General features: G+C 34.7%; 1 long non-coding RNA gene across 2 annotated transcripts; it reads left to right on the top strand.

Annotated features, from left to right (window-relative positions):
• Nucleotides 1-30938: 30938 nt before the first annotated feature.
• LOC129057760 (uncharacterized) lies at nucleotides 30939-128261 on the top strand. Of its 2 annotated transcripts, none has more exons than XR_010136223.1 (3): nucleotides 30939-31054; nucleotides 37656-37743; nucleotides 126539-128261. It is a non-coding gene; the product is annotated as an uncharacterized LOC129057760 (long non-coding RNA). The 2 variants fall into 2 exon arrangements; XR_010136224.1 differs by lacking the exon at nucleotides 126539-128261 and adding an exon at nucleotides 38423-38528.
• Nucleotides 128262-144179: the final 15918 nt, after the last annotated feature.

Here is a 144179-nt window from a genome sequence, read left to right as displayed (position 1 = left end):
AGAGCTTTTGCAGAAAAATAGTTAGGTTATCAAAAGTTAAGGAAACACACAGAAGTTATGTAGGCTTTTTTTTTTTTCTAAATTATGTGCTGCTAACCACAGATCAGGAATAGTCCATGAAGAAAATACCAGAGAAATTGCATAATTTAGAAAAGAGGATTTTTTTAAAAAACAACAAACCATTGTAGATGCCAGCCTCCCCCCAATAAAGCCCCAAAACATAAAAATAACAAAACACCCTGAATTAATGGTCCTCAGACTTTAGCATCTATCAGAATCACCTGTTGATCTTGTTAACAAAGACTGCTGAGTCCACCTCCAGAGTTTCTGATTCAAATCAGAATTTACATTTCTAACAAATTCCTAATCGATGCCGACATAGACCACACTTTGAAAACTAGTATTCTAGATTAACAGTCACTGAAAAAATAAGAAAAATGTATTATTGTGTAGAAAATGAGGATGCTTTTTCAAAAGGAATAATCCTAGAATGTAAGTAAATGGTGGGATATGAAAATTATGATTTCTGAAATTAAAGTGGTTACTAGAAATTAAAACAAATATCAATAAAAGACTTGGAAATATGAGTTTAAAAAATCCCAACATATGGAGAGAAAACAAATTTTAAAATCTGAAAGAAGCGGCCTGGAACTTAGAGTAGCAATTAGGGACTTTCAAGGTTTGATTAAGAAGAGTCTTCAAATGAAATAAGACAGGTAATGGAGGGGAAGAGGGAATTTCTAAAGATGTAGTAACAGAAAATCTCAATATAAAAAGAAGCCCCCAAAATGCCTCATGTATGGCAAATAATACCTACAATTTAAACTGTACACTATTTAATAGAACAAAAGTGTATTGAAGAAGGAAATGTATTAAAGTTGATAAATACATGATTTTTAGCACATTTATGATTAAGAAGACAAGCTGACGGAATTTTGCCAAGAAAGTGAAACAATTACAAGACTAGCCAAAAATAAACCATGAGTAGAGTCGGACTTTTACTAGAGAAGTGGGAGTTTCAATCAAGAATAACTACAACGTGTTTCATTTTGGTATTTGGAAACAGATAATAAAACCTGTATTAGTGATATTACAGCAAGAATGTCTACCAAATACAAATGAAATAGAGTAGAGAAGGAGCAGTACTTGCTCTGGCTATTTCCAACTTGGAAGAAAATCTGGGTATAAATTTAGAAGCAATGCAACAGACAAAGCATAGTAAGAGAGAAAGAATCTGGGTCAGTATGAAAAGGTTAATTTTGGAAAGCTCAGAAACTTTTCAGGGACTGTAGGATCTGTTTATTCACTCACAGACTTGCTCATTATCAATACAGATGATTAAATAATACCATGGAAAGAAACCTAGAAAGAATGGTGTGGATAGAAAGCAGGTTAAATATATTCTCATGAAATTGTAAAGAAACACTATAAAGAAAACTTTCTATAAGGTAAGTCCCCTTCAAAGAAAAAAGAATCAAAACAGCATCAGAATTGTGGTGGCAAACACAGAATATCATGAATCCAGGCTTTCAAGGGTTGACAATCAATCATTTTCAACATAGACTAAAGCTCCATCTTTGAGATTCATGGAGGTGACTATCAGAAATTTTTAAAAAGCCTTCCTTTACAGAGTAAGAAACGATATGTACAGGATATTGTGGTGGGACAATATTCCTGTTCATAAAAAGCGCTTCTGAATTATTTTATTTTTTAGAATTTTATGCATCAATTTGAAATGATATAAAATAAAAACTACTCTAATTTTTATATTTTATATGTTAATTTTTTTAGATTGTTTCCCTTTTTAACATGTTACTCAGCAAAATTGTATCAATAGACAGCAGTTTAAAAATTAAAGATATATGCCAGGTGTGATGGCTCATGCCTGTAATCCCAGGACTTTGGGAGGCCAAGGCAGGCAGATCACTTGAGGTCCGGAGTTCGAGACCATCCTGGCCAACATGGAGAAATCCTGTCTCCACTAAAAACAGAAGAATTAGCCAGGCATGTTGGTGCATGCCTGTAGTCCCAGCTACTCGGGAGGCTGAGGCAGGAGAATTGCTTGAATCCAGGAGACAGAGCTTGTAGTGAGCCAAGATCCTGCCACTGCACTCTATCCTTGGCCACAGAGTGAGTCTCTGTCTTAAAAAAGAGATAAATAAAATAAAACAAAACAAATAAAATAAAAGTTAAAGATGTAAAGTATATTTCAGGAAACCCAAAGATCAAAAATTATATAAAACCAATTTTTTGGTTAAATTGCAAAGTCAATAACTGGTATTTCCCTCTCTCTCTTTCCAGGGCCTCTTTTTTTTTTCTGTGAACATTCCTCTGAGTATAATACTCTAGTTTGACAAAGTTATTATTTTTTTAAGGAACTTTATAAACATGTATTTCAATTTTCTTCTGTTTTGCTTGATTCTGAAAATATGTCTTCCATAATACTTATATTTACTCTCTTGTACATGTATCTCCTTTTTTTCCTCTGGAGAAAACATATTTATATCTATATATATGTGATCTGGAATATATATATATGTATATATATTTGGTATATTTATATTTGATTAAGTTTATTTTTATTATAGTTATATAGATATAATTTATTGTTAGTTTTCTGAAGGTCTATTATTATAAGCTTTATTGTGGTTTTCTTTACATTTCTTCTGGGTTTATTCAGTTTCCTAGATATGGGGCTTTTATTTTGCAGATTTGGAAAAAAGTGCCCATTATTCTCTCATATAATTTTCTACTCCCATTTTTTTTTGAGATTTATTTCGTGTATGTTATATTACTTGATATTGTCCCACAGGTATCCAATACTCTGTTATTTTGTTTTTCAGTCTTTCTTTCTTTGTTTATTTCTGTGCTTTATTTTGGTCGGTTTCTATAATGTTTCCAAGTTTACTAGTATTTATTATTCAAAGTCTAATCTGACATTATGGCCATTTCGGATTTTTTAAAATTTCAGATAATGTATTTTTTATCTCTATAATTTACATACTAATCTTTATAGTGTCAATTTTTATGTTTTTTTGATATGGAATTTCTTATTTAATAGATCTGTGATTTTATGTCATTTTTCATCATTTCCATTCTTTGTGATTCTGTTTATTATGAATCATATTTTCCTGCCTCTTTGCATGTCTTATAAATTTTTATGGGATGCCAAATATTGTGACTTTTATGTTGTTAGGTGCTGGATTTTGTTGTATTTCTTTAAAGAGTGGAAGACTCTATTCAGTTGTATGGTTAAGTGATTTGTGATTAGCTGGATCATTTTCAAATTTTCACTTAAGATTTGTCAGGATGCCAGTCTTTCTTCTAGGAGTAATTTATTTAGGATAATCTAGAACACCCTTCTGCAAGCTTTCAAGGCTCTCTTTCTGAAGCACTCTCCTCTTCATTACTCAGCTCTACACATTCTAGCTGCTTCTGTCTTCCTGAAATCTAATCTCCGCCTTCCCAAATTAGTAAGACTTCTGAGGTCTGAGTTTCCGTCTCTATTCTTCAGCCTAGAAACTTGCTGCAAGTGCTAAGCTGGGCAATTTCTAGAGCTAAGGCTCAGTTTATTGTTTCTCCTTTTGTAGGAATCATGTTTTTGTAATTAGACACTGCCTATTGTGCAATGTCTGAAAAGAGTTGTTTTGCATATTTTATTTCACTTTCTAGTTATTTGTCACAAGAAGACCATTTTTGTAGCTGTTAACCCTTTATGAGCAGAAGCAGAAGACCTTCTACTTTTAAATGTTGGAGTGTTTCAAGCTATGTACTTAGTCTTGTCTTTTCTTTTTTAGTTTATTTTTTATACTCTTTTCCCTAAATGATCTTAGTCAGCCCATTCACTTTCAGTATTATTTATATACTGATGACTTGAGTGTATATTTTAAGAGCTCAGACTTTACTCTCTGTTCCACTATATTCAACTGCTCACTTTACATCTCATTTAATAGCACTCTCAGCATTATCATGGCTAAAACAGAACTATTGATTCCTTGGCCTGCAATAAATGAAACCAACATTCACACAGTGAGTTCCTAAGTTCCATTCTTGATTTCTCACTTTTTTCAACCCTCACATTCAATCAATCAATAAATACTGAATTCTCTGTCTCTAAAATATATGTTCTCTCTTTTTTTTTTTAACCGTTTCTCGCAATCTTTATTGCTACAGGCTTATTTAAATCAACAAAATTAATCAGATAATGTCACTCCTCTCCTTAAAACTCTCTTTTAAAACACAATAAAATAAAATCCTTTTACCATGGTCCATAAAGCTTTCTGTGATCGTCTAATTCTGTTCTTTTATTCTTCCCACTGACTATGATCAAGTCCCATTGGCTCCGTTTTATCTCTTGAACACATAAGCTGGCTTTCATCTCAGGGACTTCATAATCACTCTTCCTCTCCTTCAAAACTCTTCTAGATTTTGCAATGGCAACATTTATATAACAATTTATATAGGGGAAAACTTATACATATATCTTCCCTTTGTAGATGTACAAACAAACCATACTTCCCACTTTCTATAAAATCCTCAATTTTACTTTCTGTATATTTATCAAATTTATCAATACTTTCTTTTGTATTCATTCGTTATTTATTTTCTCTTTAACTGGGATAAAAATTTCTCAAGTGTTGAGAGTTGATTTATTTTATTAATCAACACATTATCAGTCTTAGAAAAGTGCCTGGTACATAGCAGAAACTAACATACCTATTAAATATATGAATACATAAATAATAACATGTTATTGTGAATATACTATTTATGTATGCATGAAGAATTTTGATATAAAAACGTCACGGTGGCGGGGCTCGGTGGCTCACTCCTGTAATCCTAGCTCTTTGGGAGGCCGAGGCGGGAGGATCACGAGGTCAGGAAATCGAGACCATCCTGGCCAACGTGGTGAAACCTCATCTCTACTAAAAAATACAAAACATTAGCTGGGCGTGGTGGCGGGCGCCTGTAATCCCAGCTACTCGGGAGGCTGAGGCAGGAGAATCGCTTGAACCTGGGAGGCGGAGCCTGTGGTGAGCCGAGATCGCGGCATTGCACTCCAGCCTGGTCAACAAGAGTGAAACTCTGTCTCAAAGAAAAAAAAAGTGTGTGTGTATATATATATATATATATATATATATATATATATATATTATGGCAATGAAATTTGGTTTTGGTAGATATAAGATTTGTGTCAGTAGTCTTCTGTTGATATATGAAATAACTTTTTAAACAAAATGGTATTTTGTCTTTTGATTAAATAGACAATATTTAGATTAGTAAAATATTTAAACTAAAATAGACTAAGACAGATGTGTTTTAGTTAGATGTGTACAATAATATTTTATAATTTAAATATTAATTTTAAAATGTAAAGATCTATGATCTGAGAGACCAAAATAGATGCACCTTTCTTAACTAAGACGGGTTCCAAGGTTAAGGGAACTAAAGTTACCTATAGTCAAGGGTTCAGGACCCCTCTAGCATAACAAATTTCTAAATTCCTAAGGCTTAACTCCCTAACAATAGGAGCTATCCACTCTGATGCACAACCTAGACCATTATATCTCTGACTGGACAGAGGATCAGCCTTAAAACATTCTTTTATGATAAAAAACAGTCGACCTTAAGCCAGTTTCATCCAACTTACAGAAGCTGTATATATGTTGTCTTTGTGTTCTACAGTTCACTTTTGACATGAAAAGCCAAACTCTAGCTCATTTTAATGCTAAAACCCCACCTCAAAATGAACATGGAATGTATGTTATATACATTTTTACCCATTATGCATGTGCCCAGCTCCCCTGGTAAATTTGCATAGCTTTTCCCCCAAACCTGCTGAATATGTATTATACCAGCCCTGTGAGGCAAAAACACCAACTGTTCTCTGAAGAAAGCACACCTTCTGTCTGCACTGAAAGCTTTCTCTTCCAAGTTTTCAAGTTGATTTGCCAATAAAGCTCTCTTTTCTACTATTTAGCCACCCTGGTGGTCTTTTGGATGAAAACATTTGTTTAAATACACATTATATATTTCCTCTCATTATTTCCTGCTTTACAGTGCAATGATAGATTAAAGAATAAAAATCTTTCTGGAGTGTTTTTAAAATAATATTTTATTTATATATGTTACATAGTAATCTCAAACTGTAACAATATGAAAGATGAGAGAAGTAGTTAATAACTTATTTATACAACCTATGTAACTTTTATTAACTTGTATACTTTGTGTTCCTTATATCTTTAAGATAGAGTTTGTAATTAGTTTAATTTGCATTTTACTATTTCTTATTCTCTGTTTACATGTTTCTAAAACTATCTTTTATTTGCTCAAATCCTAGGAAACAAGGCAAAATTCTGAATGAAATGAGAAGCTTCATCTATGACTATTTTATATTGTTTATAAGTTTCTTGAAATGTGTAATAGAAATATTAAATGACAGCTTCAAATGAAATGGGTAAACACTACACAAGTTAACCAAGTCATAATTACTCTCAGCATTTTCAAATAAAATTATTTGTCAAATAGCATGGAGAGAATATAGCGAGGTATTCTGAGACATTTAGAACACTATATATATTTTTAATGTACGTGATGTGGTTTGGCTCTGTCCCCACCCAGAATCTCATCTTGAATTATCATCTGAATTGCAATCCCCCTGTATTAGGGGAGGGACTTCATGAGAGGTGATTTGATCATGGGGACAATTCCCTCATGCTGTTCTTATGATAGTGAGTGAACTCTCAGGAGATCTGATGGTTTTATGAGGGGCTTTTCCACCCTTCATTCTGCTCTTCTCTCTCCTGCTACCATGTGAAGAAGGACATGTTTGCTTCCCCTTCTGCCATAATCATAAGCTTCCTGAGGCCGCCGCAGCCATGTGGAACTGTGAGTCAATTAAACCTCTTTCCTTTAGAAATTATCTAGTCTCAGGCACTTCTTTATAGCAGTGTGGGGAAGGACTAATACAGTACATTAGCTACTATATATGTTGAAACACAGTTTGTTAAAGAAAGAACAGGGACTTTGGATATAGGGGAGAAAACTGAAATAAAAAATTGCGATTTTCTACCTTTAGAATGTAATCAATTTTATAATTATTGCTGAGCTTCAGTTTGTTTCTATACAGTGTGCTATAGTATCTACCTCATTACATTCTTATAAAGATGAAATAAATAAATGAAAGGCAACCAAAAGAGGGCCAGGCACACACCTACTCAACAAAGTATATATATATATGTGTGTGTGGGGGGGGGTGTATACTTATTTATTTATTTATTACTGTTATTATCACCCATAAAATTTTTAAAATACCTACCAGGTAACTATTATGAATACAAAAGAAAATGCATATAAAAACATTCTTGAGTACATCATAAAATCCTACACAATAAACCTATTTTTATGTACTGTAAGAGTCAGAAGTATTACACTAAAGAGCATCACAAGCTAAAAAATCTGATTTTTTTTAGTCTAAGATACCTTCTTGCTTTGTTCTTTAACAACATTGTTTCTTGTATTATCGCTGCTAAAGACTTTCACTGTAGGACATTCCAAAATATTCATTCAACGTTTATTTATTTATTCATATATTTATTTATTCATATATTAATTCTTTCAACATATATTTATTGATCTAGTAATTTATTCTGTACATTGTGAGGAGCTAGAAATACCAGAAGAAACAAAAAGTAAATGTCCTTGCCTTTGTACATTTTATATTCTATAAAATATACTATCTTTATCTCTATCCAGTAATTAAATAAGTTTCATGACAAATCACCAGGATAGTTACTTTGAATAAGAGAGTAAGAAAAGGCCTTTCTGGAGCAAGTGAAATTCTAAATAAATTGAACAAGATGATTGAGGCATACTCCCAGTCTATGGTCTGGTGGGCAAGAAAGGTGTCTTATAATAATAATTTAATAATGATGAATTATTCTCACTGGTATAATTACTGTGACAGTATGTTAAATTGAAAGTTTTGAATGCAGTGCCAGAATATGATAAATATCAGATACCAAATCAGTTGTGAGATGGATCAAAGTGCAGTTTTCAAGGGAAATATATATTAATGAGTTTCATAAGCCATTAAACCTCTCATACATTTCAAGAGTGGGAAAAAGTTGTTTTAATTTTAAGAGGATGATTTTAGGAAAAGGAATTTCATAGATATTATGGGAATTCTACCTAAAAACTTCGGAGAAAGGACCAAAAACTGGGCTTTGGAGATTAAGTGATTGTTTTTTGGTAGGCAGGGACAGGAGGTGGGAGTGGAGAGAAAGGGCATTTCGAGAAATAATAAGTTATGTGAACCCAGACATAAATAAGAATTGATACTTTTGCAGCAATGTAATCAGGTATAATGTCCAGGGTATCAGAGGCTGAGACCTGAAATGATGGCTGGAGTCAGGTTCTAAAGAGTATAGTGATGTCTAGGCAATTTTACCTATAGGTATGGGAAACCATTAACAGTCATAGAAGTAACAGGAAATTCAGGATATTTGTAGCATATCCCTAGAGTATGGTATTTAATGTCTAAAGCAATGTCCACAAGAGCTTCAATAGTCTCTGTAAATTAAACATACTGGAAACTTCTGGCCTAACTTTTTGTTTTTCATTCATACTTATCTCAGTCTACCTTTAGGGATTTGGATCAGGCACTGTAGGGTTCTTCAAGGAACTTGAAGAATAAATCCTGTAGTCTACTAATGCAATGGACTCCAATAGAGATGCTTAACAGCCCTCCTTCTCTACAAAACAATGATCACAGAAAAAAATACAAATAAAATAATTGGATAGTTGAGATCTCATCGCTGACTGCATATGTCACCAGGGACCATACTTTGTAAAATTTGTGTTCAGAATACACCATTCCCCTTTTTCAATGAGAGCTTTTTTGTCCTTTAGTAAAAATTATGTGGAAAGCAAAACTATCAATTAAATGCATCTATAATTGCTCAAACTTAAAATAATTACTTTTATGTTTGCATATTTTATTTTGTACTTATTACATGCATTCAGATATTTTGTAGATGAAATCATAATTTATTCATTCATAAATCTTGCCCCATATTGAACATTTAGGCTAGATCACAATTCTTTGTTATAGAAATGCTACAATGTATATATACTCATTATTCACTCTTTTAACAAATATTCATTGAACATCCACACACACAATACTGTTATAGATGGTGACAACACAAGCATCCCAACTTCATAAAGCTTAAATTCTAAAGGTCAAAGAACATCAATAAAGAAAGAAAGAAGCATTAATCTCCCTTCTGCCCTTTACACAAGGCAACTACTCTACTGACTTATCATCAGAGACTAGTACTGTCTGTTGTAGAACTTTATAAAGATGGAATCATACAACACGCACATTTGTGTTTGGCTTGCTTCATTCAACCTAATATTACCTATATTTATATATATTATTGTGTATTAGTAGTCTTTTTCTATTTATTTTTGAGTGGTATTCTATTTTGTAAATACATCACATGTTTATCGATTCACTTGTAAAGGCTATTTGACTTTTTCCAATTTGGGTATTACAAATAAAACTATAAATATTCTTGTATAAAGTGTGTGTGTGTGTGTGTGCATGCAAATATTTAATTTCTTTTGGGTAAATAACCAGAGAGGAAAGTTTTGTGTCAGAGAGTAGGTGTTGGCTGAACTTTGTGAGAACTGCCAAACAGTTTTGCAAAGTGTTATATAATTTTACATTCCCATTAGCAAAGTATGAAATTTCTGTTGCTTAATATTTAATGTTGTTAGCTTTTTTAAATTTTAGCCACTATAGTAATTATGGAGTTGTTTCTCACTATTTTAATTTGTATATCCCTGATGAATAGAAGTTATTGGGAAATTGAGCAATTTTATGTGTTTATTGGCCATTTCTACATCTTTATTTGAGAGGTATTGTTTCATGACTTCTTCCTGTTTTTTATAGAGTTGTTTTTCTTTTTACTATTGAGTTCTATTATTTTTATATTCTTAATAGTAGTAGTTTTTCAGATATGTCCATAGAAGATATTTCCTTTCATTCTGTGACTTCCGTATTCATTTTCCTATTACTATCTTCGGACTAGCAGAAAATTTAAATTGTATGAAGTCCAGATTGCCACTTCACTCTTTCCATGGTTAATATTTTCTTTGTTCTTGTAAGAAATCTTTGCCTAGCCCAAGGTCTCGAGGACATACTTGTATATTTCTTCTAGAAGTCTTGTAATTTTTATTTTTAAATATGTAGAAATACAAATCCTTCTCAAAACAATTTTCTGGATTATCTTTGATTAGAGTTACTTATTATTTTCTCCCATACAGATACCCAGTTTTTCCAGCTCCATTAACTGAAAGACTCTTTTCCTGAATGCTGTCCTTGCATCATGGCATAAAATCAGCTTACCATAAAGGTGTGGGTGTATTTCTGGGTTTTAGTCTGTTTATTTGACTTAATGTTACATCTATCCATACTACACTGCCTCAATTACTGTAGCTTTATGGTAATTCTTGAAAAATGTCCACCCTCAGTTCCTTGTCATGTGGCCCTCTCCGTAGGGCAGCTCACTGTGTAGCACTTGCTGCTTCAAAGGCAGTAAGAGAATTTTTTAGCAAGATAGACATTATAGCCATCTCATGTAAGGTAATCACATACATATAACCAAGTATATGCTGTCTCCTATGCTGTAGTCTATTTGTTAGCAGCAAGCTACAGGTCTTAGCTGCACTTAAAGAGAGGAAGGTAATAAAAGGTGTGAATGCCAGCAACCTGGGTTTGTGAGAACTACCTTAGAGTCTCTCCACTGCACAGTGATAATTACGAAAAGCACAGATTTCAAAAATTATAATACAGTCAGACATTGATGAAAAAAATATCCTTTCAAAATGAGGGAAATGCTCATAACCTTATGTAAAGTTATATATATCTCTCTATATATTAATTCCTAAGAAATAATTCTATATTCCATGCAAAAGACACTTTGAAAGTTCAAAATATTATCAGATTTTCCTTTATAGTGGCTATTTTTTACTTGCTTGCTTTATAATATTTTTATGATTTTCTAATTAATACATAAGATATTAATTATATATAATTATATTTGTGCATTTTCAGAAAACATAAATATAAATTTTATGAATAAAAAATGCTCAAACTGTCTTCTTCTCACTATATTTTTTTCTTCCCTTTCTGGATGGCAGAGGATTTACTGAAATCCTGAAACTTAGGAGTCAGCAAGTTTATCATTTGTGTTTGTCAAATGTCAAGAAAAGCTGAGGACTTACAAGAAACTCAGTGACCCCGATAGCTCTCTGCAATTGCAGCAAAATCTCAGCAAGACTGAAAGAAACCACTCGGGGACAAACATCTGACTTCCACAGCAATTAAAATAATTGAATACAGAACCACAATGTCTTTACATGAAAAACTCCATCCAGACCCAAGAAAACTTCTGACTCATTAGTAGTTTAGGGTACATCATGTGGATACATTTGAAACACCATTCTTTGAAGTCTTCCCCACTTAACACATATCTAAAAACCACACATACATTCATTAGATATAAGCTTAGTTACCAGTTTTAAAGGAAATAAAAGCATATAGAACACAATAGTTACATCCCCAAAATAAAGAAGCTTGTAAGATGTGTAAAAGTTAAGAATTCATTTTCACTAACAATTATTCTCAAACTTAACTGAGGATACTGAGGACATGAAAATTACAGAGCTAGTATCATGATGCTATAAAATACTGATATATTTGATATCCCAACAGAGACTGATTCGACTTATATATTTAAAACATATTTAAGTTGCTTAGAAATTTTAAGTCAATAAAATTCACATACAATAATATACGTTATAAAATATGAATTTAAAGCTTTGGAATTTACTGATCAGACATTTCCAATTGCTCTTTGAAATGTTCTCATGTATATATTTTGTTGTTTGCTAGATGGTAAAGTTTAAAAATGTTGAGTAAAAATATTAGAACTTGTGAAACTCTGTTTGTATACACCCAAACACACTTACATATCTATCTATAGCTATCTATATATAGAAATATATGTATACATTTGTATACACGCACACACACACACACATATATATGGCAAAATACATTGCTAGAACAAAGGAAGTGGAGTCACATAGATTCTTAGTATCCGTTCAGATTCAAAAATTCTAACAAACTAAATATGGGATTAAGGAATGCTAAAATTTTAAATCTCATATTAGCACTACATACTGTTTTAACAAGCAATCAACTAAACAAAGGCATTTTCTTTCTTTAAGAGCAAATCAGTGGGCAGGTCACGATCTCTCTCTCTCTCTCTCTCTCTCTCTGCGTGTGTGTGTATGTGTGTTTGTGTGTATGTATGTATTTGTGTGTATGTGTTTCTCTCTCTGTCTTAGTTCATTTGGGCTGCTATAACACAATGCCATAGACTGGGTGGGTTATTAACAATAGAAATCTATTTCTCAGTTCTGGAGGCTGGGAAGTCCATGATCGAGGCCTCAGATTTTGTGTCTGGTGAGGTCTTGTTTCCTGATCCTAGGTGATGCTTACTTGCGGAGCTTTCACATGGTGGATGTACAAAAAAGCTCCCTTGGGCCTCTCTTAGAAAGGCATTAATCCCATTCATCAGGCTCTAGCTTCTGGACCTAATCACCTTGGAAAGGCCCCATGTCCTAATACCATCACCTTGAATTGGGATTTCAACGTATGAATTTCAGTGGGACACAAACATTTAAGACCATACCAGCCTCCTTCTTCCTTTTTCTATGCCCCACAGCATGCCCATCCTTCCAAATTTGTTACTAGTTGTCACTCACAGTTTATTTTATTTTTTTCTTCATCCATTTTCCTTAGACTGAATACATCTTCATGGGTCTCTCCTTTATGCTAATAAATGTTGGAAATATTGAATGGAGGTATTGTACATCTCATCCATCTTTTCTGATGAGAGAGAAGGAATCACCAAGCAGAGCAGACGTGTTGGGGCTTAATAACTTTCGTAGTCCTTATGGTGTAAAGTCTCCATTTGAAAACCTACATTCTATTAGGCTGAATCATGCTTGCCATTTGTCACAGTTCAGTGCACTAAACATAGGACTGAAAATATGCATTTTGGATACTTGGGATAAGAGAAAGTTTTTCTCACAGAAATCTGTTTATTTAGAGCTGAATGCAAGGAACTGATAATTTTCTTCTCAGAGGTTCTCATTACATAGTGTCATAAGAGAATGTCAGAAAAATGCTGATAAGAAAACATACTATCTGACTTCTCGGGAAATACATTAAAATAAATTCCCAGCAACAAAAACTTGCATTAATCCATTTGATAAGGAGTGTTAGAATTATTGTTCATTTCTACTAAGTGGCCTTTTTCTTGTGTTTGATCTGAAATATAGGACCTTAAATGCTATTGGGGGAGAAAGGTAAGTTTGTGATTTTCTACTTTTACTTTTTAACCAATTTATTTTATTTAATGATATCTTGATATATTCAACCATAGCAATTTTAATACCTTACCTAAAATTCTGATTAAACTGAGTAAATTCATAACTTTAAAGCTGCCTCATTTTGATTATAACGAGGAAATTTTTTTTAATTTTTATTCTTCTTTATGTTATAAAGGATGTATCAAAAATGATAATTCATAAATACTTTTAAAGTTTTTAAACAATTTTTGAGTTATTATATCTGTAGAAAAGTAGTACAAATTCCTGACATGCATATGCCACGTAGACATGCTTAGAAATTACTATTACCTCCATTTCACACATGTTGTTTTTAAGCATACTTAAAGTAAGTAGAAACTTACTGGATTTTAATACCTGACTGATATTAGATATTGTCTGTGATTTCCCATACACTTTGCTAGATTATTATATGTCATATTTAATCACTAAAGCAGCCTCCATGAGGGTTGTTTCATATCATTATAAAGTGAGTAATTGGAAAGCTAAAAAGGCCACAGAGTTAGCAAATGGTAGAAATGGCATTTTAAACTACACGTGTCTGACTTCAAGACACAAGACTAAATTTTTCAGATTTTATGTCCTATATTCAGAATCTCTTCGTTTATTTTTCTTTTCTTTTCTTTTTTTTTTTTTTAGACGTGGAGTCTTGCTTATTGCTCAGCCTGGAGTGCAGTGGCACAATCATCACTCACTGCAGGATCAACCCCTGGGCTCAAGCAATCCTCTCACCTCAGTCTCCCAAGTAGCTTGGACCACAGGCACACACCATCATGCTCAGTTAATATTTTATAATTTTTGTAGAGATGGGGCCTCACACGTTGCCCAGGCTGGTCTTTAACTCCTGGGCTCAAGTGACCCTTCTCCCTTGTCCTCCCAAAGTGCTGGGATTACAGACATGAGCCACCATGCCTTGCTCTCCATTTCTTAAACAGAATATTTTGATTGAGTGAAGCCTTATGTACACTAATAAAGTGTACTTTTAAGCTTCTACACTGTGCTTGTGAGTTAGGCTTTGCTAACTTAAATATGAACTATTTCATATGAATCTGAAATATAAAAACTGAAAAATGCCACACTTTGGCAAACTGTGAAGACTTCGTGAGAATAACTATGCCCTGTTGCATAGTGACCAGCTTAGTCAATTCTATCAGACCCCTCTCTTTATAATTTTAAAATATTTCATTGAAAGATAAGAATTATATATATTTAAGGAGTATGATGTGATAAGTGGATATACATATATAATATAATGATTATCACAATCAAATTGATTGACACATCTGTCATACCCCATGCTGTACTGCATGAGCTTATTTGAGGGTTATTGGCAGAGGAAGAAGCTGATTAATCATTTTTAATCTTTTATTAAACATGGTCACAATACCTTGGTAAAATTTTCAGTAAAATAGAAGAAAGGAATTTATTACCCTGCCTAACTTCTTGAGCGCATTCATTTTAAGACTTTTGATTGACTTTTAAACTCTTAGTTGGACCACCATACCAAAAGGGAGTGAACTAATCAAATGAACAATGCTGGCTTCCATTTATTGATTATCTTATTTATGATTATTTTTTCTGTGAGGCCCTTCCCTTCACCCTTGAGACCTTGAGTCCCAGAGATAAATATGACATAATCCCTGCTAAGAAGAGTGTAGCAACAGAAAGACTTGTTCATGTCACTTGCGTTCACAGGATAAGTTTTCTGTAAAATGTCACTACCCTTATCAAATACAGGGCACTACGCTTGTTCATTGAAAAAGGAACTAAGTTTTAATTGTGGTAGGTTTCTGAGAAGAGAAGATGTCTGTATCAAGAACAAGTACAAGAAAACTGGACAAAATATGCGTGTGTGTAGGATCTGCAGCGGATGGGGACATGAACCAAGGGCATGAATTTAAGACAATAAGCAGCATTTGAAAAATAAGAAAGGTAAGAGAGACTATGGCTTGCACTGAACAAGGTGTTTACTGAGGCTGTGTAGTGAAGGTGATCTGAAAATGGGGAAAACAAAACTGGAGTGATAGATAGGAAGCTGATTATGCAAGGGCTTATGGGGTTTTATATCAAGACTTGGGGTTTTATACTAAGGTTGTTGGAAAGCAATGAGTGCTTTGGGCAGAAATGATATGATGAGATGTTTTTGTTCCTAGCTGGGTGCATTACTAAATGTCAACCATTTGGCATTCTGGTTTTTAAATGAGCAAAGATTGATAATGAATGGCATAAATCCGTCATGAAGAGCCTGGTTCATCTCTGGGCTTGAGGAGGGAATAATGTTATGTTTCTGATTACACTCCCTGATGCCATACCTGTCTCTGACAGCTCTGTAGCTCTAAAGTTGCATATTTCAAAATCATTCAGTCACTGCAAAATTTTCTGCATGGAAATCACTAAGATCCAGCTGTTTACTACAATGATTTGTGAGAGGGTTTAACATGAAATTTAACTTAACTATGCAATGTCTTGATCACCTTATCTTTTTTCCGATAAAGCATTGGTGATCACAGCTGTCTGAATAAATTTTTAAAACAACTTTTTTATTAAAGAAATTTACTTGAGGGCTGAATGTGATGGCTTGTGGCTATGATTCTAGCATTTTTGGAGGCTGAGGCAGGAGCATGACTTGAGCCCAGAAGTTCAAGACCAGCCTGGGAAACATAAGGAGACACTATCTCTACAAAAACAACAACAACAACAAAAGCAAAAAACTCCCCACAACTTTACTTGAAGATCATTGTTGAGTTCGTCAACCCTATGGAGAGCTTACAATAGGACTGGTTAGAAGAGGTTCCTAGAAATTGTACTTGTTTACAAAAATGCATTAAGAAATAGATGAGGTGTGAAGATTTTCCTTTTCGTATATTATTAATAAATTCTACATTCTTCACATTTTACCATCAAGTGAAACGACCTTGGATCCAGTATCCTCAGGCATCAGCCCTCTTCCAGCTCTTTCCAATACAATTTTTCTAGGTCCCACAGCTCCTTGCAATGTAATTTCTTTCTTTTTAAGCAGGCTTAGCAGAAGCCTGGTCAGATTGTGTTGTAACTTAATCATTGTTATGGATCTAGTAGCCAGAAGAGGATCATGATGGGGTCATGTGTTGAGTCACATTGTAGTGGCCTTTTCAACATCTTCATCGAATGGGTGAGTTGTAGCCCTCTAACAGGAAGGTGTAGGCCAGGTCAAGAGGATTTAGAGGGATCTCAGTTTGCAATGATTTCAAGTTTATCAACCCAGTTTTTTGTTGTGTTTTGTTTTGAGACTGAGTCTCACTCTGTTGCCCAGGATGGAGTGCAGTGGTGTGATCTCGGCTCACTGCAACTTCTGTCTCCCAGGTTCAAGAAATTCTTCTGCCTCAGCGATCTGAGTAGCTGGGATTACAGGTGCCCACCACCACGCCCAGCTAATTTTTGTATTTTTAGTAGAGACAGTGTTTCACTATGTTGGCCAGCCTTGTCTCGAACTCCTGACCTCAGGCGATCTGCCTGCCTCGGCCTCCCCAAGTGCTGGGATTACAGGCATGAGCCACCGCTCCTGGCCTCATCCCAGTTTTGCTAATTTAAAGTCTCAATTCATCTCTTCCCAACTAGGGCCCTAAACTTGGCATTGCACAAGACAATACCCAACCTTCTCTGGAACTCTGCTACTCATATAATTAGCCTGTCCCTCATCATTAGCTTTCCTTGCTCTCTGACATCACATATAGCTCTGTCTATATTCTGCTAAAGAGGTCCTTTGACTTTCCCACTTTGCCTTTAACTATTAAATATGCTTTCAGTTTTGTCTTGTCTTTTTTTTTTCTTTTATTATTATTATTATTATTATTATACTTTAGGTTTTATGGTACATGTGCACAATGTGCAGGTAAGTTACATATGTATATATGTGCCATGCTGGTGCACTGCATCCACTAACTCGTCTTGTCTTTTTTAAGTGCATTAATAGGACTCAGTAATTGCCATCAAATTCCATTCTCCTTATGATTAGTACTTAGTCCTAATCTCTCAAATCCCTGAGATATTGCTCTAGCCAGTGTGTCCTCATTCATCACAGGTTTTAACTAACAATTGCAGTGCTACAATGTACCAGGGATTGTCAATGCTTCTCCTACCAGCAGTTAAGGGATCCTCAATGCCAGTGAGAGATCAGCTCTAAAATACTATTTTTGACACTGTTTCCTCAGATAAATTCTGGACCCAACTACCATAGGTTCGGTTTCCTGGGAAACAGACTCATTTTGAAATTGCTATAACGGAGGTTTATTGTTAAGGAGCAAAGAAGTAGGATTAATCAGATGTAAGTTGAACTGTGATGCATTTGCAGAACAGACTGTAGCTGATCCCATAGGAACCCTGGAGCTGTGATTGACCTTGAAAATTGTCCCATTTTAAGCAAGTGACTGTTACTTTGTACTACACCCTGCCCTCCACCACCATGAACTAGTCAGTGTTTTTAGCATGTCCTCAGGAAAGGACCTTGATCTTGGGTGAGGTGGTATCTAGGGTAGAAGACAATTCCCAGAGAAGGCTTTAGCTGACAGCTGTTATGTAACCAACATTCCCAGAAGCTGGGAGAATGAGTGTCTCCATTTTAAAATAGAGAATTAGGTGGTTCACTCTAGCATTCTCTCTCTGAAACTTTCTCACGACTTTGTCCACTTTGTTCAGTGCAATTTTTGCTTTGACAAGCTGTGAAATGTCCTAATTGTTCTCATAATTTCATATGGCTTATCTATATCTTCCTCTTCTTTTTATTTTTGCAAAATTCAAAATAATTAAATTATCTTTGAGTCCTTAATTTAATCTAATGTAGTTGTATTAATTTCCATTTTAAATGAATAGCAATATTAATGAGTTTATGGAATGGATTCAAACACTAATAGATTGTAACACAATTTTAATAAAAACTTCTTGAATTCTTTGTAAGTTTAATTAATGAATCATTCTATCCATCAGGTCATAGCTGTGGACCTTTTATACTAACACAGAAAAATCAGCAGATTGTTTTATGTTCTTTTATTTAGATATTTATATCCAGATTTTTATCCAAAAAATTTAGAAATGAATATAATTAAAACTTAACCCTAGAAAGAACAGCATTAACATACAAAACTCTAGATTTTCAAGGTTGACTAGACTAGAGATGGAAACAATTCAAATTATGGGATTTTAATTTTGAAAGAACATGATCTGAGGAGCGAATGCATGAGGATAAATAGCTAATGCATGCGGAGCTTAATACCTTGGTAATGGGTTGCTAGGTACAACAAACCACCATGGCACACGTTTACTTATGTAGCAAACCTGCATGTCCTACACACGTATCCCAGAACATAAAATTAAATTAAATTAAAAAGAAAAAGAAAGAACATAAAAAATCTGGTTAATGGTTATCTTCACTTTGCACATAAAAAAGATGAAATTGAGATCATCTAATTATGACTGCCCCAGTATCTGCCAATTAATGAAACTGATGGGAACAAAACTGTGACTCTGAAGCCTATAATCATTGCACCAAACTATTTTAATACTTTTTTCTCCCTAAATACATCTTATGAAGCAGCGTTAGTAAAATCAAATGTACATGCTTTCTAAAACTTCAAACCAAATTAGGACCAGCAGAAACATCCAGATACAATGTGATTGTTGTCACTGTTCATTCTCTGGAAGGATCACTATCATTCTCAGGGCAATTTCAATAAACGCAATGGACTCATCCACTCATATCCCTATTGTCTTCCTTAGACAGACATCTGGAAGCTCACCACCTGGGTCTTATCTCTTTAATCCCTCCTCTTTAATCAATCATTGACGTTACATGGGAATGCTTGTTGGTTTCTCCTTTTGTCTCTTGTGTGGATTTCACACTATTGGGCACTATTATGTTCAAAGCACTCTACTAAGTGCTGCATGGACACGAGTGAATTAGATACAGATCCAGCCCTCATGGACCTGTCCATCTCACAGGGCAAATAGTATTTATGCAGATAATTACATAAGTAATTATTTAGCTGTAATTCTAATAAGATTTATAAAATAAGAGTCCAAAGTAAAACCAGAGCTTGCAATTTAAGAGTGAACAATATCTTAGTAAGTAGTGAAAAAAGTACTAAGACGGAGTGGCATTTGAAAGACTTAAAAGTTGGCAAGAGTGTAGAGGAATCACGCAGGAGAAGCCCACAGAAAACCTGGGGTTCAAGGTCCTTCAGAAGGGAGATGGTTTTTGATGCACCAAATGAAGAAGCCAACAAAACCAGAGTTGACCAGTGTGAGGTAGGGAGGTGTGCTGAGTGAAAGTAGTCAGAAGGAGGAAACAGATTAAGGAGTTTTGAGTACCTAAAAGGTATTGGATTTGATATGAGAAGTTGAAGGTTTTGATTGAGAGTAATGTGTGAATTGTTCGTCTGGAGAAGGCATGATCAGATTTTTTCTTCCTTTTATCACTTTTGTTTCCACCTTGATTATAGATTAGATCTGGGGAGAAACAAATAAGAAGGAGATTTTGATTAGGGGAAAATTGTAGTGCTCTAGGTAAGGCATAATTTTTGCTTTTAAATTATCAAAGTGTTATGTTATGGAAATTAGAAAAAAAAATTCACTCTAAGAACTTTTTTATCCAAAATTTTTTTGGCCATATATCTTTATAATTTTTATATTTTCACAATTTTATTATACTTACTACACTTATTTAATCTACTTGAGTCAATTAAATTATGTCATATTTTATAATGTGAGTAAATAAATGCCACAATTATTATTTTGATTTCTCTATAATCTTGGAATTATATCACTCTAGGCACATATACTTACTGCTTACTGAACATTTCTACTTAGATATATAAAAGACCTTTCAAAACAACTGTATTCGAAACTAAACTCTTGATTCCTTCCCTCACTCCAAAGCCATTTTTTTCATGTTTTCTCATCTCAGAAAATACTAAGTCTATCCTACTCTTTGTTCAAACTAAATATCTTATGGTCATCATCTAGAATCTGATCATTTCTCACCATCAATACCACTACTACCTATTTTTCTTGCTTGACTGGTTTATTGCAATATTCTCCTTAATAGTCTTCGTTGAAGGAGGATGAATAAATAGGACAATTATTTACTGACAAAAAGCTTCTATGTAACATTCTTCTCTTTGCTTTTCCAGACACACTACCTATGGCGAGGGTCTAACCAATTTACTCATCATACACAGAAAGTTAGTATCAGGAATAAGACTGAAAAGAGTATTCTATTTCTTATTTCTACTATTGTGTTCTTTGAGCTTTATCATCTTCACAATTTAAAATAAAACAAAGAAAAGCTTAGCCACATTACTAGTGACACCTAGGCACAGCAATATGAAGTGAGGCCATTATCTAGTGCTTATTTTTCAATCTAATGGAAGTCAAGACAATGAAGAGTTACTAATTCCCTGTGTAACTTTTCTTTCTCATCCAGCTGCACTATTCAGTTGGGTTAGGTGACCTATTAGGCCTTTGACATTTATTATAACTTTCTATGATTTACAATAATTCTCTACTGCATTTGATCCATTTTCCTTTAAATTTTTGATTAATACAGGCCAAATAATGTGGCATTGAAATTAGTGGAATGGCATTGAAATTTATTAAATGCTCCTAGACTTCAAAAGTTTTTTTTTTTACTATGAAATAGTTAGATTTATTTAGGATCTAAGAGAATGCTGTGAAGAAATGAACATTTTTCATAATATTGCCAGCAAAGGAGAGTTATATTTATCTCTTCCATCATAATTCTACCCGATTTCAGATGCCCATCATCAACTAAACCTTGAATTGAATGGTGACATCTAAATTATCAACGTTAATTTTTTATGGGAAGATAGATTTTAATGAATCATATATTTTTAAGCTAAGGATCATAAATTAAGAACAGAGATTTTAAGTCTGACAGTTCTTAGCTGTTTTCTATACAAGCATAGTCTTAGTAAAATTTTCTAATGTCTAAATCATGTTTATTTCCTGAGAACCTATATCCTAAGGTGTTCTGTGAATTAAACAGACACTATATGTAAATTGCATCATGCAGTGGGATTGTTTAATTCTTGGAAATTACTAACGGTATTAGTATTAGGAGGTAAATAAAATCAAGGGTTTCCTGAAGAAAAAACTGAAAAGGTTTTTTGCTGTGAGTCAAAAAATTATAATGGATTCAATAGTAAGCTTGTCCTTTTCTCTATATTTTTCCTTTTCTATTTACATTGTATAATTTCACTCTTGGAGCCACCTCACTTACTCAGAGGCCTTCTGATTCAAAGGTAGACTTCAACATCTAGCCAAGTGCCCGGTATGCGATGGGTGACAAAGACATATTTTTAAATGAAAAATTTCAAACCTTACACCATGTATTCATTTTCAAAGTGTTTCTCTTTAAGTCATTTCACTGGATTTAAATCCTATTAACCCTACTTTCATATTATGTTTTCTATATTTCCTTAGGAATGTAGGATTTTTCTTCTCAGTTACTTTGCAAGCCAGGGACCCTCGATTGATGACGCCCCGCCGGGGCCTTGCTCTGCCACGCTGCATGTCTCAGCTCGCCTGTGTTATAGCTTGTACCCACGTTCAGTGGTTCCTGAGCTTTTGCACCCTGCCCAAGAAGAATGAGGATATGCTGGACATTGAAGTGTGAGGAGGGTGGAGAAGAATTTTATTGAGTGACGGAACAGCTCTCAGCAGAGAGGGGACGCAGAGGGTGGTTCCCCTAACTAAAGGTGGGAAAGTCCCCTGTGTGGCTGGGTCCAGGGCCTTTTATGGACTCAGAATGGGGACTGCATGCTGATTGGTTTGTGAGTATGCAAAAAAGGTTAGAGCAAAGATACCACTCAAAGGTGGGCACGGCAGTGTAGAAAAACCAATTCGGAAAGGGTAGCTATATGTAAAATAAGCGAAGGGTGGGGACCAATCAGAGGAAAGTGCTCCGATCGGGAAGACAGGTTCTCAGTCCTATCCAAGGACTTAACCTGTAGCATTGCTTTCAGGCTTTAAACTGTCTTTGGCTTGAAGGTGGGGTTTCAGAGGGGACCCACCTCTAATTGCCTAGATATTTGGCTGCCGCCTGCTGCTCTCATTAGTTCTTTTCTTACATCCACACTTTCTTTCTATTTAAATTTCTCTGTGTCTCTTAATGCAAACAATGATGGAATGCATAGTAGTGAATTACCTAGACCCTGAAACCAAAGGGTCTTCAGATGAAAGTCCTATCAATTTCAAGTCAAGTGAGCTATTCAACAATTTTGTGCTGCAGTTCCCTCATCAACAAATGAGGATAATCATTATGCCATTATCATGAGTACGTTTTGAGGCGTAAACACATATAAATTAATTTTTTCAAACACACAACCTTACATAAAACTAGCATTCAAAAATTATGGCTATTTCTGTTATTGAGTTGCACTATTGTAATATTTTATCTTCCTGATTATTAGTCTTCTTGAAAGATTAAATTCCAGTAGCAATGTATACATTCTTTCCTTCAGAACATATTTACTTATTACTACTTATAGTGCTGTAATGGGCACTATATCTACAGAATTGAATAGTTCACGATTCCTCGTACTCAAAGTCTTCACAGTCTTAGGCAAGGGTAAATTTGTTGGAGAGAAACAGATAATTCAATATCATAACCACTTCCTTAGTAACAAAAACCAACAAACAAAACAAGAAAACTGTAAGGACAAACCTACAAAACAATTGCAAAACTAGTATACCAATTTATATAACTGCAGATTTTATAAGGAGTGGAATTATATTTATCGTGTTTTAAAGTTTGTGTATTTTTCTATACTAAGCTCGATTTCATTTATCACAAGCAATAAATTATCTAAACTATTCTTCACAGAATTCTGTAAACCACTTTTCCTCCTTTTTCACCCTCTCCCTTTTTACCCTACACACAAGACACCCATTCCTATGATTTTCAGATATTTCTCTCCACCTTAAACTGTTCTCATGTCCCTCCTTTTTCTCTCTTCAGAACCCAGGTCAATATTTTTTAATCATCCTCTCAATAATGTCAGTTTGTTCCTTTTCACCCACATAGCAACTGTGTATTCTGAGAAATTATGTAACATTATGAATAATCACTTTGTTCATATGTTTAGCCCAATCAGATTATGAAATCCTACAAGTCAGAAACATTGTGCACTTCAATTTTGTTTGCCCGCTAGCCCTGCTTCCCATTTTCCACCATAAAGCCTAGCATAATGAGCACTCAGCAACTATTTGTAGATGAAAACAAAAATTTACAAAACAGACGAATGAAAAGAAGTAGTCATTGTGCTTCAATTTCTTCCTATAAAATGCTAGTACCACACCAAATCCCATAACAGGAAGGGAGTGGGGAGAGGGAGTACAGGAAGAATTGCTAGACAATTTTTGAAAGCACATTGCCTTGCATTCCTGCCCTATATTCACAATGAACCTGAGTAAACTGAAGGCTCTGAGAAATACTCAGTTCAAGGACCTAGCATTTTCTTTCTTTATTTGATTATTGACTCTCCTTCAATACTATACGTTTAATTATAAATTAAAGATAATGTATAAATCAGGTATATTAATTACTGCAAAATATAATGTATAATTAATATATATTTAATTAAATGTATTCATTTAATATACATTAATAGAACCACATTTGAGAAACATGAGTATAGTCCTTTAAAATATTTTTTGTTTGGTTTATTTTGATAATGGGTACATAGTAATAGAATTACAAAATTATTTAAAGTAATGTTCTTTTAATAAATGAGAAAGACACATATGGGCTATTTTATATATATATATATATAAAGCTATATACGCTTATGTGGATATATACACATATGTATGTTCGTATGTTATGTGTGTATAGATTACATATATATATACACACACACACAATTTTAATTGTGAGAAATATAAAATTGCATGGTCTGGATCAGTAGGAATAAGTGACTGCCTGTCTTTAAATAGGACTATACCAAAGCTCACATAAGCTGTCCTTTCAGATTTGATATTCTGATTGAAGAACATCAATAGTCTTTAATTACTGCTTTGTAATCATGAAGCCTCAGGGTTTTTTGAATTTCACTTTTATCACATATTTAATTAATGAACATCACAGAATTTTAAGTTATGTTAATTTAAATTTTATTTCTCAGTTGTATTATCTAAATTATAAGGAAAATAAAAACAAAAACAGAATGTTGTAATAGATATATCATTGCTTTGGGTGATTAAAACACACACACACACACACATACACACAACACACATACGCATTTATAATCTTATTTCAGTCACTAACCACTATGTGAACTTTATGAAGTCCCCTTATCCAGTAACAAGAAGCACAAGTGGCACAGTAGTAGTATTAAAAGGGATGGTCATGTTTCCTTTAGTATATCCTTCCTTCAAACTTATGCACATACCACAGCTTGGTTGATGTCCCTTAGTCAAAGATTGCCAGAAACACAGAAATAGTCAAACTAAGGTGAGTTTATTGACTTGTTGCAATGAGGGAGAGAATACAACATTGGAAACCTGAGGTTTCTTAGAAAAAAGAAAAAAGAAGTAAATACTTACTAAAGGTGTGGGGAAAGCCTTAGATGGTCTTTGAGAGAGTTTAACAAAAAGAGAGTTTTGCTCTTAATTAAGTATGCTCTAGAAGCCCAGGGTTTTTGTGCTTCCACATCTTTAATAATCTTATGTAAATGGCAAAAGGAACAAGACAGATCAAAAGCTATGCATGTTTTATAAAGCAGCAGTATTTTTACAATGATTAGTGATTTTGTGAATTTTTTATTGTTGTTTTTTTGGTCACTTGTATGTCTTCTTTTGAGAAGAATCTGTTATGTCCTTTGCCTATTTTTAATGGAGTTTCTGGGTTTTGCTTGTTGATTTCTTTAAGTTCCTTATAAATTCAGAATATTGACCTTGGTGGGATGCACAGTTCGCAAATATTTTCTCCCATTCTGTAGGTTCTCTCTCTCTCTCTCTCTACATATATATTATATATATACACATATATATAATATATATACACATATTATAATATATATACACATATATAATATATATACACATATATATTATATATATACACATATATATTATATATACATACATACATAATATATATACACATATATATTATGTATACATACATATATTATATATACGCATATATTATATATACATACATATATAATATATATACACATATATAATATATATACACGTATATTATATATACACATATATTATATATATACACATATATTATATATACATATATATTATATATATACATATATATGCAATATATATGTGTATGTATATATATATAAAATTGCTGTGCAGAAGCTCCTTAATTTAAATAGGTCATACTTGTCAATTTTTGTTTTTGTTGCAATTTGCTTTGGGGGACTTAGCCAAGTATTCCTTGCCAAGGCCGAGGTTGAGAACGGTATTTCCTATGTTGTCTCTAAGAATGTTACGGTTTCAGAACTTACATTTAAATATTTAATCCATCTTGAGTTAATTTTTGTGTATGCTGAAAAGTAGGGGTCCAATTTCATTCCTCTGCATATGGCTAACCTGTTATCCCCGCATATTTATTTAATAGAAACTCCTTCCCCTATTGCTTGCTTTTGTTAGTATTGTCAAAAATCCAGATAGTTGCAGGTGTACAGCTTTATTTCCAGGTTTTCTACTCTGTATCATTGGTCTATGTGTCTGTTTTTATACCAGTACTATGCAGTTTTGGTTACTGTATCCTTGTAGTATAGTTTGAAGTCAAGTAGTTTGATGCCTCTGTCTTTGTTTTTCTTAGGATTGCTTTAGCTCTTCAGGCTCCTTTTTGGTTCTATATGAATTTTAGAATGGTCTTTTTCTAATTATGTGAAAAATGACACTGTAGTTTGATAGGAATAGTATCAAATCTGTCAACAAAATGCAAGTCATAACTACAATGAGATATCATCTCACACCAGTCAGAATGGCTATTACTAAAAAGGCAAAATGTAATAGATGCTGGAGAGGCTGCAGAGAAAAGGGAACACATGTACTTTTCATGGGAATGTAAATTAGCTCAGCCACTATGGAAAGCAGTTTGGAGGTTTCAAAAAGAACTTAAAACAGATACCATTTAACTCATCAACTCTATTACTGGGTACATACCCAAAAGGAAATAAATTGCTCTACCCAAAAGACACATGAACTTGCATGTTTATCATAGTAATATTCACAATAACAAAGACAGAATTGACTCAAGTGGTCATCAGTGGTGGATTGGATATAGAAAATGTGGTTATGTATATACCACAGAATACTATTCAGTCAGAAAAAGAATAAAATCATGTATTTTGCAGCCATAAAGATGCAGCTAGAGGCCATAATCCTAAGCTAATTAAAGCAGAAATAGAAAACCAAATGCCACATGGTGTCACTTATAAGTGGAAGCTAAACATTGAGTACACATGGACATAAAGATGGGAGAAAGCAACACTGTGGACTACTAGATGGGGGCACAAAGGAGGAGAGCTTGGGTTAAAAAACTATGTACCCAGTTCTGTGCTCACTACTTGGATGATGGGATTCATACCCCAAATGTCAGCATTACACAGATACCTACGTAAAAAACCTGTGCATGTACCCTTGAATTTATAATAAAAGTTGAAATTATTTTTAAAAAACCAACACTTAACAAAATTATGGCAGTACAATATGTATGTGCATGTGTGTGTGTGTGTGTGTGTGTATACACACGCCCACACAATTGCATAGGTGGCTTCTATTTTGAATCCTGTGTCTTCAAAACCAGAAGAAATAAATGAACATGTTTATATTAACAACAACTACAACAACAACAAAAAGCCAACTTTGGTTGCTCATATTAGCCATGAAAGGAAATGTTTGATCATTAGGGAGTTTAGGGTAATGCTTTGGCATTTATCAAAAATGATTACAGAATGGTCTGTTTTGTTTTGTTCTATCATGTCACAGGGCGGCCTTGTTCGATGTTGTTGTTTTATGAAATTACACTATCCATGTACAACATAAGGAAAACGTGACCTAGCTGAGAGCGTCAGGCCAGATTCTGGCAACACCAATGTCTGGATGTCAGCGCCAAACCAGCTCCCTGATGTGAGGCTCTGCTTTTTTTTTTTTTTTCCTTTCTGTTTTTCTGTTTCAACACATCACACTACATTATGTCTTGCATTAAAATTGCAATGTATGCCTGCCTCTTTCACTAGACTGAGACCCTAGAGAGCTGCTACTTATATTTTTTCTCCTTTATATTACCTATAACATACAGTCTTATAACTTCTGGTAGTAGGTGCTAAGAAATTGTTTATTCAAATAGAAATGAACTCAAAGATAGCTCTTTCTTTTATGGTCCTGAAAAACTGTAGACCAACTGTGATAATTAAACAACCATCAGGCTTAAAGGGACCATAGTAATCTGCATGAGACCATGCTCATTCTGACACCAAGTATAAGCTCTAGGGATTTCCAAAACTACTCTTAGGTCTGAAAATTTACTAGAAAGACTCACAGAATTCACTGAAAGCTGTTATTTCATAGATATGGCTTATTGCAGGGAAATGATACAGAAATAAATCCAGTCAATGGAAGAGACACATGGGCAGAGTCCAAGAGACATGCTAGGCACTGAACTTCTGAGGTTCTCTCCCTGCTAGCATGCTGGGAACTATGTGTGACAAAACTCACAGAGTATTATCAACCAAGAACACTCACTTGAATGTTAAGTTTATAGTTTTTATTGTGACTTCATTACGTAGGCATTATTGATTGATTAGTTGACTGATTGAGGTACATATGGTTGATCTCAGTCTTTAGATCAGTTGATAGTTTATTATTCAAAGCCTGCACCCTAATCATATTTTTGGTATTTCTGGCATTTCTATTCCTTACCCTAAAGTATGATCAACTCTGGTTCTATATCACAGTTACTGTCTGGCTACTCCAAGACTCTCAGGCAAACAAAGATGATCTTCCAGGAGCCAAGAGCAAAATCCAAACTCTTTTGGGGCAAGGTTAAATTTCTTACTACACAGGTTTTCATATCAAATTCTTACCATGAATATTATTCTATCAGAATAGGTCTTCCTATATTCTGAAGTATCTTATCCTAACAGTATGCCAAAATAATGTCTAATTTTAGCAAAATCATAGTTCACAGATAAATTGATCAGGAATAGTTCTGAAAAGTGTACTGCAGTTGAAGAAAGCACTATCTAGAGAGATGAAGACAATCATTCAAGTTTGAACATTTCTATTGTATGTCATTCTCACTTTCTCTCTTTCATTATCCTCTTCTGCCTATAACATCAACTTTTAGCCATTCATCTTCTTTCTTGAGTAAAAAAATATGAGAAGAATTTATCTCTTATTAACAGTGACTTTCTTTTTTAATTTTTAGTCTGTATGAGTTCATAGTAGGCATATATATTTATGCGGTGAATGAGATATTGTGATACAGGTATACAATGTGTAAGAATCACCTCTGTGTAAATGGGTTATCCATCACCTCAAACATTTATAATTTCTTTGTGTTACACACATTCCAATTATACTCTTTTCGTTATTTTTAAATGCACAATAATATTTGACTGTAGTCACCCGGTTGTTCTATCAAATACTAAATCTTATTCATTCTATCTAACTATAATTTTGTACACATTTGCCATCTGCATTTCCCCCACACACACCGCTGTCTTTCCCAGTCTCTGGTAAACCATCATTTTACTTTCTATATTCATGAGTTCAATTGTTTTAATTTTTAGTTCACAGAAATGAGTGAGAACATATGAAGTTTGTACTTCTGTGCCTGGCATATTTCATTTAACACAACGCCCTCCAGTTCAATCCATGGTGTTGCAAGTCACAGGATCTCATTCTTTTTTTATGGCTGAATAGTACTCCATTGGGTACCATATTTTCTTTATTTGTTCTTCTGTTGAAGGACACCTAAGTTGCTTCTAAATTTTGGCTATGGTGAATAGTGCTGCAATAAACATGGGAGTGCAGATACCTCTTTGATATACTAATTTTCTTACTTTTGGTTATACACCTAACAGTGGGATTACAGGATCCTATGGTAGTTTGATTTTTCGTTTTCAGAGGAACCTCTACACTGTTCTCCCTAGTGGCTATACTAATTTACATTCTCATCAAAAGTGTACGAGGGTCCTCTTTTCTTCACATCCTCACCAGCATTTATTATTGCCTGTCTTTTGGATAAAAGCTATTTTAACTGGAGTAAGACAATATGTCATTATAGTTTTGATTTGCAATTTTCTGATGATCAATGATGTTGAGCACCTTTTCCTACATCTGTTCACCATTTCTTTGTCTTTTGAGAAATGTCTCTTTAGGTATTTTGCCCATTTTTTAAATTGGATTATTAGATTTTATTCTATAGAGTTGTTTGAGCTCCTTATATAATCTGGGCATTAAGACCTTATCAGATGGAGAGTTTGCAAATATTTTCTCTCATTCTTTGGTTGTCTTTTTACTTCGTTGTTTCCTTTGCTGTGTAGCTTTTTAACTTGATGTGATTCCATTTGCCCATTTTTGTTTTGGTTGCCTGTGCTTGTAGGATATTACTTAATAAATCATTGCCCAGACTAATGTCTTAGAGAATTTCCCTAATGTTTTCTTTTAGTAGTTTCATAACTTGAGGTCTTAGATTTAAGTCACTAGTCTATTTTTATTTGATTTTTGTACATAGCAAGGATAGGGATCTAGTTTTATTCTTCCACATATGGATAGCTTTTCCTCCCCAGTGTATGCTCTTGTCAACTTTATTGAAAATGAGTTCCTTGTAGATGTATGGATTTGTTTCTGGGTTCCCTATTCTGTTCCATTGTTCTATGTGTCTAGTGCCTGGAATATGGCTTCAGGACTCTACTTGGTGATTTATTTTCCTATGGCTGAACTGGTGTCCAAACTGCAAGACAAAGTTCTCTTTACTCTTTTCTCTCCTTTACTCAAGAAAAAAAAGTCTCTGCTGAAGCTGCAAGCTATGTTGCCTGAAGTTGGGGAAAGGGTGATCCCTTAGCCACCCCAGCTGGAATTTTACTGGATCATGTGAACCCCAAGCTCACTGGCTCTGAGCGCAGCACAGCAACAGGACTTGCCCAGCAATTTCAGTCTTTGTGGCCTATGCTGCCTTTCAAGTTTATTTGGGACTGCAGGGCTTTAGCCTGCAGTGGTGGGACTAGCCAGAATTTATTTTCTGACTGCTGGGATAGCTGAGTCCCCTCTGGCTAGAGTTTGTCTAAATGCTCCCTCCATGGGCGCCATTTGAATTCTGCCCCATATTTGTTTTCCACTGTGCTGGCACATTAGGTTCCAATGCAACGCCTCACAATCACTGCACTGTCACTCCCCAAAGCACACAGATTCTCTCTTTCAGCCATGAGGCCACTGCAGAGGGAAGGGAGAGTGGTGATGTAGGCAATTCAAGACTGTTTTTTCTGTCCTCTTCAGTGCCTCTTCGCGTATATGATGTGAAAACCAGGTAGTCATCGTTTACCTGATTTTTCGTTCTTACGAAGGTGATTTCTTGTGTGAATAGTTGTTTAATTGGTGTTTCTGTGGGGGGCGAGTGGTGGGAGGGGCTGATCACTGGAGGTTTGTATTCAGCCATCTTGCTCTAACTCCTTCTTGACTGTTTTTCTTGAAAGTGATGCTTTTTTTGAAAATCACATGTGGTCATTCCGTAACACTAAAACAGCCCAATTGCATTCTGGGTTTTTTTCTTAGTCTTGATCAAGCATATTTTGCTACATTAGCATGAGATTGGTGGCTGCCCTTATTTATAGGTGTTCCCTGTTTTCTCTGTATACCTCCATCATGGCATTCTAATCTCTGAATGGAAGGTTTCCATCTAGCTGGACTGGACATGAGCCTTTGGGTATATCTGTGCAGCGCATTGGCTTTCGTTCGTGAGACTAGGTACTATTGTCTATTGCGTTTGGGTGTGAATGTGTACGTAGGAGGTAGAATGGGAAAGTAGTTGCTCCAAAAACCTGGAAGTAGTATAACATTATTTCATTGACCATTTGTTAATACGTAGTAATTTCCAGATGCTGTAGTGCTACTGTGGTTGAGATAGAAATATATGAGACATAATCCTTAGTTCGGGATACTACGGTTATATATCCGCAATTTGAAAAACCAAGTTTACCAGGCTTTATTTTTGCCAAAGACTTTTAATTTTTCATGACTCAATCAAGTTTTAGACATTATTTTTAAAATTAATAGATTTTGAATGAAAGGGCAAAAATTAGGCAGTGGACAATAAAACTCTCCTGAGCATTTCCGTGTTTTTCTAACATAAGAACAGATTTTTAGATAAACTGTCCTTTCCTGAGGCCAATTCAGGATTTTTTTTTTTTTTTTTTTTTGGCACCCAACATTACTTAGAATTGCACATCAATGGCAGTTTCTCTCACACTTTTCTTAATTTCTTACTGAAATACTGCTACACTTTGGTGATTTTAAAACTCCAATATGTACTTCATGTCAAATTATATCAATGCAATGAAGTTAGACACATTCATCAAAAGTTTTAAGAATATCAACACAGTAAAGATAAGTCATGAATTTAAATTTGTGATTAAATATTATCAGAGGAGCCAAATGGTATTTCCGGTTAATAATCCTCATGCAGAATTTTCAATAGACAAGTTGTCTCTACTAAGAGGCTGCATGATGAATGAAAAGAACAGAATATAGAACTTGGGTCTGTTTGAGTTCAAGGTCCTACAATTACCAAGTATATGAATTGGGCAAAGGAATCATTAAACTCTCAAAGTTACCTCTAGTATTACTTTAAAGTTCATGATAAAAATGAATAAATATTTGTGAATTACTTTCACAAGTGCTAAATATTTTATTGTTATTTTAATTGCCTCAGTATAATTTTCATCAATTTTAAAATGATGAGTCCTATGTATAAAGGTGGGCTTAAATAGGAGGGAGGTCTGACTGGTTTAGTTAGAATAAAATTATCATTGCTTATAAAATTAACATGTAATATAAATTGTCATTGAATGAAATGGTGAATAACAGTGAATATGTTCTTAAAACAGTAAAGGAAGTGATTAATTTAATTGTTCTCTACTATTCCCAAAAAGAAGTATATCAGAAATGATTGCAGGAAGCATTAATTTTTACCTTAATTAGATATATTGAGGATGCAAAAATTTGTGAGAGAAGATCTTATGTTTTCTCACCACAAAAATGAAAATTATGCAAGGTAATGCATACATTGATTAGCTTGATATAGCCATTCCACAATGTATATATATTTCAAAACATTATGGTGTAGATTATATATATAATTATATTTTATCTGTACAATTATATATAATTTTATATGTCAATTAAAAATAAACTCAATGGTAAGAAAACATTTTTTATTTTATGTTTTCACTTTCTAAATTCTAAAGAAAATTTCTTTGGATGGTCTTACATAACAACAGAAGAGTTAAGATTTAAAAGCCTTAAAAATTAATGAGACTCATTTTATTCCTTAAGAGTATCATGTGTTTTGTGTTACTGATGACAAGGATAGGGTGCAGAAAATTCACCTTGTATATAATTTCATTTGAAAACCATTTCTCTTGGGGGCTGGCCATAAAGAGACCAGTTGTCACCAAAAGATTATTTAGTTGGAGAGTACAATGATATACAATAGATGAATATTGATCTTTAGGTAAAGAAGATAATCCAAAGCCACAAAAAAGGAAATTAAAAAAAATTGGAAGGATAAAGGGCAGGTTAGTGGAACAGAATTTGAGCATTAAAAAAAGTGGTGTATTTTATAACTGTGTACTAAACCATCACTTACATGTGAATGACCCTATAGGTGTAGTCCAGTTCTCTCTGGAGTGCTCCATATCTGTATGGAATTACTTGCTAGGCATCTACAACATGAAGCCAAGGGAACTTCATTCATTTTCAGAACTGACATCATTATCTCACTCCCATAACCTACTCTGCATCCTGCATTAACTAGCTCTGTAAATTTCACCAGTTATCTATTCAATAAATAGTTATTGATCACTAAATTATGCTAGGCACTCTGGTAAACTTACAGATAGTAGGTTATTAAGATAAGTGAATTTGCAAGTTCACTTAAGAGCTTAACAGGTTACATACACCATGCTATACTTGGGATGTGAGAAGACAGAAAGTCATTTTATTTGCTTTATTTTCATCATCCGCAGAATTTAACTAGGTTACAGGTTCTTTAATATTCGTTAATTAAATTAAAAACACTTATAATTTGACGGGTACCTATCTCCTTCTTTGTTTACCATTATTTCCTTCAGGTGACCATTGACTCTCACCTAGGTGACTACAACAATCTCCACACTGATCACCCTGTTTTTATTATTAAAACCTCCGAATAGCTCTGCCTTCTTATTGTTAAAATAATCTTTCTGTCATAAAAATACAGTTATGCCACAACACTGCCTAAAATCATTAAATAGCTCTCCATTAACAAGATTAGGTTTTAAATTCATTTGTTGGACAAAAATGATCTTGCCTATTAAATTAGTACTAATGCTCAATCTATATTTTACAGAAATATCAAGTTACCTGTTCAAAAACACAGTAGTATTTATTTCTCACATATCTTGAATTTTCCATATGTTTTTGCCTCTTCTCAGAATTCTATCTTCAGGTCTGCATATCTGGGCAAAATGTCTTCAACTTTCAAGTCTCAGATTGAAAGTCTTTGGATTTTGAAGCCTTCCTATATTCTGCCAGAAAAATTATTATACTGTTTCCACTACTTTCTCTATCTCATTTACTGGCTCTTACGCATTTTTTTTTAAAAAGATTGTTTATTCTTCTGTCTACTAAGTAGCCTGTATCATGATTCAGTCATTTATTTTCTTCATTTTCTACACTTTTCCATTTGTCTGAAATGTATTTGGAGTGACCAACTTTCTCATGTCTTGAGATAAAAAATTATACAGGCCTTTGTGTATCTCCAGTTCATAGCACAGTGCTTGATATATGTAAGGTGCAAATAAAACACTTTTGAAATAGAAAAGGACAGAAAGAATGAAAAAAAGTAAGATAAAACCCTCAGATCTAGGGAGTCAGTAATACTTTAAATATTAATAACTCAAAATGTAACACCTACTGAGTGCTTATTACATATTTTTGGTCATTAGCAACTGATATCATATGACTAGTAATTATTAGAGTGAGAATCTGAATATGAGCAACCTGAGCTGAGAATGATATATGTAATAGAAATGAATATACCTGTTGAATATATGTGTGTGTGTCTGTGTGTGTGTGCGTGCGTGTGTGTGTGTGTGATAAAACCTAAAAGTGACCCTTAGTTGGTTTGGTTTGTTTTGTCATTCATCTGATTTCCTTGAAAATAATAATCTGTATAATTTACTAATTAAACCTTAGTGATCATCCTTGATGACAAAAGATAAATGATGAAAGAGAATCATCAGATGTTGTGATCTGTGATTTTTTTCAGGCCTCTCCCAGAAGTCTTGCATTTGTAATTTCAATTGACCTTCCTAAGAAATCATTGAGGGAGGAATCACGACTCCCATCTCACAGATGGAAGTGGGCGGAGGCCTGAATAAGAACACCTACCTAGCATTTACATCTGTTTTGTGGGCCAGAAAACACACCTTGGTCTAAGGTCTTGTGGCATAAGAAAAAGCAGTCACTCTTAAGTGAATTAAGTAGCCTAGGTGATACAGGAGAAACTGCTTTAAGAAATTTTCATGGGGAAGCATTACAGAACCATCCAACAACCTTTAGCATGAGTTTATTTTCTTCCCCAATGAAAATAGTCAGAATTCGGCAAATTAAGCATTCTTAATGGTGACGTATTTCTGGATGATTTACGAGTGTCTTTTAATAAATAATATGGCATATATTTGAATCCAATAATAGACACATGTTTCATCTTGATTAACTGATTCTACCCAGAAGGAATAAAAATGACTATAATAAGCTGACTATCCAATGCAGCAATAAATCTCAGGCTTAGCCATAATGCAGAACTAACAAATGAAGCACCATTCTTTACATCCCCATAATATTAGAATGTAATAAGAACATTTTCCCTCTGTAATGTGGCTTAGTATGGAATGAATGTGACGAAACCTACTGCCTCTGTGCTTTAGAAACTGGTCATCTAGTCAATGAATTCTTACTGACTACTGCTTTGTGCCAAACTCTGTGTAAGAATCAGGGGACACAAAGGCAATGAGCATGGCCACTTCCCTTTCAGGAGCTCACAGTTTAGTGAAGAAGAAAAGAAGTTAGGCAAGGAAATAAATCACAGTGTTAACGATTGTCATTGAGGTAAACAGCATCATGAAAACACAGATTAGTAAGCCCTTTTGGTATCATTCACTAGGCACCATCCTTTACAGGGTATCTTATTTTTGCTTGCTCTAATTCACAGTGAAATTATGCAAGGTAAGTATAATTCCATAATTCACAAATAAGAACATTGGGACTTGGATTAAGCAGTTGGAGAAACTGGGATTTAAACCAAACTATGTAGCTTCAAAAATGAATTTTTAGGGGGCACACTGCCTCTCAGGAACCAATTCCTAAGTCTCATGTTTACAATGTACTTTTCCACATATTATAACGTCATTTGTAAGTTTTAATACTGTGGTCATGTTGCTACCAACTCCTCCACTCTATATCTTTGTGACTTTGGCTGTGTTACTAAACATCTCTGTGCTTCAGTTTCCTCATTTGTAAAATATGGATAATAACAGTAGCTACTTCATAGTGTTGTTGGAGAGAATAAACAAATTATATGTTGTAGATCAGAGGTTGGGAAACATTGTTTTGTAAAGGGCCAGAGGGTAATACTTTGGAATTTGCGGGTGATATCATCTCTGTAACATCTATTCAGTTCTGCTATTGTAGCACAAGATTAGTAATAGACAATCTGCCTATTGGGTGTTGTTATATTGCAATGAAACTTTATTTGCAAAAACAAGTAGGGGGCTGAATTTAGCCTTTGGGTCTTAGTTTGCCATATCCTGCTATAAAGTATATGCTGAATAAGTATTAGCTAATATTATTATTACTAATATTAATTTTAAGCTAGAAAAACTGAGATGCTAAGTGCCTTATCCAGAGTCAAACATATTGTATATTTATTAGGGTGGAAGCTAGTATCCAGTCTTCCAAATTCAAATCCAGTGGTATCTCCTTAAAAATCCCTTCAAGAGTATTTGCTAACTCCAGTGACCTTTCTGGTGTGTCTGTTGAGTGTATCTCAACATCACAGTACGTTTTATGAGGAATAAGTGCATCTTTTCCATTTTAGGCCCCAAGTGCTTACTCACTGAGGCAGAAGAATAGGGGTTTTAGATGGAATAACTAACATATTGATAATGAAAGTAGGATCCTTGATTTTTGCTGTCTCTGGAGATTGCTATTCAGAAGAACTATAAACAAAGTTATTGTTATAGCTTTGACTTTCATTTGCAATTAATCTTCAATTAATATATCATCAAGTAAGCATAACCTGGACATTCTGACCTTTCCTGCTTCTATGACTCTAAACTTTGTGGGAAATGCTTGAAACCTCCATTGATCTTTTGTTATTTTACCCTCTTTCAAGATGTGTTACAAACCCCACTACTGCAGGCATGCCTGGCCATTCCTGGGAGCACTGATGTCAATTATTGCTCTGATATTCTTGACTCTTTCACATTTAGTTTTACTATTTACAAAGCCCCTAAGGCCTTTTAAGTACTTTATCTCTTAGACATAACTCACTCTATCAAGGTTAGTTATTTTATGCAGATTCCAGGGCCTCAAATGATAGAATGGAACAGGTTCTGGATTTGCCTCTCAGGATTTCTGGGATCAAATCCAGACCGCATGCAATTAACTCTGTAACCATGGGCAATTTGGAGGACTTCTCTGATCTTGCTTCTTTATCTATAAAGTTGAAATAATACGTATGTTTTAGTGTTAAGAATGCATAAGACAAATGCTAAGAAACTCCAGTATGCTTGCAGCCTACTTTTTTTCTCACCATATATTCCTTTTTTTTCTGCTTTGTTTTCTTATCCTGCCTTGCTGAGAGTAAGCCTTTGGAATTTGTTCATTGATGAATACATTACTAGAGAATTGGTCATCATTTGAAGAATTGGTATACTTCTTGATGTTCATTTAAAAGTGAGTTTTAAAAAACATCTTTTTATATACTTTGTCTATTTTAGCCAAAATAATTTGGTTTTGTTTTATATATATTTTAAGATAAATTTTAAAATTCATTCTATTTTCTTGATATCATGCAATTTTTATACATATCATTTTATGTACCGCAAACCTGTATTGTTTGAGTCTTTATGACTAAATAAATAGATTCCCCAAGTTTATCTATTCTATTTATTGTTACACATTTTCAAAGTAATTTTACATCTGCCTTCAGAAAGACTCATGAACCAAGACAGGGACCTATCAATCAGATTTTGTCACAAGGAAATACACTGATGGAATTATAGTGATTATGGAACCACGCACTGTAAAAGTAGAACTTGGGTCTTCTGACTCTCAGTTCTTAACATATGTCACTATCTGTTGTCACTGTAGGCACAAGTCAAGGAAAACTTAAAGAAGGGAAAGCAAGAAATATGCGTTGCAAAGATAAGAGCTGGGCTAAGTGATATGTATGATGAAATTCTGTTTTCAAGCCCCGCCCCATACTGAGCAGCTTCAGTTTTCCTGAAGTGATACATTTTGAGGAGATCAAAGATAGGATATTTGAAGAAAGCACAACTAAGAAATGCAGATTTCAGACAGGTAGATCATTTTGTTACATTTTACTACAAATTATATAACTGCTTCACTTTAGAAACACAGACATCAGTTCCCACTGACACCTGAGAGCTACTTCTAATATGAAGAAATATTGCTAACATGTGAACTATATGTCAACATTGTCTTACTCCTTGAGACAGGTATTATTATTATTATCCCGTCTTTATAGATAATCAAATTGAGACATAAATAGTTTAAATGAGTTTCCCAGGATTCTACCTGGATCTGGTAGCTGATATAACTGGGATTTGAACATAAACATTCTACCTCTAGGGCCGGTGGCCTTAGCTACTACAATACTCTAATCCTCTAGTAAGGTCCTTTGTTATTCAGAATATTTAATTCTCTGTTGCTGGATTTTTGACTTGTTAAATTACTTAGTAGACAGTGAGTTTTTCCAAATACTGACAGCTATTTTTCCAAATAGCTGAGAGTCTCCCAGTTAGCTCAGGTTTCTGTGAAGGGATAATGGTCTCTCACAGAGGAAATGGTGTTAAATGTAGTAAGCTAGCATTTATAAGTTGGAAGGAAAGTGTTCATATTACTTCCATATCCTTCTAAAAATGATCAAACTACTTGAATGGATATGGCTGAAGGCACTGAAAGAAAAATGACAGGTAGGAAAGCAACCTAGCTTCATAGGACATGGTTTCATCAGGGGTTTTAGCTTTGTGACTTCACTATGTTATGTGACCCTAGGCCTCACAGCAGGAACGGGGCTGTGGAAGCCGATTGGGTGGGGGTGTCTATTCTGGGTTTCAATTACTTCACTTTCAGTCCTAAAATTTTTGAAATAATAGAGTTTATTTCTTCAAATGTATAATGGCAATAATAATGGAGTGTTTGAATTGATAAAATTGTGTTACAGATGTCTGTGCCTGGCATTTATTAGGTGGTTGATAATGTTGTATATACATTCATAGATACAATATACACATATTCTCAAACTTCTCCAGGAGGTAAAACAGGCTCCACTCAATTGATGGTTAAAACTAGGAGTGCTAGCATCAAACTAACCTGGGTTTGGAGCTTGGTTCTTCCACTGTCTATTTGTGTGACCTTGGGCCAGTTATTCATCCACTCCTATTTTAAGATGAGGAAATTAATATCACTTGCCACCTTCAACACCAAATGAGAATGTCTGTAATGGTTTGGAATAGTTTGTAATGCCCAAAAAGTGAAATGTGTAGTCTGTATTTGTCACTTATATATGTATATATTTTTTAAAAAATCACATTTTAGAGTTGCGGGTTCCCACCCATTGATTTGTGTGTTTCAAATATTCCTCCCCCAAAATGTCTGAAAATCCCCAGAAGTCCTGGTAAGATGAAGATAGTTCATTTAGAAATCTACAGGACCAAAAGGAGGGGAGAATATGGTCCAGCTCATCTCATGGGCAACCAACCTTTAGGCAGATCTCAGCCTCTCTGCTAATCTATGCCCTACTATAAGAGACACCCAGGTTCATTGCCTTTCTTACTGTGCCGCTTTTGTTCATTTTCTTTAGAGTCTGTTTACCTCTGGGTCTTTAATTGCCTGTCTTTTGTGCTGCTGCTGAACTCTGATTTAATGTATCACTTCATCTATGGTAGAAATTCTTAAACTATCTATGGTGCAAGGCCAGTGAGTTTGTTTTCTAATTCATAGCTACAATTGTTTCCTTTATTGTTTCATAGTTATAGAGGCTAAAAATCTGAAATTCAAGTGTTGTCACCGCCCTACTCCCTCTGAAATATAGTGGGGAGTCTTCCTTGCTCTCCAGTATCTGGTGTCCTATTGGCAGTCCCTGGCATTCTTTGGTTACAGCTGCAGTACTTTAATGTCTGCCTCTGTGGTCACTTTGCATTCTCCCTGTGTACCTTTGTATTCACATGACATTCATCTCTGTGTTCAATTTCCCCTGTTCTTAGAAGAACACCGCTATGGATTGGCTGTTCCCACCCAAATCTCACCTTGAATTGTAATCCCTATAATCCCCACGTGTCAAGGGTGGGACCAGATGGAGGTGATTGGATCATGGGGGCGATGTGCCCTATGCTGTTCTTGTGATAATGAGCGAGCCTCATGAGATCTGATGGTTTTACAAGCATCTGGCATTTCCCCTGCTTGCACTTACGCCATCCTGCTACCTTGAGAAGAAGGTGCCTACCTCTCCTTTGCTTTCTGCCATGATTGTAAGTTTCCTGAGGCCTCCCCAACCATGCAGAACTGTCAATTAAACCTCTTTCCTTTATAAATTACGCAGTCTCAGCTACTTCTTGATAGCAGCATGAGAATGAACTAATACAAACACGAGTCTTCTTGGATGAGGGTCCACCCTAATGACCTCATCTTAACCTGATTACATGGGCAAAGATCCTATCTCCAAATAAGATCACATTGTGAGGTACTGGAGTCAGGACTGGAACAAATCTTTTTGGGGAAAAATTCAACTCATAAGTAGCAAACGCATCATGTTTTTCTATATCCTATCCAAGGAGACAAGGCTAGTGATCAGGTGCTTGAATATCACAGCAATGAAAATGGTTATTCAAAGCTTAAACATTGTCTATTTCTGCCTTATATCACCACTATTCATAGTTCGTAGACCAACACCTCAACGATACTATAAGGAGCTCTGCTTTGAGTGACAAACTGATAGGAATGTGAACATTAGTTGGTGAATTCTGCTTTGGAGCCATGAGGTTGGACACTTTTAAAGGTTGTGCCTATTCAATGCATGCCAGCAAGACCGATAGGGCTCTGATAAGTCCTCTTACCTTACTGTTCCATCTCAGCATTGCTCTTCCCTTTATTTTCATCTAAGTAACTTGTTTATTTTCTATAGCTCAAATTTGATTTCCCCTAATGCCCAACTCAGTCTAATTAGGGTGTGTTTCCTCCCTATCCCCAGAGCAGCCTAGCATTCTTCCATGCTAGCAAAGCACTACATTTATTGATCAACGTGTCCCATTTCGCCTTAACACAATGAATTAATGCCCCCTGAAGAGAAGATTGATTTCTTATTCTACCTGTTCTCACTAGTGTCCTTCTAGTGCCTGCTTCATGTTGTGTGTATTTCTTTACACTAATAGATGAATAAATAAACGAATGCATTTGCTATCCTGGCAAAAGCGCTAATTATCACATTGGAGTCTCCTTTTTACCAGATGTTAGAGCTCTCATGACAATACCAAATTTAGGATAGTTAATTTTTAGAGTCTGACTTAACATGAGACTTCCAACAAAATAATAATGACCACTGAACACCTTTCAAGTGATGTTTAAATAGATCATATTTCTCAAGGTTGATTATCTTTCTGTCCTGTAAGATGCACTAGTGTTCATATTGTATTTGAGAGATATGCTGTACCAAGTTGTAAATGTCCAATTACATATTGTGAAAACAACCACTTATGTCATGTACTTTATTTAGTATTTAAACAATCATCCTAACAGGAAAGTAATGATTGCTAAATCTGTCTGCAGTTTTGGAGGGGATGTATTTTTGAGGTTTTTCATTTTTAGTGCACCGACTAGAGATCAATTTACCTTTATCGTAGGAAATAATTCTAAAACCCCACTGAAACTTTGAATTCACTTATAGATATGATAATTTCTCATGTCAGTGATTCTTAACCCAAAAGTCCTTGTAGAATTGTCCAGAGGATGAGAACTTGAAATCATGGTGCCTTGAAAACAATTGGCATTTAATTAATATCTGTAGAGTAGTACTGAACTGAATGTAATAGACTCGCCTACACCCTCATTAGACTTTCTTTTTTCTAAAATCAATTTATCATCATTTTTGATAAAGAGGTTCTTTTCAGAAAGTTGCATTCTAAATTTGCATGTTACCAAAATCATTCTATTCATTATTTTCAAGGGGCAATTATGAGTCATTAAGGGACTAAAGAATGTACCGTTAATCAAGTCAGAGATTGGTTGATTTATCATTGTCAGTTTCAGGTCCATGTTCATCAAGTTTTCCTTTCAAAGATCACTGGGAAAAGTGATCTTATGGTTGTAAACGGCACAGTACAATTTTTGCCTAGGGATCAAAGGGAATTAGCTTCTACTGATGGGTTTCCTCCCATCAGGACCATGAGGATATATGACGGACATGCATGAGTATCAGCAGACATTTTTTAGGTTCAGTTGTCTCCTCCAGAGAATACAGGGATTAGAGAAAAAGCAGCTTGATGAGGGAAAGAATGAAAGTAATATTACTTTCTTTTGTCAAGAAGCTTGCTACTTCTGGTAATGCTAACAATTCTATTTTGCTTGTCAGGAATTTTGTGCCTTGCTACTCTTAATTTTGTATAATAACCATGTCAAATAAAATCAGTAAAAATGTACAGTCATTGTGGCTTCATTTACATACTACTTCAATACATGAAATATTTTGCAATGCTCTTTAATAGAGGAACAAAAGTTTGTAAATCACAAGGTAGATTACTGGTGGCTATTTTCTCAATTTTTCATTAATTCTTCACCTATGTCCTGTTTTTTCTCATTCACCTGCAAGTCTGAAGACCAAATGTTCTTTGCTTTCAGTAGTATAAGCCATGCCAGGGGAATAATACTCTGCTGAGTAGCAGGGGTTTGTTCTGAAATCCACTTAACTCTGGGTTAAGTGGATTTCAAGAAAGCAATCATAAGAAAAGAGAAGAGAAGCAATGCAGTTCTGTGAAAACTTTTTTTTCATCTCTACTTCTAAAATGCCACTCAATGTGTGAATAATTTCTCCTTTCCAATACTGTACCCCCTGCTGTGCTTGATCACCTTCCTGCCAATTCTGGCTCTCCTGTCACTTGAAAATTGCTATGTGGGCTGGGCACAGTGGCTCACGCCTGTAATCCCAGAACTCTGGGAGAGCGAGGCCGGCGGATCACTTGAGGTCAGAAGTTAAGAGACCAGTCTGGCCAACATGGTGAAACCCCATCTCTATTAAAAATACAGAAATTAGCCAGGCGTGGTGGCAGGTGGCTGTAATTCCAGCTACTCAGAAGGGTGACACAAGACAATCGCTTGAACCTGGGAGATGAAGGTTGCAGTGAGCCGAGATCATGCCACTGCACTCCATCCTGGGCAACAGAGCGAGACTCTGTCTCAAAAAAAAAAAAAAGAAAAAAATTGCCATGTGAAAATCAACTTTTATTGCTGTCAATTCACAGTGTGTGTGTGTGTGTGTGTGTGTACATGTGCCTTTTAGGATCATTCTGGCTTTTTTGGAAGTGAATGCTATTCCTCTGTAATTATGTGTTCTCACTTGCTCTCTTTGTCTTTCTGCTTCCTTTGGAATAGATAGAGAAGGGCATGATCAGGAGAAGCTTTAGGCTCTACAAGTCTAGCCTGACTCATACAGTAGTACAGGTGGAGGCTCCTGCAAGAAAGCCTGGTCATGAGCACAAACAGTGCTTAGATTCAACCTACATTTCTCTTGTCAAATTTTACACCTGGGATTGTTTGCAAGAATTGTGTGTTCATTCATGAATCTGAAAGTATCCACCCAGAATAGATAGCCCCTTATTGTTCTAATTGGTGCAAAGTCACCATATAAGATAGCAGCGAACCTCAGTGACGTCCTAAGGTGAAATTCTAAATGATGCAAATTAAATACTTTCAGTCTCTTGATTCTATTGGCATAATGATTTAAATAATCTTCCCTGTGCCCTATAGTTTTTGTGATGGTAAAAAAAAATCATTTTTATTATCTGTTAATAACTTCATGTAATTCATATTTTTATTTGATTTTTATCATTTATATATTTCAATATAGGCTCCTAGAATTTAGTAAACAGATTCTGTCACCTGAAATGAACAAACACTATGCATGTTTAGGCATGTAATTAGAGCATTGTTCAGTTTCAATTTATGAAGATATTCCTTTTTTAATGTCATCAAATGTAAAGATTGCTTTAACTACACTTCCAGATATTTACCTAGAACATTATTGATTTGATTTGACTTCTCTAAAAATGATAGTACTCAGTTCAGTCGACTCTAAAAAAAAACCTTCAAAATAAACTCCTAAAAGAATAAAAATGTTTGGATTCTTATGGTATGTGGCTTATACATTCACAGTTATATATATGAAGAAGCTTGGATACGATCAGTTGCAAGAGGCAGTTTTTTTTTTTTCCTTTCATTAGTTCAAAATCCCTAACTGTTTTAACTTAATATAAACACTTAGGCTGAAATTTAGGTTCTGTCTCTTGCTAGTTGTGTGATACTGTGTCCAGAATTGGTGAGTTCTTGGTGTCACTGCCTTCAAGAATGAAACTGCAGACTCTCGTGGTGAGTGTTACAGTTATTAAAGATGGTATGTCCGAAGTTTGTTCCTTCTGATGTTCTGACATGTTCGGAGTTTCTTCCTTCTGGCAGGCTCATGGTCTCGCTGGCTTCAGGAGTGAAGCTGCAGACCTTCACGGTGAGTGTGACAGCTCTTAAGGCACGGCGTCTGGAGTTGTTTATTCCTCCCTATGGGTTCCTGGTCTTGCTGGCCTCAGGAGTGAAGCTATAGACCTTCGTGATGAGTGTTACAGCTCATAAAGGCAGTGCAGACTTCCAAAGAGTGAGCAGCAGCAAGATTTATTGCAAAGAACAAAAGAAGAAACCTCCACAACGTGGAAAGGGACCTGAGTGGGTTGCCTCTGTTGGCGCAGGCAGCCTGCTTTTATTCTCTTATCTGGCCCCACCCACGTCCTGCTGATTGGTCCATTTTACACAGAGCCGATTGGTCTGTTTTACAGAGAGCTGATTGGTCTGTTTTGACAGGGTGCTGATTGGTGTGTTTACAATCCCTGAGCTCAACACAAAAGTTCTCCACCTCCGCACTAGGTTAGCTAGATACAGAGTGCTGATTGGTGTATTTACAAACCCTGAGCTAGACACAGAGTGCTGATTGGTGCATTTACAAACGTTGAGGTAGATACAGAGTGCCGTTTGGTGTATTCACAATCCCTTAGCTAGACATAAAGATTCTCCAAGTCCCCACCAGACTCAGGAGCCCAGCTAGCTTCACCCAGTGGATCGCGCCCATACCCGGGCTGCAGATGGAGCTGCCTGCCAGTCCCCCGCCGGGCGCCGGCACTGCTCAGCCCTTGAGCGGTTGGTCGATGGGACTGGGCGGCAGTGGAGCAGGGGGCGGTGCTCGTAGGGGACGTCGGGGCCGGGCAGCGGCCCATGGCGGTGGGCGGGGCGGGAGGGGAGGCTCAGGCATGGCGGGCTGCAGGTCCCGAACCCTTCCTGGCGGGGAGGCAGCTAAGGCTCCGCGAAAAACGCAGCAGCTGCTGGCACAGGTGCTAAGCCCTTCACTACCCAGGGCCGGAGGGGCCTGCCGGCTGCTCCGAGTGCAGGTCCCGCCGAGCCCACGCCCACCCGGAACTCGCGCTGGCCCGCAGGCGCCGCGCGCAGCCCAGGTTCCCGCCCGCGCCTCTCCCTCCACACCTCCCCGCAAGCTGAGGGAGCCGGCTCCGGCCTTGGCCAGCCCAGAAAGGGGCTCCCACAGTGCAGCGGCGGGCTGAAGAGCTCCTCAAGCACGGCCAGAGTGGGCGCGGAGGCCGAGGAGGCGCCGAGAGGGAGCGAGGGCTGCAGGGGCCGCCAGCACGGTGTCACCTCTCAATGCTGGCTTAATTAACTTCATCAAGCGTTCAGTTCATCATTGCAAGTAAGTCTCAGTTATAGCATGGATCATAAAGATACCTATATGAAAAGAAATATTCATTGTTTATTTGAAATATCAGTTTAATTTTCCCTTCTGTGTTTTTCGCATTCAAATGACAGCAAATTATTTATTTCCAGGGTATATGTGCACAGTTTGCAGGTTTGTTACATAGTGTCATTGTGGCTTGCTGCATGTATCAACCCATCACCTAGGTATTAAGCCCAGCATGCATTAGCTCTCTTCCCTAATGCTCTCCTCACCCCAGCCCTCTGCCAACAGGCCCCAGTGTGTGTTGTTCCCCTTTCTGTGTCCATGTGTTCTCATTGCTCAGCTCCCACTTATAGGTGAGAACATGCAGTGTTTTGTTTTCTGTTCCTGTGTTACTTCGCTGAGGATAATGGCTTCCAGCTTCCTCCACCTCCCTGCAAAGGACATGATCTCATTCCTTTTTATGGCTGCACACATTTTCTTTATCCAGTCTATCATTAATGGGCATTTTGGGTTGATTCCACGTCTTTGCTATTGTGAATAGTGCTGCAATGAACATATGCATGCATGTATCCTTATAATAGAATTATTTATGTTCATTTGGGTATATATCCAGTAACGGGATTGCTGGGTCAAATAGTATTTCTGGTTCTAAATCTTTGAGAAATCACCACACTGTCTTCCACAATGGTTGAACTAATTTACATTCCCACCAACAGAGTGAAAGGATTTCTTTTTCTCTGCTACCTTGCCAGCATCTGTTGTTTCTTGATTTTTAATAATCGCCATTCTGACTTGTGTGAGATGGTATCTCATTGTGGTTTTGATTTGCATTTCTCTAATGATCAGTGATGCTGAGCTTTTTTATAGTTATTTTGGCCACATGTATGTCTTTTTTTGAGAAATGTCTGTTCATGTCCTTTGCCTACTTTTTGATGGGGTTTTTTTTTCTTGTAAATTTGCTTAAGTTCCTTGTAGATTCTGGATACTAAACCTTTGACAGATGAGCAGATTGCAAAATTTTCTCCCATTCTGTAGGTTACCTGTTCACTCTGATGATAGTTTGTTTTGCTGTGCAGAAGCTCTTGTAAGTTAACTAGATCCTGTTTGTCAATTGTGACTTTTGTTGCAATTTGTTTTGGCGATTTCATCATAAAATCTTTTCCCATGTCTATGTCCTGAATGGTATTGCCTAGATTTTCTTCTAGGGTTTTTATAGTTTTCGGTTTTACATTTAAGTCTTTATGCCATCTTAAGTTGATTTAGTATAAGGTGTAAGGAAGGGGTCCAGTTTCAATTTTCTGCATATAGCTAGCCAATTCTTCCAGCATAATTTATTAAATAGGGAATCCTTTCCCCGTTGCTTGTTTTTGTCAGGTTTGTCAAAGATCAGATGATTTTAGCTGTGGGGTTTTATTTCTCAGTTCTTTATTTTGTTCCATTGGTCTATGTGCCTGTTTTTGTACCAGTACTGTGCTGCTTTGATTACTGTAGGCTTGTAGTATAGTTTCAATTCAGGTAGCGTGATATCTCCAGCTTCGTTCTTTTTGCTTAGGATTGCCTTGGCTATGCAAGCTGATTTTTGGTTCCATATGAATTTTAAAATAGTTTTTTCTAATTCTGTGAAGAATGTCAAAGGTAGTTGAATGGGAATAGATTATAAATTGCTTTGAATCTATAAATTGCTTTGGGCAGTATGGCCATTTTCACGATATTGATTCCTCCTCTCCATGAGCATGGCATGTTGTTACATCTGCTTGTGTCCTGTCTGATTTTCTTGAGCAGTGGTTTGTAGTTCTCCTTGAAGAGGTCCTTCACTTCGCTTGTTAGCTGTATTTCTAGGTATTTTATTCTGTTTGTAGCAATTGTGAATGGGAGTTCATTCCCGTTTTGACTCTCTGTTGTTGGTGTATAGAAATGTTTGTGATTTCTGCACATTGATGTTGTATCCTGAGACTTTGCTAAAGTTGCTTATCAGCTTAATAATCTTTTGGGCTGAGTTGATGTGATTTTCTAGATATAGGATCATGTCATCTGCAAAGACAATTTGACTTCCTCTCTTCCTATTTGAGAATGCTTTATTTATTTCTCTTGCCTCATTGCCCTTGCTAGAACTTGGAATACTATGGTGAATAAAAGTGGTGAGAGTGCATTCTTGCCTTGTGCCAGTTTTCAAGAGGAATGCTTCCAGCTATTGCCCATTCAGTATGATATTGGCTATGGGTTTGTCATAAATCGCTCTTATTATTTTCAGGTATGTTCCTTCAGTACATAGTTTATTGAGAGTTTTTAACATGAAGGAATGTTGAATTTTATTGAAGGCCTTTTCTGCGTCTGTTGAGCTAATCATGTGGTTTTTGTCTTTAGTTCTGTTTGGGATAAATTACGTTTATTGACTTTGCGTATGTTAAACCAGCCTTGCATCGCAGGGATGAAGCTGACTTGAGTGTGGTGGATATCTTTTTGATGTTCTGTTGGATTCAGTTTATCAGTATCTTATTGAGGATTTTTGCATTGATGTTCATCAGGGTTATTGGCCTGAAGTTTTCATTTTTTGTTGTATCTCTGTCAGGTTTTGGTATCAGGATGATGCTAGCCTCATAAAATCAGTTAGGGAGGAGTCCCTCTTTTTCAATTGTTTGAAATAGTTTCAGAAGAAATGCTACCAGCTCCTCTTTGCATCTCTGGTAGAATTCAGCTGTAAATCCATCTGGACCTGGGCTTTTTTTGTGGTTAGTAGACTATTTATTACTGCCTCAATTTCAGAACTTGTTATTAGTCTATTCAGGGATTCAACTTCTACCTGGTTCAGCCTTGAGAGGTTGTAAGTGTCCAGGAATTTATCCATTTCTTCTGGATTTTCCAGTTTATCTGCATAGAGGTGTTTATAGTATTCTCTGATGATTGTTTGTATTTCTGTGGGGTCAGTGGTGGTATACCCCTTGTCATTTCTTATTGTGTTTATTTGAATCTTCTCTCTTTGCTTCTTTATTAGTCTAGCTAGCAGTTTATCGATTTTATCGATATATTTTTTCAAATGGCTCCTGGATTTGCTGATTTTTTGAATGGTTTTTCATGTTCCTATCTCTTTCAGTTCCACTCTGAGCTTTGTTATTTCTTGTCTTCTACTAGCTCTGTGGTTTGTTTGCTTTGGTTCTCCAGTTCTTTTAGTTATGATGTTAGGGTGATGATTTGAGGTCTTTCCAGCTTTTTGATGTGGGCATTTAGTGTTATAAATTTCTCTCTTAACACTGCTTTAGATGCATCCCAGAGTTTCTGGTATGTTGTCTCTTTATTCTCATTGGTTTCAAACAACTTCTTGATTTCTGCCTTACTTTCATTATTTATCCAGAAGTCATTCAAGAACAGATTGTTCAATTTCCATGCAGTTGTGTGGTTTTGAGTGGGTTTCTTAATCTTGAGTTCTAATTTAATTGTGCTGTGATCTGAGAGACTGTTATGATTTTAATTCTTTTGCATTTGGTGAGGAGTGTTTTCCAATTATGTGATCAATTTTAGAGTAAGTGTCATGTGGTGCCAAGAAAAATGTAAATTCTGTTGTTTTGGGGTGGAGAGTTCTGTAGATATCTATCAGGTTTACTTGGTCCAGAGCTGCATTCAAGTCCTGAATATCTTTGTTAATTTTCTGTGTCAATGATCTGTGTAATACTGACAGTGGGGTGTTAAAGTTTCCCACTATTATTGTGTGTGAGTCTAAGTCTCTTTGTAGGTCTTTAAGAACTCATTTGATGAATCTGGATGCTCCTGTATTGGGTGAATATATATTTAGGATAGTTAGCTGTTCTTGTTGAATTGAAACCTTTGCCATTATGTAATGCCCTTCTTTGTCTTTTTTGACTTTTGTTAGTTTTAAGTCTATTTTGTCAGAAACTAAGATTGCAACCCTTGCTTTTTTCTGCTTTCCATCTTCTTGGTAAATTTTCCTCCATCTCTTCATTTTGAGCCTATGTGTGTCTTTGCACATGAGATGTGTCTCTTGAATACAGCACACCAATAAGACTTGTCTTACTATCCAGCTTGCCATTCTGTGTCTTTTCATTGGGGCATTTAGCCCATTGACATTTAAGGTTAATATTGTTAAGTGTAAATTTGACCATGTCATCATGATGTTGGCTTGTTAATTTTGCAGACTTGTTAATGTAGTTGCTTCATAGTGTCATTTGTCTGTGTACTTCAGTGTGGTTTTGTAGTGGCTGGTAATGTTTTTTCTTTATATGTTTAGTGCTTCCTTCAGGAGCTCTTGCAAGGCAGGCCTGGTGGTGACAAAATCCCTTAGCATTTGCTTGTCTGAGAAGGATTTTATTCCTCCTTCATGTATGAAGCTTAGCTTGCTCTGATATAAAATTCTGGGTTTGAAATTGTTTTCTTCAAGAATGTTGAATATTGGCCCCAGATCTCTTCTGGCTTATAGGGTTTCTGCAGAGATGTCTGCTGTTAGTCTGATGGACTTCCCTTTGTTGGTGAGCAGGTTTTTTTTCTGACAGCGCTTAGCATTTTTCCTTCATTTTGACCTTGGAGAATCTGAAGATTATGTGTTTCGGGGCAGATCTTCTCGTAGAGGGTCTTTTTGGGATTCTCGGGATTTCCTGAATTTAAATGTTGGCCTGTCTTGCTAGGTTGGGGAAGTTCTCCTGGATGGTATCCTGAAACGTGTTTTCCAACTTGATTCCATTCTCTCTGTCTCATTCAGGCACTCCAATCAGTCATAGTTTCAGTCTTTTTACATAGTCCTAAGTTCTCAGAGGTTTTATTTGTTCATTTTCATTCTTTATTCTCAAATCTTGTCTACCTGCCTGATTTCAGCAAGATAGTCTTCAAGCTCTGATATTGTCTCTTTCCCTTGGTTGATTTGGCTATTGATACTTGTGATTGCATCATGAAGGTCTCATGCCATGATTTTCAGCTCCATCAGGTCATTTATGTTCCTTTCTAAACTGGTTATTCTAATTAACAGCTCCTGTAATCTTTTATCATGATTCTTAGCTTCTTTGCATTTGGTTAGAACATAATCCTTTAGCTCAGTGAAGTTCATTATAACGTACTTCCTAAAGCATGCTTCTGTCAGTTCATCCATCTCAGCTTTAGAGATGTTCTGTGCCCTTGCTGGAGAAGTGTTGTGATCATTTAGGGGAGAAGTCGCATTCTGGCTTTTGGAATTTTCAGCATTCCTATCTTGGTTTTTCCTTATCTTCATGGATTTATCTACCTCTGATCTTTGAGGCTGTTGACCCTTGGATGAGGCTTTTATGAGGTCTTTTTTGTTGATGTTCTTATTGTTGTTGGTTTCTATTTTTTTTTTTTTTTTTAATTCTAAGAGTCAGGCCTCCCTTCTCCAGGTCTGCTGCAGTTTGCTAGGGTTCCACTCCAGACCTTGCTCACCTGGATGTCAGCAGTGGTGGCTGCAGAACAGCAAAGACTGCTGCCTTTCCTTTCTCCAGAAGCTTCATTCCAGAGGGGCACCAACCTGATGCCAGCCAAAACTCTCCTGTATGAGGTGTCTGATGAACCCTTTTAAAAGGTCTCACCTAGTCAGGAGGCATGGGATCAGGGACCCACTTACAGAAGCAGTCCGACTGTCCCTCAGCATAGCTGGTGCTCTGTGCTGGGAGAATCCCCCTCATCTGGATCACCCATACTCTTCATAGCCAGCAGACAGGAAATATAAAGTCTGCTGGATGTGAGACCATGGCCCCCCACCCACCAACCCCCAGGGCTCTGTCCCAGGTAGATGAGAGTTCTGTTTGCAAGCCACTGGCTGGAGTTGCTGGGATTTCTGTAGAGAGGCCCTGCCTTGTGAGGAGGGATGGATCTGGGTTCCACCTAAAGAAGCAGTCTGGCCACAATCTGCCACAGCTGCTGTGCTGTGCTGTGCTCTGCTGTGGTGAATACCATCCAGTTTAAACCTCCTGGTCTCCCCAGCACTAGCTGGGTGAAAAGCACCAACTAGGGTTGCAGTAATGGCCGTTGCCCCTCATCCCCGCCCCAGGAACTCGGTAATCTTAGCTGACTCCAGTCTGCTGTGTTGGCCAGCAGGGATTCCAAGCCAGTGGGTCTTAGCTTGCGCGGTTCTGTGGGGAGTAGAAACCACTGAGCGAGGCCATTTGACTCACTGGCTTCAGCCCTCTTTCCACGGGAGTGGACAATTCTCCTGTCTCACTGGAGTTCCAGGTGCCACCAGAATATGTAAAAACTGATGCAGCTCATGCCTGCCTGAAAGATCAGAGCAGCTGCCATGGGCCTGCCTAGTTTTGTGCTTGAGATCCAAGGCCCTGGTGGTGTAGGCTCATGAGTGAATCTCCTGATCTGCAGATTGCAAAAATCCATGCGAAAAGAGTAGTACCCCAGGAGGGTAGCACAGTCTCTCAACGCCTCTCTTGGCTCGGGGAGGGAGGTCCCTTTGTCCCATGCAGTTCCCAAGTGAACCCTCACCCCACCCTGCTTTTCCTTGCTCTCCATTGGTCATGCCAACCGCCTAGTCAGTTCCAATGAGATGAACTTGGTACCTCAGTTGGAAATGCAGAAATCACTCACCTTTGCATTTGTCTTAGAGACTGCAAACTGGAGCTATTTTTGCTCACACATCTTGACCCCTGCCCCCTTCCTTCTGTATTTTATCTGGTAAAATTACTTACAACTTATGTTCTCCATGGGACACTTTCAGATGCAAAGTTAATGAATTAGCCAACATTAATTTATTCTCTTCTCCCTTCCAGCAAACAAAATATTCTTATGATTCTTTTCATAGCCTGGTGGTGGTATTGTTGTTTATGTACGTGTCTATGTCTTCACTTACTTTGTGAACCACTGAAAGGTAAGTGCTATGCCCTGTTCATCCTTATTCCTCTTCCAAAGGAGCAGTTTCCCTTCTCAAACACAACACTGTACCATCCATAAAAGTGACTCTCAAATAATAAATTTACATTGATTCCTTTGGTGTTCCAGAGTGAATTATTGAAAAAAAAAATGGTTTTTGAGTACTGATGTTCTATGCTTCTTAAAAACTTTGTAAATTTTAATTTGCAAAACACACGCCATGTGTTGTAATTTGTACTACAAAGGGATTCTTTCCATCATAACAAATATTCGTCCCTTTATAAAACTGTGTCTTGGTTGAATTATAATTGTTGATTTATTAAAATTCAGTGTATCCTCACTTTCCAACTTCAGAGCAAAGCTAAATACAGCTAGTGCCTTCCTTTGCTTAAAGATAATTTATTTGTAGCAGTCACAAAAAAAAAATCAAGTTATTTTTCTATCTAAAAAAACTCAAATGGTGTCTCTAAAGATTTTCAGAGCAAACAAAAAATATTAGGATGCTTCTCTAGATGAGGCCATATATATACACACACACACACAATTATATATATGTGTATATATATAATGTGTATACATATATATATAATGCGTGTGTATATATATATATATGTATTCCTTCTAAAATTTTCAAGAAAAAGAAAAGTTTAGGGTAGGTTATTCCTCTGATATAACTGCTCATCAGTCCACCTGACACAGTTCTTTTTCTTTTTATTTGCTACAGACTATAGGTATCTTTTCAAATCCGGAAAGTTATTAAGCAATACCCTGCACAGAACTTTCCAATGGCTTCCTATTGCCTATTCTAAACTTCGCAATATTGTATAGCAGGAAGATTATGTAATTTGTTCTGAAAACTAGAACATTTTGAGAATGAAAGGAACAATAAAAGTAATTTAAATAATCTACTTCCCGATGGACAAATTGTTGTTACTCTATTGGTAAACCTAAAAATAGCTATATTTAAATTAAATTTTTGAAACAAATTTAAATCAATAAAAATGTAGCCACAGTAAAGCAAGTTAAAAAATACACATCATATTGTCTATTAAGTAACATAAAAGTAATCTTGGAACATATTTAAACAAATTTTAATTATTTTCTTAGGTATATCTTTCATTATTAATTTCATGTTATTGGTATTTTATGAACAAGGTACATTTTTCTATTTAGTTTTAGTGCTATAACCATGTTCATAAAATATCTTGCAATCTCTGTGAAAAATGGTTGCACTTAATAATTAAAAATAATTACTATTTTTCCTTCTTTAGTTTTCTATCTAGACTATATTTCTAATTGAGAAAATATTTTCTATGTAAGTACTGATATAACTGGCAAGTTCAAAGCAAACTGTGTCAAATAAAAAATAGACTCCATTCTTTTATTTTTTTGTAAGAAATATGAAACTAGTTCATAATGTGTTCACAAAAACTATCCTGTTGGTTATAATTTCTTGTCTTTCTTTGAAAAATATTTTTAGAAGACAATGTCAAATTATTTGTTTCTATGTTTTTAAATATTTCATTAAATTAGATATTGAAAAATTGTTTTTTCAATTTCATTTAATACCTGTACAGAATATTCATTTTAAATTTAACTATTAAAAATAAGAGTTTTAGTAGATGATTCCTTCCAAAAATCAATACATATAAAACTTTAATTATAAACTTTCATAATTGAAACCTCTGTGTCATTTTTGGCTCACAAAATTTAATTTTTTCAACTTATTATTTTATTTGTAGAGAGACTTTTCAGTGTCTTCTTGCTTACAAGCTTTATTTTCTGTAATTACAATTTGCTAAAAGCATAAAAGTTGAGGTTTTCTGGTTCTTAAAGTTGGCACAATTGCTTTTTCATTAAAAAAACAGCTCAACTCAGTTTGTCTCTGCTTGATTTTTCAGTGTTCATGAAGCCTTTTCTTGTTGCTGGTGCTGTTTTAAATTAGCTCCCTTATCTGTATCCCCACCCAAATCTCATCTTGAATTGTAATCCGAATTGTAATCTCTACATGTTGAAGGAGGGAACTGGTAGGAGGTGATTGGATCATGGGGAAGTTTCCTCCATGCTGTTTCTCATGATAGTGAGTGAGTTCTCAGGAGATCTGGTACCTTAAAAGTGTTTGGCAGCTTCCTTTGTCCTCTCTCTCTCTTGCCTGCAGCCATGTAAGATGTCCCTTGCTTCCCCTCGCCTTCAGCCATGACTGTAAGTTTCCTGAGGCCTCCCCAGCCATGGGGAACTGTGAGTCAATTAAACCTCTTTTCTTTATAGATTACCCAGTTTGGGGCAGTTCTTTATAGTAGTGTGAAAATGAACTAATACACTCCCTTAACTTTTTTAAGACTTATCTAGTAATCGTAAAAATAGAGAATACGAATGTTTTGATGTCTACAATTAATGCAGCAAAAGTAACTAGACAGCATTAACTACTACTTGCCTCCTCTCATAAACTGAAATGTAATTTAGGGTTTTTTCCTCTCCTCCTGAAAGTGCATAATTTTCTCAATAAGTAAATGAATACAATTAGATACCAGAACTAGGTTACATAAAGGTATCAAATTTTTAAGTCTAAGTAATACCAGAGCTTGGATGACTTTTTTTTTTTTTTTCAATAGAGATAGGATCTCACTCTGTTGCCCAGGCTTAAGTGCAGTGGCATGATCATAGCTCACTGTAGCCTCGAACTCCTGGGCTGAAGTGATCCTCCTGCCTCAGTCTCTCGAGTAGCTAGGGCTATAGGCACCAGCTTCCCTGCCAGACAAGTTTTTTATTTTTCATTTTTTTTGTAGAGGAAGGGTCTCTGTGTGTTGCCCAGACTGATCTCAAACTCCTGGTCTCAAGTCATCCTGCCATGGTGGCCTTTCAAAGTGCTGGGATTACAGTCATTAGCCACCATGCTTGTCTCATTGAAATATTTTGAATGCACAAAGCTCATGATGAGAATTCATAATTTCATATTATGCTTAAAGCTGAAATTAATCTTAATGTCATCTAAACCCATATTTTATAGATAAAAACATTGAGAATAAGAATTTGAATGACTTGAATGAGTTGATTGCCTTCCAACAACAAGATAAGGATATTTTAAATGCATGTATCAGTATAATAATAGTGAGAGACAATGTCATAAAACAGAAGCAGCCTTTGATGAAATACAGAAATATATTCAGAAGTATTCACATTTAGTCCATTTATTATTACTTCTTTGGCCTTTGGCCAGTCATTTAGGACACAATTTTCTAATAAAAATATTGGTATTAAATACTAAATAAATATTGGTCTCATGCCTGATACATAATTTGGATCAAATGACTGAAATATTTATTACTCAACTAATGTTTGTAGTATTTAGTGGGCACTAGATTTTAGAGTTGACATAGAGATGAGATTAATAAAATATACTTTAATGCTAAAGTATTATTCTTGCATATTCATGAAAAAGTGCTTGCCCATTTAAGCCAGTATTAGGATAATGAGGAAATGCCAACCTTCATGGAGAACCACGATAAGCGGGTTCGAGGAAATCTCTGAGTTGCTAAAGGGCTCATAGTTTTTAATAAATTCAAATAAGTTCAGTATGTGTAGAAAACATTGAGAAGAAGGATAAGGAGTGAAAGATGTTCTGTTGTTATTGCAGGAAAAAGCAGAACATGTAAGACTTCTTAGGTGAAAGAGCTGAGATGTATTCCAAGTTGACATCAGATATAAGGTCCATTAAGTGCCTTGTCTCACAGACTGTATCTATGACAGGTTTCTTCTCAATTCCACTTCCTCCACTCATTTTTTATGGGCTCTGTCTGAGCCTTGACATCACTTAAACTGATCAAAGTCTAAAAGCATAAAGTCTCATTGATCCCTTCTTCTATTGCCTTTACTCAACTGCAAAAACCATGCCTGCTTTTCAGTGTTATCAAGAACTTTTGCCCTATTTTTTTTTCAATTTCTTTTGCTTTACTTCTATTCCCATTCTACTGAAATTATAGGAAATATTAAAAATGTTACCTGCTCTGACTGCATATCAGAGTTACTTACTTTTTTTTTAAATTTAATAATTTTATGAGACGTTTCATTCCTGGAATAAGGACCCTCCTTCCATAAAGTTGATGAGGAATAGCTTGTCTATTTTAAAAGAAGTTTAGGAGTAGCTTGTCTATTTAAAAAAAAAGATTTATAGGTGATTTTGATAAAATCTCAGTATTTTCACTGATTTATCACCCTTGTCTTATACTTCTTTCTCATTTTACCTTGTTATTTCCCCTCTAGCCAAAACACTAAAAAATAAAAAACTTACCCCTGGGTGCAGTGGCTCATGCCTGTAATCCCAGCACTTTGGGAGGCTGGTGCGGGTGGATTACCTGAGCTCCAGAGATCGAGACCAGCCTGGCCAACATGGTGAAACCCCGTCGCTACTAAAAAATACAAAAATTAGTCAGGTATGGTGGTGTGCGCCTGTAATCCCAGCTACTTGGGAGGCTGAGGCGGGACAATCATTTGAACCTGGGAGGTGGAGGCTGGAGTACAGTGGCAGAGATTGAAGTGAGCTGAGATCATGCCACTGCACTCCAACCTAGGTGACAGAGCAAGACCCTGTCTCAACAAAACAAAACAAATAAAAAATAAAAAACAAACAAAAATCTCCTACCCCTGAGTGCTAGAAATCTCCAGAAAAAATAAATCATATAACCACACCTTTGTTTTTATTAAAATTCTATATTCTTTACTCAAACATTGACTTCCAATTTCCACAAAAAATTGTTTTCTCATAAATTTGCTCTTATGTTTTCTCAATCAGTTTCTTCAAGTATGTAATCTCTACAAATGGCCTACCCAACATTCTTCCTTTGTTTAATCAGGGTTTTTTTCCTCTAATTTCTAAGCAAGGATTTGCATATGCTTCCTTTTATTCTAGCAGTAGGAGAAAGATCCATTCTTGCGTGTAGGACCTGTGCTGTGGGTCTCCTCCTATCCCATCTCCACAAGGAACTTACCATTAGTAGCTCATCTGCTGTATTTGCATCTGTCTTCTACTTCTTGGCGTGCAGAGATTCCTTCTTATAGGACTTAAGTACATCATTTCTTCTTAAAACTTGGCCAATATTAACATGATGGCCACAACTATCAGGTTGGTGCAGAAGCAATTGTGACTGTTGCCATAACTTTTCATGTCAAAAACTGCAAATACTTTTGCACCAACCCAATACTTTTACCCAGTGTCCCACTCCAGCTTCCATCCTTTCTGTTCTTCACAAATTTTTAAATTTCCAGTAAAATTATTCTGTTCAACTACCCCAATACACTTTTTGGTCTCAAACCCTCACAGTGGCATTCCACCCTGCTGTTTGCTATGCTCCCTTATAAATCTCATTTGGCTCCCCATTACACCACTGTCTCCTGGCCTCTCATTTCAAATTCCTTTGTCATTTACCTATTGTTTATTCTACTTATTTTTTAAATCAGTGTTTCTCAGAATACAAATACAGGCTCTCTTCTCATCTTTCTTTGTTTCTCTTTCTTTCAATCACACTGTAATCCAGTTTATTGAGCCTTCATCAAATAAGAGGAGGCAATTTCTCTAAAGTTAGTGATATTCATATCTTATTTTTACATGTCTTACTTTGACAGTAACTAGCAGGCTTTCTAATAAATTGTGAGGACTAAGCTCTGATTTTTTTGTATTATCTTGCCCAAATTCCTGTCTAAGGGGTCTGGGGAGTCATGCCCTACAAACCATACATTCTTACCAGATGAGTTTTATTTAACCCTATATATTGTTACTTACTTTTCAACCTACCTCTGGCATAACATTATGCGACAAGGAAAAAAATCAAAATACTTTACCCCAAAACATGTTTCTTTGTCATATCTTGAAATGGCCCTGCAAAGCTGTCCTTTGTGGGAGAAAGTGTGCGTCTGTGAAGAATCTCTATTAACATAGCTAGAACTTTTTCTTCCAAGCCTTCTCAATCATGAAAAGATTAAGTAAGAGTCTAGCATCTTTTTAAATGTCTGAATAGGAAATATTTGTCGTCTATTGTCTCTAAGGGCAGCCACTATATGACTTCAAAAGAACCTTGATAGTTGTAAGCGTTCAATAAATGTCAGTTTAATAAATGCTTCAATAAATAAATGGACATTTGCTTTGAATACAGTGAAGCAACCTTGTTTACTGTTTCTTTGTGCTTTTCTTAAACTCTTTGACTGTCAGTTTCTCCACCTGTAAAATTTCCTCAGATCTTTAATTTTTAAAGGTTTCTCATGAAGTTTCAATAAAATATTTTGTGTCATACTTGTGCCTGGCATAGGTCAAATGAAGAGCTGATTCTGTTAAGTTTGCACAGTTATTTTACTCACAACTGAGTAGCAACACAGTCCAGGAATGTTCAGCTTCATGGACATCAGGAGAAAAGGCAACTAGGGAGGTTGAACAGTCTCTAAAGTGAAAGACAGGGTAGAAACTATATTGGAGACGTTAATCTTTCACACAGTAAAGATATTTGCAGAGGCACCAAATTCCTCATACAACAATAGAGAACCGTCATTTGTTTTGGACATATATTGAACAGCTTTTCTTGTAAAACCTAGCCTGTTTTATGGAGCCATTTGGAAAGGACATTAACTATTGATGAGATATTTAGAGCAGCAAGAAGGTGAATAAGATAAGATATTGGTGACAGGAGGTAGCAGCTGAGTACAATGGTTTTCTCTCTCAAGCAATAAACAAACCCAATCATAGAACAACTCAGAAATCCAGATTGGTAGGAATCAGACTCAATTTTAAGGGAAAAAATTTCTTAGCAGACTGAGCTGCTGCTCATTGTATGTTTTCCAGTGGAGCAGTAGAGATAAGAGAGGAAATAGCACTGCCCTGGAAAGTGAGGAAATAGTCTACAATTTCTCTAACTTCCAGTATATAGAGTACTAAGATTGAACCATATAACTCCAAATATCCCTTCGTCTGAAGTCCCAGAATCCTATCACTGCAATTAACCCTTTCCCAAAGTGGAACTCTTGATAAGACAGGCATGGCACTCTCCTTCACACCTATGTGACTACCAAATAAATCAGTTAGACATCAAAAAATTTAAGTTTTACTTAATACTAAGGATTCATGAGAATCTTATTATAAATGCCCAAATATATGGCTCCTAAGTTATACCCAGGTCAGGTAACTTAATATATGAGCAATTTCTTCCTTAAATTTCTGATAACATATGCATTAATTTTTCCAGCTTTAACTTCTTTGATGGTTACTAAATGTCACATAGTTTATGTGTATACTCATGAGCAATTCCCTGTCTTTTTTTGTAAAGTATCTTAATGTTTTTCTTTTTTGTTGTTGTTGTTATTTTTGTTTTTTCCTAAAAATGGGAGTCTGGCTTTTTCAACCTAGTTTCCAAAGAGAAGAACTCAGGTAATTTGATTAGTGATGATTATTAAATGAAATATTTTTAGTCCCAAGGGAAAACACTCTCTAATGCAGAATCCAAATGACTAGCATCTTTCACTCAGTTTTGGAGAGATGGGATCTATCTAAAGGACACCTCAGAAGTCTATAACAGAACTTCAGTGAGCATGAAACCTAGGGCAACATCCTACTAGACACTGCACAGGGGCAGGGGCAGAGCCTTGTCATCTGCACTTTTCAGTTCATCCTATAGATCCTCTTTATCATAGGTGCCAATGAAATGTTGAATGTGTATGTCCAAAAGACAGCCATCTCTTTAAGTAGATTTAATGTAGAAGACAGCTTTCCAGAGTAAACAGTCTTTGAGTGAATATGCTAATTTGACTCCAAAGGCTGCAAGCTTCTTTAGAAGCAGGAAGAGCTGACATTCCAGTTTGAAGGGCATCCTGCATAATTTTCTCTTACTCAAAGGATGATCACTTTTTTTATTCTATGCAGGTCTTCAACTGATTAGACAAGGCTCATTCACGTTAGGGAAGGCAATCTGCTTTATCCAGTCTGTTGATTTAAATGCTAATTTCATTTAAAAACCTCCTCACAGAAACACCTGGGATAATGTTTGAGCCAATATCTGGAATCCCATGGCTCAGTCAAGTTGACACATGAAATTAAGCATCACAGAGGCTAACAAACAAATAAAGAGCCAGAGAGGGAAGTGGAAAAGAGTGACAAGCCCATGACAAAAAATTAGTTGGAGGCAAGGCTAGGCCATGAATCTAGATTTTTATCTCTTAGTCCTAGGCAATTTGCATTACTCCATGATGCATCTTTTTGAGTTTGCTGTTGCCCAGTCTAAGATAAAGATAAAGTGGAGATGAAAAAGAATTTAAAAGTTGGATATGGCAAATATATAATAAGAAATTTAACATGCTTCTGTAGGTTTTTATTTGTAAAAAAAAAAAAAATTGTCCACGTTTGCTTCATGTTCTTGAAATATTCTTAAAGCTGCTTTGTTTGTTTTTGGCTTTCATTTGTGTTAACTGTCAGGAATCATTTGCATCAAGTATAGAAAGGATAATTACTGAGCAATAAATTTTTATTTATGTGCAAGGTGTAGTTTTTGTTTTGTTTTGTTTTGTTTTTCATTGTCTCCTAAACCAGCTAGCTACGTAAACAATTACTTAAGAAAGGAGTCTTCAAATTAATTTGAATCATGTCAGACTTGGCCTTTAAGAGGATTACTTTAATGACTATTTATAATTTCTCATAGCATCTATAGAAATACTGAAGTTTAAACCTTTTATATAGGATATTTTTAGGAATTTGACTTGTGTGTGTGTTTGCACAATATGGCTTTCATAATAGAGAATGCAATTATGTGATTAATTAGTAATCAAATACCAAATGAACATTTTTATTCATAGATATTATATGGAAAAGTCTGCACCTCATTCCAAAATCATGTTGAAGTGGGAACTTTTTCAACAAACATATTTCATAGTGTAGCATGGCATAGCTTCTGACATCTGTACTCTTAGCCCATTTAGAAAGTATGAAAACTCAAGGTCCTTCACATCTTTTTTCTCCACTTACGGCAGAAAGACAAGAAATAATGGTTGTTACAGAAAACACTGTCCTGATAAAAATTTACGTAACTTTTTGGAAAAAGAATCAGCACCGATCAGGCTATAAAGTTTCTTAAAGATAAATAAGACATGAAATAAACTAATTTTTAAACATATAACTATAACATATATCTAGATATGCTAGATATTTTTAATGCTAGTTTTTATTATTTAATACTTATGACAAGCCACTCAAGGTAGATATTACTGTCTTCATCCATCATTATAAAAAATTAAATTTCTGAGAAATTTGGTGATGACTTGCACAATATAGTGCTAGTAACTCACAGAGAAAGAATACCAAGAAAATAATGATTGGTTCTAAAACATATTTTTGGCAGATACATAGATATATATGTATGATATGTCTCTATATATATTTATTATATATCTATATATTGATATTCATGTTTATTGAGATGAGATCTTACTCTTTTGCTCTGGCTGGAGTGCAGTGGCACAATCATGATCACAGCTCACTTCAGCCTTTACCTTCCAGGCTCAGGCAATCCTTCCACTTTAACCCACCAAGTAGCTGTGACTACAGGCATGCACTGCAACACCCAGCTAACTTTTATTATTATCATTTTTTTGTGTGTGGAGATGGGGTCTCACTATGTTTCCCAGGCACTTCTCAAACTCCTGGGCTCAAGCAGTTCTTTCTCCTTGGTCACCCAAAGTGCTGTGATTACAAGTGTGAGCCGCCATGCCGAGCCTTACCGTTGATATCCTTTTAATATGAGATAATCAGAGCTTGTGCAGAAAGCTTCATTACAGTACCAGGGGAATGATTGTATCACAGAACACATAAAGGTGAACTAGATCTACAATGATGGTGTCTAGAGAGAGTTTCTGGATTAGAGATGATAGTTGCCAGGTGGCAAATATAGACTGTAGGTCAATGAAAGCATTGCTGTGTCCCCAGGGAAGAGTTTGTCTTTGCTTGTCAGGACCTTTAAACCTACAAAGGCCAATGTTGTAAAGATGAGACACACAACATGTACAAGATTGGGTGTGTTGTTTCCAATTACATAAGAACACCTCTGCTCTTATTCGCTGGGAACATTCATTCCACCTAGCAGGGTGCACTAATGTATACATTTATTTGATTTGGAGTGTAATAACTATATGCTGGAAGATATTTCCCTTCCTCATAAGTATTGTTTATATACCAAGGCTTTAGTTGAGTCTTCAAGAGGCTAGTCCAACGTTCTACCAAACAATGAGTTTCCGGGTAGTATGATATGTAAGATAACTAGTAGACTTCAAGTTATGGGCCCACTTGCACACCTCTGTTGCTATACAATTATCCTTTGGCCTAATGTAATGCTGTGTAGGCTCGCATACCATCACAACAAAACACTCTCTAAGTCATTAGACAGTGGTCCCTGAGGGTGAGAAAAGCAAAACAATGCCCAGGATATATGTATATTTATTTTAATATGAAATGCTGATTCCTTCAAGATAGGAGATGTCCTAGGTGAGTAACTTACCAACAAGAGCCTGTTGGTTTTCTTGAGAGATAATCCCATCTTGGGGACTCAAGGTTGCCCTCTGCTTAAGGTAAATTATATAATTAATGACACCAGTGGCTAATCAGTCTTGGCAAGTTTTGAATCCATAGCTTCCATTACTGTTTGCGTGGTCACTTAATAAATAGTTTACTGTACCAACACTGGGGTGGCCATGGCAGAAACTGGCTGAAGTTGAGTAGCTGTGCCATTTTATAATGTGGTTGCTAGCACCATCTGGCCTTATTTCTCAGCAGGCCACAAAAAACCCAGCCTATGATGCACATCTAGGGCTGCATGGTTATTTGCTAACTCACGGTCAAGCTCTGTGACTCAAGCAGATCATGACAGTATGCCAAGTGCTACTTTTTAAATATGATTAATTCTCTGATGTAGTTGGCAGTTTTTGTCCAGAACCATAGTAGTATTTATTTTTATTCTCCCATTGGTGGCTATAATGAACTCTTCAAAGCATTTTTTTTCCCACCAATGGTACTTGTAATATCATTCTAATATCATGGTGTTTGCTAGAGCTTATGATCCTAGCCTCAGGGCTACTTGTACTACGGCTTAGATTTACTGCAAAATGGTTTTCCTCCTTTGGGCTCCTTTCAAAGCTTACAAACTTTTGTGTTACCCAATATACAAATCAAAATGACATTCCTGGGGTGAAATATAATATTCTACCTCAATACTAAAAGTAAGTTGTTAGGAATTATGTCTCCTTCCTTCCTGGGGGATTTGCAAGGTATAATATGCTGTCATTTACTATGGGAGTGGGATATTCTAGCATACCCCAAAGCTCTGGTCCCTCTGAAAATTGTACTGATGTGGCAGGACCTTGAGTCTTAGTAGCATTTATTTCTTGTATTGTGGAGGAGAGATGTCCTACCAAAGTCTTCAACATGCTGGCCAGTTCTTGCTCATTTGGTCTCAATACATAATGCACCACATTAAGGAACTGCCAGATGGGGCCGATCTCTTCAGACTATTCACTGTAACAGAATGCAGGATCCCTAAAAGAACCCAGGGACAAAACTTGAAATGTGTATACCATTGTCAGTTCCATGTGAATGCAGATAGTTTCTAATCCTCTTCTAATGAGAATAGAACCCATTTGCCACATTACCTAAGGTCATATAATATCTTATCTAGCTAGGATACTCCATCTGGCGCAGCAGCAGTAATAGAAACTACTAACAACTTCATTAAGTGTGTAGGAATCCGCTATTATCTTCCAGGTCCTATTTGTGTGTGTGTGTGTGTATGTGTGGGGTTTGTTGAAATTCATAGAGATATTTAAGGAAACATATTCCTGCATCCTTCATGTCTCTAAAAGTGATACTAATTTCAGCCATTGAACCTGAGATGTGATATTGTTTTTGACTGTTTATTTTGGCAGAAATGAGGTGGATAGATTTTAGAGGCTTCCACTTGACCTTCCCCAGTATGATAGCTATAAACCCGTAGGCTGAAGATATATGCTTTGGGTCTTGAGCTAATAAACAAGTATGTCTATATGAAGACTACATAAATGATCAGAGTGGGTCCAGGATTCAACGGACCCAATTTCAGCCAGATATAGGCTAGAATTCATTTATGGCTTGACTCCAAAATACCCTTAGTCTAATAGGGAGGCGTGATAATACTTTGGTCCATTTTCTTCCTTTGTTCAACGGTGTTGAAAAGTTTGGAGTATTATCCTTTACTCAGTGGACAGTTGATCAACTAAATGGCCATAACCACCTGTAGGTAAAGACCAGGAAGCAATGTCATGCACCATTGGAATGTTGCAGGCTCTTTGGTCCCAGTGACCCAGGCTCTTCTTTAATCTTTCAATTCTGAGTCTGAAAATTCACTCGGATTTTGACACTGAGAAAGAAATCTTTTTATCTGGGAGATGGCTTTCAGCCTCCTAATTATATCTTGATTTATTTGGATTATACCAATAGAGTAGTACCCTCTTGGCTGCCCATATATTTTGCCCCTAAGGATGTCCTGTTTTATAACCATCTCTGTAACTTTTGCAGGCTGTCGAGCTGCTCCTCCATCTCTGCCACTCATTGCAATAATTGTTACCATTGGGCTTCTGATGGCTGAGTGATATCTCCCGTCCTCTTTTGCTGTGGAGGTCCTGTCACACCCGTTGCCAACAGTAGCCCAGTTCTTTGGCAACCTCTATCTACTACAGTCAGCCCTGGCTCATAGAGCACAGCCACCACTCAACTCCTAAGTAGTGCTTTGTGCTTCTCACCAGTGAGTTAGTTGAATGTTGCTTTAGTAAATATTATATCCTTTGTGACCTCTCGTGGAAGTTAGTCTTCTAGAGTTCTGCAAGCTGATATCCTATGTTCACTGTGGCATGTCACTTCTCTAAGCATTTCAATCTGTTTTTTCTACCATCTGTCATTGCAACTCTGATGGATCTACCACACTTAAAGTGTGCCATTGCTCTCTCCATGCTTCAACAATTCATCCTAACAGGGAATTTCACAATTTCCCAGTGTCTGTGTTAGAGTGTTAAATCCTGTGTCCTAAAAAAGTATTCTCAAGTCAGTAAACTCTGCCTTAGCTATTGTATGACATAATTCCCTCAAAATTCAGCACTATGCATACTTTCACGGCTTCTTCTAGTATATGTTATAGTCTATAGTCATTTTCTTCCCTTATCAGGCCCAGCATGTCTTCACCTGGGTTATGTTCTAATAGAATTCTTACTACTGGCCTCATGACCAGATAGTGAGGGAGGGGTAGATCCTGAGAAAGGCCTAGTTGTCTTGTTGAATTGCGGGAAAGAAGCCTCTGCATTGTCTGCAAGCAAGAGGACTGTGCCACTGCTGTGCTCTCATAAGGGTCCAGGGAAATCAGATTAAATTATTTTCTGAAGAGTCAACTCCGATGTCTGCATTGCCTATGTCAGGACCCCATTCCATTCCAACCAGGTCCTTCGCTTTGGCATAAGACTTGTCTGTATTCAGAGTTTAAACATTTTAGGGGTTCAGTGCCTCTTAAAATTAACTCCTGGTTCTGGTCCTGAGCCTTCTCTGTCCTTTCACTGCAGGGAATGAAGGCCCATTTATATGCTACCAAGGAAGCCTTCTGAGTTTAACATTTAGATTTGGATTTTCAAATAATCTATCTCAACCTTTTCATATTATCTTTTCCTTAGCAATAACCATCTGATTCTGTTGTTCTTATAGTTAGTATTTTACTTAAGTTTCTCAAGTCATTGATACACTGCACCAGCCCATGAATTGGTTTTCACTGGTATATACCATCTACCCCAACTACCAAGGGGGAGTTTCAGCAATTGTATTGTCACCTTGCCCAGGGCAATATATGCCATAATTATCACCACTGATGGGGTCTTCTTTCCCAGTTAGGGGCAAGTTACCCAGTTCCAAATCTCATCCTAATGTCTTATTTCTTATACCTTTTCTAGTTCCATCCATTGAAGTCTGAGTTCCCTGAGAAGCAGAATCAGAACTCTTGCCAATTGGACTGCAAGGTGTCTTCATTTACGTATGCTGTCATAAAAAACACTATAGACTATGGGGCAAGAAAAATGTAATATTTTTCTCTCATAGTTTTGGAGACTGGAAAGTTCAAGTATCCAGCAGGGTTCATTTTCTGGTGGGGGCTCTCTTTCTGGCATGCAGATGCTTCCTTCTTGCTGTGTCCTCGCATGGTGGTGAGAGAGCAACCTCAGGTGTCTCTTTCTCTTTCAAAGGACACCAGTTCTCTCAGATCAGGGCTTCACCGTTATGATCTCACTTAATCTTAATCTCTCCTTCAAGGTCCTATTTCCAACATAGTCACACGGAGGCTTAGGGCTTTTAACATATACGTATGAATTTTAGGGGACACAATTCAGTCCATAGCAAAAGGCCAGCTTCTGATATTCCCACATCAGTCAGTGATTGGATATAGACCAATGGGAATGTGTGATATCGTTGGATCATCTCAGGCAATCTCCAAAAAGGCTGAAAATGGAGGGCCGCCTACCACTGGCACTCTGAGCAGCATACACCACATGCTCCATCAGTGTTACTGCCCTCAGGTGGGGAGAACCCCCAGGCAGCCTGCATTCAGTGACAGCTTGAGAGGGGCGTAAAGGGCCAGCCACTCTGACCAGATTCAGGACAATTCTGCAAGGCTCTCCAAGCTCCAGAATTCCTATAGTGTTTCCTGAAGCTTTATTGTCACTGTTTCCCAAACTACTTTTCTTTTTGTCAATCCTGTCCCTTTCCCTCTCCTACTACAGACGTTGGTCACTCCAGTACTCCCAAACACACTTCTATGAATGAATCTTTGTCTCAGAGATTGCTCCCCAAGGAACCCAGTCAGTGCCATCGGAAATCAAAACATTTATTTATTTATGTATTTATTTTAAAAATATGTAAATAAAATGATCATTTTCACCATTTTAATGTACAAGTTAGTGATCATTACACATTTAATACTTGCATGAAAACATCACATTTACCGCATAAATATGGACAACTATTATGCATCTATTATAATTAAAAATAAAATGTTTATAAATGAGAACATACTGGAAATGTGTAGTCATGATGGTGGCACCATCTTATGTTTTTAAATTAAGAATTTTGGAGCAAGAAATGTTTTCTGTCTGTACCTAGGTCTTTACATATCAGAAAATTTCATAAAAGACTAGAATAAAAGTAGCCATACAAAATACAACCACAAAATATGTATTAAATAGCCTACCAAAATGCCACAATATATCATTATAATCACTATTAAATATGTATTATGCAACAGTATCATTTATGCAATAGGATTTTTTATAAACCAGCAATTTGCACTTGGAAATTCAATTTCAGTGAATCACAAGCTTAAAAATTGAAATTCAAATTAAGCATTTCCTTTATTCAAAGTCATATATCATATTGAAAATAATCTGTATTTTTATTGCAAAAGAACACTTTAAGAAAACCCTAGAGAATTGTTTGGCCTAATAATTGTAATTGTGTATGTATTTCTTAATATTATTGATTAAATTTATATTTAGCTATTTCTCTCAGCTATATATAGTCACAGCAAAGCTATTTTGCATCAACATATATGTCTCCCTAACTATGATAAAGCATATAATAATGATGTTGTAAATTGATTGGAAAAGATGATCTATCAATTCTTTTGCAGCTTCCAAATTCCAAAAGGTCATTGCATGCTATGTGTATATTTTTATTCTTTCAAATCCTTCCGATTACACAGAAATAATAAAATATTACCCACAGCAACCAAACTCAGTGTCGTTTACTTGAGACCCATATTCAGCTTTAACTCCCTTAGATTTTTCAGCAGGCATTATTGGTCAGTGCTTATAAACTCAGTCTCTGAATCTCAAAGAGGTGTTGAATTCTGTCCTGACACTTGCTAATAACCTTCAGCAACTTAATGTCTCTAAGCCTCAGTTTCTTTCTGGCCCTATAATAATGTTTATACCAAGGAGTTATTTTTAGAATAAAATGAGGTAATGGATGTACAATGATGAAACCAGGGCCCATCATGTAGCAAGTGATCAGAAAAGGTGAGGTGTTGTCTTGTGTCTTTTACCTTCCTTTTATAAAATAGGTCTTGTGTACAAAAAGAGTTTTGGAAAGTATAAAGCTTTAGGTATAAATAGACGTTTATTAAACTACTAACACCCAAGTCATACCTCCGTGATTAATAATGAAAGGTAGGATCTGTCACATACCACAGACTAATATAATTATACATTAATCATCTGCATGAGTCCTAAATTAGAGTGCATTTTCTCCTTTCTACGGATAAGAGATTTGAAAATCAGTGGTAAATGATTTGTGCAAAGTCAAACACTTGGCACGTAATGAAACTGAGCATCAGTTTTATGTTATTTTGAATTCAAAGTGTATAGTTACTTCCTTATACTATTTTAGCTTTCTAAAGCAAATGCTGAGAATAATAGCAATTAGTTGCCCTACCTATTCTCTAAAATTTATTTCAATGTCAACATTCAGATGCTTTAATTGGTGAATTTCTCATGCCTTAGCCTCTCACTTAATCTCAGAAATTTCTGTGAAGGGAAGTTATAGCACGTTGGCTTTGTGAGTTTTTATGTAATCCAATTTATAATGTCCATGTTCTTAATTTCAGAATTGCTGGCAATTTTATGGCCCCATAATAAGGCACAAAACTGTCCATTGGCAAAATACCAGAAACAATGAAACCTGGGTATTTATGGACGAGTTTTCTCACCAGAGATACTGTTATTTTGTGACTTGACATTATGGTTTGCTGTCAATATAGCAAATAAGAATTAGAGAAGTAGTCATTGAGAAAATGACAATTCCTCCCCCCCTTTATTTTCAAGATAAAGTCATTGACTAGGAAAGATAAAGAAATAATAAATCAGATATGTCCATTTATAAAGGGCAGGCACAGATAGGACAGTAAGAAAGAATTAACTTTTTGACATTACCGTGAGTCAGGCATGAGTGGATCCACAGCTTGCTTTAGACCATAAGGATATCTGGCACCTTTGTAGTGTTATGGGCTCTTAGTGCCCCTGGCAGAGTCAGACCCTGATTCATGTATTAATATTTCATAAGACATTGATACTTTTTTGGTATCCTGGACTTAGCAGTCACAGTGTTTTCATTTTTGTTTTTTTGTTTTTGTTTTGTTGTTGTTTTTTTAAAGAGCATAGGCTAAATAAAACAGGTTAATAGGTTTTGGAGTCACAGAAATAAGTAAGAGGCTAAAAGAACAAGGCACCTCTTTTACTCTCTTTCTTTCTCTCTTTGTGGCCCATATTCTGGCTAAATCTTTGTTCTGAAAATAAGAACTATTTCCCTGAATATAATTACAGAAAGAATGGGTCATCCTAGACGTTTGTGTTTGTATATCAAGTTCTGATTTACTTATTTGAAATAGTCCCTGAAAACTTTGAAACTAACTTTCCCTGAATTCCTTACATCTCATTAAAGTTTTTGTTTCATCTACTTTTTAATTCTGGATAAGTAGTGTAGGAAGATATAGCATAGCACTAGAGGAAAAACTCAATAATGAGTAACAAAAATTATACATGAAATATATGAGTATATAATATATATACCTCATAGGTTTATGTATATATTCATCATTGTATATGAGCGTGTGTGTGTTTGTGTGTGTGTGTGTCTGAGTATTTATATGTAAGGCATGATGTTAACTGTTAATTACTCCTCCCTAGGGCATTGGTGAAAGTCTTATCTAGGAGTAGTAAATGGAACCTCTCTCTCCTGATTTGTATTTGAAGACATTTAATTTTTCATTGCCCTCGTTCTGGGTCTATACTACATTTTATTTGCCTTTGTGTAACACTTGGATCAAAATTGGTCTTTTATGTCTTGGTCTTTTATGTCTTGGTAAAAATGCTATTTTCTTAAATTAAGTAAATTTATAGTCTCTGAAACTATTAGTCTATGTCTACAAGTTCAAATTCAGGCTTTCACTTTAGTCCAGTAACTATAGTGCTAGGTCCAGCTTTTTTCAGCCACTTTCACTGACATATGCCTCTTTTGAGTTCAGCTTCAGTCAGCTCTTGAATCACTCATGACTAAAGCAAGCACTATGTTAGGAGTAGTGTATTTATATTGGGCTGTTTTTATATATAATATATATAAAATATATAATATGTGATATATATTATATATAATATATATAATAATATAATATAATGTATGATATATAATATATTTTATACATTATATATTATATATAAAATATATAACATAATGTTTATATATATTTATAGTATATATTATACATACTATAAAATATATAATATTATTATATTATATTATATTAATGCTGTTTTCATGGGACTGGAAATATGCCCAGTCATGTTTCTTATCATTATCATCTATTATGAATCATCATTTCAGCGAGATTGATTAGATTTCTCTCTTAGTTATGTGCATAATCATTGCTATTTTAGTGTATATTTTCTCTTATTGAGAATAATTCCAATTTCTTAGCTTAAATTTCTACCTATGATCTAGAAAGTCAAATACCTATCTTGGATAATACCAGTTATTATCTGCACTTGTGCTGCCTAGAGGCCGAGTCACCATGCAATTCAATCATGAACTTGAACACCTGTTGTTTTCTCTATTTCTACAGACACACCCCTCCTCACACACCCTGTAGAATAGAGCACTTCACTTTCAATGTCAGGCTAGATTATCGTTTCTCCAATCTTTTGGACAAAGATTTTAGATTTCTGATTCTCACTTTGGCACTAATCTCAAATGCATATTAAGATTTACATTCAAATGCTCTTTCTATTCATTTTCTTCTTGTTCCATGTGATTTGTAATACTGCATACTGAGCATTTTAGGTGGATGACTAAGTTAAAGGTATAACTTTTATTACTGTCTTTCCTGCTCTATTTTTGTTTTTAGTTTATTCTATAAATTTTGAAGTATAGGATGATTTTTCTGAGTGCCTTCAAAAATAAAGTATCTTTGCTCTGCACTATGTAATGACAACTGTAATCAGTGAACTGATTTTGATCTGTCTGGTTTTTATGAAAAACTGGGTATTTATTTATTTAAAGGCTTATTTATTTTAAGCAGTGAAACCTATTCTAAAAGATGTGAATAGGCCATCCAGAAGACAGACAAACTTAACATCTAGCAGGTGTTTATCAATGGTCATATTCCTTGACAAGAGTTCCTTACATTTAAGGGTGATCAAGGTAATCTGCAACTTCAATCTACTGTTGTGATGTTTAACTTCCCTACCTGGAGCTCAGTACCCAGAGCTTCCTTTCCAATCTTCTTTGTATTCCCACCCTGAAATCTCAGAACACTTTCTCTGTTCACTAGGGGTCATACTCAAAAAAGTTACTTCCATAGATTCTATTTACAAAGTCCTTCAGAAGTCTTTATTCCCTGAATAAACCTCACTTCTATGGGAAGAATAACAAAAAGAAGAGTGCTCATCAAATTACTATAATCAGAACACAATCACATTCATTCACTTAATAACTCATTCAGCTCACTATATGTCAGACACTGATGTATGCACTGGAGAATACAGCATAAACACAATTGGAAAAATTTCCTTTCTTCATGGGATTCATAGTCTAGTAAAGGGGTAAATAAGCAAACAAACATCACAGGGTTAAGCTGACATCCAGCTGATCACCTAAAAGCTGACATTGTTAATAATTAACCTCTAAATCTGAGCTGTTCCAGGAAAAATTAAAAGCCTGTTTCCTCTAGTATAAAGAAGTATAGTATGGGTCAGGTGATGCCAATCTGAATGAAGAAAATGGAAGAGAGTGAGGGGAAAGTGGTGGGCTGCCTCTTTATGAGGGTGTTCAAGAGACATCTACCTGGCGAGACGTCTGAAGGTAGTTACAGGGCTGAAGGACTTGAGGACACCTGGGGAAGGGAGCTCCAAACAAAGGGCACAGTAAAAAGAAAGGTGGGAGCTTTGAAAAGCTAGCTCAGCAAAAATTCTACCTTTGAAAATCGTACCATGCCTACTCCATGTAGATTAAATGAATACAATAAAGTTTAAGTGATAATTTTTCATTCACTGAACAGACAAACAACACTGTGCCATCCGTTAGGCAATTGTATAGGCTTTTGGTTCAAAACACATTTCTTTCATCACCTTCTCTGTACCCCCCATATCTCACCTGTGTTACTGCCCAAACCTTTTAAATGGTCTCCTTGCATCTCCCCTTTCCTCCCGTCAGCCTGTTCATGACGCAGCATTCTCTTCTGTCCAGAGCCCTGGCCCTGCTTATCCATTCTACAAGAACAGCATAATTTTTTTAATCTTTAATTTTTTATAATTTCAACTTTTATTTTATATTCAGAGGATAAATGTGCAGGTTTGTTACCTGGGTATATTGCATGATGCTGAGGTTTGGAGTATGGTTGATCTCATGCCCAAATACTGAGCATAGTACCCAACAGTCAGTTTTTTTAACTCTTGTCTCCTGCTTCCTCCTGATTTAGTAGTCCCCAGTGTCTATTGCTGCCATCTTTATATCCATGTGTACCCAGTTTTGAGCTCTCACTCACAAGTGAAAACATGCTGTATTTGGTTTCCTGTTTCTGCATTAATTTACTTAGGATAATGGCCTCCAGCAGCATCTATGTTGCTGCAAAGGACATGAGTTCATTCTTTTTAATGGCTGCATAGTATTCTGTGTAGTATTCTGGTATATTTTCTATATCTAACCCACGAGTAATGGGCACCCAGATTGATTCCATGTATTTGTAATGGTGAATAGTGCTGCAATGAGCATACGAGTGCATGTTTCTTTTTGGTAAAATATTTTATTTTCATTTGGATATATAACCAGTGATTGGATTTCTGGGTCAAATGGTAGTTCTATTTTCAGTTCTTTGAGAAATCCCCAAACTGCTTTCCACATGGCTGAACTAATTTACATTCCCACCAACAGTGTATAATAGTTCTCTTTTCTTCACATCCTCCCTGGCATCTGTTATTTTTTGATTTTTAATAATAGCTATCCTTAATGGTGTGAGATGGTAGATCTCAGTGTGATTTTCATTTGAGTTTCTCGGATAATTAGTGATAATAAGCATTTTTTCATATGTTTGTTGACACCTTGAATGTCTTCTTTTAACAAGTATTTGTTCTTTTGTCCATTTTTAATAGGGTTATTTCTTTTTTGCTTGTTTGGTTGTTCAAGTTCCGTATAGTTTCTGGATATTAGACCTTTGTCACATGCGTAGTTTGTGAATATTTTCTCCCATTCTATAGGTTGCCTGTTTACTCTGTTGGTAGTTTATATTGCTGTACAGAAGCACTTTCGTTTGATCAGGTCCCACTTATCAATTTTTGTTTTTGTTGAAGTTTTGAGGAATTAGTCATATGATGTTTCCTAGATTTTCTTCTAGAATTCTTATTGTTTGAGGTCTTACTTTTTAAATATTTAATCAACCTTGAGTTAAAATTTAATATATGGTGAAAGGTAGGGTTCCAATGTCATTCTTCAGCGTATGGGTAGCCAGTGATTCCAGCACCATTTATTGAATAGGGAGTCCTTTCCCCATTTCTTAGTTTTCTTAATTTTGTCAAAGATCAGATGGCTTTAAGTGTGTGACTTAATTTTCAGGTTCTCTATTCTGTTATATTAGTTTGTGTGTCTGTTTTTGTACTGATACCATGCTGTTTTGGTTACTGTAGCCTTATAGTTTGAAGTCAGGTGATGTGATGCCTCAGGCTTTGTTCTTTTTGCTTAGGATTGTTTTGGCAATTCGGGCTCTTTTTTGGTTTCATATGAATTTTGGAATAGTTTTCTCTAGTTCTGTGAAAAATGGCATTGCTAGTTTAATCGGAAGTGTTGAATCTGTAGATTGCTTTGGGCAGTATGGCCATTTTAATAGTATTGATTCTCCCAATCCATGAGCATGAGAGATTTTTCCATTTATTTGTGTCATCTATGATTTCCTTCAGCAATGTTTTTTAGTTCTCCTTGCAAAGATAATTTGTCTCCTTGGCTAGATGTATTCCTGTGTATTGTATTTTTTTTTTTTTTTTGCCTATTGTAGATGGGATTGCATTCCTGATTTAGCTCTCAGCTTGCACATTATTGGTGTATAGAAATGTTACTGATTTTGGAACATTGACTTTGTATCCTGAAACTTTACTGAAGTCATTTGTCAATTCCTGGAGCCTTTTGGAGTCTTTAGGATTTTCTAAGTATAGAATCATATCATCAATGAAGAGAGATATCTTGACTTCTTCTTTTCCTATTTTGATGCCTTTTATATCCTTCTCTTACCTGATTACTCTGAATAGGACTTCCTGCCAGGAAAACTTTTACAGGAACTTTCATGCTTAAGACTGCTAATTATTTCCTCCAACACTCAGCACTGTGAGTCTCTTTGTGCTTCTCTGCTTTTCTTTTCCTCATAGCAGTTATGGATATATAAGTACTAGAAACAATATTTGCCACCTAAAGAAATGAACACTATTTTCTGACACATGGCTGGTAACAATCCATGTACGTCATGTGTCAGGAAATAGTTCTTTCACTGATATTCAAAAGCCTGAAGACATCACCTATTATTAGTTCTCGAGGTGAGACAAATATTCCCTTTTTATTATCATTTATGACTTCAGCCTCAACTCTCCGCCTCATTTTTAACTTTGTTACTAATTCCAAATGCATGTTCAATTTTGGTAATTTGGACTAAACCATATACAAAACATGGAAACTTATTGAGTCTTGTTAGATCTAATCTATTTGTGGAAGACAGAAGGGCTTGGCTTGTTTTTTTCCCGCTGTACTCTCCAAGAACCAGCACAGTACTCCAATTCTTACCACTCTGTTAGTGAAAGAATAGATAGATAGATAGACAGATATATAGATGCATATATACATACACTGCTACATACATAAACACTTAGAAATATATATATGTGTGTATATATATATATGTATATATATGTGTATATATATGTGTATATATATGTGTATATATATGTGTATATATATATGTGTATATATATATATATATAGAGAGAGAGAGAGAGAGAGAGACAAAATTATCTTCCCTGGGCTCCATAGCAAAGCAAGCTTAGAAAACATAACTAAACGAAATAATGTTATCATGGCTCTTCGTCTTTCAGAAAGTCATCCCTTTATGTCATGAACCCATTAACTGTTTTTCTATCATTTCATTTTGCCTCTGAAGCAGAGCAAATATTATTCTCTGCAGGGATGAAGTGATTATCAGAACTTTGAAATTCTTTTGGAGAAATTCAAGCTAATATATTAATAATACAAGAAAAAAATAAGGCCTGCTCCATATTCAGGGAATGTGAAATCTGTTGGGATAGACAAGCAGTAGATAGTGAAAGTAGAACTTTTCATTAATGCCAAGTATACTTCAAATTTTTATGAAATCTATTTCATTCATTCTTAAATTGCTGTGTACTATTTTGTCCTTAACACACAAGGGACCAAAATTAACCTGACAAGTACCTAGAAGGAGACACTCATCCCAGATCAGTGTCCCGGTAAATGGAACTGTTCCAGGTGAGGTTTTTACCTAAAGCAAAGTAGCCAGATAATCTTTTTTTATTTTTATTTTTATTTTTTTAAAGAGAATGCAAGCTGAGTCTTTTGAGACAGATGAGTCTGACAATGGAAAATACAAACATTTTCTAAAATCCAATTCTTAAAAATGAGAGGCAATGAAAAACTTCTAAAGGAGAGAAACTTTGAAATAAACTGGGAATTGCATCTGAATGTTAAAAGCAGAAGAAAGGACTCCATAAAGATTATCTGCACAAAATCCAGGATGCCTCAAAGTTGCAATTAATTGCAACTTTTTCAGTTTCTAACCAGTTTAAAGTTCATATTATGGGTCAGAACTGTGTTTCTACTTTTTTTTTTTTTTTTTGAGACAGAGTCTCGCTCTCGCCCAGGCTGGAGTGCAGTCGCGCGATCTCGGCTCACTGCAAGCTCTGCTTCCCAGGTTCACGCCATTCTCCTGCCTCAGCCTCCTGAGTAGCTGGGACTACAGGCACCCGCTACTATGCCTGGCTAATTTTTTTGTATTTTTAGTAGAGACGGGGTTTCACCATGTTAGCCAGGATGATCTCGATCTCCTGACCTCGTGATTCGCCCGCCTCGGCCTCCCAAAGTGCTGGGATTACAGGTGTGAGCCACCGCGCCCGGCCTCTACTTCTTTTATACATCTTTGTCATATATATAGAGAGAGGTATGTCTTAGTCATGCCCAGAGAACTATAGGTAACTTGCAGATGCTTTAGAATCAGTGTGCTGCTTGTATGTTAAAAGTTTAAGAGACTTGCAAGATTTAATGTTAAAGGTTATTCAATCTGACTCCCATACTGTAGGTAAATTACTGTCCTACAATGTATGGATGAATGTGGAAAATAAATAGAGATAGAAGAAGTCTCTATCTTGAAAATCACAGAATACCAGATTTAGAAATGAACTAAAAATACTTATAAATTCTATCTTTTTAAAATTGCAGAATCTTTGGATACATGGTCTGGATTGATTTTTTGTTATTCAGTTTCCATTTGATCATATCAAGGAGCAAAGGTAGCTGATTATTATTCGCCACATATTATCAACATTTGTCTCCTGTAATATATCTGAATTGCTCCATGGGAGATTTATGAGATGACACAGCATATATTATCCCGACAATAGTAATTCAGAGATCTGAACATGTATCTAATGTCTCCTTGGAGTCAACAATTCACCCAGACATCCCAGTTCTTTCTATGATTCTACCCATATGTAGGGTTCTCAATCACTTCTGTCTCCTAGGCATTCCCTCACAGGTTTTCAGAATGTCTGCTTCTGTAGCATTTTATCACTCATTCGAGTTATAAGATTTAATCACCAAGAATGATATTCAAGATCATACACATTATTCTATGTGTGTATGCTTGTTTTGATAGTGTGAGGAAATGTAAAAACATTTGTTCTTAGGAGATAATGTCAGAAGTAGATATATATTCATCTTTCTAATCAAACTCATTAATTACACTGGAGCATATTGGAGGTAGGAAAATAAAATTCTAACAGTTGTTGAAAAAAATGATATTATCTCAAAGTAGAGATACTTTGCCATAGCTCTAGCATGCTATATGAGAGAAAACTACTATGGACTTAAGTGATAGTCACAAACTGAACTTACTAGTATGTTTTTATACTTAGTAGTACTGCATACATATTTTGTTGAGATATAAAAACTAAACACCTGTTATCTTGGAGTACAATAAAATGAGAACATTATGAATTGCAAAGTTAGGTAAGATGCAGTTTGAGTCTCCACAATAACATCTTCTGGCTGTGTGAAAACAGCCTAGTGAATTAGCCTTTCTGAGTTTTACATATTTAAAAGAGAAAAATAGCACTAGCCTAAGATTGGAAATGTATAAATAGAGTTAATATTTAAATTAGTCACACATAGGAGAGAGCACATAGTAAAGTTCTATTGTATCTGATATAATGTTTGCAACCCTAAATTTTCTTTTTTACACGTCTTTAATATTTCTTTGAGCATTTATATATATGACTGCATACAGACAGACACAGAAGTTATACATGATGCCAGCATACAACATACAATGTAAGAAAAGTATAAAATACAATATTTTGTGTATAGCTCCCCAAAAGTTGTTAATAAGACTTTGATTTAGACATGAATTTGGAATATATAAATTCACTATTTATTACCATTAAAAAAATAACTCGAAAGTAACAGCCATTAACCACATTAGGGAGCTGAGTTACCCAACTGACAAAATGATTCAGTTATATATATAATTATATGTAATTCAATGAAATGGTATCATGAAATGATATAATATGAGTATGCTAAATGAATAAGTGAAAAAAACTATGCCACAATGTAATAAACATATAAATCTTGGAAGTAAATTTCCTTCACAAAAAACAGCAATTTTCCTTTCTTGCTTTTAAGGTGTAAGCACACTTTTAGACAGTTTTACATTAAGTGAGAAACCACTTCATCAACCAGATTAGGGGAATCATGCCTAGAGATTAATGGAGTGGCAAATGTTTTAGTCATAGCTCTTTCATATGAATTATATTCCCAATTCAGTCACTTAATTCTGTGCAGTCTTAGACAAGTAACCATGATGATCTTCAATTTTCTTAGATATTTTATGGAGCAAATAAACTCACCAGTACAACACCTCATTTAAATTTCCTTAAAGAATATAATAAAGTAATATACATGAATGGGTATTGAGAATTTACATTGGCTATAAAATATCAGATGCCATGTAATCATGAGAACAGAATATTTAATAAATGTGCTCTGATGACTGCTTATTCACATGGAAAAATCATATTACATTTCTGCCTAACATCCTTAACAAAAATAAATTTTAGTAAGGTTAAAACAAGCTAAAAGGAAAAAAAAAACTTTAACAGTTTAGTATGATAAATTTAGACACGTACTTCTAGGAAAGATGAAGTAATACAGATTTAACCACTTGAGACACACACATGCACTTGCACACACGCACACACTCAAAGACAAAATATAGGACATGATTATTTTCAAAACACTGGACAGCAGGTAATACAGGACATTAATCCTTGAGGAATAGGAAACAAATAAAGTGAGTCCCATGAATGCCCTAAATTATTGTCTTAATAGAATTATCAGACTATGGTACAGGGAAGAAAAACCCAGGCAGAATCCATCAGACTCCTAGAGTTGAAGAGAAAGAGCAGAGTCTAGGAAGACTGTAGTGGCTAAAATTGTTTTAATCCAGTGAAATATAGATTTCACAGATACAATAGAACTGTGTCCACTTATGTCCATGGAAGCATTATTCACAATAGCCAAAATGTGGAAGCAACCAAAGGGTCCATTGACAGATAAAGGAATAAGCAAATATGGTCAATACATAAAATGAAATACATATAAAATGAATATTTTATATATATTTGAATGAAAAAGTATATAATATATAATATATAATATAATAAATATGTAAAAATATAAAATACATAATATAAATATATAAAATGAATATATGATATTTGTTTGAATATAAAATGAATATACATTTAAATAGTAAGGAAATTCTGACACATGCTACAATATGGATGAACCTTGAAAACATTATGCTAAGTAAAACAAGTCACCCATACATAAAAGGACAAATAGTGTGTGATTCTACTTATTTGAGGTTGTTAGAGAGATCAAAATTAGAGAGAGAAAATAGAATGGTGGTCCCCAGGGACAGAGCAGAGGAAGAAACAGGGTTTGTGTTTAATGGATACAGAGTTTGTTTTGCAAGAAGAAAAAGTTCTGAAGACTAGTTGCACAACAAAGTGAATGTAAGTGATACCATATGTATCAATCAATTCACAAGGTGAATGTAATTGATATTCACAAGGTGAATGTAATGGATACCATAACTTAGAGATGTTTAACATGGTTAATTTTATGTTACATATATTTTACCAAAATAAAAATTTAAAAATAAGCAAACATAAAAGATAGTATAACGTTTCCTGTATAGCACAATGTTTCCTTTAAAGTCAGGCTGGCTTAACATTAAAAAAATTAACATATTCACAAAATAAAAATTAAATCAACCTAAATATTTATAGGCTTAAAAAGCACCTAATTGCAATAGAAACAGAAAAAAATGACAACATTCAACATTCGTTATTGATATTATTCAGCTAAGTGGAAATACAATGAACTTTTCTCAGCCTGATATAAGGTATCAATGATCAGCCTACACCTGGCATCATATTTAATAGTAAAAGTTGATTTTTCTTTTCTAATGTCAGAAATAAGGTAAGGATGCCTGCTCTAAGCACTTCTATTCAATATTTTAGGAGAGTTTCTAGCCAGTATAATAAAACAACAAAAAGAAACATTGCATCCAGGTTTAAAAGTCAGATGAAAAATTGTCTTTATTTGTAGATGTCATGATCATGTATGTGGAAATACAATAAAATCTACAAAAACTTGTAGAACTTATGAATTTAACAAGATTACAAGATAAAAATTAATATACAAATTGATAAGTTGTATTTTTATATACTAGCAATAAAAAAGGAATAGAATGTAAAGAATAATATGGTTTTTAATAACATCAACAACACAAAATATTTAAGTATAAATATTACAACATATGTGAATATTACAAAATATTGAGGTAAAAAAATGAATAAATGGAGACTTTTACCACATTCATGAATTAGAAGTCTAATTATTGCTAAGATGTCAAGTCCCCCCAATAGATCTATTGATGTAGTTCAATTCTGACCAAAATCTCAGCAGACATTTTGTAGGAATTGACAAACTGATTCTGAAATTCAAATGGAAATGTAAAAGGGCCAGAATAGCTAAAATAGCTTTGAAAAAGAAGAATGAAGTTGGAGAACTAACATGACTTCATTCCATGGTTTATTATAAAGCCACAGTTATCAAGATAAAATGATAATGGCCTTAAGTTATACTAACCAATCAATGGAACAGAATGGAGCATCCCATAATATTGCCACACATATATGGTCAGCTCATTTAATTGGAGAAAGTATAATCTTATCAACAAATTGTGCTAGAATAATTAGATACACGTTTGAAAATAAAACATTGAACTAGCAATTTCAATCTATGTGTAACACTGTATAGAAAAATTATTTTAAAAGAGATCCTGTACCTAAATGTAAAATTTAAAACTTGAAGAAAATATAGAAAAGAAATTTTTGAGTTAAGTATTTCTTACTTATGACACCAAAAATCATGATCCATAAAATTAAAAATTACATACATATATGTGTGTGTGTAAAGACATGTACTTATATGTGTGTACGTATATATTAAACTCTTTAGGAATAAAAACTCCTGCCTTTTGAAAAGCATTAAGAGAATGAAAAGTCAAGCCACAAAGTAAAGGAAGCAACTTTTAAGTCACATGTTTAATAAAGATTTTTGTATTCAGATTCCATAAAATAATTTAAAAGTATGATAATAACCTGATAAAATGATTGGCAAAATGTTAACAGAGACATCACTAAATTAGGTATAAATAAAGATGACAAATAAGCATATGAAAAGATGCTTAATCTCATTAGTCATTAGGGAAATAGAAATTAAATTACAGTATATAATTTATTAGATGCAAAATTTACAAATGTACCACTACACACTTACTAGAATGTTTAAAGTTCAAGACTGATCACACCAAGCATTGCCAATGATGTGGAACTTCTGCAGTTTTATACACTGTGGTTGGTTATGTGAAATATTACTACTTTTTCAAAAGCGGTTTGATTGCTTCTTTAAAAATTAGACATGTATGTACCATGTGATCCAGCCATTTCACACTTAGGCATTCAAGCAAAGGAAAAGGAAGCATATGTCCATACAAAAACTTGTACATTGTTCATGAATATTCACAGCAGCTTCATTCAAAATACCTCCAATCCAGAAACAGTCCAAATATCTATCAAAAAATGAATGAATGAACCAATGGTGTTATATTTATAAGTGAATACTATTCAGCAATGGCAATAAATCACTATTGACACACAACACAATATCACAGACCTCTAAATAATTATTCTGATTAAAAGAAGACAGAGAGTAATATGATTTCATTTAAATGAAGTACTTTTGAAAAAGACATCCTAATTGACAATTTAAAGCAGATCAAAATTTGCCTGGAAACATGAGTAAAGTTAGGAGAAAATATAAATCGTCACAATGAAACTTTTGGTGTGATGTAGATGCTCATTATCTTGATTTTGGTGGTGATTTTATGGGTGTGTACATATGTCCAAACTTATCAAATTGTACCCTTTACATATATGTAAAGTTTATTTCATGTCAACTGTATCCCAATAAAGCTCTTAAATAAAAAATTAATGTATGTAGAAGGAATATAATAATATGTAAAACAGAAAATTATTGCAATCAGAGACCCATGAATCTAATCAGGGCAGGCAGTAAAGATTTATTACATAATAAAGAAATTGCAAACAGTGAATGAAGGACATTGTGGATGGAACTTATATGTAAACATCTAATCCAACCTCTAGTGTAGATCTGAACAGAAGTTTAAAGACAAAATGATTGAGTGAAGCCCCAGCCCTACTTGCTTTTAGAAACCATAAGCTTTTGGAGAAGTTTATTACAGATAAAATTTTTAAAAGAAATGACAGTAAAGAGAAACTGAAATGGATATAAACCTGAAATTTCAGATAATTGCCCTCTGCAAAACTGATTTAGTATTTTAATTAGAATAACTTTTTACAGGAAGTTTTTATCTTCAACGGAATGAGAGAAGTTACAAATGCCATCAAAGAGAATCAGACATCTATAGTGACAGAAAAAAAACGGAAAAAACAGCAGTATCAAAAGTGCAAAGAAACAGGTGAGATAAACATAAAACACAAAATAAGAGCAGAACTAAAAGTTTTAATGAAGGTTTAATGAGAGGAATTAAAATTTCAAAATACATCAAGTTAATGATGTGAATGACACATTTAATAAACTCATTAAGAACCAGAACAACATAAAAATTTGAAAATAGTGGGAAGATCAGTGAGGAGAACATAGAAAATAAATTTAATCTAGTGGCTAGAGTAATTCATCAAGACGAAAAAATAGTGTGTTTACAAGGATCAAAATTAATACTATTTGTAAAAATTACGAAAATCAAAACATACCCTGGTATAGAGATAAAAACTACTGACTGTGTTACTAACAAAATTATAAACAGAAAACCCCAGCAAAAATACCCTATGGATATTTGAAATTTTAGGTCAAAAATAAAATAATTTAATATGCAGCAATTAAAAAATAAAAGTCTGTCTTATAAAACCAAAATTGACATTTTCTCTGCAGTTAAACTTCTTTGTTGGAAACAAAATATTGGTAGCTGACTTAATGAATGGACCATTTCTGGATGAATATTAGGAGCTTTAAGTATTTGATGCTGGAGAGATAAAGCTTGGAGAACAATAGAAAAAAAGAAATATGCAATTTTAAAAATAAGTTTAACATAGCTTGATACAAGAAACTCTCAAGGATAGTAGCGGGTAGGAAAATGCTCAAATTTATGAGCACATATAAAATAATCCGAACAGAATATTAGCAAACTGGATTCAGCAGCACATAACAGATATAATACTTACTGATTTCCCCTATCCCTAAAGATTCTATTTAGTGCTCAAAAAAAAAAAATCGTTCTCCACATTAACAGATTAAAGATAAAAACATCAAAAGCTTAAATCAATGCATACAGAAAGGACAAATAATATTGAAAATCTATTTATGATAAAAAATTATCAATCCTAGAGAAACTTCCTTAATCTGATAAATTTATTAAAAACTATAGCAAATATACTTACTGTTAAAATGCTAATAATTTTTCCTGTGAAAGAGAAAAGACAAAAATATGTGTTATTGCTTGTTTTATTTAATTTTGGGCCAGAGTTCCAAGTTAGCATGAAAGTATGCAATTAAAAATAATTTAAAAGGAATAAATAATACTGTGATTATTTGCAGATGGTGATTATACAAATAGAAAATGTATAATACCTAAAATATATATTTTTAGAATTAAGAATTTAGGAAATTTTCTAGATAAAAATATCAATATATTAAAAATCATTATCTTTTGGTATATTAGAAACAAATGAAAAACAGTAATGACATTTTTGAAAAAGACTAAAATGTAAGGACTTACCTTAGAATTTATGAAGACTTACCATAAAGCTCTATAAATAATTATGATACTATAGTATTGGTGAAAAAAATGCACAAATTGACAAATCAAACATCATATTCAGGCTTTAAAATTCACCCACACATACATGATATATGGAGGTGGCATTTTGGGGAAGGGAGAAATGTATGGTGCTAGGATCACTCAGATCATAATAAATGATTTTAAGTGAACTAAAGGCATAGATAAAACTGTAAATACTATTTTTTTAATTTGGAAATTTATTTCTTATTTTTAAAATTGTTATGGTTTAGGCATTAACATTGGGATTTCAAATTTAAGTTTCTTTTTTATGGTCCATAATTTTTTTAACTTTTATTTTAAGTTCAGGGGTACATGTGCAGGTTTGTTACATAGGTAAACCTGTGTCATGGGCTGGGGAGGGGGGTAGGGTTGTACAGATTATTTCATCACCCAGGTATTAATCCAAGGACATATTGTTATTTTTCCTGATTCTCTCCCTCCTCACCCTGTACCCTCTGATAAGCCCCAGTGTGTGTTGTTCCACACTATGTGTCCATGTGTTCTCATCATTTAGCTCCCAATTATAAGTGAAAACATGCAGGATTTGGTTTTCTGTTCCTATGTTAGTTTGCTAAGGATAATGGCCTCTCGCTCCATCCGCGTCTCTGCCAAGGTCATGAGCTCCTTCTATTTTTGTGGCTGCATAGTATTCCATGGCGTATATGTAGCACATTTTCTTTATCCAGTCTATCATGGATGGACATTTAGGTTGATTCTATGTCTTTGCTATTGTGAATAATGCTGCAATGAACTTACAACTGCATGTGTCTTTATAGTAGAGTGATTTATATTCCTTTGGGTATATGCCCAGTAATGGGACTGCTGGTTTGAATGGTGTTTGACATATTTAGGAATTGCCACACTGTCATCCACAACGGTTGAACTAATTAACACTCCCACCAACAGTGCATAAGCATTCCTTTTTCTCCACAGCCTCACTGGTGTTTGTTATTTTTTGACTGTTTAGTAATAGCCATTCTGACTGGTGTGAGATAGTATTTCATTGTGGTTATGATTTGCATTTCTCTAATGATAGTAATATTGAGCTTTTATTCATATGATTGTTGGTGGCAAGTACGTCTTTTTTTGAAAAGTGTCTGTTTATGACCTTTTCCTACTTTTTAATGGGTTTTTGTTCTTGTAAATTTAAGTTCCTTGTAGACGCTGTATATTAGACCTTTGTCTGATGCATAGTTTTCACAAATTTTCTTCCATTCTTTAGGTTATCTGTTTACTCTCTCTCTCTCTTTTTTTTTTTTTTTTTTTTTGAGATAGTGTCTAGCTCTATCTCCTTGGCTGGAGTGCAGTGGCACAATCTTGGCTCACTTTGTAACTCTCACCTCTGTGGTTTACATGATTCTCATGCCTCAGCTTCTCAAGTAGCTGGGATTACAGGCATGCACCGCCATTCCCAGCTAATTTTTTGTAATTTTAGTAAAGATGGAGTTTCACTGTGTTGTCCAGGCTAGTCTCAAACATCTGGCCTCAACTGATCCATTCTCCTTGGACTCCCAAAGTGCGAGGATTATAGGTATGAGCCATTGCAGCTGGCCCTGTTTACTGTGTTGATAGTTTCCTTTGCTGTTCAGAAGCTCTTTAGTTTCATTAGGTCCCATTTGTCAATTTCTCAATTTTTACTTTTGTTGCAATTGCTTTTGGTGTCTTTGTCATGAAATCTTTCCCATGCCTATGTCCTGAATGGCATTGCCTATGTTGTCTTCAGGGTTTTTATAGTTCAGAGTTTTACATTTAAGTATTTAATCTATATTGACCTAATTTTTGTTTGTGGTGTAAGAAAGGAGTCCACATTCAGTCTTCTGCATATGGCTAGCGAGTTATCCCAGCAGTATTTATTGAATAGATCTTTTCCCCATTTCTTGTTTTTGTCTGCTTTGTCAAAGATTAGATAGTTGTAGGTACGCAGTCTTATTTCTAGGGTTCTCTATTCTGTTCCATTGGTCTAGGTGTCTGTTTGTATACCATTACCATGCTGTTTTGGTTATTGTAGCCCTGTAGTATAGTTGGAATTGAGTTAGCATGATGCCTTCAGCTTTGTTCTTTTTGCTTAGAATTGCGTTGGTTATGCAGCTTTTTTTGTTACATATATTTTACAAATTAATATAGCTGAATATTATTATAATGTTAAATACATTACAAAAATTATTAACCATGAAAGAAAAGACATATATTTAACTATATTTAAATTAAGAGATTTAGTTTATCCTTAGATAGCAAACACCCAGTGAAAATCACAATGATCTGCAACAAACATGACCAACAAAGTTTCAGCATCCAGATGTATAAAGACCTCCAACAATTAAATAAGAAAAAGCTCTAAAAACCAAAAGAAAATTGAGAAATTTAAATTTAATTGGCACTTCATGATAAAAAAGAAATATCTTCTAGATATCAGCTGTTCATAAATCTACAGTAAATAGAAGGCTGTGTTTTTCATGTAAGGCAAAAATGCTATGTGAACAGGAGAGTGGCCCAGGGAAAGACCCATTTACCTGTGGACTCTTGACTTATGACATAGGCTGCATTGCAAAGTAATTAGGCAAGGACAGACTTTTCTACAAAAGAAGCCGGGACAATTGTGTGTGAACAGAAAGAAAACAACAAAACTTGACTCAATGTGAAAGACAAAAAGGAATTACTTTCTGATGATATTATTACAGAGTAGGTTAAGTAATTCAGTATGGGGAAAGCTTTCTTAAACATTACAAAAATACTAACCATAAAAACAAATGTTGATAATTTGACTAGATTAAAAGTGTGAACTTCTGTTAATCAATAGGATCATTTAAGAAAGTAAGAAAGTCAGCCTTCAAAGTAAGAAAGTCACTCATAGTGGTTACATCACTCTTGAGTAACCATCATTTGTCTGACAATGAATTCAAATCTAGACATATAAATCATCTCAACAAAAAGCTAAATGATCAAAAATGTGCAAGAGAGTTGAAATGTTTATTAAGTAAAGCTAAATGATTAACAAACATATAAAATATTATTAACCCCATTAGTCATTACATAATTGCAAATTAAAACCTCAATGAGGTAACAAATCTGCCAGATTCTTAAAAATTTTAAAGTTAGGTATGACAAGTTATTTTAAAAAATGAAGCAAAGAAATATTCTTACCCTGCTGATGGAAATGTAAACCTGTAGAACTACTTTGGAAAAGTTTGGCATTGTCTGGTCCTGTCAAGATATGCATACTCTATGATATAAATATTTGCAACACCTGTTGTGTTACACAGGTGTTACTTTGATATTTTTTCTTTAGCCTGCGCATCTGTGATGCATGTACACTTCATTGAGTATGATTAATCTCATAACAGAAGCAGGAATCAAAGCTATCATTGTCTTATTGTAACACTCTGTCATTAGGAATAAATGTCTATCGGTTTTCATTCTCTTTTTATATCTACCTATGGCCATGGTCCAAATGCTGTGACAAAAGGATCAATTAGCCCACTATGGGTCACAGGTCCTCTTGTGGGGAGGAGGGTAGCATTCCTGATGAAAGTCTCAGCCAGTATAGAATTTTACAAAACAATTGTTCAATTGTTACATAGAGAAAATTGAGTTAATAGCCATCAATAAGTAAATATACACTAGACTGTATCTTCTTGTTTGTACTTCAAAGAAATTCATATGTTAAAATTAAAAATAGAAAAGACAATCTCTGTATAGCAAAGACTCAGAAAAGTGCTATAAGCCAGGTAAAAGAGTGATGAGTCAAACACTTCCACCCCTCATTCCCAAACATTTCTACTCTGGCTATGGGAGAGAGTGCCATATATTCTTTGCTATTTTAAAGCATATATTACATCTACTGAGGTAGAGTCCTATTTTTCATGGCGTTTGCTCTGGACTGAGCAAACCCATAACTGAGTTTTCAGAAAGTCATCCCATGAATTGCTTCTCATTTATGTGGTGCATGGTGAAAAGACTCACCTCTTAACCACAATGGAGTCAAGCTCCTCACTGTGCTCTTTTTGACTAGGACTTGACCTTGGTCCCCAATCTCCTGGGCCTGCAAAGCTCAATTTTAAGGAAAATCCTGCTGTCAGTTTACAGACCATCATCCACCCTTGATATCTAACCACCCTGGATATTTGATTAAATTTCTCATCCCTCACCATCCCTCAAGCAATACCTGATCACCCTAGCTTGCCTTCAGCAAGAATCCTATTTGGTCCTCAGGGGTTTAGCAAGAATGCCACTACACTTGATGTCTTCTCTTAGCAATTTTTTTCCTTTTTTTTTTTTTGAGACAAAGTATCACTCTGTCACTCAGGTTGGAGTGCAGTGGTGCGATCTCAGCCTTCCGACTTCAAGTGATTCTCCTGCCCCAGTCTCCTGAGTAGCTGGGATTTCAGGCACGTACTACCACGGCCAGCTAATTTTTGTATTTTTAGTAGAGACAGGGTTTCACCATGTTGGTCAGGCTGACCTCAAACTCCTGACCTCATGATCTGCGCACCTTGGCCTCCCGAAGTGCTGGGATTACAGGCGTGAACCGTCACGCCCAGCTGTCTTAGTAATTTTCTGTCCATTAACCCTTCATTCTGCTTGTTCCTTGGAAATCTCTACTTGTTTTTGTTTGTTCAGAGTTAGGCTCCATCTTTCTCTCCTACTGTGATAGTTTTGACATCTGTCATGAGAGTCCTGAATGAAGTCTTCCTTACAGTTTTAACAAGTGTCAAAATAATTTTTTCTTTAACTGTGGTGACCATGAATCTCACAGTCTTTTCCTTTGAACCAACCCACAACTGAATAGACACATCTGGGGGCATATCTGAGGAGCACTGCAAAATCACTACCTGAAAGAAATCATTATACACACACGTAGTGGTTACATCACTCTTGAGGCAAAAAGAAAAAATCTGAGTTATGAGAGAATGAAGTGACATTGAGTTGTGGGCAGAGTAGGGGCAAGGAACCGCTGTTACTTCTGTCTTTTGCCTTTTGCCTTTGTATCCATGCCCAGATAAATAAATCCAATTTTTGACTGATCATATGGTATAAACAGAACAATTAGGTCAAAACACAAGATCTGTGGGCCAGACTCAGTTCCTACATTTGCAAGTTGGGGTTTATACCCCGATTTATATAAACTAGAATCCAGAAACAGAGGCTAGTATTATGGCCACAGTGAACAGAAACATATTTGACTTGGCCCATTTCAGCTGCCTGAGGTTCCCCAGAGTCCCAGATGGAGATATGCAGCTGGCATTAACAGAGTCTGTGCAAGAGTGACCTTGCTGATTTCAAGATACTTAACTTTTGCTGTGCCACTTGCCTTTTATGCTTAAAGCATATACCATCATTCAGAAAGGATTTATATAAGCTGACCATGCACTTATTTTTTTTCTGCCTAAGAAAATATCTGTAAATAGTCCAACTCAACATCAGCAAAAACATATTCTTAGCCTGCATGAAAAGCAGTCACTAAATCTTTAGTTGTCCTTGACTATTTTTTGTAATATTGGATTTCTGTTACCCTGGTCTTACTACAATGACTGTGGAGAACTTCCACTCCAACAGTGAGAAACCTGACTCTGACCATCTGACTAAAAACGTTTGATAAAGCTGGTCAAAAGGAAATTTTAAAGTGAAATTATTTGCTGTTTTCAGGAGATGCAGCTAAAATAAGTTAATATAATTAAATGAAAACAGTGAAACAATGATGTATAATGTAAAAATCAAATGATAAAATGTTTGATAATATTTACATCATAAAAATATAAGTAAAGAAAATCATGAAACAGCATGAACTGGATCTAGTTATATTGACAATATATCTAATATACATATTACAATTTGAACAATATTTGAGTTTCTATATTCCAATAATAATATAAGGAGAAATGGCCCCAAACCCAGCTAATTTTGGAAATATTAATATGTCCCTCTTAATTGTTGATATATCAAACAAAAGCAGTAAACATAGATATTTTTTAAAAATGGAGAAACCTCTACACCTAGAAAATGCACAGAGAATGTCTTGACATGAAAGAAAAAGAAACAATAAGCATCTAGGCAAAAGAGAACTTTTATATAGGATGAAAAATTAGTCAGGAGATAATATGCCAGATTTTAGCAACATATGCAGAGTTTTTAGAGAAAATCTTTCTGTTCCAAGAATTTTACACTCTGCCAACCTGTCTTTCACATGCATGAAGACAGCAAAAAGACATATATTCTTTCTGTGGACTTAATTTTCCTAATTTCTGTGTTTTTTTGGATGATAGACTGAACATATGCTGGATTTGCCCATTTTTCACCACAAGCCAAGAAATGACAGAAAAGGTATTTTTTTAAGTGAGTTAATGAGTGCATCACAGCTATCACATACAGAAAAGATAATTTTCTGCAGTCAAGATGTGTGATGTATATCCAGAAGGCCAAACACAATGAGACATCATGGATCCCATCATCCTTAGCTACCTTACAAAATGTCAACATGCATGACCTACACAATTTTTCTTGGTAAGCCAATGTTTACCAGACATTTAAAAAAGAGCAACAAAAAACATAGACAAAATGAAAGCTAAATACAAATTGCCAAAAATTTGTGCCAAAAGGAAATAAAAAGGAACATGCAAAACTGTTTAAAAATCAATATTGGTACCCTACATGTCTAAAGTTATAAAATGAGGCCAAAAATGGTACACCAAGAGGGGGCCACAGGAAATATACCCTCTTTAATGTACTAATTAGTAAAGAATGTATTGAGGCCAGGATTTACCCGTATTAGCTCATGTGTATAAAAACATAACTTTCTCGGTTTTTTTCTAAAGGGCCTTACGTTTTTATAGCCCCCATTCACTATGGTGGTAGTTAAAAATTTGAACTTGTGAGCCTCTTACAAAAGTTTATATCTAAGCTTTGCCATTTTCTAATTGTGTAATCTTGATAAATTTCTTTGTGCCTCAGTTTCCTCATTTTTAAAACAAGGATACTCCTCATAGTTACCTACTTCCTGTGGTAATTGTTAGGATGAATGAGTTGGTATAAATAAAACACTTACAATTTTATCTATTCCATAGTTAGTGTTATATAAGTGTTAGATACTTACTTTTAAAATGTATGTATTTATCTTACATTAGAAGCCAAATATTCATACATTTTCCAATTAAATGTAGAGAAAGCCCTGCTGTTTTAAACCAGTCTCATTGAGGGTAATTACATAGTCCCTTCAGAGGTCATACTCCCTACTGAGATTATTCTATTATTCTCAAGTTTTCTAATGTCTACCTCATCTTGGTGGGCATAAAAAGTCATATTAATCCTCACAGTCACAAAACTTTTGATCCACAAGCTGTTTCTAACGTCTCATTGGCCACTGCTGAAATGCCCCCTTTTCTACCCAGCTTATTAGTATCTTATATTGGTACCTGCTGAAGTCCTACTTATTTCTTTTTTGGTGTCTTGCTCATACATTTGACTAAATTTAAAGATTTGTAATAAAACTATTGTCAAGCGCTCCAAATTCTGGACTTCTTTCACTCTGACCCCACATCTTTTCTAGGACATGAATTTTCTCAGTTTATTTGCGCTTACCTAGGACATGGCTTTTTGATTCTCTGTTCACTTTCTGGGACTCCAAATACATGTATGTTAGAACTTTTGGATGTTATGTACTTTTAAAAAATTTTTTCCATAGTCTTTGTTTTTGTCTTTCAACTTTGATGTTGTATAATGATTTATCTCAAAGTTTCTTGTTTGTCTCCTTAGCTGTGTCCAACTGTATCACTTTCAAGGGAATTCATTATGTCTAGTAGCATTTTAAAAAATTCTAGAGTTATCATTTGACTCAGTTTCATATTTTTTATTAGTGTGCTCTAATTCCTTTTTTTGTCCACAAATGCTATCCTTCTTTTCCACTAGATTTCTTAGTATGTTAGTCATAGTTATATTTAAATTCCTGTCAGTTTTAACAACTTAGCCACATCTGAGTTTGATTTAGTTGACTACTTGATCTCTTAATAAGTTCTTTTATTCTTCTGTGTAATTTTTCCCTTAATTTCGAACTGACTGCTTAAAAGGTAGATACTGACATACAAAGTTTCCATGTCTTAAAATAGACAACTGTTTTCTTCTATCAGGCCATTAATGTTGAAAACTGAGTTAATATACTATTAATAATTATTTGAATTGATATGGAGTTTTATTGATGTTTAGTCCCCTTCAGACCAGCCCACAGACATCACATTTCTCCAGGACTAGGTTGCTATTGCTTGGTGTGAGGCTGGAAGTATCCGGTGCATTTTCTAGTATTTCTCAATTACCCTGATTCAATATCAGTCCAAGAAGGCTGTGTATTTTGTCTTTGAGGGTGGGATTTTTCAACACTTCTGCCTATTACCCCCAAAGATGAGAAACTCTTTCGTACATCTCTAAAATCTCCTTTGCAAAGAGCTCTCTGCCTCACATCCAGCTATAGGAACTCTGCCTTGTTTGCTGCAAAATCCTAAGACTTTGTCTCGCATCTTGGATACCAGCTCAGCCACAGCAAGACAGGGCACTAGAGTCATGAGGCTTGTTTCCCAAAACCTGGCTACTGGATGACATATCTAAACACAGCATGGGCCTGAAGGGAGCCTTCTGCCTTGAAGGGAAAAACCCAGTCTTCACAGCATTCATCATCTGCAAAATGAAGCATTCTTGGGTCCTGAATAACCTGAATAACCAGCAGTGATAAGCAGGTACTATGTTAAGGGTCTGGGGTGAGGCTATGAGACCTGCTGGCTTCAGGTGAGACTCAGCAGATTTCCACCTGTGGTGGATATGGGGAAAGAATCCTACTGCTTGAGAAAGAGGAGAGAAAAGTAAAGGTGACTTTGTCTTAAACCTTAGGTACCAGCTCTGACACAGAGGGGTAGAGAGCATCAAACAGGGTCTTGGGATTCCCAATTCCAGGATATAGCTCTTGGACAGCATTTCTGGATAGCATTAGAAGGGAATTCACTGCCCTCAGGGGTGAGTCTCAGGCCAGGAGCATTCACACCATGAGCTGACTGAAGAGCCCTTGGGCCCTAAGAGAGCATTGGCGGTAGTCAGTCAGTACTCCTTGTGGATCTGTGGTGGTGGTGCTAACTATAGGGTGAGATTTCTCTGTCTTTAGAAAGGGGATGGGGGATGAGTGGGAAGGACTGCATCTTGTGATTTGAGTGCCAGCTCAGCCACATTACAACAGAACATAGAACACCAGTAGACTTCCAAGATTTCAGACTTTAGTCCCTGGCTGTCTAATGGAGGGCACCCCTGGACCTGTCCAGGGCCTGGAGGAACTCACCAAGTGGAAGGTAAAGACACAGCCCTGGATGGCTTTGCACCTGCTGATGGTAGAACCTCAGGGCCCTAAGCAAACATAGGCAGTAGCAGGTAGTGGTTACAGCAGGCCTTGGGCAAGAACCTGCTGGCTTCAAGTCTGACCCAGAGCAGTCCTAGTGGTGGTGACTACAGGAGGGCTTGGGTTTCTCCACCCTCAGCTTTAGGTGGTTCAGAACAGAGAAAAAGGGACTTCATTTGTTTGGGAAAAAGTAATGGAAAAGAACAAGAATATCTACCTGGTAATTGAGATAATTCTTCCAGATCTTGATCAAGAAAATCAAGGCGGTTCCTCTACGAATCTTCAAAAACAACAGTGTTACTGGTCCTGGGGTAGGTCCTAAAGCAGATACAGCTTGAGTTAAAACATCTAATTCCTTTTGAATATCTGAAAAGCTTTCCCAAGAAGGACAATCGCAAACAAGCTCAGACTGCAAAAAAAAAAACAACAAAAAAAACAATAAATACCTAACTCTTCAATGCCCAGGCACAGATGAACATCTATAAATATTAAGACTATCCAGGAAAACATAACTCCACCAAATTAACTAAATAAGACACCAGGGACCAATCTTTGTGAAACAGAGATATATGACCTTTTGGACAGAGAATTGAAAATAACTTTATTGAGAAAGCTCAAAAAAATTCAAGGTAACACAGAGAAGGAATTCAGAATGCTGTCAGATAAATGTAACAAAGAGATTGACAAAATTAAGAAGAATCGAGCAGAAATTCTCGAGCAGAAAAATACAATTGATGCATTGAAGAATGCATCACAGTCTTTTAATAGCAGAATTGATCAAGCGGAAAAATGACTTAGTGAGCTTGAAGACAGGATATTTGAAAATACTCAGTCAGAGGAGAAAAAAAGGAGAAATAATAAAAAAACTATGAAGCACACCTACAGGATCTAGAAAACAGCTTCAAAAGCGCAATCTAAGATTATTGATCTACCAGATGAGGTAAAGAAAGTGTGAGGGGTAGAAAGTTTATTCAGAGAGATAACAATGGAGAATTCACCAAAACTAAAGCAAGATATCAATATGTAAGTAAAGGAAGGTTATAGAACACCAAGTGTATTTAACCCAAAGGAAACTATATCAAGGCACTTAATAATAAGACTTTATTTGTCCATTTTTACACTGCTATGAAGAACTGCCTCACACTGGGTAATTTATAACAAAAACAGGTTTAATTGACTCACAGTTCTGCATGGCTTGGGAGGCCTCAGGAAACTTACAATCGTGGTGGAAGGAGAACAGGTACGTTTTACATGGCAGCAGGAAAGAGAGAGTGTGTGTGTATAGGAGAAACTGTCAAACACTTATAAAACCATCAGATCTCCCAAGAACTCACTATCACAAGAACAGCATGGGGGAAACAGCCCCCGTGATCCAATCATTCCCATCAGGTCCCTCCCTCAACACATAGGAATTATTGGGATTACAATTTGAGATGAGATTTGGGTGGGGACATAGAACCAAACCATATTGTTCTGTCTGTGGCCCCTCCCAAATCTCATGTCTTTCCACATTTCAAAACCAATCATGACTTCCCAACAGTCCGCCAAAGTCTTTATTCATTCTAGCATTAACTCAGAAGTCCACAATCCAAAGTCTTATCTGAGAAAAGGCAGGCTCCTTCTGCCTATGAGCCTGTAAAATTAAAAGCAAGTTACTTACTTCCTATATAAAATGGGGGTACAGGCATTGGGTAAATACATGTATTTCAAATGGGAGAAATTGGTCAAAACAAAGGGGATACAGACACCCAGCAAGTCCAGAATCTAGCGGGACAGTCATTAAACCTTAAAGCTCTGAAGTAATCTCCTTTGACCCCATGTCTCACCTCCAGATCACACTAATGCAAAGGGTGGGCTCCCACAGTCTTGGGCAGCTTTTCCTCTGTGGCTTTGCAAGGTACAGCTCCCATCCCAGCTGCTTTCATGAACTAGCTTTGAGTGTCTGTGGCTTTTCCAGGCAAATGGTGCAAGCTGATAGTGGATGCACCATTCTGGGGTCTGGAAGATGGTGGCCTTCTTCTCACAGCTCCAGTAAGCAGTGTCTCAGTGGGGACTCTGTGTGGGGGCCCCAACCGCACATTTCCCTCCTGCACTACCCTAGCAGCGGTTCTCCGTGAGGGCTCCCCTAGTAGCATACATATTTGTGGATAGGCAGGCATATTCATACATCTTCTGAAATCTAGTCAGAGGTTTTCAAACCTCAGTTCCTCACCTCTGTGCACCTGCTGGTCCAACACCACATGAAAACAGCCAAGGCTTGGGGCTTGCACCCCTTGAAGCAACAGCCTGAGCTATACCTTGTCACCTTTTAGCCATGGCTAGGATGCAGGGCACCCACTCTTGAGATGGCACAGTCAGCGAGGCCCTAGGACTGGCCCGTAAAACCATCTTTTCTTCCTAGACCTCTGGGTTTGTGATGCCCTGGAGACATTTTTCCCATTCTCTTGGCAATTAACATTCAGCTCCTCATTATTATGAAAATTTTGCAGCAGGCTTACATTTCTCCCAAGAAAAATGCGTTTTTCTTTTCTATTGTATTGTCAGGCTGCAAATGTTTCAATTTTTTTTACGCTGCTTCCCTTTTAAACATAAGTTCCAATTTGAGATGATCTCTCTTAAGTTCAAATTTTCACTGATCTCTAGGACAGGGCAAAATGACACCAGTCTCTTTGCTAAAGCATAGCAAGAGTGACCTTTGCTCCAGTTCCCAGTAAGTTTCTTATCTCCATCTGAAACCACCTCATCCTGGACTTCATTTTCCATATGACTATCAACATTTTGGTCAGAACCGTTCAATAAGTCTCTAGGAAGTTCCAAGCTTTCCACGTCCTCCTGTCTTCTTCTTAGCCCTTGAAACTATTCCAACCTCTGCCTGTTACCCAGTTCCAAAGTCACTTTCACACTTTTGGGTGTCTTTATAGCAGTACTCCACTCTCAGTACCAATTTCTTGTATTAGGCCATTTTCACATTGCTAGAAAGAACTCCCGCAGAGTTGGTAATTTATAAAGGAAAGAGGTTTAATTGACTCACAGTTCTGCATGACTAGGGAGGCCTCAGAAAACTTGCCATCATGACGGAAGGAGAATAGGCATATCTTACATGGCAGCAGGCAAGAGAGAGTGTGTGAGTGTAGGAGGAACTTTCAAACACTTATAAAGCCATCAGATCTCATGAAAACTCACTATCATGAGAATAGCATGGGGAATACCATTCCCATGATCCAATCATCTCCCATCAGGTCCCACACTTAACACGTGGGGATGATGGAGATTACAATTTGAGATGAGATTTGGGTGGGGACACAGAGCCAAACCATATCAGACTCTTAAAGATGAAGGATAAAGAAAAAAACCCAAAACCAGCAAGGGAAAAGAAAAAAAAATAACATAAAGTGGAATTCCATGAAGCAGCAGACTTTTCAGTGGAAACCTTACAGGCCAGAAGAGAGTGACATGGCATATTTAAAGAGCTGAAGGAAAAAAAAAAACCTTTTACCCTAGAGTAGTTAGCTGATGAAACTATCCTTCAAACATGAAGGAGAAATGAAGACTTTCCCAGACAAGTAAAAGCTGAGTGATTTCATCAACATCAAAGTTGCTCTACAAGAAACGCTAAAAGAAGTAACTCAATCAGAAAGAAAAGGACATTAATAAGAAATAAGAAATCATCTGAAGGTACAAAACTCACTGTAATAGTAAGTATCCAGGAAAACACAGAATGTACAACACTCTAACTGTGGTGTGTAAACAACCCTTTCCTGAACTAAAAAGCCTAAATGATGAACCAATCAAAAATAATAACTAGACCAACTTTTCAAGATATAGACAATACAATAAGATATAAATGGAAACAACAAAATGTTAAAAAGCAGGGAGACAAAGTTAAGTGTAGGTTTTCTTCTTTATTTGTTTACGCAAACAGTGTTAAGTTATCAGCTTAAAATAATGGGTTATAGCATAGCATTTGCAAGTTCATGGTAACCTCTAACCAAAAACATACAATGAATACCCAAAAAAGAAAAGCAAGAAACTAAATTATATCAGCAGAGAAAATCACCTTTACTAAGGGAAGACAGGAAGGAATGAAAGAAGGAAGAGAACACCATAAAACAACCAGACATAAATAACAAAATGGCGGGAATAAGTCCTTATTATCAATAATAACACTGAATGTCAGTGGACTAAACTGTCCAATCAAAAGATATAGACTGGCCAAATGGATGATAAAGTAAGACCCATTAATCTGTTGCATACAAGAAACACACTTCACCTATAAAGATACACATAGGCTGAAAAGAAAGAGATAGAAAAAAAATTCCATGTCAGTGGAAACCAAAGAGAGCAGGAGTACATATATATTATATATGTATATCATATGTGTATATATATGATCATATCATATATATGATCATATATATTATATAAGATCATATATGATTATGATATGATCATATATAGATTATATATGATCATATATATGATCAGATATCATATATGATATATATCAGACAAAATATATTTTGAGATATATATACCATAATATATTTGATATATATATCAAAATATATAATATGTGTATATATACATATGATATATGTATACATACATGATACACATGTATATATACATATATGATATATACCTATCTGTATATATACCATATATAATATATATTATACATTATGATATATATATATTAGACAAAATATATTTTGAGACAAAAACTCTTAAGAAGAGACAAAGTCACTATATAATGATAAATGGGTCAATTCAGCAAGAGGACATAAGAATTTTTAATATACATGCACTCAACACTGGAGCACCCACATATATAAAGCAAATATTATTAGAACTAAAAAGAGAGATAGACCCCAATACAATAATAGCTGGAGACCTCAACCCTCCACGTTCAGCATTGGACAGATCTTCCAGATATGAAAGCAACAAAGAAATATCAGACTTAATGTGTACTATCGAACAAATGGACCTAATATGTACAGAACATGTCATCTAATGGCTGCAGAATACACATTCTTTTTCTCAGCACATACATCATTCTCAAGGATAGGCCATATAAAAGATCACAAAACAAGTCTTAAAACATTCAAAATAAATTAAAATAATACCAAGCATTTTCTTTGCCCACGATGGAGTAACACTAGATATCAACAACAAGAGAAGTTTTATAAAATTTTATAAAAAATTCATGGAAATTAAACAATGTGCTTCTAAATGTCCAGTGGGCCAATAAAAAATTAAGAAAAATTTGAAAAATTTCTGGAAGCAAATGATAATGGAAACACAACATATGAAACGCTATGGGATATAGCAAAAGCAGTACTGAGGAGGTTTATAAGTGCCACCATCAAAATAAAAAAAGAAAAAGTTTGCATTTCTCTAATGACCAGTGATGGTGAGCTTTTTTTCATATGTTTGTTGGCCACATAAATGTCTTCTTTGGAGAAGTGTCTGTTCATATCCTTTGCCCACTTTTTGATGGGATGCTTTCTCAGGCCAGTAAGAATGGTGATTATTAAAAAGTCGGGAAACAACAGATGATGGCGAGGCTGTGGAGAAATAAGAACTTTTTTACACTGTTGGTAGGAGTGTAAATTAATTCCACCATTGTGGAAGACAGTGTGGCAATTCCTCAGGATCTAGAACCAGAAGTACCATTTGACCCAGAAATCCCATTACTGGGCATATACCTAAAGGATTATAAATCATTCTGCTATAAAGACACATGCACATCTATGTTTACTGCTGCACTATTTACAATAGCAAAGACTTGGAACCAACCCAAATGCCCAAAAACGATAGACCGGATAAAGAAAATGTGGCACATATACACCATGGAATACTATGCAGCCATAAAAAAGAATGAATTCATGTCCTTTGCAGGGACATGGATAAAGCTGGAAGCCATCATTCTCAGGAAACTAACACAGGAACAGAAAACCAAATACCGCATGTTCTCACTCATAAGTGGGAGTGGAACAATGAGAACACATGGACACAGGGAGGGGAACATCACACACTGGGCCTGTGGGGTGGTGGGGGGCAAGGGGAGGGAGAGCGTTAGGACAAATACCTAATGCATGCGGGGCTTAAAACCTAGGTTATGGGTTCATAGGTGCAGTAAACCACCATGGCATATATAAACCTATGTAAGAAACCTGCACGTTCTGCACATGTACCCCAGAATTTAAAGTAAAATAAAAACAACAACAAAAAAGAAAAACTTTAAACAATTAATGATGCATATTAAAGAACCAGAAAAGCAAGATCAAACCAAACCTAAAATTACTAAAAAAAAGAAATAATAAAGATCAGAGCAGAAATAAATAAAATTGAAAGAAAGAAAACAATATAAACAACTAATGAAACAAAAGTTGTTTTTTGAAATGTTAAATAAAATCAACAAACCTTCAGCTAGACTAAGAAAAAACAGAATAGTAGAAATAAAAATAATATCAGAGATGAAAAATAAAACATTGCAATGGATACTGTGGAAACTCAAAGCTTTTTGGCTACCATGAGCAACTATTTGCCAATAAATTAGAAAATCTAGAAGAAATGGGCAAATTCCTAAACACATACAACCTACAAAGATTGGACCATAAACAAGTTCCAAACCTGAATAAATAACAGTAACGAGATAAAAGCTGTAATAAAAAGTCTCCCAATAAAGAAAAGCCAAGGACCTGATGGCTTCACTGCTGAATTCTACCAAACATTTAAAGAGGAATAAATTCCAATCCTGCTCCCAAAGTGTTTTTTAAAAAGTGGAAGGAACATGTTTAATCTCATTCTGTGGGGCTAGTATTACTCTGATACCAAGACCAGACAAAAATACATAAAGAAAAGAGAACTACAGGCTAATATCTCTGATAAACATTGATGCAAACATCCTCAAAGAAATACTAACAAGCTTAATTCAATAACATATTAAAACGATCATTCATTATGACTAAGTGAGATCTATCCCAGGGATGCAAGGATGATTCAACATATGCAAATCAAGGAATGTGATATCAATAGAATGAAGAATAAAAGCCATATAATCATTCCAAATGATGCTAAAAAAGCACTTGGTAAAATTCAACATCCCTTCCTGGTAAAAACCTATAAAAAACGGAGTATATAAGGAACATAGCTCAATATAATAAAAATCACATATGTTAGACCCACAACCAGTATCATACTGAATGTGGAAAAACTGAAAGTCATTATTCAAAGATCTGGAACATGACAGTGATTCTAACTTTCACCACTATTATTCAACATAGAACTAAAAGTGCTAGCTAGAAAAATTAGACGAGAAATAAAGGGCATCCAAACTGGAAAGGAAGAAGTCAAATTTTTCTTGTTTGCAGAAGATATTATCTCATATTTTGAAAAACCTAAGGACTCCACTAGAAAAATCATTAGAACTGATAAATTCAATAAAGTTACAAGATACAAAATCAACACACAAATATCAGTAGTATTTCTATATACCAACAGTGAACAATATGAAAAAGAAATAAAAAGTAATATCATTTACAATAGCCACACATAAAATTAAATACCAAGGAATTTATTTAACCAAAGAGTAAAAATCTCGATGATAAAAACTATAAAACAGTGATAAAAGAAATTGAAGAAGACATCAAAAAATGGAAAGTTATTTTATTTTCATGGATTGGAAGAATCAATATTTTTTAAATGCCCATGGTACAGAAAGCAATCTACAGAGGCAATGTACTGTATTTTGCACTGTATTCCCTATCAAAATACCAAGGATATTCTTCACAGAAATAAAAAAATTCTAAAATTTATATAAAATCACAGAACATCCCAAATAGCCACAGCTCTCCTAAGCAGAAGAGTCACATTACCTGATTTTACATTATGCTACAGAGCTGTAGTAACCAAAATGGCATGATACTGGCATAAAAGCAGACACATAGACAAATGGAACAGAACAGAGAAACTGGAAACAAATCCACATATCTACAACGAACTTATTGTTGACAAAGGTGCCAAGAACACATAGTGGGGGAAAATATAGTCTCTTCAATAAATAATGCTGAGGAAACTGAATATCCATATGCAGAAGAATGAAACTAGATCCATATCTCTTGCCATATACAAAAATATCAAATAAAAATGGATTAAACACTTAACTGTAAGACCTGAAACTATGAAACCACTGTAAGAAAACATTGCAGAAACTCTCCATGACATTGGTCTGGGCAAAAGTTTCTTCAGTAATAACCTACAGGCACAGGCAAAATGGACAAATGAGATTACATCAAGTGAAAAAGCTTCTGCACTGCAAAGGAAACAACAAAGTGAAGAGACAACTCACAGAATGGGAGAAAATATTTGCAAACTATCCATTCCATCTGGCAAGAGATTAATAACCAGGGTATAAAAACGAGCTCAAACAACTTTGTAAGGGAAAAAAAACAAAATCTGATTTTAAAATTGGCAAAAGATTTGAATAGACATTTCTCAACAGAGGTTTCTCAAAAGAGATACAAATGGCAAACAGGCATATGAAAATATGCTCAATATCACTGATCATGAGAGAAATGCAAAATAAAACTACAATGATGTATCATCTCTTCCCAGTTAAAATGGCTTATATCAAGACAGGCAACAACAAATGCTGGCAACAATGTAGAGAAAAGGGAGTCCTTCTACACTGTTGGTGGGAGTGTAAGTTAGTTCAGCTGCTATGGAGAACAATTTGGAGGTTCCTCAAAGAACTAAAAAGAGAGATAATATTTAATCCAGCATTCCAAAAATCTGGGGATATACCCAAAAGAAAGGAAGTCAGTATATCAAAGAGATATCTGCACTCCTCCATTTACTGCAGCACTGTTCACAATAGCCAAGATTTGGAAGCAGCCTAAGTGTCTATCAACAGATGAATAAATAAAGAAAATATGGTACTTATGCACAATGGAGAACAATTCAGGTATAAAAATAATGAGATATTGTCACTTGCACAATATGGATAGAATTGGAGATCAGTATGTTAAGTTAAACAAGCCAGGCACAGAAAGACAAGCATTGCATATTCTGACTTATGTATGAGGCCGAAAAATGAAAACAGTTGAACTCATGGAGATAGACAATAGAAGAATGGTTAGCAGAGACTGGGAATGGCAGTAGGGCAATGGGAGTGGGAGAAGGTGCAAATGTTAATGGGTACAATAAAAATAGCAAGAATTAATAAGACCTAGTATTTGATGGCACAACAGGGTAACTATAGTTAATAATGATTTAATTGTACATTTTAATGTAACTAAAGGAGTTTAATTGGATAGTTCATAACTCAAAAGATAAATGCTTGAGTGGATGAATACCCCATTTTCCATAATGTGATTATTATGCATTGCATGCCTGCATACATTTATGGAGTATCTCTTGTACCCCATAAATAAATACATCTACTATGTACCTACTATGTTAATTAAAATAAAAATTATAAATAAATATACACATACATATATGGTATTGTATTGTATGGATATTCCACAGTTTATGTATTAAAGGCATCTGACTTTTTTTTCAGTTTCAGTCAAAATAAAACTGCTATAAATACTCACATTCAAGTTTTTGTGTGAACATAGGTTTTCAAAATAGTTGGGGTAAATAACAAGATGTCAACTACTGGAGTGTATGGGAAGACTATTTTTGTCCTTGTAAGAAATTACCAAATTGTCTTTCAAGGTAGTTTGCCACATTGTATTTCCACCAGCAATGAGTGAGAACTCCGTTGCCCTGCATGCTCGTCACTAGTTATATCATCAGTCAGTATTTTTTGGAGTTTAGTCATTCTAGTATATATGTACTGACATTTTATTATTGTTTCATTTGCATTTTTTAATGACAAATGATATCGGGAATATTTTTATATGTTTATTGACCATGTGTGTATCATCTTTGATTAGATGACTGTTTAAATTTTTGTCCAGTTTTTTAATTGGGTTGTCTGTCTTTACATTTTTGGATAAAATTTCTTTATCAGGTATGTGTTTTACAAATATTTTCTTCCAGTCTGTGCATTTTTTAATACTCCAATAGTGTCTTTTGCAGAACAGAAGTTTTTACTTCTAAGGAAGTACACCTATCATTTTTTCTTTATGGAAAGTGTTTTTAGTGTTTTATCTTAAAAATCTCCTCACTGCACCCAAACTTCTCAGTTCACCCACGCAGATTTTCTCTTACGTGTATTCAGACATTTTATAGTTTTTCGTTTTACATTTATAAGTATGATCTGTTTTAAGTTAATTTTATTGTAAAATTTGTGTTTGGGTTCTTTTATTAAATATAGATATCTAATTGGTGATGCATCATTTTTTGAGAAAGGCTACCATCTCTCCTTCAACTTTCTTTTATGTCCTTGTTAAAAATTAGTTGATCATATTTATTTTGTCCTATGTGTATATTCTCTTTCTTTGATTTATATGTATCTTTTAACTGTATCATATAACCTTGATTATTATAGCTATACTATAAGTTCTGAAGTTGGGTAGTTTGTGTCTCCACATTGTACTTTTTTCTTTTTTTGCCTATCTTTTGCCTTTCTATTTAAACTTTAGAATAGGTTTGTCTATATCTACAAAGCAGTTTGATGGAATTTTATTTGAGATTGAATGAACTCTGTAGATCAATTTGGGAGAAAAGGGTGTCAATAATATTGGGACTTTCAGTCAGTGGCATAGAATGTTTTCCATATAATTAGATCTTTAACATGTTCCATCTGTGTCTTAACTTTTTGCATATAAATCTGCACATATTTTGTTAAATTTATACATAAATGTTTTATTTTCTGCTACTATTGAAAATAATATTGTTTTCTAAATTTCAAATTCCAAAATTTCCTTGTTGGTATGTGGAAAAAGAATTGAGTTTTGTACATGAACTTTGTGCCCTGATTTGCTGTGCTTGCTTATACACTCCAGAAGATTTTTCCTTGTAGATTTTTGAGGATTTTACATATAGGCTATCATATAATTGGCAAATAAAGCCAGGTATTTTTCTTTCCAATAAGAGTACCTTTTATTTTTTGTCTTATTGAATTAGGTAGAATTTCCAATGAGAAGTTCAAAAGTGTGGCAACAGAAGTTATAATTGCCTTTTCCCCACTTTAAAGACATAACATTCAGCCTCTGACCATTATGTATGATGTTAGCTTTAGGTTTTATGAGTGTACTTTATCAAGTTGAGAAAGCTCCCATTTATTCCTAGTTTATGAGATATTTTTGTTTGTTTGGTCAATGAATTGATGAATTTTTGCCAAAAGGTTTTGCTGCATCTATTGATATAATCACATATTTTTCTTTTTTTTTTAGCCTGTTGAAATGGTAAATTACATTGATTGGTTTGTGTGTTCAGTCATTTTTGGATATTTGAATAAATTCTGTTTTGTTATGGTTATAATTCTCTTTATATACTATTGAATTCTGTTTGCTAACATTTTGTTGAGGAATTTTGCATTTGTATTCTTCAGATATATTAGTCTGGTTTTTCTTTTTGTTTATTTTTAATTGACAAACAATAATTGTATACATTTACGGGGTACAAAGTGATGTTTTCCTATATGTATACATTGTGAAATTATTAAATCAATATCTATCACCTCACATACTTATTTTTTGTGGTGAGAACATTTAAAATCTGCTCCCTTAGCAGTTTTCAAACATACCATGCGTTATTGTTAACTACTGTCACTATACTGTACAATATATCTCCAGAATTTATTCTTCTTGTCTATCTGAAACTTTATACCCTTTAACCAGTATCTTTCCATCTCCCCCAATCCCTTTTAACTACCATTCTGCTTTTATTTCTGTAAGTTTGACTATTTTAGATTCCACATATATGTGGGAACATGCTGTATTTATCCTTCTGTGCCTGGCTTATTTTATTTGTCATAATGTCCTCCAGATTCATCTATGGATTTACTTATTTTTCAAGGCTGAACAGTATTTCATTGTGTATATATACCACATTATTTTTACTCATTCTTCTGTTGATGGACACTTAGGTTGATTCCATATCTTGGCCATTGTGAACAACACTGCAGTGAACATGGGAATGTAGATACCTCTTCAACATGCTGATTTCATTTTATTTCATATATACCTGGAAATTGAATTACTGAATTATATGGGAGTTCTGTATTTTTAGATTTTAGAGAAAACTCCATAATATTTTCCAAAATTCCTGTACTAATTTACCTTCCTACCAACAATGTACAATGGTTCCCTTTTATCCACACCCTCACCAACACTTGTTAGCTTTTGCCTTTTTGATAAAAGCTACTTGAGCAGCTGCGAGGTGATATCTCCTTGTGGTTTTAATTTGCATTTCCCTGATGATTGATGTTGAGCATTTTTAAACATTCCTGTTGCCTATTTGTATGCCTTCTGTTTTGAGAAGTGTCTACAGGAGGTCCTAGTGACAGGCATTAGGCATAAGCAAGAGATTACATGCATCCAAATCAGAAAGGAAGAAGTTAAATTGTCTCTGCAGATGATATGATCTTATATATAAAAACTAAAGACTCCACCAAAAAAACTGTTAAAATTAATAAATGAATTTAATAAAGTTGCAGGATACAAAATAAGCATTCAATAATCAGTAGTGTTTCTATTTACTAACAGTGAAATATCTGAAAAAGAAAGGAGAAAAAAACATTTATGATCACATCAAAAATATGAAAAGGAGTTGCAAGATCTGTACATTGAAAAACTATTGAAAATATTAATGACAAAAATTAAAGAAGGTACAAATAAATGGAAAGATATCATGTGTTTATGGGTTGGAAGAATTAGTATTATTAAAATGCCCATAATACCTAAAGATATCTGCAGATTCTTTATATCTCTATTAAAATTCTCAAGACATTTCTCACAAAAATGGAAAGAAAAAAAGTAATTCTAGGATTTGCATGGAGCCACAAAAGACTCAAATATCCAAAGCAATTTCAAGCAAAAGGAACAAAGTTGGAGACATCACACAACCTGGTCTCAAAATTTACTACAAATATTTCCAATTCAGAAGAGTATGGAATTGGCACAAAACAGGCATATAGATCAATGGCACAAAACAGAGATCCCAGAAATAAGGTAAGTGTCTTCAGCCAATTGATCTTTGACAAAGGTGCCAATAACCTGCAATGGGGAAACGGCAGTCTCTTCAATAAATGATGTTAGAAAAACTGGCTATCCACATGAATCCTTAATTTCACCCCGTATACAAAAATCAACTCAAAATGGGTAAAATAATTAAACATTAATAAAAAGATAAAATTACTAGAAGAGAACATACGAAAAGCTTCTTGACATTATTCTTGAAAAAGGTATTTGGATACAATCCCCAAAGCACAGGCAAAAAAGGTTTGTACATTTTATATATTGCAAGGGCTTTATATGAGTTTTAGCATTGGATAATGATTGACTCAGAGAATGAATTAGGAAAAATCTTCTCTGTTTCTATTTTCTGGAATAAATTGTGGAAAATTGGTATTATTTCTTCCTTAAATATTAGGTAGAATTCACCAGTGAAATTATGTGGGTCTCAGGCTTTCTTTTTGGAATATTCTTAATTATTCAATTATATATATGTATATCCAAATAGATAATATATCCAAATTATCTATTTTTTGTGTGTGAGTTTTGGTAGCTTGGATCTTTCAAAGAATTGACCTATTTCATTTATATTACAAAATGTATGGGCATATGATTTATTTTCTCAGTTTTAAATTTGTATGTGGCATTTTTTGAATCATTTTTTAAATTTTCAATAACTTTTTGCTTTCTCATATGTTTATATTTTATTTCTTTAAATATTTTAATAATGATTTTAATCAGTTTCTAATTATTCAAAACTCCTGCGGCTTTTGGTTGTCTAAAACTATTGGTCATTTTAATTTATTTTGTTTGCTTTTATTTATCTTATTTTTTGAAAATAGTTTGCCTACTTTAAAGAATACTTAATATAAATTTAAATATAAGGTCTCCCTTTCTTGAAATCCTTGAAGCCTAAATTGGCTATAACTCGTAAGAAGAAGTCCCAAATTTTACTCTTTTTTAGTGTACCTAGATTAATTGAACCTGGATTTTCAGTAAATTAGCTACCCTAGCTTACGGACATCTAAAGGCAGATCACTGTGCTGATATAGGCAATTGTTTTCAGTCTAATTCCCTGATTTCATATATCCTTACTTCTCACTCTAGTTTCTGCTTATGATTATCTTCAGCTGTCTGGAGAATCCATTTATTTCTTGCAAGCTAAAAATATGCATCATAAGTATTTGTTTAGGGTGTCTCAAAATAGATTTTCTTAAATAATTTGATAAGCAAAATCTTACCTTCGTTAAAAAGTAAACTACAGAAAATAAAACTAAATAATACGTAGTAGAAGGTAGGGACTAAAAGAAATACATTTAGAAAACAGATAGAACTGAGAGAAAAATTTATAAAGATGGCATGTTTACTAGAGTCATGTCATATATATTTTGTTGTCCATACAGAGAAAATAGCTAAAAAACGAATTATAGATCTTCTTATAATTGCATGTCACAAGCTAGATATTACTTGCAAACTGAAATATATGAACTTATTGCTACTAAAATATCTTTCAAAAAATGGAACTTCTAAATATTTGTTTTGTTCTTGCAGCTAGTTTATTTTTATTATTTTTTTGAGAATAAGTTCAGTATGACCATGCAAAATAAAAGCTGATTTTATGATCAATCGCTTATATTTTATCATCAAATAATTAGTCAATATTACACACACATGCATATACACAAAGACATATGCACAGATTATTTAAAAACACAGGTTTCATTGTTAAAAAGTGACCAAATTTTTGAAGATGGAAACTGTGTCTATTTTTCTTGAATATTATATTTCTAATTACTAAAGTGTTCTGCACATAAAAGGATCTTAATATTAATTACTAAATAAAGAAATAAATTGCATATTTGATTGCAAATTCAATAGGATAATCTGTCGTAATTTCTCAGTTATTCTTTTTTTTGCCTTATTTTAAATAGTGGAAGTTGGTAACAAAAACATATCAGTAAAAATCAAGCATATCTTCATATAATATAGTGATGCACAAATTATTTAGAGTGATGAATCTCTACATACGTCAAGCAGTGATATCATGTGGCCTTCTCAGCTTGAAAGACATTTGTGTTATCAAGCAAATGTTATTAAAAATAAAAGTGGAGATTTTATGCTAGGTGAAATTTCTATAGCAAAGGAGATTACATAAATCAAATTATTTCAAAGGCTGTGATAGAGTCCTAAATAATAACCTTACATCAATTAGGAAACTGGTAAATTTTGTATTTTTTGTGTTACCAAAATTCGTTAGAAAAGAAAATGAGACTCTCAATAAAATTAATTTTCCCAATTTCAATGTAAATTATAAAATTTATGATCTAAATGAATATATTAAATTGCATGTTTGAAAAACTTTAAAAATATATTTGTAATAAATCTATACCTAAAAGAAATTGTTTATTTACATAGAATACACTATATTAAAAATATTATTTTATCATAATTGGGTGGCTACTGCCAAAGTTGATGCCAAGTTTGAAATTGTGTCCCAATTGTTTTCAAGTAAATGGCTGGAATTAGAGGGGCAAAATTGACTATAAAAGGATGATGCTTCTGTAATTGGAGCATTATTATCTTCAGTAGAAACAATTTTGTGTAAAGGATTTATCACTTTGTAAAGAGAATTACACCTCAGTGCTTTATAAAATACTTGCTTAGTTAGGAAAATGAAGAGGCACAACAGAGCTTTATCTTCTATATTTTCTAGGATAGAAAACATGCTAAAAGTATTTATGTTTAACTCTCCAATTAATGTGATCAATCATAAATATATATATATGAACGTGTTCTTTGTAAAATTTCATTACATGTATTTCTTGTCAATATTTACTTTATTTTTCAATTTGACTTCTAAGTAAAATTTGTATTTTTATTTTTAAAAAGAAACATTGCAACAATATTTGGAAAGTTTGGTATGGTTAGATAGACATTAAATTCTACAGTTTTACATGCCATCCGGCCAGATATTAAAATAACATTTAACTATGCATGTAGAGATGCCTGGGTTCATCTAGGATGTTCATTACTTCATCTGTCATTTTATTCCATTGGTAAACAACCTGATATGCTTTTTTTCAAAACCAGAGGAAGAATGTACTACATAGATGGATTTCTAGGGTATGTTTCAATGTTTGTATTGGAAATAACTTTTTCCATCCAATAATTTAAGTAGAATTATACAAAGAACAAATATTAGTACAGATTGTAGCTCTGTTTGAATGTACTATATCCATGCTAATTAATATTATGGGTAGATGGCTTACAAACAATACACTAATATAAAAGCAAATCACATTAACTTTAAATTTATGACATTTCTCATAACTGTTCTGATTAAGATATTTCTATAGAGTTTTATAATATTATGTAATGGCTAGTCACCCATTTTACTCTTGTTGTTTTGGTTCAGATATGTCATATTAGAGAAGTCTCCTTGTTGATTGTCAAATATTTTCTCTCTGAAAGAAACCAAGGTACAATTTTCTGGAGGGATAATCGAGTGATACATTTTTAATTCATTTATTTCAATTTTGTTATTAAATATATAAAGAATGGTCAAGAATTTTGAAAGGTATAATAATTTCAAATTAAATATACGTAAAATTTACATAAAAAGCACATAATAGGATCCATTATACACCAGAAACTGTCCCTAAATTCCAAGAAAATAAAAAGGAACAGCTATGAACCCTGTTCTACAGAAACACAATGTATTGAAGTGAGGAAGCATATACACAATGCACTGTAACAAAAGGCAAATTCCTCAGGACACAGAGAAAATGCTATAAGCATTTACAAGAGGAAAAAATTATTCTCATTTGGGTGGTGTATATGTCTATAAGTATCATGGTGGGGTGGAGGAGGTGACTGCTGAACTGTGTCTTGAAAGATTCATAATACATATGAATATGATAAAAGTGCATTCAGAAAAAAGCTAAGACATACCACAAGGATTTCGTGAGGGAATATTGGCAAAAACTGAATAATAGTGAAAGACTTTAAAGATTAAAAATACAAATTGTGTCATAGTATTAAGAAAAAATACAAATTTATTAAAAATAGGCACATGAAAAACATACACAGAATCATAGAATTTTAGCACATACCAAAATATACACAATAGCTTGCACATAGTCGGTACCAAATAATTGTTTAATAAAACAGATGAATTTATTTATTTTATTAGATTATATGGCTCTATTATCTTGAAACTTAAAGATTATGTACTTGTTAGGCATGAATTGAGATTGATTTGCTGTGTATACCTAGTAACCATTACTGTCCCTGAAACATGAGTCCTTAAATAAATGTTTGCTAAAAGTTGTTAAATGGATTAAAATTTGTGCTTGACTTATTGTGGAAGCTATTGTAGTTCAGCTAGCGTAAGATAGAATATTCACTGATTTGATTTTATGTAAATAAACCAATAAATCATTTGTAAGATTGCTGAAGAACATAATCTCTGTCCCAGAAATTTTTACTACCTTTTAAAAGAACACATTATTTTTGTATAAAATATTATTAACCTTTAATCATGAGTTGAAAGAAGACATTTACATAGTGGTCTCTTGGGAAGCTGGGTAGACAATGTCTATCTGTAGAGAACTCCTAGCAGTCTCTTGTTCTGACACTGTTTATATGCTGTATTCCCCTTGCCCCTGTGGTTTTCCACATATGAATTGAGTTTACATTGCTTGGTCTATAATTGCTCATCCCTACCATAATTACTTTATTAGTTTAGCTATACTATTGGGAAGATCATTTCCCATTGTGGTTATACAAATTTGTTTACAAGCCTATTTAACGCAAATTTAAATTATGCTGCTGTGGGTAAAAATAGTAACAAGTACTTTTTCATGGATTTCTTCAAAGACTAGCTAAAATGATCAATCAACATGTCCAAGAAAATATGAGAAAATTTATCTTTCAGAAATGTTTTGTATGAAATTCTCAAATGCTTCAAAGGCTTACAACTTTACGTGAAATGGTTAAAGACAGATTTAAAAACAAGAACAAAATCCACAATTATTATTATCCACAATACTTTTGAGTACTGTTAATACAGCCATTACAGAGACCTCCAGATAGAAGGAATGATAGTATCTAAATAATAGAAATAGGATAATTAAGTTGCATTTACTTAAAAACAACAAGTCTTTTTGGTTGGAAATAGAATGTATAAAAAAGCTCAATACCAAAATTTCGATGAGATGTACATTTATTGGACAGAATAAAATAAATTTGTTGAGATAGTTTTTAACAATAAAAAAAACCAGGAAAGCATACAAAACAAATAAAAACCTGAATTAGAGCTTTGGACTTCCTCAAATCACATTATTTGTAGTGGATTGGTTGACTCCATTTTAAGATAGAGGAGATGAACAAGATGGCCGACTAGAGACAGCCAGGAAGTGCCACTCCTCTCAAGAGAGGCCAAATTATTAGGTAAACCACCATAATTTGAACAGGCATTCAGGGAGAAAATGCTGAAAGTGGATGGAGAGGCAAGGCTGAAGCCAAGACTGAAGAGGGAGGAAACTGGAAACTCTTGAGTTAGCTACCCAAGTACCAGGGCTAATTCCTGGCCCCAAACAATTCCAGGAAAGGACTGAATGAAGGAACTGAGGGATGGTTCACTCTCGCCATGAGCATCTGATTTTCTAGCTACAAGGGACCTTACACGACCATGGGTGTGTGAGCTGCCAGGGGGATCTCCCTGGGGAGCAGGCAGAGACAGACCTTTGGACAGCAGAGAGCCCAGGAGCTTTTGTGTGCTGGACCACTGCAGGCAAGAGCAGCCATAGATGCCCATTCCCCAGGGATTTCCATTCTCCTCTGGGAGGCATGGAACCCTAGTGACCTCCAAGCTAGAAGAGAGTTGGGCCAGCTTTCCTGCAGGACTGGGGTGCATCTGCTCTGCAAGCCCTTCTGCCTACAAGCTCCTCCCAGGGTCCATGCCTAGCTGTCCTGTAGGAGCAGGTGCATAGTGCAATCCTGGAAGGCCAGCCTGAGTGTGTAATTGCACCTGCATACTTTCTTCATGACCCCGGAGCACACTGTATCCCTCAGTGCAGAAAGAACCCGAACCCAAGCCATGGGTTATCCCAGTGACCCCAGGGCTGTAGTGTGCAGCTTGGGAGTACAGAACCAAGATTTGTGGCTGGCACTCAAACAGAGAAAGAGCCCCTGATCTCAGAGCCGTGAGAGGGGTGAGATGCATGGGTTCCTGAGCTGGGGTAAGAGTGGAACATGCCTCCCTTCTCAGGTCCAGTCCAAAAAGCGTGTGGCATATCTCCCTGCCACAGCTTCTGCCCAAGAAGACCATGTGGCCCAGAAAACCTAACAAAAGAAATGTGGGCACAGCACCAGCTATCAGAGGGAGCTCTCTCAAGTTTTACGAGCAGATCTGTTGAGGGAACCATATCACTCCCTCCCCACTGCAGAGCATATCTGTGAACACAAGAAGTACAAAAAGCCCTGTGACCAGGTATTAACCTAGCTGCCAGTCATTACTGTTAAGCCTCATTCACTGGATTGCCACCCAAACTACAACACCTAAATTTTATTCTGCTAATATATACAGCTGTGAAATCAAGTCAAAAATTTACCCACACATAAAGATTCTGTACAGAGCCCTGGGCCTCTAAAAGCATTCAGAAATTAAGCCAACTGATTATTCACAACTTACACCACAGTTAAAGAAATGCCAACCCTGCCAGATGAGAAAGAATGAGCACAAGAACTCTGGCAATCCAAAAAGTCAGAGTGTACCCTTACCTCCAAATGAATCCACTAGCTCCCCAGCAATGGTTTTTAACCAGTCTGAAATTAGTGACATAACAGACACAGAATGCAGAATCTGTGGCCAGGAAACTCATTGAGATTCAGGAGAAGGTTGAAATTCAATGCAAAGAATTCAAATAATTTAGTAAAGCAATCCAAGAGCTGAATGATAAAATAGCCATTTTCAGAAATAACCAAACTTAAATTCTAGAGCTGAAAAACTCACTATCAGAATTTTATCAAATAATCAGAAGTATTAGCAGCAGAATAGACCAAGCTGAGGAAATAATCTCAAAACTTGAAGACTTCTTCTTTAAATCAACTCAGTCAGACAAAAATGAGGAAAAAAATTAGAAAAATAAGTGAAACCTCCAAGAATATGGGATTTTGTAGAGCAAAAAAATCTATGACTCATTGTCATTCCTGAGAGAGAAGGAGAGAGAATAAGCAACTTGGAAAATATATTTGAAGATACAGTTCATGAAAATTCCTCTTATCTCTTTAGGGAGGTTTACCTACAAATCCAAGAAACACACAGAACCCCAGCTAGATATGACATGAAATGACTACCTCCGAGGCACATAGTACAATATTCATCAAGGTCAACACTAAAGAATAAAGTTTTAAAGGCAGCTAAAGGGCAGGGTAAAGTCACATACAAGGAACTTCATCAGGCTAGCAGCAGATCTCTCAGCAGGTATCTTACAAGTCAGAAGAGATTGGTAGCCTATTTTCAGCATCCTTGAAGAAAATAAATTTTAACCAATAATCTCGTATCCCACCAAACTAAGCTTAAAAGTGAAGTGAAGCAAATGCTAAGGGAATATGTTTCAACTAGACTAGCCATACAGGAGGTCCTTAAGGGAGTGCTAAACATGGAAAAGAAAGAATGACAGTCATACCACAAAAGCACATTTAAGCACATAGCACACAGGCACTATAAAGCAACCACACAATGAAGTCTACATAACAATCAGCTAGCAACATGATGACAGAATTAAAATCACAGATATCAATACTAACCTTGAATGTAAATGGGCTAAATGCTCCACTTAAGAGACACAGAGTGCAGGCTGGATAAAAAGACCCAACCATCTGTTATCTTCAAGAGACCCATTTCACATTAAGAACAACCACAGGCTCACAGCAAAAGAATGGAGAAAGATCTAACGTGAACAGAAAACAAAAAAGAGCAGAAGTTGCTATTCTTATATCATATAAAATAGACTTTAAACAAATAAAAATTAAGAACAATGAAGGGCATTACATAATGATAAAGGGTACAATCAAACAAGAAACCTTAACTGTACTAAATATATATACACTCAATATTGGAGCACCCAGATTCATAAAACAAGTTCTTCATTGCCCATGAAAAGACTTAGACAACCAAACAATAACAGCAGGAGCCTTCACCACCCCACTGACAGCACTAAACAGATCATTAAGGAAGAAAACTAACAAAGAAACTCTGGACATAAACTCAACACTTTGCCAATTGGACCTAATAGACATCTACAAAATACCCCAGCTAACATACACAGAATATATATTCTTCCCATCTGCACATGGAACATATTGTAAGATCAACCACATGCTCAATCATAAAGCAAATCTCAATAAATTCAAAGAAATTGAAATTATACCAAGTAAACTCTTGGACCACAGTGAAATAAAAATAGGAATCAAAATCAAGGTCTCTCAAAACTACACAAATATAGGGAAATTAAACAACTTACTCCTGAATAATGCTTAGGTGAACATCAAAATTAAGGTAGATTTAAGAAAAATTCTTTGAAATATTGAAAATAGGAATGTGATTTACCAAAATCTTTGAGATGCAGCCAAAGCAGTATTAAGAGGAAAGTTTATTTCCCTACATGTACTAATCAAGAAGTTAGAAAGATCTCAATTTAGCAATCTAACTTTGCACCTAAAGGAACTAGAAAAGAAAAAGCTAGCAGAAGAAAAGAAATAACTAAAATTAGAGAACTTACTGAAATTGAGATACAAAAATACATAGAAAAAAATTAAAAAAGCAAGAGTTTGTTCTTTGAAAAGATGAACAAGATTGATAGACTGCTGTTTAACAGCTAGATTTACAATGAAAAAAAGAGAAGATCCAAATAAGTACAGTCAGAAATAACAAAGATAATATTATAACTGATCCCACAGAATTACAAAAGTTTCCCATAGAATACCATGAACAACTCTATGCATACAAATTAGAAAATCTGTAGATGAAAATGATAAATTCTTAGAAACACACAGTCTTGAATCAGGAAAAGATTGAAGCTTTGAATAGAGAAATATCTCACTCTGAAATTGAATCATATGTAATAAAAAAAAAAAAACTACCACCAACCAAAAAAGTCCTGGACCAGATGGATTCACAGTCAAATTCTACCAGATGTATAAAGAAAAACTGGTACCAATTCTACTGAAGCTATTCCAAAAAAAGGAGGGAATCCTTTCAAACTCAATCTCTGGCAGAAACACAGTGAAGAAAGAAAACTTGAGGCCAATGTCCATGATGAACATAGACAAAAAATTCTCAACAAAATATTGGCAAACTGAATCCAGCAGCATATAAAACAGTTAATTCACCATGATAAAGTAGGCTTTATTCCTGGGATGCAAGGTTGGATCAACATATGCAAATCAATAAATATGATTCACCACATAAGCAGATTTAAACACAAAAACCATCTGATCATCTCAAAAAATGCAGAAAAGCTTTCAATAAAATTCAACATCACTTCATGATAAAAACCCTCAACAAATTAGGCATCAAAATAATATGACTCAAAATAATAAGAGTCGTCTATAGCAAACCCAGAGACAACATTATACTGAATGGGCAAAAGCTGGAACCATTCCCCTGGAGAACTGAAAAAAAGGCAAGCACTCTGACCATTTCATATTCAACATAGTAGTGGAAGTCACAGCCAGAGCAATCAAGCAGGAGAAAGGCTACTGGAACTAATAAATGATTTTAGCAAAGTTCCATGATACAAAATCAATGTAGAAAACATCAGTACCATTTATATTTGCCAATAACATCGAGGCTGAGAGTCATATTAAGAACACAATCACATTTACAATAACCACAAAGAAAATGAAACACCTGAGAATACAGGTAACCAAGAAGGTGAAAAATCTCTACAAGGAGAGCTAGAAAACAATGCTGAAAGAAATCAGGTGACATAAATAAGTGGGAAAACATTCCATACTCATGGAATGTTTAAATGTTTCATGATTATGAACAATCAATATCATTAAAATGGCCATACTGCCCAAAGCAATTTACAGATTCAATGCTATTCCTATCAAACTATCAGAATTAGAAAAACTATTCTAAAATTTATGTGGAAGCAAAAAAGAGCCCAAATAGCCAATGCAAACCTAAGCAAAAAGAACAAAGCTGGAGGCATCACACTATCAACTTCAAACAATAAGGCTACAGTGAAAAAAACAGCATAGTACTGATACAAAAACAGACACATAGACCAATGGAACAGAATAGAAAACTAAAATATAAAGCTGCTCACTTACAACCATCTGATTTTCGACAAGGTCAATGAAAACAAGCAATAGGGAAAGGATTTGCCATTTGATAAATGTTTTAGGTTAACTGGCTTACCATAAGCAGAAAAATGAAACCAAATTCTTATCTTTCACTAATACAAATATTTACTCAAGATGGATTAAATATTTAAATGTAAGATCTCAAACTATAAAAACACTAGAATAAAACCTAGGAAATACTCATGTCAACACTGGCCTTGGCAAATAATTTTTGGCTAAGTCCCCAAGCAATTGCAACAAAAACAAAAATTGACAAGTGATACCTAATTAAACTAAACAGCTTCTGCCCAGCAACAGAATAAGCAGACAACCTATGGAATGGGAGAAAATATTCATGAACTATGTATCTGTATTAGTCTTTTTTTACGCTGCTATAAAGAATTACTTGAGAATGAGTAATTTATTAAAAAAAAAAAAAAAAAGAAGAGGTTTAATTGACTCCCAGTTCCCCATGGCTGGATAGGACTCAGGAAACTTACAGTTATGGCAAAAGGTCAAGGGGAAGAAGGCACGTCTTACCTGGTGGTAGGAGAGAGAGAGCAAGAAAACAAGGAAGTGCCACACTTTAAAACCCTCAGCTGTTGTGAGAACTCACCCACTGTCATGAGAACATCATGGGGGAAACTGCCTCCATAATCCAATCACCTTCCACCAGGTCCCTCCCGGGACATGTGGGGATTACATTTTGAGATGAGATTTGCGAGTGTCACAGAGCAAAACCATATCAGCATCTGACAAAGGTCTAATATTCATAAACTATAAAGAACTTAAATCAACAAGTTAAAAGCAAATAACTCTATTAAAAAATGGACAAAGGACATGGACAGGCACTCCTCAATAGAAGACATATAAATGGTCAACAAGCATGAAAAAAACGCTCATCATTGCTAATCATCAAAGAAATGCAAATCAAAACCACAATGAAGTACCATCTTACACCAGTCAGAATGACTGTTATTAAAAAGTCAAAAAACAACAGATGTTGGCGAGGCTTTGGAGTAAAGGGAATGCTTATTTGTAGTTGGTAGGAATGTAAATTAGTTCAGCCACTGTAAAAGGCAGTCTGGAGATTTCTCAAAGAACTTAAAACAAGGCTACCATTTAACCCAGTCATCCTATTTCTTGGTATATACTCAAAGGAACATAGATCATTCTACCAAAAGACACATGCACATAGATGTGCATCACAGCACTATTCACAATAGCAAAGACATGGATTCAACCTAGGTGCCCATCGACAGTGAATTGGATAAAGAAAATGTGGTACATATACATCATGGAATACCATGCAGCATGAAGTATAATGAAATCATGTCCCATGCAGCAACATGGCTGGACCTGGAGGCCATAGTCCTAAGCAAATTAATACAGGAACAAAAAGCAAAACTCCACATATTCCCATGTATATGTTGGAGCTAAACATTAAGCACACATGGACATAAACATGGGAACAATAGATACTGCACACGACTAGACAGAAAAGGGAGGAAAGCGGCACAGGTTAAAGAACTACCTACTGAGTACTATGCTCACTACTTGGGACCAATATACCCATGTAACAATTCTACACATGTGTCTCCTGTATCTAAAATAAAAGGTAATTAAAATAAAACATAGGCAAATGACTGAAGGAAGTCAGAAGACACATTCTGAAATCCTGAGAGTGAAAGTTGGGGAAAGGGGTGGAGAGAAGCGTGATTGTTGGTGGTGATGAGGAGAGGATGATAATCAATAGGTTAATGAAGAGCACACGTTCTAAAGGAAATCACTCAGGAAACGAAGGAAGAATTCATACAAATACTCCCTTATGATTGAAAACGGATGAATGATATTATTACACCAATTTAAGTTGGAAGAAAAATATATAAGGTTTAAAAAGCCATGAAATTTGAAAAAATAAAAAGTAAATTTGAGAGGCTTACAACAAAAATAAAATATTATAACCATTACAGAAATTAAAGTCACATGAGTAGGCTGCCTCAGAGCATATAGTACATTCCATTGGAAAGATGGTCCTGCCATAACATACAGCATCAAGTTAAAGCAGGGGAATAAAATTATCAAGTGTGGTAGTAGTTTTCCATTGCTACATAACCCATCGCCACATATGTAGTTGCTTAAAACAACACAACACAAAACAACACAGAAATTACTATTTCTATGGGTCCAGAGCCTAGCCCTGAGTTATCTAGGTCTTCTGCTCAGGATCCCATCATTCTGCCATTAAGGCACTGGTTTCCTGTAGTTCTTATCCAGTTGCTGGCAAAGTTCAGTTCATTACAGGTGAAAGACTGAGGTCTCCGTGTTGTTGCAGGCTGTTGGCCATGCCCTCTCACAACATGGCTGCTTACTTACTCAAAACCAGCAGAAGCATCTCTCTCCAGTGGGCTAGGAAGAAGTCTTATGTAGCTTTATATACTCATGAGAGTAACTATCTCTCATAGTCACAGGTCTGCCCATCCTTGATGTTGGAATTACATAGGACATACACACCGGGGGTGAAACTCTTAGAGGTCATCTTAGGATTCTGCATACACAAATTACAAAATGGAGAGAAATGACAAGAAAAGTAATGTGTACTATAAATTTGATGTTTCCGAAGAAAATAACAAAACAAATAAAATATGAATTTTTGACTTTAAGACGGTAGAGAACTTTTGACTTCTTTCTCCTTCAAAAAACACACAGAACAAGGAGGAGACACAATAAAGAATTAGCTGAAGTCTCATTCTCTAACTTGTGAGTGAAAAAGCCTCAAACAATTGCAGAAACTAGTAAGAAACAAGCAATTCAACTTTGCAGAACAAATGAATTTAGGAATGAGCACTAGTACTACTGTAGTTGGTGGTGGCTAGTGTAAAAGTTCATAGAAGAAACAGAAAGAGCTTCCATTTCCCAACCACATCCCACGGAGTCCAGTACCTATTCTTTCTAGAATGAGGCATAAGACTAGGTATTTATTCTCTAGAGAAATATGTCAAGAGAAGGGCCAGGTGTAGGGACACAATTCACAGAACAAGAGAATAAGGTCTACCAAACAGAAGGGTAAAATCTCATTATACTAACATTAATTGTAAATCACACTCATAACTTCTGTTCAGATCCATACACTGGTAGCAATAAGTATAGAGAAATTCACAAGCAGACGTAACATCACACAAATACCATCTCCAATAAGTGTTATGGTTCCTCTATCTTAAAAATGAATAGATAGCCAAGATTTGACAATAACCTCAAACATGAAAGGCAGGGATCAAGGTAATAATAATAATAATAATAATAATAATAATAATTACAAGTAAATCTATAATAAAAGATACAATACAGGCACAGGAAAAAAAACTTTAAAAATGATATGCAGTTATGTTCAGGGAGAGAAAATCTATAACACCTATACATCTCAACGGTAGAGGAAGCTGTAACAAGTAAAAAATTCAAAAAATAAAATACACAAAAGCTTTTGAAAATTAAGAAATACAATTGCTAAAGGAAAATAAGTCAGTAAGAAGAATTGGAAGTCCAGTATATTTTTGGAATAAATAGCCAAAACTGATAAAAATGGAGGCCTCTGGGGTGGAAGACTTTCCACAGAAATGCTCCATGCTGGATGGAAGGCAATGAGGCAGTGACTGCAAAATTCTGACAGAAAGGAATGTGACCCTAGAATTCTGAAGCGAGTCATGTGTTCTTGCAAGTGTAACGGAAGAAAACACCCAGGAGCTTTACTTCTCACTCTTGACTTGAAAACACGTCAAGCCAGACAGAAATTAAAATAACAGACTCAAGAATGTGAAGATTCAGTAAAATGAATGATGCTGAAAATTACCCTCTATTTAAATATGGAAATTAAATTAGAATGGAACAAAATCTTTGTCAATCATGGTTAAAAGAGAATAACTTTTAAAAGCATTGGCAATGTAAACTTAACAATATAACAAAATAATCCATATGGAGAATAGAGGTACAAATATTATATCCTCTTCTATTAAATATGAGTATGAAGTCACTATTTCAAGTTGAATTGTAGCAAAAAATGACACAATACTCTTATCTTTATCTTCTGTTTTTGTTGTTTTTGCTGTTTTTAATTTAGAACTACATTTTAGAATTAAATTTTTTTGTGCTGGAATAGTTTATTTTTGCTGTTTTACTTCTGCTTTATTTTATTTCATTAAATTAAATATTATAAAAGTAAAAATAATGTAGTGTGGTACAGAATCTCATTTGTGGAATTGTATGAATTGATCTATTATTCTGTTTATTTACATGTCTATTCCTATGTCTGTCTCCACAGAGAAATAGCTAGAATGCTGTTCACTAAATAATAACAATGTTTGTATTTTGGTTTCATTTCTGAGTAGTAGGATTTTGGTAATTTTTTTTTAGTGGCCTTTTATTACTATTCTATAGAAAGCTTGCCCTAATGTTTGTTGTAACAACAAACATGAAGGGTTTTTTTTTTTTTTTTTTAGACAAGTCTTGCTCTTGTCCCCCAGGCTGGAGTGTGATGATGCTATCTTGGCTCACTGCAACCTGTGCCTCCCGGGTTCAAGCGATTCTCCTGCCTCAGCCTGGGATTACTGGCACGCACCACTATGCCCAGCTGATTTTTGTATTTTTAGTGGAGATGGGGTTTCACCATGTTGGCCAGGCTGGTCTCGAACTCCTAACTTCAGGTGATCCGCCCACCTTAGTCTCCCAAAGTGCTGGGATTACAGGCGTGAGCCACCACGCCAGGCCAAACGTGAAGTTTTTACTTTTATTTTTTTAAAAGACATGTTGCTTGAACTCCTTTACAATCAGTCTTAGCAATTGCAATAGCTAGCTGATTCAAGGGTATGAAACAATCAGATTATTTAAATGGGGTGGTAGCATGATACCCTGGAATATAATCGTTTGCTAATCCCGTTACACTAGTTTTTATGCCAGGTAATCTCTAGCAAGACATTTGCCTATCCTTATGCCCTAAAAATGTTATGAATAGAGAACACAGAAAAACTTCGTAGATGTCAAATTTTTAGTGATAATACCATTTTCACAGCCTAACTCATTGTATGGTAGGTGTGCTGGCCCACTTAGGTAGCCTCTGCTTCTCTTTTGACAGTATTAAACCTGAAGTTGGAAGTCATCAGAGTCTACACCTCTTCTTGGGCCATATTGGACTCTTATCTGGGATTGTATGTATCGATAAGCTTTTCCGCTTCTACCACTGTATTCTGTTCTTTAGATGACCTTCATCTTTGTTATGGTATAAAGTCTGCTCACACCATGCAAGCAACCACTTTCTGCTGAATGTTCCCCACTTACTATGTCAACTGCCCCCTCACTCCCAGCTTGTGTTAGATAGTGCCTTCTCTCATTACAACCTGTGTTTAATTGACTACTTCTCATATGAAAATATACATCAGCTGCCTTTTTCATGTCTTTCTCCTCAATTAGATTTTGAAATCCCAGAGAAAAATAGGTCATATTCTCAACTTTCGCCTGTGTTTATTTCCCTGGTCTGTACATCTGACTGCTCCAATGTGTGCCCAACACACAATCCAAACTAACCTAATAATAGATGTGGAATTCTACTACACAACCAGTGAGTTTAATGAGCTGCAAAGTAAAGGATCATGTTGCTTCTTCCCCCCCTTAAATTTCATCCTTTATAGCTGTTTTGGCTATCACTGATTTTCATGGGTTCAAATTCAGATGTTTGCATAGTAAATTGAAAATGTTCCACAAAAGGATTACTTTATTTTTAAGTGGTTGTTTCCATTTTAGTCAGAGATGAGTGAAGAGGCAATGCCCACTAAACTTTCTCTGTTACTGAAGAAGACAACTAACTAGGCTGAGGTGGCAGGATTGTTGGGTCCAGAAGTTTGAGGCTGCAGTGAGCAAGATCACACCACTGCACTCCAGCCTAGGAGACAAAGCAAGACCTTGTCTCAAAAAAAAAAAGTATTTTTATATATCAACATGTATGTTAATCTTTGCAAAAGCTTTATTAAACCACATTATTCTTATTTTATGGATAAGAAAACTGATAGAGAGTTTAGATAACTTCTAGGTATCCTTCCATTTATAGATTGGGAAGCTACTGTCTGAATTTAGATCTTTTGATACAAAGTTTATTTCTTTAGTCATGTTCTGGAATCGTTATTATATAAAAAGTAGAAAAATGGCAGATTTAATTTCACCTTCAGTAATTTTTGAAAAGATTATGGAAGTGTCGTGGTTACCTATGTGTTTAATGGCTTAAAATTAGAATCTAGAGAATCAAGTGCAGAACATAATTTATTGCATTATTTTAAAGAATGACTTCTCTTAAGTACTGAGATGAAAACTTGTTTCAGGGGAGTCCTGGAGTCTAGTTTGCTGATACTAGCAGTTCTCATACTGCTTTTTTTTTTTTTTTTTTTTCCTGATGGCCTGCTCCTGAAGGTTCTTATGCAGATATGTGGTAGTCTCATTTTCAATAAATACCTAGAAAGTGTAGTTGTGGTCACACTAGAACACATATATTAGGCATTCAGATTCAAGAATTAGGCCTTGTCTGATTACATGGCCTTATAAGATATTAACAAATGATAGATGTTCACTTAGAAACACTCAACTGAGTGAATTATCATATATGTGAAGAAAAATATAAACCAAAAAGTGTTGAACCTGTCTGCTGATCACACACAAATAGATATATCAGTGAGCAATGCACTTTAGATTTAAAACTATAGAATTTAATAGCTTTTCAAAATGTAAATACACCTATAGGTATCAAGTTTTTGTTTTTATTATTATTGTTATTGGTCTCATATTTTTTATAAAATTGCCCTCAGTGGATAATGGAGTTAATGCCTCATTTCAAACAATACTTTTGGAATCTGTAATTATATCTAAAACCTATCCATTTTTTCATTATATTCTATAAAATATTCATGATCAATTTACTATAAATCTATCTTAATGTCTGAAAATTATACAACTGTTGCTTCATGAAGATGATGTTGATTTATACTCTTGCTATGAGCAACTAGCACACTTCTCCTCTGAAGATACATGTACTCATTTATCAAAAAACAAAGGAGCAGTACATCTATTAGCATCCAGAAAAATCCAGAATACCATCATGACCAAATGCTGGAGTGGAGCTCTCATTTGTTGCTGGTGGAAATGCAAAATGGTATAGCCTCTTTAGAAGACAGTTTGGCAGTTTCTTACAAAACCAAACATACTCTTACCATACTAACCAGTAATCACATTCCTTGGTATTTACCTAAAGAAATGGAAAATATTTGTTCACACAAAAGCCTGCATGTGAATGCTTAAAGCACCTTTATTGCTAGTTGCCCGAACTTGGAAAGCAACGAAGATATCCAATCCTTCAGTAGGTGAAAGGATAAATAGCCTGCGTTACATCCAAACGATAGAATGTTATTCAGCAATAAAAAGAAATGAGCTATCAAGCTATGAAAAAACATGTCAGAATCTTAAGTGCATGTTCCTTAGTGACAGAAACCGATCTGTAAATTTCCAATGATACAACATTCTGGAAAAGGCAAAATTATGAAAACAGTAAAAAGATCAGTGGTTGCCAGGAGTTGGGGGTGAAGAGGTTGAATACACAGCACAGAGACAATTTTTAGAGCAGGGAAAATACTCTGCATGTTACCTTAATGGTGGACACATATCATTATAAATTTTTCCAACTTATGTAATGTATAGCAATGAGGGTAAACCCTAATGTAAACTATGGAGTTTGGTGGTTATGATATGTCAATGTAGGTTCATCATTTGTAACAACTGTCCCATGCTGGTAGGGGATATTGATAATGAAAGGCTCTGCATGTGAAGGGGCAGAAGACTTGTGGGAAATCCCTGTTACATCTTTTCAACTTTGCTATGAACCGAAAACTGCTCTAAAATAATTAAGTCCTTAAAAATAAACAAATAAGTGAGGAATTAGACCAATGATGATCATGGCAGAGATAATACAGATAGCCAATCTTAAAATAATCAGAAAGCTGCAGTGCCCACAACCTCTCCTGACTTTAATGAATTAAGTAGATATCCAGGGATTTTCAATGGAGAGTAGAAGATAAAGCTATAGGAAAAAAAAAGACAAAGACGCAGTGGTTAAATGCTGAACCTTGGCCAAATGCTCTGGTGTGAAAAATAAGACTTTGAAAGACTCTAGAATAAGAGCTAGCTATCCCAAGTGACAGAGCATGAGAGAGGTCATAGGAACCACAGACAGAACACAGAAAAACACTCAGCACAGACCTATCTCTACAGCCGCTATGGGTAACAATCATTGTTTATTTCTTAACGTGGAGGAACCAGGAATTGTGATCAGAACTCATTTTGATCACCTAAATCATTCAATTTATGGAAAGAATATATATGTATTAAACTATGTATCTCTAATTCCAGAGAGTGAATTCAGTTATTCCCCAAAATCCTTTTGTCGTTTTAATGAAATCCTGAGTCAAAGAGCCCCTGTTGCTCTTTAATAGACAGATAACCCAGGTTTATGAAGTCTACCTGTGTGGTACCCACAGTAGGCAAATGAGAAAAGTAGCCCAATTCAGAAAACCATATTGACTGGGGCTTAACTCCGGCTGAGTGTTACATATATCTCATTATTGCAAGATATTTTCCTTGTAGATGACTTTTTCATTTCTTTTGAAAAGAAAGAATGGATCCGTATGTGGTCAATTCACTTTTCAACAATTCTTTCTCTACTGACAGGCTGAAGTGATTTCACATTAAGAGAAAATGAGTTTTGCTGCTCTTCATAAATTGGTAATGAGCTTTTTGAACAATCATAGCCATAACCTGATTCACAAAAGAAACTTCTCAGATTTGCCATGAACATGTCTGTAACAATAAGCTGAGAAAAAAATACCAAATAAGCTGATGCCACTTGCTGAGAACTATTTTCCTCTCTTCATTTCAGCCCATTAGATGATTTCTCCTTGTGACACTATCAAGCAGCCTGGGTTCAGTTTGACAGTTAAGCATTGAGATATCTCTACCACTACCCTGTCTCACTTTGCAAAAGGAAGAGAACTTCAATGCTGTGCAGCAGGAAGGATGCCAGGAAAACTAGATTTTATTTTCAGCTCTGCTTCTCACCAGCTTGTGTGATATTGGGAAATGTATTCTTCTGCTCTGGATCAGCTTCCAATATTTCAAATATGTGTGGACCTGTTTCCAAAGAGCTAAAAGACCTCCAGAGGTCCTCCCATTATTAAGAAGCGATGATGCTAATAAAAGCATAACATCCGAAATGCTACCTATTACTTTTGTGGAATGATTTCTCCTTGGATGCCTTCTTGTTGCTTACTTTCATTTCCTTCAGAGAAACCAACAACCCATAGAATGTTGCCTTTGCACTACTAGAATGGATTGAGGCCATATCGAGAAAAAAAAATTCCAGCAATTCCTCTTTTAGCTCATCTCACTTCTCACATTCTTTATTGTAGGCAATTAAAGGAACCAGTTGGTACATTCACCACTCTGCCCGGAAATTTTCTTAGCCAGATTTGCAAGTTTATTAGCCACATTTGCTATCTTCCACATAAGAAGGTAGCAGCTTCACTGATTTTTGTGCCAGTATCATTAAGGTCCATTTGTTTTTAGCTCTTTCTAACAGTTTCCTCAAGGTTTTTAGGTCCATAACTTCCACCTGATCATAAAGCCAGTGCTGCATATTTTGATATTTTGTTGCTGAAGCACCCCTATTCTGGTGTTATTCTATCTTTTGTTAATCTTCTTCCATGGAACAAACTACCTTTAAAATATTGTGGCTTAAAACAGCAATCACTTGTTATTTCTCATGATTCTGAGGGTCAGGATTTTACAGAGGCAGTGGGCTTATCTGCCCTCACTTCAATGCCTGCTGTCACTGGAAAGGCTGCAACAGCTTCTTTAGCTCTTTGGTGCCTCTGTAAGGGAGATTTGGGCAATGGAGGGCTGGCTAGAAGAGCTAGATTAGAGGAATGTCTGGCTTCTTCAGTTCTCAAGGTTCTCTCTCTCCACATGACCTCTTCATATTTTCTCTTTACACAGTTTCATCTAGAATTCTCATGAGAAACTTTAGGACTTCTAAGAGTTCATAAGTGGAAGTTTTATACTTTGTTAAAGCCTAGGCTAGGATTGCACAGCAATATTTTTGCTATATTCTATTCTAAAGTCTTTGAGTTATAAGCTAAGCTTGGATTCAGGAGGAAATAACTACAAAAGGGCATAAACACTGAAGCATAACCCATGGGGTCCTACTAGTGTTAACTAACTACCACGATGACAGAGGGAAAAGTAACACAAGAAAAGAATTACTTTATAAAAAGTTAGGAAAATTGACAAACACCCTGGAAGTTGAATTTGTGTACTTTTTAATGTATTTATTTATTTTTATTTATTTTTTCAAGATGGAGTCTGACTTTGTCACCCAGGCTGGGGTGCAGTGGCACGATCTTGGCTCACTGCTACCTCTGCCTCTAGGCTCAAGCGATTCTCATGAATAGCTGGGATTACAGGCATGTGCCACCACTCCCGGAATCCCAGCTTCTTGGGAGGCTGAGGCAGGAGAATTGCTTGAACCTGGGAGGCGGAGGTTCCAGTGAGCTGAGATCATGCCACTGTACTCTAGCAACAGCTTGGGCAACAGAGTGAGTGAGACTGTCAAAAAAAAAAAGAACACACACACACAAACATGTATAAATGAAATCATAAGATTCATGGGATTTAATTCAAAATAATATGGGCAATGCAGTTTCAAAATGGGTGGGAGTATAGATAAAATAACAAGATTGATCATGACTTGATAATTATTATAGTAGATTTCTGGATATATACAAAATTACCATTTTTTATGTTTAAATTTTTTTTAAAGAAAAAGTAAAATCAAATAACAAAGAAATACATTCTAATATCACTAATGAAAACTGGATAATTATTATAGATCTTTCTTACAAATTAAAGATATAACAAGATTAAAAATATTTCAGGCCAATATATTTGATACTTTATATGACATATGCATATATCACAAAAGAAAAACTTGTTGAAACAGACTCAAGACGAAATAGAAAGCCTTAGTAGTACTATATCTGTGTAAAACAATGAATTCATTAATACCCTCAACACAATTTGAGGTACACAGGATGTGCCCTATGAATTATTTCTAATTTTTAGAAAATAAATAGCAATGATATTACAAAAAGTATTTTAGAGAACATAAAAAGCATGAGAACACAAGTCCTGTTATAAAGCTATGATATTCTTTATAGTAAACTTTGGCAAGAACATTAGTAGAAAACAAATCACAGAATAATGTATTACCGACACTGATGAAATCATTTTACAACTGACCCTTGAACAATGTGAAGGTTAGGGATGCTGACCCATCCATGCAATTGAAAATTTGTGCATAACTTTTGACTCCCCCAAAACGTAACTAGTCATAGCATACTGTTGACTAGAAGCCTTACTGATAATATAAACAGTTGATTAACACATATTTTGTATGTTATATGTATTATATACTGTATTCTTACAATAAATCAAGCTAGAGAAAAGAAAATTTTATTAAAAAAATCATAAGGAACATAAAATATATTTATTATTCATTAAGTGGAAGTAGAATCATTTAAAAGATCTTCATCCTCATTGTCTTCATGTTGACTAGGCTGAGGAGGAAAAGGCAGAGGAGGGTTTGGTTTTGCTGTCTCAGGTGTGGCAGTGGCAAAAGAAAATCTGTGTATAAGTGGATCCATGCAGCTCAAACCTATGTTGTTAAAGGGTCAACTGCATTCATATATTTATGAAAACTGATAATATATCACAAAGCCAATTAAGGTTTATTACAGGAATGTGAGAGCAGCTTAATATTTTTCAATCAATCAATAGAATTTATTACATATTAATAAAAAAGAGAAAATAACATATTGATATATTTAGGAAGAATATTTGATAAAATTAACCAACCATCAACAATAAAATTTCATGATAATGTGTAAGTAGATGGAAATTTATACAATATGACAAAGAATGTTAACAAAAAACATACTGTAAATTTTATAGTTATGAGTGAATTTTTGAATGTATTTCCTTTGACATGAGAAATGCCATAAGTGTTCCTGATCTTACAAATTCTATTAATGATATTACAAGTTCTACTTAATGTAGTAATAGAAGAAAAAGAAATAAAGACCACAAGATTAAAAAGGAAGAAATAACTCTCATTATTCAGAGATCATACAATTACATATATAGAAAATCCAAAAGCATCCATTGGCAAACTATAGGAATCAATAAATAAATTTAGCATGTTGGTTGTATAAAAGTCAATATATAGATTAATTTTTCTTATATACAATAAAACAATTAGAAAATAAAAGTTTAAAATATTCATAATAAAATTAAGAATATCAAATAACTGAAAATAATTATAATAAAATATACTTAAATTGACACCTAATGCTGCAAAACTGTGCTGTAAGAAATAACAGAATATATTTTTGTGTATATACATACATACATATGTACAACAAACCTGTACACGTACAGGTATACAATGTGATCTTATGAAAATACATAATATTATAAAAATCACAATTCTTTCTAAATATTTAGATCCAATGTGATATCGATCAAAACTAGGTATAATTTTCTGTTGTTTTGTTGAGGTTGGCAAATTCTTTCCAATATCAGTTTAGAAATATGAAGAGTCTTACATAGCCAAACTATGTTCAAGAAGAAAAAGAAAGCTAAATGGCTCATTCCAATTTATATCAAGATTTATTGCAATGCTCTAGTAATTAGCACAGTGTAAAATTGGTGAAAGTATAGGCAAGCTGATCAAAAAAGTGTAAAAGTGTATTTAAAAGCAGTTGCACATACATACAGTTGCCTGATATATAAAAGTGAAACACTAGAGTACAATAGGAGAAAAATGGTCCTTTCAATAATTGCTGCTGGGCCACTTGTATGTTTATTGATATTTTCAAAAAAGAATCTATTAATAGATGCCTATATTATACTATATACAAAATAAATATAAATTGAGTGGAAATATAAATGTACAAATTAACACTACTAGAAGACAGTACAGAAAAATATCTTTATGAATTTGGGCTAGCAAAAAACTTTAACACAGATAGAAAAGGATTAATCACAATGAAAAGAGATAAAAAATTCTACTGTAATACAACTAAGAATTTCAAAAGTCACCATTAAGAGAATAAGAAATTAAGCCACAGAAGGCTCTTATCCAATATATATAAACAAATTAGCATTTCACATTTGGAAAGTGAGAGAAATGCTAGAACATGCACTTTATAAAATAGGACATCCAAATGTCCAATAAACGTATGAAAGGGTACTGACCTTCACAGTAAATATAATTGTATATTGAAATACAAATTATAACCAAAGTGTAAAATACTTACATAACAGAAAAATAGAAACACAGACAACACTACATCTTTATGAGAATGTGGAATAATTGAAACACTCATAATTACCGCTGGCTTCAACAAATGGTGCTACAATAACTGAATTTCCACATGCAGAAAAAAAAAGTTAAGCTATATTAAAAAATGAACTCAAAATGGGTCAAGGACTTAAATATAAGAGACAAAATCATAAAATTCTTAAAGGAAATCATGCAGATAAATATTCTTAACCTTAGATTTGTCAAGGAAATCTTAGATATGACACCAAGAGTACAAGAAACAAAAGAAAAAAAATTAACATATTATTTAACAAAATTAGAAACTTTTGTGCAACAAAGGACATTATCAAGAAAGTGAAAAGACTACCTACAAGATGGGAGAAAATATTTGAAAATCATGTATCTGGTAAAGATTCAATATCCAGAATAAATAAAGAATTACAATTCAACAACAAAGGGACAATCCAATAAAATTTTTGTAGTTGGCTTAAGTTTACATTTCTTCAAATAATATTTATAAATGCCCAATAAGCATATGAAAAGATGCTCAACATCATTAATCATTAGGGAAATGGAAATCAAAATCACAGTGAGATATTACTTCATGCCTACTAATATGGTTATAATAAAAAATATTTAATTAATTAAGAAACAGAAAGTAACAAATGTCCAGGATGTGCAGAAATTAGAACACTCATAAATTGCTGATGGAAGTGTAAATAGTGCAGTTGCTGTGAAAAATAGCTTGACGGTGTCTCAAAAAGCTAAATACCTCTACACAGTTACCATAGAACTTGATAATTCCACTTTCAGATATATACCCAGGGACTCAAACAGATACTTTTATACCAATGTTCATTGCAGCATTATTTACAATAGCCAAAAGATTGAAATAACCCAAATGTCCGTCAACAGAAGAATGTATAAAGAAAATGTGGTATATGAGTGCAATGGAATATTATCCAGTCCAAGAAAGAAATGATGTTCTGATACATGCTACAGCATGAATGAACCTTGAAAATACTGTGCTAAGTGATGTAAGTTGCCTGGGAAAATATTATGTGACACCACTTATATGAATTATCCAGACAAGGCAAATTCATTGAAAAATAATGTACAAGAGATTTCCAGGGGAAAGGCAGAAATGGAAAGATATTGCTTAATGGGTACAGTGTTTCTGTTTAGGTGAGGAAATTTTTGGAAAAAGATAGTAGTAATGGTTGCACAACACTGTGTTGTAATTAATGCCAATAAATTGTACACATAAAAATAATTGAATATAACAAATTTTATATTAAGTATATTTTACCACAATTAAAAAAATTAAATCTGCCGAGAGTTTCACTAAAAAAAAACTACATTGGAACAGTTTTTGATAGTATCTATTGAACATATTTATACCCTATGTCTCATATTTGCAATCATACCAAACATAAATGTGTACATACCTTCAACAAAGGACATTTTCTAGAATTATCACTTATGCTCTGTATACAATAAAATGAGTTTATGAATTGTGGTATATTTGTATTCTATGGAAGTGAAAACAAACAAAATACAACTATGCACATAAATTTATATAAAATTCACAAAGATTTTTATGAAATAAGCCAGAGGCAAAAAACGTGCATATCTTATAATTCCAGTAATATAATATCAAGGACAAGCAAAATCTATCTATGGTTTCAGGTAAGAATGTAGTTGTCATCGGAGTTAATTGCCTAAAAGGATCATGGGGTCAGGGGCAGATTGTGATTCTATGTTCTGATGTTTGTGAATTTTTCCAAATTCTTGTTATGCTTCAATAAAAAAATGTTACAAAGATAAAGAACTAAAAACTAAAAGTACATTGTAAGTGACCAAAACTATTTGTCTCATTCTTTTAAATGCTACGCTAGAGAGGCAAATGTGATTACATTGGTAAGTAGCAGCTATATAAATTACTGACAGATTTCTTGGTAATATTATAGTCAACTAATTGCAAACCCAAAATAAAGTTTATTTTTTAAAATGCTGAGAAGAGAGAAATGGGATTACGGAGTAACTAGTAAATAGCTGGAGCTTATGGGGAGGCTGAAAGACATAAATGTCTTTGGCTAATAACCCATTCATGGGTACCAGGTCTATGATGAAGCTGCTACCTCCTCAGCTATGAAATAATGCACATTTCCTAAAACCCTCTCTTGGAGTTTAATCCCCAAGTCATGGACAGTATAGTATCCTATTCACTGGATAATCATCTACAAAAGATTTTTCTATCTAATAATATCCAGAAGTGCTCTGGGTCTTCAGGAAGGCCCCATCACAATGTCAAAATTTTAATTTTTCCCATAATAAAAAAACTCATTAATATTAGGGCAGTAAGAATGCCAACTAGAAATTGTACATCTTTCTGGGTACAGGGGCTCATGCCTGTAATCCCAGCACTTTGGGAGGCCGAGGTGAGCAGATCACTTGAGTTCAAGAGTTTAAGACCAGCCCATGCAACATAGCAAGAACTCATCTCTACTAAAAGTACAAAAAATTTGCTGGGCATGGTACAAGTGCCTGTAGCCCCAGCTACTTGGCAGGCTGAGGATCACTTGAGCCTGACAGGTCGAGGCTGCTGTGAGCTGTGATTGTGCCACTGAACTCAGCCTGGGTGACAGAGTGAGATCCTGTCTAAAAAACAAACAAAGAAAACAAAACAAAACAAAACAAAAAATCTTGTTGTCATGATGCTAGCTGGTTATTTTGCAGATTTGTTTATGTGGTTGCTTCATAGTGTCACTGGTCTGTGTACTTCAGTGTGTTTTTGTAGTGACTGGTAACAGTTTTTCCTGTCCATATTTAGTGCTTCCTTCAGGAACTCTGATAAGGCAGGTCTGGTGGTAATAAATTCCTTCAGCATTTGCTTGTTGGAAAAGGACCTTATTTCCCCTTTGCTTATGAAGCTTAGTTTGGCCATATGTGAAATTCTAGGTTGAAAATTCTTTCTTTAAGAATGTTGAATATTGGCCCCCCTATCTCTTTTAGTTTATAGGGTTTCCCCTGAGAGGTCCTCTGTAGTCTGATGGGTTTCCCTTTGTAGGTGACCTGGCCTTTCTCTCTGGCTGCCATTTTTTCTTTCATGTCGACCTTGGAGAATCTGATGACTATATATCTTGGGGATGATCTTCTCATGGAGCATCTTACTGGGGTTTGTTGCATTTTCTGAATTTGAATGTTGGCTTGTCTTGCTAGGTGAGGAAGATCTCCTTGATAGTATCATGAAGTATATTTTCCAAATCACTGCCATTCTCCCCATCTCTTTCAAGTACCCCAATTAGTTGTAGATTCCATCTCTTTATATAATCCTATATTTTCCAAACGTTGTGTTCATTCTGTTTTATTCTTATCTCTCTATTCTTGTCTGCCTGTCTTATTTCAGACAGAGTCTTCAACCTCTAATATTATTGGTCTAGTCTGCTATTAATACTGTGATTGCACTATGAAGTTCTTGTAGTGTGTCTTTCAGCTCTATCAGGTTGGTCATGATCCTCTGTATTGCACCTATTTTGGCTTTCAGCTCCTGCATTGTTTTATCATGATTCTTAGCTTTTTTGCATTGGGTTACAACAAATACCTTTAGCTCAGCAAAGTTTGTTTTTATCCACATTCTGAAGCCTGCTTCTCTCATTTCAGCCATCTCAGCCTCAGTCCAGTTCTGAGCCCTTGCTGGAAAGGTGTTGTGGTCATTTGGAGGAAAGGGGCCACTCTGGCTTTAAATTTCAACATCACTAATCATTAGAGAAATGCATATCAAAACCATAATAAAATACCATCTCATACCAGTCACAATGGCGATTATTGAAAAGTCAAGAAACAACATATGCTGCTGTGGTCTGAAGAAAAAGGAATGATTTTACACTGTTGATGGTAGTGTAAATTAGTTCAACCATTGTGGAAGACAATATAGTGATTCCTCAAAGACCTAGAAGCAGAAATGCCATTTAATCAAGCAATCTCATTACTGGGTATATACCCAAAATAATATGTTATTCTTATATTCTTATTCAAATGCCCATCAATAATAGACTGGATAAAAAAATACTGTACATATACACCATGGAATACTATGCAGCAATGAAAAGGAATGAGATTATGTCCTTTGCAGGAACATGGATGGAGCTGGAGGTCATCATCCTTAGCAAACTAATTCAGGAACAGAAAACAAAATAAGTGTTCTCACTTACAAGTGGGAGCTGAATGATGAGAACACATGGACACATGACAAGAAAAAACACAAACTAGGGCTTGTCAGAGGATGGGGCTGGGAGGAGGAAGAGCATCAGGAGGAATAGCTAATGGATGCTGAGCTTAATACCTGGTTGATGGGATGACCTGTGCAGCAAACCACCATGGCACATGTTTACCTATGTAATAAACGTGCACATCCTGCTCATGTACCCCTGAACTTAAACATTGGAAAGAAAAAAGAGAAAAAAAGAGAAATTGTACTTCTTTATAATTAAGATAGAAAGTAAATTATCATTAATCAATGCATCTTAATACAAAAATACTGAATTATAAATAAAAATATGCTTACAGGAAATTTTTATAATAATATAGAAAATGTCTACTTATTTACAGTATTCACTGTAAATAAAGCTGGCGTTTCTTTCAGATTCAGTACTCAAGCTCCTTGATAACTATTTCATCTGCACCTGCAATTTACTGTAACTAACTTGCCTTGTGATATAAAATATGTTCACTCATATTTTATCATATATACATATTTTTTGAGTTGGAGTCTCACTTTGCTTTCCACTGGAGTGCAGTGGTGTGATCTTGGCTCACTGCAACCTCTGCTTCCTGGGTTCAAGTGATTTTCCTGCCTCAGCCTCCCAAGTAGCTGGGATTACAGGTACATACCACAACACCTGGCTAATTTTGTATTTTTTTAAATAGAGATGGAGTTTCACTATGTTGGCCAGGTTAGTCTCAAACTCCGAACCTCAAGTGGTCCACCCGCCTTGGCCTCCCAAAGTGCTGGGAATACAGGCGTGAGCCATTGCACCTGGCCTATTTTGCTATAATTGTCCTGCCATTTTAGTAACAACTTTACATTCTGACTTGTCCATGATTTGTGTGTTTTTCTTTCTAATATATTTCAGCTCAATTAAACAAGGGAAAGTACCCTCTAAGCTAAATATCAGCAGGGCTGTCATTAGAGGTGACTAGAAGAGCAAACAAATTAGGACTCAGAGTTTTTGGACAACAGAGAATAAATGTCCCTTAAGCAAGTAATTCCTTAATACTTAACAACATTTTGTTTACCCTAGAAGACACATAAAAAAAATGACAAGTTGATGACTGAACTGAGTTTCTTGGTCTATGAAAATGAGTGTTCTAGCTGAGTGGTGAAAGAATTTGTGACAATATAAAAAGAGGAGGAAGGAAATTCCAGGGTTGTGAAAACAATTGTCAGGGAAAGTAGAGCGATATCAATCCCTGAATAGTAGTGAATATGGATTTCTTATTTCAGTCTGTTGAAAAGTGAATGGGAATTGAATAAGATGAAGATAATGTATGTATCATTCCTTCGAGAATCATCTTCTGATGAAAATAGAAGAGAAGGTATTTAGCATATTAAGGGGTATTTATATTGAGAGACAGTAAAGGAAGTAAGGAAAACACTAAATATTTTAGCAGACACATTGGAAAGCACTGTAAAAGGATAAATTGATAGAATAGTCTAAACAATTATAAATAATAAGACTCAGCTACCTGTTATTTTCAAATAGGAGGTCATTTATAGTTATTTACTACTCAAAAGGGTCTGGACTTTGAAACAAGACTGTTAAGGTCATCTTTTGTACACCTACTATTGTCTCTCTTTGTACCTTTTATTCTTCCATAGAGACACATTTATAAACAACTTATTCCACTAAATTTACCATATATCAGGCTTATTATTGGTAGTGTTGTTATATTATTTCTTGTGCCTTAAAAGAATGTAGATGCATGATTCTGTCTTTCTGAGACATTAGATTTTTAATTGAAAAATGGCCCATCATTATCTTCAGTGCTATATGAAAAAAAAAATGTATTGACAAGAGCTATTTGCATGAGAACATCCTAGGCACTACAGGTGCTTGAAAGTAAAAGTCAGTGAGATCACTCTAAGTTAATTTAAATGTTTTCTCATCTCCTTCACACACTGCAAATATCTATATAAATATAATTGCTAACCCTTATTTATATTGAAGTTTGAAAATGTAGAGCAGCATCAGAAAGATGTAGAAAAGATGGAACAGGTTTGGTTATCACCTCTGCAGTTTATGGGCTTTTTAACTGAGGGAAATGTAACCAATCTTGTTGAGCCTATTTTTTCACATGTAAAATGGGTTTATTAATATCTTCTTGCAAGTATTTTTTGTGAAGTAGAGATTACATACATGTAATATACACAGTATGTATGTGTATTTGTGTATATGCATATGTAATGCTTAGCCTGGCAAAAATTGGTGTTCGATAAAGCAGTTTTCTTGATTTTTGTTAATCTGAGAAAAGGTAAAAAACAATATTTCAAATCACAAAAGATTCAATGAATTACCCCATCTTTGAGGTAAAATTTGGCAGATGTCTCAATTTGTATTTCAACTTATACAAAATAATATACTTTGAATTCCTAACAGAAATTATTTTGAAACGCAAATCGCAATTGTTAGCTGACTCCAAATCTAATTTTAAATTTATTTTGCTAAGGTAATTGGACTGCAGATCAATTGTTTTCTTCTAAAGGTAACCAAAATATATTTTTCTCAGAAAGTCACAAATGATTCATTTTACTCTTGCGTAATTTTTTCAGTTGTAATGATGCTGCCTTATTAATAAGACATGATTATTTGATAGAGTATCAATTTACTATTAAAGCATTGGGAAATTTGGCTTAAGTTAATTTATAGTTTAGTAGCTGTTTGAATGTTGGCTTCCCAGACACTGTCTTCCTAATCATTGTCTTATTTGACTCTTACTCATCTAGTGCTAGACTAACTTTTTCACACTATAATGTAAGTAGAAAAAGAAACACTTTAATATTTGTGACCACTTATGTCCTACCCATATTTTTATGCCTCAAAAATATCCATACTTCTTTATTTTCATATTGGGATACAATTATCTCCGTATGTCATTTTCTCAAGTAATGGTAGGGATATATTAATACACTTTTAAACTATTTAAATGATAAATATTGTATGATTTCTTTAGAAAATGAATATAAAAAGTAATTCTGACTTGAAAACACTCACTTAGATCAAGAACACTTTCATCTCTGTACAGGCAATGGCAGAACTGCTATTCCTTACATGCATAAGTTAAACCATAGAGGAAATATAGTCAGTACAAATATGAAAGCAAGATTTGTGTGATCAAGTGGAATTAAGATTGCAGCTAAAGATGGTAAAGTTATATTTCACATAGCATCTTCCTCCAAGAACTCATAACTTGAACAACTAATCTTTGATGGAGAGTGAGAACCAAAAAAGCACACCAGAAGCAATCAACAAAAAAGGCAATCACCTGCATAGGCAGAAATATCCAAGTGTTCCCAAGATTTAGATTTTTGCAAACACATGTGGCACTTAGCTGAACCCTGAAGAGAAGTGCTAAAAAGAGGCAAAGGGAAAAAAGAGTGAGTGAGGGCAAGTGGAAGTCATGAAAGTGCTCCCAAGTAAAAGACAAGCTCCAACTTAGAAAGAAAATTAACAGTGGATACCAACGAGTAATGATATCACACTCTGGGGTCTAGAGAAAAACTTTCCTTTCTAGTGAAATTCCCCTCAATAAAAATCTGTGTAACATCAAATACAGAAATCATTCTGGGGTTAGCTGTTTTTGTGAAAATTTGGATTTAGTTTTTGGTTTGCAGTAAGATGACATTTAGCCAAGCAAATACTAAAGAGATAACTTAAAAAGAGAAATATCTATTAGAAAGCAAGCTTCAGATAATTGAAAAAAACAGGACACCAACATAAAAATTTAGTCATGAGTAGTAAATTAATATTGTTTTTTTCTGGTAAACTGAAAAAATAAAATGAACATCATAATGGAAAAGGTATAGTATGTAAATTGTATGTGTCTCATAATGAAGATAGAGTTGAACTACAAAACTATGGATATAAAAGATTTTTACTTCACATTAAATCTTGGAGGAAAAGGAGAAAAGGAGGAAAAAGAGTTGACTGGTAAAGTTCATTATAGCTGATAGTAGGGAACCAATATACTGTATCCAAATTTGGGGGACAGAGATGAAAACATTACATACAAAAGTAAGTGTAAGAATTTGAACATTTGAACGAAAGTATAAAACTTAAATAATAAAAAGTGATAGAAAAAAATAAAATAGAAATGAAACGACCACAAGAAAACTGAAGCCAAACGTATTGATAATAATTAAAAAGTTAGAGACGCTTTCTCACCCTATGCAGAACACTCGAGACAAACCTAAAACAATGAAATCCAGAAAGGCTAAACATAAAAACGTGACAATGATGAACTATGGAAAAGTAGGAGGAGAGTGAAGAATAAAATATTAGCGTCTAGCAAGATTACTTTCAGAATAAAATCATAATAGATTCTGGTTCACTTTATAATATTAAAAGCTTTAATACTCAAAGAAAACATACCAGATATTAATGTCTATAGCCTCAAAAATGCAGCAAAAGTCTTCATGAGGAAGAAAATACAGAGCTGCAAGAAAAAATAAAAATAAGTTTATAAGAGAAAATAAAACTAAAAAATGCTTTAGAGAGAAACACACTAAAATGAAGAATCTAAAACACATATTCTCAATCCAGGACAAATAAAATAAAAAATCAGTAAAGATATAGAAGATGAAAAGATCATGATTAAGAAGGTAATAAACACACACACAAAGTCTTTTCAGATAAAAATAGAATATTCACAAAATTTGCTGTAGTTGACTACAAGGAAAAACTTGACACATTACAAGAAAATGAATAACACAAATGTATCTAATCACAAATCACATATAAGTAGAAATTAATGACAAAATTTAAAAAATACTTTGCATTTAATAATATTAAAATATTTTAAATACTCTGATCAAACAGGAAATATAAAAGAAACATATACAATCTCAAAAAATACAATAAAACCTATTGTCTAGATTTATCATATATCGGAGGAATTTTTTATCATTAAAATCCGTACCAACTTCAGCTGATAAACAGCTTCAGCAATGTTGCCGGCTATAAAATCAACATATAAAAAGCACTAGCATTTGTACATACCAACAACAACTAAACTGACAGCTAAATCAGAAAGGAAATCCCATTCACAGTTGCCACACACACACACACACACACACACGCTACCCAGGAATACAGCTAACCAGGAAGATGAAAGATCTCTGCAATGAGAATTACAAAACACTGCTCAGAGAAATCAGAGAAGACACAAACAAATGGAAAAACATCCCATGCTCATTAATAGGAAAAATCAATGTCATTAAAATGGCTATACTGCCCAAAGTGATTTACAGATTCAATGCTATTCCTATCAAACCACCAATGATATTCTTCACAGAACCAGAAAAAATATTTTAAAATTTATATGGAACCAAAAAAGAGCCCAAATGCCCATGGCATTGGTTTAGGCAGTGATTTATTTGATATGACCACAAAGGCACAGACAACAAAAATAGACAAATGGGATTACATCAAACTAAACAGCTTCAGCACAGCAAAGGAAAAAAAATCAGTAGAACGAAGAGATGACCCACAGATTGGGGTACAAAATTACATATAACTCATCTCATGAGGAGTTAATATCTAAAATATATGAGACTCAAATTACTCAATAACAAGAAAGCAAATAACCCTATTTAAAAATAAGCAAAGTACATGTATAGACATTTCTCAAGAAAAGATGTACAAATGAAAATAGATATATAAAAATGCTTAAGTACAAAAATTATCAGGGAAATACAATTTATAAAAACGATAATGAGATATCACCTTACACCTGTTAGAATGCCTATTACCAAAAAGATGAAAGATGGCAAGTGTTGGCAAGGATGTGAAGCAAAGGGAACCCTTGCACTCTATTGATGAGAATGTAAGTCAGTACAGCCATTTTGGAAAACATTATGAAGATTTCTCAAACAAATGGAAATGAATTACCATATGATCCAGCAATCCCACTTCTGGGTATATATCCCGACAAAATGAAATCAGTATGCTGAAGAGATATGTGCACTCCCATGTCCATTGCAGTGTTATTCACAATAGCCAAGATACAGAAACAACCTAAGTGTTTAATATGTATGAATGGGTATATATATATATATACACAATGGAACATTATTCAGTCTGAAAAGGAAAGGAAATTCTGTCATTTGCATCAACATAAATGACTCTAGAGGACATTACACTAAGTAAGACAGGCACAGTAAGACAAATACCACATGATCTCACTTGTATCTGGAATATGAAAAAGTTGAACTCATAGAAGTTGAGAGTAGAATGATGGCTACCAGGGGTTGGGGGAGTGGGGTGAAAAACAAAGGGGAGACATTGGTCAATGGGTACAAAGTTTTAGTTAGACTGGAGGAATAAGTACTGCTGATCGATTGCACAGCGTGATGACTGTAGTTAATAATAATGTATATTTGAAAAATGTGAAAGGAATAGATTTTAAGTTTTCTCACCACAAATGAATATGTGAGGTGATAGACGTGTTAATTAGCTTGATTTGATCATTCCACAATGTACACATGTATGTAGACATCACAGTGTATGTGATGTACACAATAGTTTTTACTTATTGTCAATTAAATATAAAATTCTAAAAAACGAAATAAATCATATAATCATCTTAATAAAATCTGAAAAAGGTTTAAACAGACAATTCCTGTAAAAAGCACTTAAATACTTCCTTGACACAGTAGATGTAGACGTAGTTGTAGATTAGATAGAGATGTAGGCCTCCAGCAAACAAGAGTTCTGATTTAATTGTAACACACCAGCGGCTTCTTCATTACTTTTTCTCTTATTTTCCTTTGTCTGGAACTAGACAAGGAAAGCCACCATCTCTTTGACAATTCAACGCCATTGTAGAGAAGTTAGCCAGTGTGATTAGGCACCAGAAGTGGAGTATAAAAATTGGAAAGGAAGAAGTAATGTCACCTTTGATGTAAATGGTATAAATGTACACATAAATGTGCCAATAAAACTCAACAAAATTGGCAGATTTATGGGAAAAAATAAGGGGATCTAGTAAATTCGCTAGAGATATAAATAATATTCAAAAGATCAGTATCTTTTTATGCACATTCAAAAAATAAATATATAAGGAAAGAAAGTGACCCACTTAAGATAGAATAGAGATAAATAAAAGAACCACATATAAATTTAACAAGAAATAGCTTTAACACCCAAAAATCTTTAAAATATTCCTGAAAAAAAGGTGGTTTTGAACGTCAACACATATCAAGAAAAACTCAACATATTAAATGTAATTTTTCCTAAATTAATTTAAAATTGTTAGAATTTCAATTAAAATACCATGCATTTTTATGGGAAAAAAAGTAAAACAATTTATAGGCAAATTGATTACAGAATACATTTGGAAGTACAAATAAGTGCTTTCTATATTCAATTGAAATTGGAGTGTGTTAATTCTAAGAAGACTATAAAAGTTTAGTTCGTAAATTTTAATCCGTAGGACAACAAATTAGTGTAAAAAGACTAGTGTAAATAAATGAATAAATAATCTTGAAACTAGATAAATTATAGTGAAACGCTTTGTACACATGTTTAAATAACCCAAACAGAAGGCAGAAAGAGGAAGGGAAAAAAGAGAAATAAAAAGCAGAGGGAACTAGTAGAAGGTAAATAAGAAAAAGTAGACTGAAATCCAAATATATCATTAATTACATTAAATGTAAGTGGTCTTAAAACACTAATAAAAGAGACTAGATTTGGATAACGGGTTAAAAGGTAATAACCCAACACCATCTGAAATAAACCCCCTAAGAACAACGATATAGATAAGCTACAATTAGAAACATGGAAAAACGTTATACCATGCAAAAACAAATCAATAGTAATCTGGAGACAAAACAGATGTTAGAACAAAGAAAACTAACAAAACAAAAAGAGATAGTATATAAAGATAAAATGATCAATTCACCTAAAAGACACAACAATGTCAAATGGGGATATGTCTAACAAAGGGTTTTATAAATGGAAAAATCTGACAGAAGAGAAAGAAAAAACATACAAATTCACAATAGAGAACTTCAACATTTATTTGTAAATGATAAATGGATAGAAAACCAACAAGAATTTAGAACAACATTATCAACCAACTGGATCTAATGGATATTTATAGAACATTCTACCCAAACACATGAATGTCATTTTTTTTTCAAATATATGTGGAACATTCTCCAAAACAGACATATCCTAAAGGAAACTTTAACAAATTTGAGTGATTCAAATTAATGTAATATATTATTTATGTACATAGTGTAATTAAACTAGAAATTAATAAGACAGAGAGGGGAAATATCCAAATTCTTAGGTATTAAATAACACATTTCTAAATAATAAATCCAAAATAAAACTACAAATACATAGAAAGATACTCAATATTGTACAGGTGTTCTCGCCATTATTATAAGGCAAATCTATTAATGAAACAATCAATCCATCCATCAGAACAAACATTAATGTCATTCTACTAAGAAAGGAAGATGTAAAACTGTTTTTATTCCCTGATGACATCATTCTGTAGAATATCCTAACAAATCCGCATTAAAAACTACTAGAACTAATAAAGAAGTTTAGCAAGGTTGCAAGATGTTAAGATCAATAAATTGCATTTTTATGTACTAACAACAAATAATTTAAATATGAAATTATGAAAATAATTTGTTTTATAATAAAAATATAGAATATTTAGGAATACATTTAATAAAATAACTTCAAGACATATTCAATTAAAACTACAAAGTATTGGTGAGATAATTGATCCAAATAAATGAAGGCCATTCCATTTTCATTGATTAGAAGACTCAGTATTATAAAGATGGCAGTTCATCCCAAAATTGATCTATAGATTCAATTCAATGTCTGTCAAAATCCAAGCA

The sequence above is a fragment of the Pongo abelii genome, chromosome 12 (genome assembly GCF_028885655.2).
Source record: "Pongo abelii isolate AG06213 chromosome 12, NHGRI_mPonAbe1-v2.0_pri, whole genome shotgun sequence".
Lineage (NCBI taxonomy): Eukaryota > Metazoa > Chordata > Mammalia > Primates > Hominidae > Pongo > Pongo abelii.
The sequence above is the reverse complement of the archived record's forward strand: the minus strand, read 5'-3'. Positions and strand labels throughout refer to the sequence as shown.